Below are 144,179 nucleotides of genomic sequence, written 5' to 3'. Positions count from 1 at the left end.
CTTTCCCGCTGCAAATACTGGTTCTGTGAGACAATATCAACTGCATGCCCACAAAAGTGAACTTTCCACATTCTTCACGTCCGATCTGGAAAACTGTTTTTAGATGAACGACCACTGTTTTCTCAAAGTGACTCCCATGACACTGGATCCTCCCTCTGGCCAGACGGATCCTGCAGGGTCCTCCTGAGAGACCCTTCCTCCTCTATCCAGCATTGTTTCTTTGACTTTGTTATACTAGTAAAGAGCTGCATCTGATAGACTGTAGAGTCGTCAGGTTTGTCCATACGGTTAATGGATATGAGGTGAATGAGGCGTGACACCTGCAGGGGTTATTACTGGACAAGAAGTTATTAACTGTAAAGGTGTGAAACACATCAGGATGTGCGGCTGGAGCCGGAGAAGCGTGATGCCGGACAATCTCTAGCTGATCTCTAACAATCTCTAGCTGATCTCTAACAATCTCTAGCTGATCTCTAACAATCTCTAGCTGATCTCTAACAATCTCTAGCTGATCTCTAACAATCTCTAGCTGATCTCTAACAATCTCTAGCTGATCTCTAATAATCTCTAGCTGATCTCTAACAATCTCTAGCTGATCTCTAACAATCTCTAGCTGATCTCTAATAATCTCTAGCTGATCTCTAACAATCTCTAGCTGATCTCTAGCTGATCTCTAACAATCTCTAGCTGATCTCTAGCTGATCTCTAACAATCTCTAACATGCTTTTCTGTTTGTCACTAGTTCACACTGCGGAGCCGATCTGACAAAGCAGCGGATATTCTGAGTGCTATTTTACATTAGATGGCACCGCTTAGAAATAGGGGTGGCTTAACCTGTGTCGTAAATTATATATACCTACATTGTGTCGCTATACAGTGACACAGATCAATCAATTAAATTTATTTATAAAGCACATTCCGTTGACCAGAGTGCTGTACAAATATAGGAAACAAGTTAGTTGATACTATACAGTGAGCATTAATACAATAAAATACCACAGGACACAAATCAATAATATAAGATAAAAATAATAATAATACTAATAAAGAAGATAAGATTATAAGCCATCTTAAGAAAATTAAGAGGAATAAAACGCACATGAAATCAGATGGTTTTAAGCAGGGTTTTGAAATGATTAATATTCTGGGCAGCTCTCACCTGCAAGGGGAGGCTATTCCACAAACTGGGGGCAACTACTGAAAAGGCTCTGTCACCTCTGGCTTTGAGCTTTGTTCTGGGGATATTAAATAGGTGCTGATCAGAGGATCGCAGAGCTCTGGAAGGAGAGTAAGGAACAAGGAGCTCCGACAGGTAAGCAGGTGCCAAGTCATTTAAACTTTTAAAAACTGTTACGTCTTAAAATGTATCATTTGTGTTCTATCAGTTTTCTGCTCCCTTCTATGAACAGGCCTTGAAGATAACAACGTAATGAGCAAGTCCCCGCCCCTTAATTAACAAGACCCATTTTGGTTGGCTGAGAAGACATCTTGGTTGGGGATAAAAGCTTAGCTGTTCCTGTTCAGAAGAGAGAGGGAGGGAATCACTTGGTTGTCCCTGCAGATTGGCTGGTTGTTGTGGCTGTTTTGCTCAGGTTGCAGGCTGGTTGTGGTTTGGCTTGGTTATACTTTTTATTTTAAAGATAGGATGTGTTTTTGCAGTCAGCCTTTTCTTACAACTTAAAACGTGCCCAGAGTATATGAACATGATAGCAAACTGCAATGACACCAGTTATTGTGCATGTACTGTTACGGAACTGTAAGTACAGTTCAGAAGTACAATCCTGTCACTACGGGCCAAACCTCCCGCAGATCCCACTTCATACAGGCATGTTCTAGATGACCTAGAACAAACATGAAAAGGCAGGAGTCTGCATCGTCTCGGAGTCCAATGCCAGGATGCCGCGGCCATCTGGACCTATAAGGATCAAACCCTGAAAAACATCCATGCTAGATTTACAGATATCAATACTGTGCACTTTTGGTCAGACAGTCCAAGTAAACAGCACAAAAATATAAAGACCTTTTCCTCCTCTGTGCTGTCCCTTCCTGGCTGGGATTCAAAAATGCTGCATGGAATTTCTTTCCTATGTCGCATGAAAAAGCTGCCCCAGGTGGCGTTGGGGCAACAGTAAGAAGGTGTGCGGACAGTATTGTTCTCAGAGGAGGAGCATTGTGGATGGGAAAGCATGTTAGGAGATGGTGTCCAGCAGCCTAAATGCCGTCAAACTCTACGTGACACAACACTGTCATCCTATTATTTCAGGAGTACCTGGCTGCAGGAGGCTCCTGGGAGCGTGTGTCCTCTGTCAGCCCCCAGACCAATCTCAAGCCCCAAATGTCATTCCGTAAGGCGCCATTTTACGGAATTCCGAAAGCACCAAAACATATTGCTTTTTTTCATTTATTTTATTACAGTACCGGCCCTTACAGTCTTGACTGACTCTTGAATTGAAGTGTGATGAATTGAGCAAGTATATTGTTTGAACTTTTTCAAAAGCAATGAAGCATGATTTTTACCTGCAGATTTACATTTATGGATTTGGAATTTTACCATTATAATAATAAGATTGATCATATACACATGAGACTTTTTCAGTACGTGGTTTTCTGTCAGACCAAACAATACATTCTAGCAAAGTAAAACAAAGTTTTCAACAATACATTCATAAATAAAAACCGTGACATCACCACAGTTTTAGACCAAGTTTCAAGACAGAACGACTGGGGTTATGGGGTTATGGTTACAAGACATAAAGATGGCGTTTGACACGGTATTAGCTGTCGTTTTGAAATATATTTTCTTGAAATCATTGCCTGCCTGGCAGTTGTAACGTTTTAAATACTTCCTCATAATTTAAGCAGTAACACTGATGTGCATGTTTTCCTCAGAAAAGGACTTTTTCTTTTATTCTCACCTCAGTGAATCGGAACCCTAACGTCTATGTGTTTCCATGCCGATGTGCTCTGCTTGTAAACCCATAAAGACATGCACAGTGTTTGTAGACATTCTCTTAGTTAGACTATTAAACACTAAGATCCTGCGGCCCTTAATTACCGTGACACGACAGTCTAAACAACGACAACTACACACCGTGTCGTCCGCCATCTTTACATCTTGTAACTCCCCCTGATCACGTAAGTTCTATCATGAAACTGGGGGCCTAAAACTGTGGTGACATCATGGTCCCGCGGCTCTGCAGATGGATGCATCTCCGTGGGGGAGGGGGGCATGGCGGCATTGCTGTGAGACGTATAGACAGGGCCGACTCTGAAGGGGAGCAGCGCACTGGACAGGGCTGACTCTCAAGGGGAGCAGCGCACTGGACAGGGCTGACTCTGAAGGGGAGCAGCACACTGGAGAGGGCTGACTCTCAAGGGGAGCAGCGCACTGGACAGGGCTGACTCTGAAGGGGAGCAGCGCGCTGGACAGGGCTGACTCTGAAGGGGAGCAGCGCACTGGACAGGGCTGACTCTGAATGGGAGCAGCGCGCTGGACAGGGCTGACTCTGAAGGGGAGCAGCGCACTGGACAGGGCTGACTCTGAATGGGAGCAGCGCACTGGAGAGGGCCGACTCTGAAGGGGAGTAGCGCACTGGAGAGGGCTGACTCTCAAGGGGAGCAGCGCACTGGACTGGGCTGACTCTCAAGGGGAGCAGCGCACTGGGCAGGGCTGACTCTGAAGGGGAGCAGAAAGATGATGGAGAGCAGCTTCAACGCAGGATTGTGAGAAGCAGGCTGGGCAGGGGCACCGTGTCAAAGCAGTCAGAGAACATGAGAGCCGGACTGGACACGAGAAAAACCAAATCAGAACGTGATTTGAGGAAAGTCCCAGAGAAGCAGAGGACAAGGCCTATGGGGCAGTTAAACAGGAGAAGACCGGTCCCAATGTACACCAAGTCAGACACGGAACTGGTGAGACCGTCGGCGTCAGACTGAGCAGGGTCCAGCCATGAGAGACCCGTAGAACAGGGCCTGGAGAGGTACGTCGAGGACAGGGGCAGCCAAGACACCAGCCTCATGAATGTTCATAATGAAAGGGCTATGAAAGCAAAAATAATGAGTACTGCCGACTTACACTCTAAAAAATAATTTGTTAGGTCTACTTAATTAGTTAAGTATTCTACTGAATACTGTATACAGTCTCCAAAACAGCCATAAAGTTGAATAAAACCTTGAAACACAGGACATTACAAATTAAAGGTCGGACTTACAGTAGGGCTGCTTATTAAATGTCAATTTGGTAGGTGTAAGTGCAGCAGTTGTACTGCAATCCCAGTTGCGCAACACATGTCCAGATCATTACAATGACACCTAAAAACACTGCTGATCAGCCACCTTCTGGCTTCCAAACCAGCCTGGTGTCCCTCCCTCCTCTCTTCTACCACTGCACTGTTATCCGGCTCATGCTCCTGAGGAGGCAGTTTGCCAGCACGGACTGCAGTGTTGTGCAGCAAGGAATACACAACAATGACTGCACAGCACCACTGCACTGTCATTCAGCTCATGCTCCTGAGGAGGCGGTTTGCCAGCACGGACTGCAGTGTTGTGCAGCATGGCACACACAACAATGACTGCACAGCACCACTTCACTGTCATCCGGCTCATGCTCCTGAGGAGGTCATTTGCTAGCACGGACTGCAGTGTCGTGCAGCAAGGCACACACAACAATGATTGCACAGCACCACTTGTGGGAGAAGCATAAACACCCTGAGGACTTATGCAATCACCAGAACTGCGTCTTGCAAACGGCCAGAGCACCCTCTACAACACTGCACGTTTGCCGATGTGTAGCATTGCTCCTCACTTCAGTCACAGTTTGAAGACTCACCAGAGGAGTGAGGAGGTATTCACACAGGGGATATCCGCTACATCTCAGTAACCAGCCACCGGCAAATCCGCACTGAGGCCACCAACCTGGCCTGCAGCTCTGCAGAATTTGAGGTAAGAAAGTATTTTTTTTACATCATTTATTTTTCTGATTCCACTGCAAGCTTTGTACTTACATTATTCAAACTTAAAGTTTAAAACTAAAAAGCTTAAAATGTTTTACTATGTACCAGTGTAAATATCTTTTATACAAGTTCTGAGTCTAATATTGTTGCTCATAGCTCAAAGGTAAACTTGTTCACGGCTGCCACAGTCTGGAAATTTGTAACAGTGATTCTCCAGCTGCCCCCAGACCACTTCTCAAGCCCAGCAAACTTCTGCAATTTGTGTATAGAACATCTCAAAGTCAAAGGAATACTGGGTGAAATGCATAGAGCAGGGGTGGGGAACCTGGTCCATGGGGAGCCGGTGTGGGGTTTTGGGACGACCTCTCAGTCAGCCAATCACAGTGGGTCCCCAAGACTGGAGGTGAGAAGCACGGTTTTTTATTGGCTGATGGAGAGGTCATCCCAAAAACCCGCACCCACATCGGCCCAATATGGATCACGTCCTTCACCCCTGGCATAGACTGGGTGAGCCCATCAAGCCTGTACACCAGGACAGTGTTTCCCCTACCATTATATTAGGGGGGCGCCCCATCCCCCCACCGGCACCTCCCCCGAAGGTGAAGTTAATGTAATTTAATTTTATTTACTATATAGCGCCAGATCGCAACAGTCATTTAAGGTTAACTTTCCTATAGAACACGTCTATATGTTGTCCTTTTAGACAAACTAAATAGCCTTTTGTTATTTATCTTATTTACACAGCTTGTCATTTTTCGTCTCTACACGGTCACGTGTTTACAAGTCTCTCTCTGTATCTGTATCGCGCATGGCGGAGCTCCACCCCGATGCGTGTGCACAGACACGCATGCACGCACACAGGTGGGCACACTCCCCCTAGCGGACAGAGAGTGTGCATCGGAAAATATGTCGCGTCAAACACCCGGTCAGCAGCGTAAACTGTGAGAGGGACCTCTCAACCATGAACAGGGTAATAAATACGGTTCACAATGGGATTTTCTGCTTTAAACTATGACTATATTAAGCTATCAGCTGTCACTTTTAAAGCCTAACAGTTAATGTATTTGTAGGTTGAGACAAACATCCGCAATAGGCTGCAAGGAGACCATCTCTAGCGGATCTCAGTAAATGGGCCAGACGTCTCTGACTTCCCATGTCAGGAGGCTGTAGAGATGTTCTTCCAGAAGCCAGAAAGACACACTGCAGTGACTAAAGCTGCACACTTTGTGGATAATTGTCATAAAAAGAAATGTTCTGAAAAGAAATTATATTGACTGCTGTCATTAAAAGAAACACATGATCACCATGAATCCTGTCGGTGTCTGTCTCCCCCCCCCCCCCCCCCCCCCCGTAAACCCAGGGGAAATACTGCAGGTTCAATACACGTGTCACCACTGTGATTCTGATGGTGACTAACATGACACACGCAGAGCAATATTTTTTCTAAATAATGATGTAATATATATATTTTTAACCAAACAGGAGGTCGGACATGCGGCAGCCGTGGAGGATAAGCCTGCAGACGAGGCTGTGGGTCTGCTTTTACCTTCAGAGGCTGAGGAATTGGAGGTCAGACAGGCGGCAGCCGTGGAGGATAAGCCTGCGGACGAGGTTGCGGGTCTGCTTTTACCTTCAGAGGCTGAGGCATTGGAGGTCAGACAGACGGCAGCTACATCTTGCCAGTGGAGGATAAGGTGGCAGCGGCCGGACAGGGGAGCGACGACGAGAACGTCTGCATTTCCAAGCACCATCGTTATGGGACTTGCTGTACTGTAAATCCCATGTGGAGCCCTCTTTACGTCACGGTGTACGGCACCTGCATCTGGGGCACTGCCTTTGGACCTCTGAAAGTCGGGATCCCCCTGAGGATAATGCAGGGTTCTGATGACACCATCGTCGTAGTGGCGGGGAACGCCGGTGCCATGACTCTCGCAGGCTCACCAGTCATCAGGTTGTAAATCATCTGTTTTTTCATGTACTGGTCAGAGGGGCCTGCCAACCAGTACCAAGTTTTATCAGTTTATCTGTGCTGGTAAGGGGAGGGGGAAGCTTCCCGCTAAGGCGGTGTCTGAGGTTGCCATGACTACTGTCGCCTGTCTTTAACTGGGCTGTGGTTTGATACTAATATACACTTGGCTGTGGGGGAGTGATTTTCATGGATGGACTGATGTTGGGATGCGGTGTATTTGCATGAGTATTTTGGATTGCTGAGCTGTATATCTGTGTAGTCCTTTGTTCCATTGTTTTCTACTGTCTTCCTCCTACTGTCTCTTCCAGTGGAATGTTTATTACTATTTATTATCTTATCGCTACCTAATTGCACAATGACATCACTTTTCTCCTGTATTTCTCATATTATCTCTCCTGGTGAAACCTTTACAATTACTTTCTTTTATTTTAGTTATGCTTCCTTCCACAACCAAACTGCACCTTATCAGTACTGGGTTTACTGCACTGTTTGTACCCCTCGGTACCAGCTGTCCTGTCTTTTGCTCTCTTTGTCCTGCAGTGTTTGCACAGATTGTACATTACGCTCTCTATGTTGTTATGTTGTTATTTGATAGTCTTGTGTTAATCTATGTAGCACCTTGGTCCGGGAAACACTGTTTTTGTTTTAACTGTGTATTGCACTATAAATGGATAAGAATGACAATAAAGACCAACTTAAGACCATCTTAGACCATCTCAAGCCATGTGAGACCAACTAAAACCAGTTGCCAGCATAAACTGGGCAGTATTCCGCTGCTTTGAATTTACGCGGATGTCCTGTATTTTCACATATGGACGGTAATAGCAATGCAGCTCAGCAGGCAGTAAGTTACTGTTGTGTCAGTTGAGCCTCCATTCCGTCACGCCCAGTCTGGTCACTCCCCGCCTCGCCTGAATTCCTGACACTGATGGACGTGTCAGACCGGTCTGTCTGTATCAGCACTTTGTTTTCATTAACCTCTCCTTAACGTTTGGCATTTCTCTGCCATATGAACCTTTCATGTTCAGTTTTCCAGTCCTGCATCACATACCTCTGTACCAGTTACTGTACTGGGTCTTTCGCTGTCCACACTGACTTGCTTTGCCATCACTGGAGAATTTGACAGTCTATCCGGCAGAGACACAGTGTCAGGTAGTCGGTACGTGTCAGGGGTCTCTGAAGTGGGAGATGATGAAATGCAGGCACATTTGCTTGTTCAAACCCTGCCTTGTACATTATGTAGAGCTGGTAAGCAGACAAGGTCACACTCAGTACTCCATTGTTGCACAGACCATGGGCAAGATACCTTTGTACTCAATGCAAAGACTCATCAAAGGGTTATGGTCTTTGTAGACTGTCAGAAGCTGCCTGTACATGTACTTACATGTACAAATAGAAGTATTTCACCCTAAAAATGATTGCTAGTCTTTCTCTGCTGCCGTAAGTGTGAGAGAAACATTTCCCACCATGAGTTGGGATAAGATGCCGCCCCCACACACCCGCACTTAGTTCTCTTACCTGATGTTGTATGTTAATGAGTATAATGTGAGTGACTGTAACTTCTGTTGTTACTTTGCAGTCTCCTCTATGCTGCTAATAGGACTGCAACTGCTTCATTTCCCCATTGAACAACACTGCATTAGAATTAGAATTTAGTGATTAATTGTCATTATTGACACACCACAGCACAATGAAATGAAATGTGTCCTCTGCATTTAACCCAAATGTGACATCGTGACATAGCAGGGGGCAGCTAATTCAGCGCCCAGGGAGCAGTGCTTGGGGGCGGCACCATGCTCAGGGTACCTCAGTGGTGTCTTGCTGGTCAGGGATTCAAATTACAAGTGTGCTTCCCTAACCATTAAGCCTAACCAATACATCCTTTTCAATACATTCTGCCTTAACGTCACCCCCCTCCTGAGCCACATTTCCCTGACTGGAATCCTTCTCCATATTGACCACCTTTGCCTGCGTTAACCTCCCTTTCCCGTGTAGCAGTGCTACCCGACCTGACAGCCCCAACCCCACAGGACGATACGTCACATGAAGAGATGACATCTCTCTGGATCTCAATGTCCCAGCAGTGGTGCTGACTGTCACAGCTCCTCCACCTTCTGGAAAGCCTCCTGAGCTGCCCACTGCAGTAACTGGCAGAGAGGCATTAAACCAGGTTAGAATCTGCTGTAATAATTTACTAAGCCTAGGAATGACCTGAGCTCAGCCACCTTCTCTGGACTGGGGGCTTCCTAAATCATTCTCGCATTTTCTTGCTCTGGTGACAAACCCTCAGCCCTGGTCTTATATGAACAAAGTAGGTGACACTGAGAGACAGTGGAAAAACACACCTGCCACGCTTAAGACGTAACCCAGCTTCTGACATCTGAAGTATTTAGTCCAGATCCTTCAGGTTCCCTGCCTCTGACCTGCCAGTCACTAAGACGTCATGTTGGGTGATGTTGGGAATGTTTCTCAGTATCCAGTGTCAGCTGGAAAATGGCTGGACAGGAGATGACTGATTCGCCAATGTTTGAGTCAAATTCACCATTTAAAAGACATATCTGTGTTGGAACGATAAAATGCAAACTGAAAGATCTATGTCATCGTTTTCTTGTTGTCTGGCTTTAAATGTCATAAATAAATGGCTTAAAATGAGTGTTCTAACGTGAAGTAAAAATCGGGCTCCTGGGCAAAGTTGGGCAACAAAACGGGCTTCTGAGAATAAAGGAGATGCTGGGGAAGACGGCGAGGACTGCGGTTTGCCAGGGGCCTGGAACTGGCTTCTTCAAAGATCTCTGCTAGGCAGACGGAGAGCAGCTGGAAAATGGGCAACTACACAGGTGATGCTGGATACAGCAATGGGCAGAGAATCACCCTGAAGGGGCAGGCAAGGTTACTGTGGGCTACCGGACTAACACCACCTGGTCTGTTTGTTTATGACTAACAGGGTATATGGGTGGTATAGTTATAATATCTGACTGTGAAGGGGCTTTACCTGTCTTTGGGCTGCTTCTTTGGTACTTCTCTATAATTACAGAAAGTTGGACTTAAACTAGCAACCACTAGTTAATATCATGCTTGTCCTGCATGTCTTAAGGGTTGTTTAAGGTAAAACTAATGCTACTGTAATTCTCATTTGGGCAGCATATGTCATCAAAATGTTTCTCAGCATAGTATAGCATTTGCTGCTCGGTTTTGAGCAGTAGGATGTTGCAGTTCTGCTCCAGCTCGTGGGAGTAGTTCTTCACTGGAAGCACACAGATATGACCAGAGTAGTACTTCCCTCTTGGACCTGTGGCAGACCATTAATGAAAATCATTTGTCAAATGCATTTTAGATCACTGAGGTAGGATATGCTACTAGCTTGCAAGCTGTGGAATGCCATCTTTCTACAACACTCCTCAAAAATCTGCAAGGATCTACACCCTTGCTGAACATGAGCTACTACCTACAGCAGCATCTTCAGACATGATCGTGTACAACTACTGAAGGTTATGTTATGGTGCCATAAAATGAAATGTCTTTTTCACCCTGCTATGTGTTATTTTATACTACAAGCAGCAAAACATCTCTTCTACAACAGCTGAAAAAAATATATAATAACAAATATGTTATTAATTTGTTATAATCATGTCATATGACAAACGTCACCTTCCCCTGTATGCAGTGGTGAGCAGGGTTCCCCTAACTGCTAATCAGCAGAGCTCACTTTTTCGTTAGTGGATTAGCATTTCTGCTAACTTTGAAAACTGTCAGCAGAACAATTAGCTTTCACTAACTGTAAATCCACTAACATTTTCACAGGTAAAATGAATAAAGGTTAACAGTCAAAAACATTAATAAAAGTTAAAATCATACAGTACATATTTGTTCCTGTCTATTGTGAGCATGTCTGTAACAGTCTACATGCCACGCTGTTGACTGACTACTTAAAAACACATGATGCGAGTGGGCGATAATGTTTCGGATTTAAGATAGTCCTGCTAAGCAAGATATGTTAATTGGGGCGGTGGGCGGAGCTACGGATCACTGCTGCGCTTTCTCTGCGTTTGCGGATTCCGTTGTCTTCCTGTTTCTCGCCCATGGTCAACCTTGTCGCCCAAACTAAGTCATACGCGGCTAAAATTGCCTACAAGGAGTGTTCGCAGCTACACAGACTGTACAGTTTTTAGTTAAGACATTTTGAAAATACGAAATAAAATATAAACAGAATTTTTAAGCTATGGCACACATATTTATGCAGGTATGCCATTGAAAGGAAAGACTGAAATTAGCCTGGGCCAGACTGCCATGTTTTCATCTAGGTAGCTATCTGGTCCAGGCTAATTTCAGTGTCCTTAGAGTTTCCTGCCTGCTGTGTACTATGCATTTCATATTTGCCTTACCCAAGATGAATAAGACCTCTGCATTCCATTTGTAAATATGGCTTCTTATTCAAATGACTGTGAACAATTGACCAAAGTGTCATGCAACCAGTTTACTGTTACGAATGAAAAATCATATTATGTCCAGGTAATTCCACCATTTTCAATACAGGAAGACTTTCTTATACGAAATAAATATATGTTCTATAGCTCAAACCATTTATTCATACGTTATTTTGTATTTCCAAAATGTCTTGTAAAAACTGCATCATGCACAAACATTCCCTTCTAGCTGTGCTGTAAATAAGAAGCTAACTTAAGCCACGTGTGACTTTGCCATTAGTTTGGGCGACAGGGTTGACCACGGCCAAGAAACAGAAAGACAACGGAATCCGCAAACGCACTGGGAAAGTGCAACGGTGATCCATAGCTCCGCCCACAGCCCCGATTAACATATATTTGCATGTAGTGAACTTGAAAATATAAAGGCAAAGTAGGAAATGAAAATTCTAATTGGAAAATGAAAAGTCAAAAATTTTATTGAATTTTTTCATTTTTCAAATCTGACTCAAACATGAGTGGAAAATGAAAACACAAATGGTGCAGTTTCATTTTCATTTTGCAGGATAATTGTGCTGAGACTTTGGAAACTAAATGGCAAAGTGGAGATTGTACTTTTTAAAATAATTTTTATTTTATTTTCTGCAGAAAATACCTCCCAGACCCAAGCAGCTTCACTGAGGGCAAAATATCAGAACGGGAAATTTGCAAGACAGGGCTGCTCTGACAAAAGGATCATTGTTCAAAAGAAAATTAAATCAGCTTTTGTTAACTGTAAAATACAAACACCAGAGAGATTATACTGGAATCATTGGGGACCATACATTGAGGAAGTGCACTAGAATGGCATTTGCCTAGGCAGAGATTTTAGCATGATTGTGCATTAAGAATTTTGATGACTTGTGGTATGAAACTGTTACACAGTCTGGAGGAACCAGCACACGTGCTTCAATACCATTAAGAAGAAGGCAAGAGAGAGAAAAGTCCATGTAGTGGGTGGAACTGGTCTTCCACAATATTTGTGGTTCTGCAAAGGCAGCGATTGAGGTAGATGTCCCTCTGAATAAGCATGGACACCACAATGACTTTCTCAGCTGCCCTCGTTATCCGTTGCAGTGTGTTGCAGTCTGAAACCTTGCAGTTCCTGTTCGTGACGGTGATGCAGATGGACAGCAGACTGTCAATAGTTCCCCGATACAAAGTGGTGAGGATTGGAGAGGGGAACCACAATCTCTTTAGTTTCTTTAAAGTGTAGATGCTGCCACAATCCCTTGGCTAAGGAGGCTGAATTGAGGGACCAAGTAAGGTTGTCTGTGATGTGGACACCCTGGAACTTGGTGCTTCTGACCCTCTCTACAGCAGTGCCATCAATAGTGAGAAGTGGGTGTACAGTGTTTGTTTTCCTGAAGTCTATTATCATTTCTTTTGTCTTATCAACATTAAGAGAGAGATTATTGCACTTACACTAGGCAACAAGTCTTGCCATCTCTTCCATGTATGGTGAAGCGTCATTGTTGTCAATGTGACTCGCCACTGTCGTGTCATCTGCAAATTTTATGGTATGATTGGAGCTTAAGTTTCCTGAGCATTCATGAGTGAGTATTGTAAAGAGCAGAGGGCTAAGGACTCAGGCCCGTGTCATTCCTGTGCTCAGTATGATGGGGCCAGAGCTGTAGGTACTAATGCAGACTGACTGAGGCCTTTCTCACAGAAAGTCCAGGATTCAGTTAACAAGGGAGGTGTTCAGCCCCAACCCTTTCAATTTAGTAGACAGTTTCTGAGGAATTACAGTATTAAATGCTGAACTGAAATTGATGAACAGCATCCTTCCGTGTGAATCTATTATCTAGGTGGGTCAATGACAGGTGAAGTGCAAAGGAAATGGCATTGTTGATGGATGGGTTTGGGCGATAGGCAAACTGGAGAGGGTCCAAAGAGCTAGGAAAGGCAGCTTTGATGTGGCCCTTGATGAGTCTCTCATACCACTCCATGATGACTGATATGAGTGCCAAAGGGTGGTAATCATTTAGGCAGGACACAGGTGATTTCTTGGGGACAGCAATTATTGTGGTGGTTTTAAGGCCTGCTGGGACAACTGCCTAACTCAGGGAGGTGTTAAACACATCAGCGAGGACGTCAGCCAGCTGATCTGCACACACTCTAATTCCAGACATCTATATGTGTTTTTATGACAGTTCTCCTCCCCCGTAGGATAGGAAGCCACAATTTAGCAGGCTTTAGTAGCATTTTTCCTACTTTCAAACCGCCTGTTGTATAACCCTAAGGCCCCAAATTAGGTTTCGAAAAAGTATGGGATTTTCAGGCATCAGCATGTGTTTTTATGACAGAACCGCTGCCACATACTGTACGCTGTCAGGACCTGAAGCTTTGAGAGGGTTGACTATGGATAGTGTTCTCCTCCCGCCACCCCTCAAAGGTAAAGTTAATTTTATTTCTAAATAGCGCCCAATCGCAACAGAAGTCATTTAAGGTTACCTTTTGTATAGAACAAGTCTATACATTGTCCTTTTATTAAACAAACTAAATAACCTTCTGTTACTTATCTTATTTACACAACAGCTTGGCCTGGTGAGAATCAAGACGTAGACCAGCAGGGGAGCAGCGCACTGGACAGGGCTGACTCTGAAGGGGAGCAGCGCACTGGAGAGGGCTGACTCTGAAGGGGAGCAGTGCACTGGACAGGGCTGACTCTGAAGGGGAGCAGCGCACTGGACAGGGCTGACTCTGAAGGGGAGCAGAAAGATGATGGAGAGCAGCTTTGACGCAGGATTGTGAGAAGCAGGCTGGGCAGGGGCACCGTGTCAAAGCAGTCAGACAACATGAGAGCCGGACTGGACACGAAAAAAACCAAATCAGAACGTGATTTGAGGAAAGTCCCAGGGCTGAACAGGGCTGTAATTATGCTGGAGAAAGCGGCTGATTGCAGTTCTGCCTTGGGGAGACTGGGCATAACCTTAATGTGGGTTAGTTGTAACAAAGTCTATTTCTAGTCTGAGGCTGGATAATTTCTGAGAAGTTTTGGTGCTGATTTGGCCAAAAAGAGCAGAACCTCTGAGGATGATGTTATTTCACAGTTACAGCTTCCTAGTGTGACTGATCGGTCTGACCGAGATTAAACACAAAATGCCAGTTTGCAGAATGCTTTGGATGCTCTACGTACGGAAAAGGCGATGGGAGCGGACATCTGATCCAGACGAAAATGGTTAGAAGAAGGGAAACTCATATTGTTTTAGACTTGAGAATCGTAGCGTGACAATGTCCTCCATTGGCCAGCTCTGAGTAAATGGCAGAATCACTAAAGACCCCAAAGAAATAGATAACTTCTGTGCAAGCTTCTATAATGACCTTCACAGAGCCAACTAGTCTGAGGAAACATCTTCCCTCTTCATGAAATCAGTCACTAACTGTGAAGTAGCGTCTGATGGTGACCGACTCCACTGAAGTAATGAGGGCAGTCGAGGATTTAAAGAATAATGTCAGTTGGATTCCGGAGCCACATGCAATGTAATGGGCCTTCAAGACAAGAACAGGTTGGCTCTCAATACACCGCTCTGCCCAAGTCATACAAGATGGAAGCTGTACTCAGGGGAAATGCTGAGCTCCGTGGGCACTTCCGAAACCGAATGCAAGATACAAGCTCTCTTTTGAAATAGTGAAGAGCAGCCAGCATCCTCTTCTGTCAGGCTCCACCTGTGAACGCCTGGGCCTTATACAGTTCACAATTCCTGAGGATGTTCACAATGTGGAACATAGGCAGCCTGGACCCCTAATGAAGAGCCAGCTGATCAGCAAATACAGCGATGTATTCAACTCACTGGTGTCATACGTACCTGGAGAAGCCCACTTCGACCTAGACCCCACCATTCCTCCAGTTCAGTGCGCTCTGCGCAATGTTCCTATTGCCATGAAGGCGGCAGTCAAGGCTCAGCTGGATAAGTATGAGGCTGATGGCCACATAGCGCCGGTCACAGACCCCACAGAGTGGATCAGCAACACGGTGGTAGTAAAGAAGCCAGGAAAGCTGAGGAGGTGCATCGATCCTAAACTTCTGAACAAGGCCCTGAGACGCTCACATTACATTATGCCCACTCTGGAGGACATCCTGTACAAACCTCCGAATGCTAGAGTCTTCACCTTAGTGGACACCCGAGATGCGTTTCTACAGTGCAAACTAGACTATGAGAGCAGCCTCAAGACTACATTTTGGACCCCCTGGGGGGAGAAAGCGGTGGCTCAAGCTACCATTCGGTGTATCTGTGGCACCCGAGGTACATCAGCCAAAGCAACATGAGCTCCTCGCAGGACTTAACGACATTGAAGCCACTGCAGATGACATCCTGCTCATGGGCTGTGGAGATACAGACGAGGAGGCTGAGAGTGACCATGATGTCGAGCTCTTGGCACTGATGGGGTGCTGCCGTGTGGTCAAGCTACGGCTGGAACTGAAGAAGCTATAGTTTAAGGTCAGTGAAGTCCAGTTTCATGGCCATATCCTCTCTGCCTCAGGACTGAAGCCTGACCTGGAGAAGGTGAGGGCCATCATTGACATGCCCAATCCATGGGATGCTAAAGGTGTACAGCATCTCATCGGCATTGCCAGCAACTTAGCCAAATTCATGCCACATCTGTGGAGTGTCTGTGAGCCGTTGGTGACACCTACTGGACAAGGACGCCCCCTGGCACCGGCGACCCAAACACAAGGCGGCAGTTCAGGAGCTGAAGTCTCCGGTGACAAAAATGCCTGTCCTGAAGTACTATGATGTGACTAAGCCAATCACAGTCCAGAGTGACGTCAGTCAGAGTGGTCTTGGATGCTGCCTTACACAGGAGGGCCAGCCAGTCGCATTTGCTTCCAGAGCTCTTCCACCTGCAGAAAATAACTATGCGCAGATCGAAAAGGACTGTCTAAGCATCATCTTCACATGCCAGAGGTTTCACCACTATTTATATGCCGTGACCTGATGACAGCAGAGACAAATCATAAACCTCTGGTCTCCTTATTCAGCAAACCTCTTCTCAGTGCACACAAGAGGATTCAGAGCATGCTCATGACTCTGCAGAACTACAGCCTGAGGGTCGTTTACAAAGCAGGCCCTGAAATGTTCATCAGCCACACACTCAGCAGAGCTGTAGCTGAATACACGGGCAGTGGAATGGCCTACAGGAGGAACACTATCTGCTCTCTGCGACAGGAGCAGCTGGACCTACAGTACGTGAATCAGGCAGCCTACCTGAACGTGAGTGACAAGCGCCTGGATCAAATAAAGCGACACATTGACCGGGACGGATGTCTGCAGTCACTGAAATCCACAGTGTGGGCTGGCCAGACGTGAAGGAAGAAGCACCTCTCACTGTCAGAGAATATTGGCCATACAGGGATGAAATTAGTGTGCAGAACGGCATTCTATTCCGGGGGCAGAAAGTCATCATCCAGAAATCACTACGTCCTGAGATGCTCGCACGCATACACTCACATAGGAGGGGACGCATGCTACAGACATGCCCGAGAGACACTTTGCTGGCCCAACATGCAGGCAGAGATAAAAGGCTTTGTGAGTACCTGTTCAACCTGCAATGAATATGCTCACAAGCAGCAAATGGAGACCATGCTCTCACTCGACCTGCCCAGCAGGCAAATTCTGAGCATGGACCTGTTCAGCCACAGGCAAAAGGACTATCTCCTTATAGTAGACCATTACTCAGACTTCTGGGAGATTGAGCTCCTCCCCGACTTGACCGCAGAGACAATCCTTAAGCGATGTGAAGCACAGTTCATGCGACCCGGCCAGCCAGAAAGGGTCATCACGGATAACGGTCCACAGTTTACCGCTCATTTCACACGTTTTGCTTCTGAGTGAGAGTTTGAGCATGTAACCTCCTACCCATGACACCCTAAGGCAAATGGCAGGGCAGAATCTGCCGTCAAGATCGGAAAAACTCTGCTGCACAAAGCTGCACGTGATGGTGGTGATCCCTGGAAAGCCATACTGCACTGGAGGACCACTCCCACTGAAAACATGGATAGCAGCCCGGCACAACGCCTCATGTCTCGCCAGTCGAAGACTCCAGTGACAAACAAACTCCTTGAACCAGCCGTGGTGGTAGGAGTCACTGAAAAGCTTCACCACAGGAAGCTGGCCAAATACTTTAATGACTGGTCTGCCAGGGACCTGTCAGAGCTGGAGGTTGGGGAAACTGTCAGGATGAGGCCGCTGCCTGGCGAGAATTCAGGCCTATTGAAGGTTGGAATCTCTCCGCAGAGTCACACCGAGATCTTACCTGCTGGATGTCAACGGCAGCCTCTACAGATGCAACAGGGTCGACCTCCAAGTGGCTGAGCCATCGGCGAGGGCCGGCCATGGTGTGACTGAGCCTGAGGCGGCACACGTACCAGTGAGTTCTGCAAAAGAGGCTCCCACAACTGTGACTGAGCCAAGCCCCGTCAGACTCGCACCAAGGGCCCCTGGTCCAGGTGGTGCGGAAACCTCAGATGGACACCCATACACCAGGGCTGGATGGCTATCTAAGCCACCTGTGAGACTGAATTGGTGATAATTCAAATTTGTATTATTAGAAATTAGTATAAACTAGTATAGTTAGAAAGTATGGCTGTTGCTTGAAAAAAAAGACTTTAACTCAATATTGTCGCATTTTGCATTCCTTAATTTGTGTTTTTGTTGTATAATGTTTATTTGGAAAAGGAGGATGTTATGGGTCTAGTTAGATTGATGTTATCAGCAATCAGCCTTGCTTTTAGTTACACACGACCCGCCAGTAGGGTCCGGTTCCGCCCCCCCGCGTTTTCTGATACAATATGTGGCTGAAGTTGACACTTAGGTCTGTCATCATTCGTGCATTGTCACATTCGGACAGGAATCGCGACAGAGGTCTGTCACTGTTATGCACCGTGTTTTTTTTAAACTTCTCAACTGTGATCACGTCCAGTTATTCCTGTTCTATCTGACACAACAGTTTCATCATATTATTTAACGTCCCGTTTCGTGCAATAGGTAAAATAATTTCCGCGTTTCCTTGCGTAATTTATCTCTTCCAGCCACCTTCTGTCAAGAAGTGCAGTGATTGGAGAGGAGACTGACCAATCAGGAATTAACTACTTCGGGTCCCTGATTGGCTAATTATTGTGGCATAAATGTGACGCTATGCAAAGGTGAGCGAGCGTGCAGGCTGAGCTGAGCGCGCGGAGCGGGGATGTTGCTTGTGAAATTCCGTCTATAAGGTCAGGAATGAGGCACAAATATAACGTCATAGGTCCCAAGTGACATCACCGTGTCCCTGGATGAACAATGTGACCAGAAGCAGCTGGGATTCACTATGCAAAGGACAACATGTGCCAGGGTGCTTTTGCACTAATTCGTAATAAAGAATGATGTGAATAGTGACTCGTTATTTAATCGTGGGTAAAGTGTCACTGCACTACCGCGTTTTATAAGCAGAAATATAATGCAGAATGTGCGTTATGACAGAATTAGGTGGCGGCGGAGCTTGTCTCCTTTCGCTTATCGTTTATTATTAAGTCACATGGATAAAACCCCCCAAAACGGTCCGCCGTGCCACTGAGTCCGCGCCCGTTTCTGCTCAGACCGCTTCCGCGTTTCACACGAAGCGGATCATTTCCTGTCTGTAAATGAAAGTGAAAGTGATTTAAAGCTGGAATTGCCGTTCTGTCAAGACACACGAATGTAATTCTGGAAAAATAATAAAGATATTTTAATTGCAAGGTAAGATTATACGTAACAGACACATCTAATAAAATTAACATGTATGAAACACTTATATAGAGCGGCCGGACCATTGATTTAAGCGCTACCTCACTTTTTTGTCTTTCTCCTTTAAAGTAAAACGTCACTTCGTGATTACTATGAATTGTATATTTATTTCCAAAGCATTTTTCAGTCATACAGTTCAGATGTGTTGCATTGTACGTCGATCTTTGTGCTGTGCCTAAGTTATGTGCTGCTGCTCCTAAAATTTTTTGAGTAACTTTCTCAGTACTAGTGGAAAAAGTCAGTCTGCAGCTCGGACATGAAATGTGTCGAACTAACATGATGGAGACCCAGTGCGCTGATTCGATGTAAAAGTGCTGAGGACTAGATGTTGTTTATGTATGTAACTATTTACCCTTCATGTTCACAGAGACCCCAGCAGGAATCATCTGGTCTGGATCGGCACTAAAATGGACGGAACTGCTTCTGAAATGCACCCCCCTGTGGAGTGTAACAGAAAGAGCACTGAGAGGTAACAGTGTTACAGCCCACTAGCATGCATGTCTCTCTGGGTCTATAGTCAGCCCATAACATAAAGTAACCTGGGCTCCTAGCTAGGGCTGGTCAGTGGGCAGCACTGTAATATGTGTAGCTTCATAAAAAGATCTCGCCATCTTCTGTCTTTGCCTTTTTTCTGTTTTATATGAGAGGCGAGCAACAGACCATCCCTCCTGTCCAAAATGGCGACAGTAAAATTAAACAAATAAATAAATATATATACATGTAAAAAACATCATCAGTCAAGTCTAGTTAGGGAGGTTTTTAACAATGATACTAAACCTTTCATGTAGGAATTCACAGCATATCAAAGTACATGACGGCAGAGCAGAAGGATAAACAGCAGTGTGATGCCGTCCCCATTGTATGAATTATATTTATACCATGAGGGTTTGTTTCCTCTCACTGCCCACAGTGTCCTGATACAGAGAGCAGACTCCCCTGTACCCAGCAGTGTGATGCCGTCCCCATTGTATGAATTATATTTATACCATGAGGGTTTGTTTCCTCTCACTGCACACAGTGTCCTGATGAAGAGAGCAGACTCCCCTGTACCCAGCAGTGTGATGCCGTCCCCATTGTATGAATTATATTTACACCATGAGGGTTTGTGTCCTCTCACTGCCCACAGTGTCCTGATGAAGAGAGCAGACTCCCCTGTACCCAGCAGTGTGATGCCGTCCCCATTGTATGAATTATATTTATACCATGAGGGTTTGTTTCCTCTCACTGCACACAGTGTCCTGATGAAGAGAGCAGACTCCCCTGTACCCAGCAGTGTGATGCCGTCCCCATTGTATGAATTATATTTATACCATGAGGGTTTGTGTCCTCTCACTGCCCACAGTGTCCTGATGAAGAGAGCAGACTCCCCTGTACCCAGCTGTGTTTCCCTGAAGAGTGACAGGTCAATGGGAATTCCAATCCACTTCAGAGAGGGATCTTTTCCTACAGATCAAAGGTAAATGTGCATTTAGACAAACACTGTTTAAAACACCCAGACTCTCAGTCAAATGGCACAGAGACACATATAAGCTATGAGGAAAGAAACTTTATATTGAATGCATAATTTTTTTACTTTGTCAAATCCAGTTGGCTTTGAGAATTTAAAGAGATGTTCTGTCTGTATTACTGTCTATGTTATACACTGTCTAGCCAAAAAAAGTTGCTATTTGAATCAATATCAGCAAATATTTAAAAGCCAATGACTGGATCGGTATTATAAAACATCAATGAATGTTTTCTTTTAATTTAGTCTGTGGTTAATTAATACAACCTTCTGATCACAGGCCCAGAGGCTCACTCTACTGAGCCACAGCCCGCCCCCTCAAACAAACCCACTGTCGCCTTTGGCTGGTTCTCTGGGGGCATTTGGCAGGGAGCATGTCAAGCGCTTTGAGACAATATAATATTTTTAAAAGGCACTACGTAAATAAATTTGAATTGGACTGATTTAGATTAACTTTTCTGCCTCATTCACAGACACCAAATGGAAGAATGTAGTTCAGATCTACATGACAAATCGGGTTTATCATCCATACTGAAGGTATGTATTTGTTGCTGATATGTTTTTTTTAGCTGTTATATGAATTAACTTATATTTTATAAAGTTGAATAATAAGAAATTCATCCTGTTAAAGCAAATATGTTTAAAACTATGATGCTGCAAGTAGCAAGAATTAACTGTGACTATTTGTTTTAGTTACTAGAGGAAAAAGCCGTAAAGTTCCTAAAGGATGAGCTGAAGAAGTTTGTGAGGTACCTAGATCAGAATTACCCAGAATGCTCTGAGCCTCTGCTGGAGGAGGACAATGACCTGGACAGTGATGGTCGGATGCAGAAGACCTGTGGCAGAGAGGGAGCTCTGAAGATCACACTGTACATCCTGAGGACCATGGAGCAAAATGACCTCGCTGACATGCTGGAGAAGAGTAAGAGCCTCATAACATTCTGTACATGTACAGCACTGTGCTAAAGTCTTAGGCAGCCAGAGAGAAGGATCTTCATGTTGGTGTGTGAGCCAATCTGAACACTTTTAGTAAAGTCACTGCAGTATTTGCAAAAATCGTACATCCATGTATTTTTTTTACTTGACCACTAGCAGAGGTCATATGGCTAATCAGTATCTCATGGACATTTTTAGCTGATTTCATTAGTTAATGAAGTGAGCTGGTGGTGAAATGTAAGGATCACATGGACTGGCTGTGGTCCCCTGAGGAGGTTTGGGAGCTGAAGTGATGCTTTTGGTTTTGTTTCCAGAGCAACTTACTTCCCAGATAAATGGCTTTAAACTTGTGGTGTCAATCGATTAAAAAATGGTCCAGTTAGTCACAATACTAAGCTGTGATTAATTATGATTAATCACATGTTTAAAATGGTGGTCGGCTGTTTGCTAGTATTTTTTGGGATACAAATACATGTGTGGTCTTGGAACAAAGAAATGCATGACAAACTGGTAAGAGGAATCGTATCTTTTTAATAAAAAAATTTTAAAAATGTATTTAACCGTGTAAACCTTTTTTAACCTTTTGACGTAGCTAATTTTAGGTTTCTGTAAGACGTCTCCCGCTCTGGGCTGCATTTCCCAAAAGCAGTTGCTGACTTACATAGTTAGGAAACACGCCCCCTGCTGGCAGACGCTCTCACAGCCCCGTAAGCAGAGAGACTCCACACTAAACCACCATACTAGCCCTATAATGCGACGTGACGTCACACCTCTGGTCCCGATATACCCGCCACCCCCCCAATGTTAACACTGTAGCGCCAGTGGGATGGCTTCCGTATAGCGGGAGCCTATTAGCATATGCCAGCATGCTCTCCGGTGGGATGGCTTCCATATAGCGGGAGCCTATTAGCCTATCCCAGCATGCTCTCCGGTGGGATGGCTTCCGTATAGCGGGACCCTATTAGCATATCCCAGCATGCTCGCCAGCCATGTCCACAGCCCTGTTGTGTTTGTTATTGTAAATCCTTGTGTTGTTCCCCATTGTCCTGTGTGCCCTTGCCTGTGTCTTTGTGAATCCTGCCCGATCCTCGCGTGTCTTTAGTCATTATGTAAATTACCCACAGTTTGTCCGCCACACTATCCGGCCTCTGACCTCCCTGAGTTTCCATCTTATGGTGCTTTGGTGCTTGTTGAGTACCTGTGTTAGTCTTTTTAAGGACTTAATAACAGCCATTGTTTTCCCCTTCAAAAGAGCTGTGCAGTCTGCCGGGTACCACAATACGAGACCTACGGCCCTGGGTCAGCCTACATGATTAATTTGCGTTAAGATCAAAATAGAGTATTAAGGTCTCCTGATTTATCGCAAGCATTAACATGTTAACATTGACAGCATTACTTTAAACATTTTCTTTGTCTGCCTTAGACTTATGCACAATACTGTACGTGGTGTTGTGGTAAAATTTGTATGGTAAAACTTTACATTTCACATTTGTCACAGTGAAATATCTGGACTTGTATGTGTAAAAAAGTGTGTTTTTGGAAAATATTCTTCCTCTCATACTGGTCAGGATCACAGTAAGAATTAGTGCATTTTCCTCTCATTTCTTTTCAGAACAGCTCATGCTGCAATGTCTGCACAGAATCAAAAGTAACCTGAAGCAGAAATGTGAGTGTGTATTTGAAGGGAATCCTAAGGAAGGACAGCCAACACTTCTCAGTGAGATTTACACAGAACTCTACATAACTGAAGGTGGGACTGGAGGAGTCAATGATGAACATGAAGTGAGACAGATTGAAACAGCATCCAAGAAAAGGCGAACAGAAGATACTACAGTCAAGTGCAATGATATATTTAACCCCTTATGGGGGTGTGAGACACCTATCAGATCTGTACTCACTAAAGGGGTGGCAGGTATCGGGAAAACAGTCTCTGTGCAGAAATTTATTCTCGACTGGGCAGAAGGAAAAACAAACCAGGATGTTCACTTCATATTTGCTCTTCCTTTCCGGGACCTGAATTTGATTAAGGGTGAATACAGTCTGATTGAACTGCTTCACCACTTTGTCCCAGAACTGAAATCATTTAAATCCACTGAGCTGTTTAGGTACAAAGTTTTGTTAATCTTTGATGGTCTGGATGAGTGTCGCCTTCCTCTAGATTTTCAGAACAATGAGAGCTGGTTTGATGTAACAAAGAAAACGTCACTGGATGTGCTGTTGACTAACCTCATTAAGGGGAATCTGCTTACATCCGCTCTCCTCTGGATAACCTCCCGGCCAGCAGCAGCCAATCAGATACCTCCTAAGTGTGTCCACCGGGTGACAGAGATACGAGGGTTCAGTGATGCCCAGAAAGAGGAGTATTTCAGGAGGAGATTCAGTGATGAGAGCCTGGCCAGCAGGATTATCACACATGTGAAATCATCAAGGAGCCTCTTCATCATGTGCCATATACCTGTGTTCTGCTGGATTTCAGCCACTGTGCTTAAGAGGCTTTTTAGTGAGACTGACAGTGGAGAAATTCCAAGGACTCTGACTGAAATGTACACACACTTCCTGATCTTTCAGGCGAGTTTGAAAAATGACAAGTATATGGAAAACGATGAAACCAAGCTTAAGAAATACAGCAAGGAATTCCTTTTGAAACTTGGTAAACTGGCTTTTGACAACCTTGAGAAAGGCAATCTCATATTTTATGAGCAAGATCTGACAGAGAATGACATTGATGTCACTGAAGCTTCAGTTTACTCTGGAGTGTGCACAGAAGTCTTTAAAGAGGAATATGGGCTGTATCAGGAGAAGGTGTACTGCTTTGTGCATCTGAGCATCCAGGAGTATCTCGCTGCTTTATACGTGTTTCTGTCAAACTCATCAGATGACCTGCTGAAGACTGCAGTGGATCAGGCATTAGAGAGCAAGAATGGACACTTGGACCTCTACCTCCGCTTCCTACTGGGCCTCTCAACACACTCCAGTAAGACTCTGTTACAAAGGCTACTGGGACAGAGAGGAACCAGGTCACATACCACTTTAAAAAGATCCATAAAAAGGTTACTGGGACAGACAACAGCCAAATACATCAGGGAGAAAATAAAGGAGAATTTATCTCCAGAAAGGACCATCAACCTGTTCCACTGTCTGGTTGAACTGGGTGACAATTCTCTAGTAAATGATGTAGAAAGATACCTGAATTCAGGAAGCCTTTCAGCAGAAGACCTCTCACCTGCACAGTACTCAGCTCTGGCCTTTGTGATGCTGATGTCAGATGAGGAGCTGGATGTGTTTGATATGAAGAAGTACATCAGATCAGATGAAGAGCACTGGAGGCTGCTGCCTGTGGTCAAGAACTCCAGGACGGCTCTGTAAGTGACGTGGGGATGGACATCATGTCTGGTCTGGCAGTAATACATGAATATTGTTTGAAATGTCTGATGAATATTATTATTTTGATAATCTCGACTGCAGCTGTTTCTATAGCAGTAGCTAATCTGGACCACAGACTTTATAATGACTGAAGGTAGTGATGTAGTAATAAACAAAAAAGTGAGGTTTTCGTTCCCATCCAGTCTGCCTTCTGATCTCAGGCACAGCATCCTAACCTGCTATAGAAACAGTGAGGGCTCTTTACCCACAGGGTGTATAAGTGGTATGTGAGTGTTATTGTCAGCAGGCGTGTTCATGTGATGGAGCCCAGAGCTGGGAGCTTCTGTATGACTGCTGTCGCTGGCTGCTCACTGGCGCCCTCTGCTGGCTGCAGCTGCTCCTGACAGAGGAGAGAATATAACAGAATATCTTTATTGTTACAGTACATGTACAAACTAACTCTGTGTGTTTTCCCACCAATAACAACACCTCCAGTCGGGCAGTTTTATAGTAGCATTGTTTAAAGTATATAATGAAAATATAACATTTATTTCCCCTTTGTATTAATAACAAGGCCGGGTATGTTTTTTCCATGACTATGTGGAAGCCAGTTTTTATATTGATTAAAGTTAGTGACGTACTAACAAAGTGACAGGTTTTCTATGACCATCCTTTGTGTGACAAACAACCAAGACCCAGACTTTTCAGTTCTGGAAACTGGAGAAAGTATTTCTGTAAATACTGGGGGTCTGTGACTCTGCGGTTTGGACTCCGTGCCCATGAGCGGAAGGCTGCTGGTTCAGATCTCCTGGCTTGCAGAGTGATGTCATCGTTGGGCCCTTGAGCAACAGTTTGGAAAACACTATAGAATTTTAATCTATGATAGACTTGCCCACTGTTAATAATCATAAAAGTACAAAAAATGGCATGGCTCCTTTTGCAGGCTGAACCTCTGTAATCTCACAGAGAAATGCTGTGAGGCGCTGGCTTCAGCTCTCAGATCAAACTCCTCACCCCTGAGAGAGCTGGACCTGAGTGACAATAACCTGCAGGATTTAGGAGTGAAGCTGCTCTCTGCTGGACTGGGGGATTCACACTGTAAACTGGAGATACTGAGGTTAGTATTACTGGGTATTCCACACTGTAAACTGGGGGTACTATGGTCAGTATTACTGGGTATTCCACACTGTAAACTGGGGGTACCATGGTTAGTCATTTTTGTCAGGTCAAATAGTAAACTGGTCTTTCACAATGACACTGCAGCTGGCACACAGGTTAAACCACAGGCCACTGGTATTTGACAGTACAACTGAGATAGTATTCCACACTGTAAATGGGAGATACTGAGGTCAGTATTACTCAGTATTCAATACTGTAAACTGCAATTAGTGAAATATTTATTAAACCAGATATATTTGCTTAAAAGTAGTACTTTTAATTGTGATATGATATTATTTATTGGGGAGTTTCTGTCTGTCTCTCTGCAGGCTGTCAGGCTGTAGAGTCACAGAAGAAGGCTGTTCTTCCCTGGCTTCAGCTCTGAGGTCAAACCCCTCACACCTGAGAGAGCTGGACCTGAGCTACAATCACCCAGGAGACTCAGGAGTGAAGCTGCTCTCTGCTGTACTGGGGGATTCACACTGTAAGCTGGAGATACTGAGGTCAGTATTTCTGGATATTCTACACTGAAAAGTGTAATTCTTGAAGTAGCCACATTGGAAATATGAAATTACTCACATTTAAGTTAGTGATGTAGTTTCCGTCACCATCCTTTGTGTGATGCACAGATAAGAGCCAGAATTTCACAGAATGTTCGAATTCTGTGTCCGTGAGTAGAACGTCACTGGTTCAGATCTCCTGGCCGGCAGAGTGATGTCATTGCTGGGTCCTTGAGCAAATCCCTTAATGCCAAACACTGCAGGGGTGCTGGATGCTGGCCGACCCTGTGCTGTGACCCCAAACTTCCTCTCACCTGTGTTTGTCTGTGTGTCTCATGGAGCAGAATGGGAGGTGAAAAGACAATTTCCCCATGGGGTTGAATGAAGTATCACTGTTCATAAATATTTCTTTTAAATGAATGTTCCTTTTAAAAGCATATCTGAAAAGATTGGTAGTCCTGCAATTAGGGTTTGGTGATTTCATAAGTTCCCAGGAAGAGAAATGTAGAAAATAATAATTTCACTCTCAAGTGTGGTAGAAAAATTTTAAATATAATACTTAGAATAAAAGTCGGACCTCTCAGTTTGATGAGGTAAAGGAAATCTCTTTTATTCTAGCAACTCAGCAAAGCGCTCTCATCACACTCTGGCATTCGGTACCAAATCCTCCGGAGTTCCCCGAGCAACCAGTTGATAAACCATAACTCCCACTCCACAGTAAGGGTGTCTAAATCCTGATTGGTCACAAAACACCAATGAACCGAGCTCAAACGTATAACAAACACAATTCTCGAATTCTATTGGTTCACCTTGGTGGCAAGGTAAAGTCCACCCATTCTGCTCAGTTTACCAGAACATGTCTCGACTGCTAGGCTCCTACTGGAGATATGAATATAGATATTGATTACATGACATTGAATCACTGTAAATACTCAGTTGTCCTTTGATTAATGATTAACGTATTGACGTATTGTCATTGAATCACTGCCAATACATGGTTAACATATGATTAGTGTGATTGACAATTACTTATACATTTGCACTACCGCATAGCTTGCTATATATTGTTTGCCACAACTATTCTATAAAGCTATAACTCGCTGTGCACCAGTTGGGGCAGCTTCGAATCTCCTCCTGCAGGTGGTTTCTCCCCCCTTTGTTCCACTGTCTGCCTCTCCAAGGCCCGAGCTTTCCTCAGGGTCTGCGGAACTTACTGCAGGCAGCTATCGCGAAGCGAGGTCACACAGTATTCAAAACAATCTCTTCTTGCCTAAGGCCTAAAGACACACACAGACCCAATATGCCAACCTCCCGGGCCTACCGATGTCCAATTTTAATTCCACACAAGATCAGGAATTTAAGTGTAATTTAAAAAACATAAACTTCTCTGGACATCATTCAAAATCCAGATAAACACACAAACACACACACACACACATTCCAGGCAGGAACCAAACCTGACACCCTAGATGGTCGGCTGTAGTGCTGATCACTGAGTCACAGCGCTGCTCAGAGCTTTATGGAAATACTTATGCAGATATTAAAGAGTCTCTGGGTACAGAACATTATTAGGAATATGGTCTGTATGACTTATGGAAATGTATAGTTTGAATAAAACTATAGGCTTTTAACCCATGATGGACTTACCCACTGTCAATGATTATATGACAGCAAAAAATGGCCAAAATACACAGTATATTTACAGGAGATCCTGTGTTGTTCCAACAGTTACTCATCTGAGTAGATTGATCCAGTTCCTGAATACTCTGCACACAAAACCTTTCAGGATATTTCTGCTTTGAAATGAAAATGTTCACTGTATTCATCATGACAGGGAACATGATGACCATCAGAGGATTGGCCAGCATTAAAAATGTATCATGTTTAATTTTTCTAACTGTAGTGATTTAAGGTACTGCCTTGATATGTCTCCAGTTCTCTTTGAACTGTAGTCTGTCCCTCTTATTATGCTGAAATAAGCCTGGATATTTTGTACCACTATGACCACTGATGTGGAGGATATATACCGGTCTGTGTGTATAATAACTGGGCTCCTTTTGCAGGCTGAACCACTGTAATCTCACAAAGAAATGCAGTGAGGTGCTGGCTTCAGCTCTCAGATCAAACTTCTCACACCTGAGAGAGCTGGACCTGAGTGACAATGACCTGCAGGATTCAGGAGTGAAGCTGCTCTCTGCTGGACTGGGGGATTCACACTGTAAACTGGGGATACTGAGGTCAGTATTAATGGATATTCTACACTGTAAACTGTAATTCTTGAAGTAGCCACATTGGAAATATGAAATTAGTCACATTTAAGTTAGTGATGTAGTTTCCGTCACCATCCTTTGTGTGATGCACAGATAAGAGCCAGAATTTCACAGAATGTTCGGACTCTATGTCCGTGAGTAGAAGGTCACTGGTTCAGATCTCCTGGCCGGCAGAGAGATGTCATCGCTGGGCCTTTGAGCAGATCCCTAATGCCAAACACTGCAGGGGCGCTAGATGCTGGCCGACCCTGTGCTGTGACCCCAAACTTCTTCTCACCTGTGTGTGTCTGTGTGTCTCATGGAGCAGAATGGGAGGTGAAAAGACAATTTCTCCATGGGTGTGAATGAAGTAACACTGTTCATAAATATTTCTTTTAAATGATTGTTCCTTTTAAAAGCATATCTGAAAGGACTGGTAGTCCTGCAATTAGGGTTTGGTGGTTTCATAAGTTCCCAGGTAGAGAAATACAGAAAATAATGATTTCACTCACAGGATCAGAAATTCAGGTGTCATTTTAAAAACATAAACTTCTCTGGACATCATTCAAATCCCACATAAACACACACACACACACACACACACAAACACACACACATATATATCCCAGGAAGGAACCGAACCCGACACCCTAGATGGTCGGCTGTAGTGCTGATCACTGAGCCACAGCGCTGCTCAGAGCTTTATGGAAATACTTATGCAGATATTAAAGGTTCTCAGGGTAACTGGCCCTTTAAGGAACCGAACCCGACACCCTAGATGGTCGGCTGTAGTGCTGATCACTGAGTCACAGCACTGCTCAGAGCTTTATGGAAATACTTATGCAGATATTAAAGAGTCTCTGGGTACAGAACATTATTGGGAATATGGTCTGTATGACTTATGAAAATGTATAGTTTGAATAAAACTATAGGCTTTTAACCCATGATGGACTTACCCACTGTCAATGATTATATGACAGCAAAAAATGGCCAAAATACACAGTAAATTTACAGGAGATCCTGTGTTGTTCCAACAGTTACTCATCTGAGTAGATTGATCCAGTTCCTGAATATTCTGCACACAAAACCTTTCAGGATATTTGTGCTTTGAAATGAAAATGTTCACTGTATTCATCATGACAGGGAACATGATGACCATCAGAGGATTGGCCAGCATTAAAAATGTATCATGTTTAATTTTTATAACTGGAGTGATTTAAGGTACTGCCTTGCTATGTCTCCAATTCTCTTTGAACTGTAGTCTGTCCCTCTTATTATGCTGAAATAAGTCTGGATACTTTGTACCACTATGATTACTGATGTGTAGGATGTATTCCGGTCTGTGTGTATAATAACAGGGCTCCTTTTGCAGGCTGAACAGCTGTAATCTCACAAAGAAATGCTGTGAGGCGCTGGCTTCAGCTCTCAGATCAAACTCCTCACCCCTGAGAGAGCTGGACCTGAGTGACAATAACCTGCAGGATTTAGGAGTGAAGCTGCTCTCTGCTGGACTGGGGGATTCACACTGTAAACTGGAGATACTGAGGTTAGTATTACTGGGTATTCCACACTGTAAACTGGGGGTACTATGGTCAGTATTACTGGGTATTCCACACTGTAAACTGGGGGTACCATGGTTAGTCATTTTTGTCAGGTCAAATAGTAAACTGGTCTTTCACAATGACACTGCAGCTGGCACACAGGTTAAACCACAGGCCACTGGTATTTGACAGTACAACTGAGATAGTATTCCACACTGTAAATGGGAGATACTGAGGTCAGTATTACTCAGTATTCAATACTGTAAACTGCAATTAGTGAAATATTTATTAAACCAGATATATTTGCTTAAAAGTAGTACTTTTAATTGTGATATGATATTATTTATTGGGGAGTTTCTGTCTGTCTCTCTGCAGGCTGTCAGGCTGTAGAGTCACAGAAGAAGGCTGTTCTTCCCTGGCTTCAGCTCTGAGGTCAAACCCCTCACACCTGAGAGAGCTGGACCTGAGCTACAATCACCCAGGAGACTCAGGAGTGAAGCTGCTCTCTGCTGTACTGGGGGATTCACACTGTAAGCTGGAGATACTGAGGTCAGTATTTCTGGATATTCTACACTGAAAAGTGTAATTCTTGAAGTAGCCACATTGGAAATATGAAATTACTCACATTTAAGTTAGTGATGTAGTTTCCGTCACCATCCTTTGTGTGATGCACAGATAAGAGCCAGAATTTCACAGAATGTTCGAATTCTGTGTCCGTGAGTAGAACGTCACTGGTTCAGATCTCCTGGCCGGCAGAGTGATGTCATTGCTGGGTCCTTGAGCAAATCCCTTAATGCCAAACACTGCAGGGGTGCTGGATGCTGGCCGACCCTGTGCTGTGACCCCAAACTTCCTCTCACCTGTGTTTGTCTGTGTGTCTCATGGAGCAGAATGGGAGGTGAAAAGACAATTTCCCCATGGGGTTGAATGAAGTATCACTGTTCATAAATATTTCTTTTAAATGAATGTTCCTTTTAAAAGCATATCTGAAAAGATTGGTAGTCCTGCAATTAGGGTTTGGTGATTTCATAAGTTCCCAGGAAGAGAAATGTAGAAAATAATAATTTCACTCTCAAGTGTGGTAGAAAAATTTTAAATATAATACTTAGAATAAAAGTCGGACCTCTCAGTTTGATGAGGTAAAGGAAATCTCTTTTATTCTAGCAACTCAGCAAAGCGCTCTCATCACACTCTGGCATTCGGTACCAAATCCTCCGGAGTTCCCCGAGCAACCAGTTGATAAACCATAACTCCCACTCCACAGTAAGGGTGTCTAAATCCTGATTGGTCACAAAACACCAATGAACCGAGCTCAAACGTATAACAAACACAATTCTCGAATTCTATTGGTTCACCTTGGTGGCAAGGTAAAGTCCACCCATTCTGCTCAGTTTACCAGAACATGTCTCGACTGCTAGGCTCCTACTGGAGATATGAATATAGATATTGATTACATGACATTGAATCACTGTAAATACTCAGTTGTCCTTTGATTAATGATTAACGTATTGACGTATTGTCATTGAATCACTGCCAATACATGGTTAACATATGATTAGTGTGATTGACAATTACTTATACATTTGCACTACCGCATAGCTTGCTATATATTGTTTGCCACAACTATTCTATAAAGCTATAACTCGCTGTGCACCAGTTGGGGCAGCTTCGAATCTCCTCCTGCAGGTGGTTTCTCCCCCCTTTGTTCCACTGTCTGCCTCTCCAAGGCCCGAGCTTTCCTCAGGGTCTGCGGAACTTACTGCAGGCAGCTATCGCGAAGCGAGGTCACACAGTATTCAAAACAATCTCTTCTTGCCTAAGGCCTAAAGACACACACAGACCCAATATGCCAACCTCCCGGGCCTACCGATGTCCAATTTTAATTCCACACAAGATCAGGAATTTAAGTGTAATTTAAAAAACATAAACTTCTCTGGACATCATTCAAAATCCAGATAAACACACAAACACACACACACACACATTCCAGGCAGGAACCAAACCTGACACCCTAGATGGTCGGCTGTAGTGCTGATCACTGAGTCACAGCGCTGCTCAGAGCTTTATGGAAATACTTATGCAGATATTAAAGAGTCTCTGGGTACAGAACATTATTAGGAATATGGTCTGTATGACTTATGGAAATGTATAGTTTGAATAAAACTATAGGCTTTTAACCCATGATGGACTTACCCACTGTCAATGATTATATGACAGGAAAAAATGGCCAAAATACACAGTATATTTACAGGAGATCCTGTGTTGTTCCAACAGTTACTCATCTGAGTAGATTGATCCAGTTCCTGAATACTCTGCACACAAAACCTTTCAGGATATTTCTGCTTTGAAATGAAAATGTTCACTGTATTCATCATGACAGGGAACATGATGACCATCAGAGGATTGGCCAGCATTAAAAATGTATCATGTTTAATTTTTCTAACTGTAGTGATTTAAGGTACTGCCTTGCTATGTCTCCAGTTCTCTTTGAACTGTAGTCTGTCCCTCTTATTATGCTGAAATAAGCCTGGATATTTTGTACCACTATGACCACTGATGTGGAGGATATATACCGGTCTGTGTGTATAATAACTGGGCTCCTTTTGCAGGCTGAACCACTGTAATCTCACAAAGAAATGCAGTGAGGTGCTGGCTTCAGCTCTCAGATCAAACTTCTCACACCTGAGAGAGCTGGACCTGAGTGACAATGACCTGCAGGATTCAGGAGTGAAGCTGCTCTCTGCTGGACTGGGGGATTCACACTGTAAACTGGGGATACTGAGGTCAGTATTAATGGATATTCTACACTGTAAACTGTAATTCTTGAAGTAGCCACATTGGAAATATGAAATTAGTCACATTTAAGTTAGTGATGTAGTTTCCGTCACCATCCTTTGTGTGATGCACAGATAAGAGCCAGAATTTCACAGAATGTTCGGACTCTATGTCCGTGAGTAGAAGGTCACTGGTTCAGATCTCCTGGCCGGCAGAGAGATGTCATCGCTGGGCCTTTGAGCAGATCCCTAATGCCAAACACTGCAGGGGCGCTAGATGCTGGCCGACCCTGTGCTGTGACCCCAAACTTCTTCTCACCTGTGTGTGTCTGTGTGTCTCATGGAGCAGAATGGGAGGTGAAAAGACAATTTCTCCATGGGTGTGAATGAAGTAACACTGTTCATAAATATTTCTTTTAAATGATTGTTCCTTTTAAAAGCATATCTGAAAGGACTGGTAGTCCTGCAATTAGGGTTTGGTGGTTTCATAAGTTCCCAGGTAGAGAAATACAGAAAATAATGATTTCACTCACAGGATCAGGAATTCAGGTGTCATTTTAAAAACATAAACTTCTCTGGACATCATTCAAATCCCACATAAACACACACACACACACACACACACAGACACACACACAGACACACAAATATATATCTATATCCCAGGAATGAACCGAACCCGACACCCTAGATGGTCGGCTGTAGTGCTGATCACTGAGTCACAGCGCTGCTTAGAGCTTTATGGAAATACTTATGCAGATATTAAAGAGTCTCAGGGTAACTGGCCCTTTAAGGAACCAAACCCGACACCCTAGATGTTCGGCTGTAGTGCTGATCACTGAGCCACAGCGCTGATCAGAGCTTTATGGAAATACTTATGCTGATATTAAAGGTTCTCAGGGTAACTGTCCCTTTAAGGAACTGATCCCGACACCCTAGATGGTCGGCTGTAGTGCTGATCACTGAGTCACAGCGCTGCTCAGAGCTTTATGGAAATACTTATGCAGATATTAAAGAGTCTCAGGGTAACTGGCCCTTTAAGGAACTGAACCCGACACCCTAGATGGTCGGCTGTAGTGCTGATCACTGAGTCACAGCGCTGCTCAGAGCTTTATGGAAATACTTATGCAGATATTAAAGAGTCTCAGGGTAATTGGCCCTTTAAGGAACTGAACCCGACACCCTAGATGGTCGGCTGTAGTGCTGATCACTGAGTCACAGCGCTGCTCAGAGCTTTATGGAAATACTTATGCAGGTATTAAAGAGTCTCAGGGTAACTGGCCCTTTAAGGAACCGAACCCGACACCCTAGATGGTCGGTTGTAGTGCTGATTACTGAGTCACAGCGCTGCTCAGAGCTTTATGGAAATACTTATGCAGATATTACAGAGTCTCAGGGTAACTGGCCCTTTAACGAACTGAACCCGACACCCTAGATGGTCGGCTGTAGTGCTGATCACTGAGCCACAGCGCTGCTCAGAGCTTTATGGAAATACTTATGCAGATATTAAAGAGTCTCAGGGTACAGAACATTATTGGGAATATGGTCTGTATGACTTATGAAAATGTATAGTTTGAATAAAACTATAGGCTTTTAACCCATGATAGACTTACCCACTGTCAATGATTATATGACAGCAAAAAATGGCCAAAATACACAGTAAATTTACAGGAGATCCTGTGTTGTTCCAACAGTTACTCATCTGAGTAGATTGATCCAGTTCCCGAATATTCTGGACACAAAACCTTTCAGGATATTTGTGCTTTGAAATGAAAATGTTCACTGTATTCATCATGACAGGGAACATGATGACCATCAGAGGATTGGCCAGCATTAAAAATGTATCATGTTTAATTTTTCTAACTGTAGTGATTTAAGGTACTGCCTTGCTATGTCTCCAATTCTCTTTGAACTGTAGTCTGTCCCTCTTATTATGCTGAAATAAGCCTGGATATTTTGTACCACTGTGATCACTGATGTGTAGGATGTATACCGGTCTGTGTGTATAATAGCATGGCTCCTTTTGCAGGCTGAACAGCTGTAATCTCACAGAGAAATACTGTGAGGTGCTGGCTTCAGCTCTCAGATCAAACTCCTCACCCCTGAGAGAGCTGGACCTGAGTCACAATGACCTGCAGGATTCAGGAGTGAAGCTGCTCTCTGCTGGACTGGGGGATTCACACTGTAAACTGGAGTTACTGAGGTCAGTATTACTGGGTATTCCACACTGTAAACTGGAGATACTGAGCTCAGTATTACTGGGTATTCTACACTGTAAACTGTAATTCTTGAAGTAACCACATTGCAAATATGAAATTAGTCACATTTAAGTTAGTGATGTAGTTTCCATCGCCATCCTTTGTGTGACAAACAGCCAAGAGCCAGAATTTCACAGAATGTTCTAACTCTGTGTCCCTGAGTAGAAGGTCACTGGTTCAGACCTCCTGGCCGGCAGAGTGATGTCATCACTGGGCCCTTGATCAAATCCCTAATGCCAATAATTGCAGGGGCGCTGGATGCTGGCTGACCCTGTGCTGTGACTGCAAACTTCCTCTCACCTTTGTGTGTCTGTGTGACTCATTGAGCAGAATGGGAGGTGAAAAAACAATTTCACCATGGGGATGAATGAAGAATCACTGTTCATAAATATTTCTTTTAAATGAATGTTCCTTTTAAAAGCATATCTGAAAGGATTGGTAGTCCTGCAATTAGTGTTTGGTGATTTCATAAGTTCCCAGGTAGAGAAATACAGAAAAAAATGATTTCACACACAGGATCAGGAATTATGGTGTCATTTAAAAAACATAAACTCCTCTGGACATCATTCAAATCCCACTTAAACACACACACATGTCCCAGGCAGGAACTGAACCTGACACCCTAGATGGTCGGCTGTAGTGCTGATCACTGAGCCACAGCGCTGCTCTGAGCTTTATGGAAATACTTATGCAGGTATTAAAGGTTCTCAGGGTAACTGTCCCTTTAAGGAACCGAACCCGACACCCTAGATGGTCGGCTGTAGTGCTGATCACTGAGTCACAGCACTGCTCAGAGCTTTATGGAAATACTTATGCTGATATTAAAGGTTCTCAGGGTAACTGTCCCTTTAAGGAACTGAACCTGACACCCTAGATGGTTGGCTGTAGTGCTGATCACTGAGTCACAGCGCTGCTCAGAGCTTTATGGAAATACTTATGCCGATATTAGTTTCAGGGTAACTGGCTCTTTAAGATCATTAAACAGAATGATGGAGCTGCGTAGAGAGCTACGCAAAATAACTGATACATTTTAATGAACCTGTGACTGAATGGATTTTAGAGCATATTCACACTCATGCCCTCATTCAAACTGGCTCTGGAAGATAATGCAATATAACACATACAGAACATTATTGGGAATATGGTCTGTATGACTTATGAAAATGTGTAGTTTGAATAAAACTATAGGCTTTTAACCTATGATAGAGTTGCCCACTGTTAATGATCATACAAGTATAAAAAATGGCCAAAATACACAGTAAATTTGCAGGAGATCCTGTGTTGTGCCAACAGCTGCTCATCTGAGCAGACTGATCCAGTTCCTGAATATTCTGCACACAAAACCTTTCAGGATATTTGTGCTTTGAAATGAAAATGTTCACTGTATTCATCATGACAGGGAACATGATGACCATCAGAGGATTGGCCAGCATTAAAAATGTATCATGTTTAATTTTTCTAACTGTAGTGATTTAAGGTACTGCCTTGCTATGTCACCAATTCTCTTTGAACTGTAGTCTGTCCCTCTTATTATGCTGAAATAAGTCTGGATACTTTGTACCACTATGATCACTGATGTGTAGGATGTATACCGGTCTGTGTGTATAATAGCATGGCTCCTTTTGCAGGCTGAACAGCTGTAATCTCACAGAGAAATGCTGTGAGGTGCTGGCTTCAGCTCTCAGATCAAACTCCTCACCCCTGAGAGAGCTGGACCTGAGTAACAATGACCTGCAGGATTCAGGAATGAAGCTGCTCTCTGCTGGACTGGGGGATTCACACTGTAAACTGGAGATACTGAGGTCAGTATTACTGGGAATTCCACACTGTAAACTGGGGATACCATGGTTAGTCATATTTGTCAGGTGAAATGGTAAACTGGTCTTTCAGAATGACACTGCAACTGGCACACAGGTTAAACCTCAGGCCACTGGTATTTGACTAACCTGGTAAGTGAGAAAGTATTCCACACTCTAAATGGGAGATACTGAGGTCAGTATTACTCAGTATTCCATGCTGTAAACTGCAATTATTGAAATATTTATTAGACCAGACATATTTGCTTAAAAGCAGTACTTTTAATGGTGAGATATTATTATTTATTGGAAGCTTTTGTCTGTCTCTCTGCAGGCTGTCAGGCTGTAGAGTCACAGAAGAAGGCTGTTCTTCCCTGGCTTCAGTTCTGAGGTCAAACCCCTCACGCCTGAGAGAGCTGGACCTGAGCTACAATCACCCAGGAGACTCAGGAGTGAAGCTGCTCTCTGCTGTACTGGAGGATCCCAGCTGTAAACTGGAGAAGCTGAAGTGAGTACAGAGTGTGTGTCTGACATGCTACAGATACTTATGCATGTATGTGAAGAAGAGGCACCAATAAATAAATGGATACAGCAGTACTATGTTATGGCTTAATGGTTAGGGAAGCACACTTGTAATTTGAATCCCTGACCAGCAAGACACCACTAAGGTTCCCTGAGCAAGGTGCCGCCCCCAAGCACTGCTCCCTGGGTGCTGAATTAGCTGCCCCCAGCTGTGTCACGATGTCACATATGGGTTAAATGCAGAGGACACATTTTGTTGTTGTGCACTGTGTGCTGTGGTGTGTCAACAATAACCACTGATCATTACATTCTAATTCTAAAATTGTAAATACTGCTTTTCCTATAGTGTGGACCATAGTGGACAGTGCAGGACCAGACCAGGCGTACAGAAATGTAAGTGTGTTTGCATGTTTTTATCAATAATACCATTAATACAATTAATATGATTGTACTCACACAGTTGTTGTGATCGTGTGGCTTTTGCACTGCATGTAGATGGATTTCCATGTTTGTGTTCAGGTGAGTTTCTCTGTGTGACAGTTTAGACAGAATCCAAAGGGAATAAACAAAACTGACAAAACATCCAGGACCGTAACCATTCAATCCCAACTGGGGTCACAGGGGGGACCAGAGCCTATCCAGGAACAAGGGGGGCAGGCGGGAACCAACCCTGCGCAGGTGCAAACACACCACAGGGTACGTGCACACACACACACACAAACACACACACACACACACACACATACACAAACACACACACACACACAAACACACAGAGACACACACACACACAATTTAGCCTTACAAATCAGCCTGGCCTGCACACTTTGGGGCCGTTGGAGGAAACCCATGCGAACACGGCAGAGCATGTGAACTCCACACGGAAAGGACACGGGACCAAACCCAGGACCTTCTTCCCATGAGGCAGCAGCACTAACCACTGTGCTGCCCACAGACAAAACAGGCATCACCAAGAATATTATTTTTTCATTTTTTTGTATAAACAAACACTTTATAGATGCTTATATCGTCCTTGTGTGGGAGTGTAACAGGGTTAAAATATGTTCTGATATCGTTCTGTGTGTTTGATTTCACAAAGAAATCCTTTGCATTTGTTCTTCATGCACAAGCGGTGAGTTTACTTATGTCTTTTTGAGATTCGTTAGTCTTGTCCTAAGATGGCACCTGTAGTCTCCCCCAAACCGGGAGAATGGTCTGGCTGCAGAACACTGGGCTTCTCCGCTAGGAGGGTCTCCACTGTGGGACCAGGAATCACATGACCTCCACTGCTGGGCCGAACGTGACGTTCTATAAACTTCAGAGACAGAGCCAAAGTATAGGATAGAGATATTATTATCATTATTAATAATTATTGTAGTATTATTATAATTTGTGTTGTATATATAATTTATATATATGTTATATATGTGTCTGTATAATGTAAACATTTCAACATTTTATATATAATTATAGCATCATATAAGTATTATTATTACTTACAATAAACCATAACAATATATTACAATAATATACACTACATTATTATTATTATTATTGTTATTATTATCATCATCTCCACTAGGATTATATCGTATCGCTCCATATGACGTAGCATATACCACCACTAGAGGGCGCCGAAATCACATGACTCCACAATAGCGGTGCACATGACGTCAGCGCAACATCGGAACTAGTTTAAATAATCCAGCCGACTGAGTTCTCTTTAGTAGCGTCGTGTCCGGGCAGGAGTGGAGTTTCCGGCCCCACAGTAGAGACCCTTCTGTCGGAGTCTGCAGGCAGATGTAATCAGTTCATGCTCCTTACCTCTCTCTTCTAAACCGGCGCCGATGCCGGACTCTCAGTCTGCGGGTAGAGCTGCTGTGAAGAAGCGTGCGGTTTGAAGGAAGGTTATATTTTAAAGTAAAGACACTCACGTTTAGTATTAATATCTGGTGCCGTTTTGTGGTAAATATGCTTGTGATGAATATGTCCGATGAATGTCTCCGCTTTGTAATTTTATTTTCCCGTAATTACGCTGTTAGTTTAGCTCGCGCCGCATTTTGGCGGCTCTTCCCGCCGGCGTCGCGCGCCGTCCGACATTTCCTCAGCTATTTCATAAACTTCGGTTCCCGCTTCGTTCGGGGAAGCTGCGCTGTTTTATATATTGTACAGAATCATAAAGTACAGGCGGTCTGATTGTATTAATAATTCTTCCTCCTGCCTACAGACTCCTGCCAGCTGACGCTGGACCCCAACACAGCACACAGACACCTGTCTCTGTCAGGGGGGAACAGGAAGGTGACACGGGGGGCAGAGGAGCAGCCATATCCTGATCATCCAGAGAGATTTGATCACTGCCCCCAAGTTCTGTGCAGAGAGAGTCTGACTGGCCGCTGTTACTGGGAGGCTGAGTGGGATGGAGATGGAGCCTGGATAGGAGTGACTTATAAAGGGATCAGGAGGAAAGGAGGGAGTGACTGTTGGCTTGGAGACAATGACAAGTCATGGTGTCTGTGGTGTAAACCTGACAGTTACTCTGTCTGGCACAATAATAAACAGACTCTCATACCCATACGGCCCTCAGGCTCCCGCAGAGTAGGAGTGTATCTGGACTGGGGGGCTGGTGCTCTGTCCTTCTACAGAGTCTCCTCTGATGGACTGACCCTCCTGTACAGACTCACCTCCTCATTCACTGAGTCCCTCTATCCAGGGTTTTATGTTTATAAAAACTCCTCAGTGTCACTGTGACGTGTTGCTGGTTCTCCTGGCAAAAAGGTCAAATCTCTGCTTTTTAACCTTTTTAGTACTTTTTACTCTGAAATGTATATTTGACAGAAATAAGTTTTTCTCTCACTAAAGTGTAACTAACTGTAATCCTGATGAGTGGGGGGGGGGCTTTCCCCCTCCCCTGTATATGTACATTTTATATATTTACACCTATTTACTGTATTTCCTCCCTGTACAATGACAATAAAGACTTTCTGTTCTGTCCTATTAATGTCCTGCTTCAGCGTCACCCAAAGCATGACTGAGTAACATAATGAAACCACAGTCTGGTGGGTTAAATTAAATAAATTAACTTTATTGCTGCAGCTGAACATAACCGACACAATGACACTCAATCAATGTATATAATAACCATTTAACAAAAAACTTTAAATTATATCTTTTTACTGCCCTGCTTTACTCGATTAAAGTAAATAAAATTATTAGTTTATTAAGTAATTTTATATTTCTTTTATGAAATAGCCATTTAAAGGAATGAGTACTATTTAGGTACTGTGTGTGTGTTTGTATACATGCACATACTACAAATGTGTATATATAGTACCTACATAGTACTGTTAATTATTAATTTCTTTAAATGGTTATTTAATGAAACAAATTTAATTAATTAAATTAATTTTATTTATTTTAATATATATATACATACATTCATTCATACATAGCGCTCTAATGGTGCTGAGAGTATGTGTGTGTGTGCACGCGTGCTCTAACATGGATCTGTGAGTGTGTGTATGTATGTGTGCACGCACGCTCTAAGAGGGTGCTGTGAGTGTGTGTGCGTACGCACGCTCTAACAGCGCTGTGTGTATGTGTGTGTGTATGTACGCACGCTCTAATGGCGTTGTGTGTATGTGTGTCTGTGTGTACGCGCACTAACAGCGCTGTGTGTGTGTGTGTGTACGCGCGCTCTGATGGCGCTGTGTGTATGTGTGTGTGTACGCGCGCTCTAATGGCGCTGTGTGTGTGTGTGTGTGCGTACGCACGCTCTAACAGCGCTGTGTGTATGTGTGTGTGTATGTACGCACGCTCTAATGGCGTTGTGTGTATGTGTGTCTGTGTGTACGCGCACTAACAGCGCTGTGTGTGTGTATGTGTGCGTGTGTGTGTACGCGCGCTCTGATGGCGCTGTGTGTATGTGTGTGTGTACGCGCGCTCTAATGGCGCTGTGTGTGTGTGTGTGTGTGTGTGTGTGTACGCGCACCCTAACGGCGCTGTGTGTGTGTGTGTGTGTGTACGTGCGCTCTAATGGCGCTGTGTGTGTGTGTGTGTGTGCGTGCACTCTAATGGCGCTGTGTGTGTATGTGTGTGTGTGCGTGCACTCTAATGCCGCTGTGTGTGTATGTGTGTGTGTATGTGTGCGTGCACTCTAATGGCGCTGTGTGTGTATGTATGTGTGTGTGTGCGTGCACTCTAATGGCGCTGTGTGTGTGTATGTGTGTGTGTGTGTGTGTATGCGTGCTCTAACGGCGCTGTGTGTGCATGTGTGTGTATGTGTGTGTGTGTATGCGCGCTCTAATGGCGCTGTGTGTGTGTGTGTATGTGTATGCGTGCTCTAATGGTGCTGTGTGTGCATGTGTGTGTATGTGTGTGTGTGTATGCGCACTCTAAGGGCGCTGTGTGTATGTGTGTGTGTGTGTGTATGCGCGCTCTAATGGCGCTGTGTGTGCATGTGTGTGTATGTGTGTGTGTGTATGCGCGCTCTAAGGGCGCTGTGTGTGTGTGTGTATGTGTGTGTGTGTGTATGCGTGCTCTAATGGCGCTGTGTGTGCATGTGTGTGTATGTGTGTGTGTGTATGCGCGCTCTAAGGGCGCTGTGTGTATGTGTGTGTGTGTGTATGCGCGCTCTAATGGCGCTGTGTGTGTGTGTATGTGTGTGTGTGTGTATGCGTGCTCTAATGGCGCTGTGTGTGCATGTGTGTGTGTGTGTGTATGCGCGCTCTATGGGCGCTGAGTGTATGTGTGTGTGTGTGTATGCGCGCTCTAATGGCGCTGTGTGTGCATGTGTGTGTATGTGTGTGTGTGTATGCGCGCTCTAAGGGCGCTGTGTGTATGTGTGTGTATGCGCGCTCTAACGGCGCTGCGTGTGCATGTGTGTGTGTGTGTGTGTGTGTGTATGCTTGCTCTAACGGTGCTGTGTGTATATGTGTGTGTGTACGCGCGCTCTAATGGCGCTGTGTGTATGTGTGTGTGTGTACGCGCGCTCTAACGGCGCTGTGTGTGCATGTGTGTGTATGTGTGTGTGTGTATGCGCGCTCTAACGGCGCTGCGTGTGCATGTGTGTGTATGTGCGTACGCGCTCAAACGGTGCTGTGTGTGTGTGTACGCGAACTCTAACGGCGCTGTGTGTGTGTTTGTGTGTACGCACGCTCTAACAGCGCTGTGTGAATGTGCGTGTGTACGCGCGCTCTAACGGTGCGGTGTATATTTGTGTGTGTGTGTACGTGCGCCCTAGCGAAGCTGTGTGTTTGTATACGCACACTGTAACAGCGCTGTGTGTGTATGTGTGTGTGTTTACGCGCGCTCTAATGGTGCTGTGTATGTGTGTGTGTTTACGCGCGCTCTAATGGTGCTGTGTATGTGTGTGTGTTTACGCGCGCTCTAATGGCGCTGTGTGTGTATGTGTGTGTGTGTACGCGCGCTCTAATGGCGCTGTGTGTATGTGTGTGTTTGCGCCCGCTCTAATGGCGCTGTGTGTGTGTGTACGCACACCCTAACAGCGCTGTGTGCATGTGTGTGGGTGTACGCACTCTAACAGCGCTGTGTGTGTATCTGTGTGTGTGTATGCGCTCTCTAATGGCGCTGTGTGTATATGTGTGTGTGTATGCGCGCTCTAATGGCGCTGTGTGTATATGTGTGTGTGCATGCGCGCTCTAACGGCGCTGTGTGTGTATGTGTGTGTGTGTGTATGCGCACTCTAACTGCGATGTGTGTGTGTGTGTGTGTGTACGTGTGCTCTAATGGCGCTGTGTGTGTATGTGTGTGTGTGTGTGTACGTGCGCTCTAACGGTGCTGTGTGAGTATGTGTGTGTGTGTGTGTACGCACGCTCTAACGGCGCTGTGTGTGTATGTACGCGCACTCTAACGACGCTGTGTGTGTATGTGTGTGTGTGTGTGTACGCACGTTCTAATAGCGCTGTGTGTGTGTGTGTGTACGCGCTCTAACGGCTCTGTGTGTGTGTGTGAGTGTGTACGCACGCTCTAACGTTGCTGTGTGTGTGTGTGTGTACGCGTGCTCTAACAGCGCTGTGTGTGTATGTCTGTGTGTGTATGTGTACGCACGCTCTAAAGGCGCTGTGTGTGTGGGAGTGTGTACTCGCGCTGTAACAGCGCTGTGTGTGTATGTGTGTGTGTGTATGTGTGTGTACGCGTGCTCTAACGGCGCTGTGTGTGTGTGTGCGTGCTCTCTAACGGCGCTGTATGTGTGTGTGAGTGTGTACGCACGCTCTAACGTTGCTGTGTGTGTGTGTGTGTACGCGTGCTCTAACAGCGCTGTGTGTGTATGTCTGTGTGTGTATGTGTACGCACGCTCTAAAGGCGCTGTGTGTGTGTGAGTGTGTACGCGCGCTCTAACGGCGCTGTGTGTGTATGTGTACGCGCGCTCTAACGATGCTGTGTGTATGTGTGTGTGCGTACGCACGCTCTAACAGCGCTGTGTGTGTATGTGTGTGTGTAAGTGTGTGTTTTGTGACTGTATGTGTATGTGTGTGTGTACGCGCACTCTAACGGTGCTGTGTGTGTATGTCTGTGTGTGTGTATGTGTGTGTATACGCGCGCTCAAACGATGCTGTGTGTATGTGTGTGTGCGTATGCTCTAACAGGCTGCTGTGACTTTGTGTGTATGTGTGTGTGTACGCACGCTCTAACGTTGATGTGTGTGTGTTTGTGTGTGTACGCGCGCTCTAACAGCGCTGTGTGTGTATGTCTGTGTGTGTATGCGTACGCACGCTCTAACGGCGTTGTGTGTGTATGTCTGTGTGTGTGTATGTTTGTACGTACGCGTGCTCTAACAGCGCTGTGTGTGTATATCTGTGTGTGTATGTGTGTGTGTACGCGCGCTCTAACGGCGCTGTGTGTGTGTGTATGCGCGCTCTAGCAGCGCTGTGTGTGTATGTCTGTGTACGCACGCTCTAACGGCGCTGTGTGTGTGTGTGCGCTCTAATGGCGCTGTGTGTGTGTGTGCACGCGCGCTCTAATGGCGCTGTGTGTGTATGTCTGTGTGTGTGTTTGTGTGCTTGTACGTGCGCTCTAACGGTGCTGTGTGTGTGTACGCGCGCTCTAATGGCGCTGTGTGTGTATGTGTGTTTGTGTACGCACGCTCTAACAGGGTGCTGTGAGTGTGTGTATGTATGTGTGACTCTGAAGGGGAGCAGAAAGATGATGGAGAGCAGCTTCGACGCAGGAGTGTGAGAAGCAGGCTGGGCAGGGGCACCGTGTCAAAGCAGCCAGACAACATGAGAGCCGGACTGGACACGAGAAAAACCAAATCAGAAAGTGATTTGAGGAAAGTCCCAGAGAAGCAGAGGACAAGGCCTATGGGGCAGTTAAACAGGAGAAGACCGGTCCCAATGTACACCAAGTCAGACATGGGACTGGTGAGACCGACGGCGTCAGACTGAGCAAAGTCCAGCCATGAGAGACCCGTAGAACAGGGCCTGGAGAGGTACGTCGAGGACAGGGGCAGCCAAGACACCAGCCTCATGAATGTTCATAATGAAAGGGCTATGAAAGCAAGGATAAAGAGTACTGCCGACTTACACTTTAAAAAATAATTTGTTAGGTCTATTTAATTAGTTAAGTATTCTACTGAATACTGTATAGTCTCCAAAACAGCCATAAAGTTGAATAAACCCTTATCTAAAATGGTATCAAAAACACAGGACATTACAAATTAAAGGTCGGATTTATAGCAGGGCTATAAACGTCAATTTAGCTAGATGTGCTTAGTCTTCAACTCAACTTGGTGTCAACAGCACATTTGCTGTAGATTGCAAAACACTAAAAAAAAAATTTTAAAAAAATTAACAAGAAAACGATAAAAAATGTCCAGCTTAATTTAAATGCTCAATACATCCTACAATGTCTCTTAAATGATTTTAATTATACAGATACATGACATCTGTCCCGTCTGTGACCATCTTTGCCCTGGCTGGGTCAGACAGTACTGGGCTCCTGATGACAACAATCTTCATAACCCATCCAGGAAGCTGCACTTCACCATCCTGCCAGGTGGTTAATAAACAGCATATCAGTATTGTATGTTCTGTTTAGGGAGATGACAGTAACACAAAATCATCAGATGTACCTACCAAGTCTTCTCTGAAGAGATCCTCTTCTTTTTCCTTCAGATACACCAACAGGGAACAGATAGCAACCTCTCTCCTTCTTTCTGAAAAATGGAAATTAAATCTCTCCAAAGGGTTACAGGACATTAGTAGGAAAGGAGAGACATTCATCAGAATGTGCTTTCTGATATGCAAATATCATTATGCATATTAGGAAATGAAAACATATGAGGCCAGGTTAAGCATGTTACTAGAGATATTATGTGGTACATTGGGCGGAGCTTAATTCTCCGCTTCTGACGTCATAAGAGGAAGTGGCTTATCCTTGATTCTGATTGGTCGAGAGTTTATGCCCATATATGGTATCAATACATGCTTATGCCACGTTTTGCCGATAGGGGGCGATATGGTTTTGGGAGATTGCCGTTATGTCCATATATGGTAACAATACATGCTTATGCCACGTGTTGCCGATAGGGGGGTTTGGGAGATTAAACTTTAATAGAATAAAAATACATTACATGTATTTTATTAATGTGCTTTTTTGATTACGTTTTTAAGGTATAATAAAACATAGAGCAGGATAATGGCAAGCTAGCGCATACACGTTCAGCGGGGGCGTCCGTCCGGCCCCGTGTTGTTAGTAAGCGCCGCGGCGTATTTTAAAAGAAAGCACCCAAATGTTTTAAAAGAAGAAAGCACCGAAAGAAGGAAAACTTTAGGGTTATTTTAAAAATAAAAGCAGTGTGAATTTAAACAAACAGGTCCGAAAGAAGCAGCAGAAGAACAAATTTAAACAAGCGCAAACGATAGCAGCACAACCAAACCAATAAACATACAGCCCGTCGTTTTAAAAGAAGCGATCACTCATTACATTTAACCAACACGAAAGACTTTAGTTATATTTACCAGGTTTGAGAAAGCATGTAAGCGGCAAACTTTTAGAAAAAATAGGACGAAACGATCCCGGAGACCCGCCACATGCGACTACTCTGTTTGAACAACGCGGGTCGGAATGGACTATCGCTAGTCCGGTGTTTGGCGCATGCGCACCCACGCCGACGCCCCTTTAAAAATGGCTACGCCGGCGGAGCGCCTGTTTTAGCAAATAAAACCCCTATAACCGTAATGTTTTTAAGTAATGAAGCACATTTCTGTCAATGTGAATAATAAAGTAAAGCGCTCTGAGCATTTTCGATAGCAATAATCAGGAAATAACGCGGTTAATTCTTGTTTAAACGAATGCATGCTCTCACTCTCGTGTGGCGCACGCGCGTAGATCCACACAGCATTTCCTTTATTGAGCCAGCTCGTTGCGTGAAGCTGCTGTCAAATGGCTACCAGGTGAAATTGTTGTCGTGAGGCGAGCCGTTGGCCTGGATTGTGAGAAGCATGCCGCCATTCTGGCAGAATGCACACCAATTCTATATTTTATATGCTTATTTGTAAATAGTGTAAAATAATCTATTTCTAATTTAAATAAAAGTCGATCTCTAACCCCCCCCCGGATTGCTTAGCTACAATTAGCTAAATTTATCTACGTATGGTTAATCAAAAGGTATAACCAGAACTTGAAAAGATGTATGACAACACATGCTGATCTTTTATTTCAAATAAGCCTCTTTAACCTCATCGTTTTTAAGCAATGAAACTCTTTTCGGCTAATGTGTTATTTAAAATAAAACATCTTAAGCATCTCCACAACAAGAATCAGGGAATAACGCTGGAGATCCTTGTTAAAATAACTCCATGTCGCGCTTGTGCGTGCAGCCACGATATCCACACACCACTGTCTTTTATTGAAAACAGCTGAGGCAAGTCGTTTTCGGAACTTTAAAGTGTGTATACAATAAGTAAACGTGTGTAAAGGAAGTATAAAACGTGTTATAAAGCACATAGCCAACATTAATTAATAAAGAATTTAAGCATAATAGCCCAGACGTACCACGGCCTATAAGCCGGCAGAAAGAGAGCTATCCTACGGCCTACAAGATAAAAGTATATGGCACCAAATTGGAATCAGTAGTCGTTAAAAGAATAAAATACATTATATGAATTTATCAATGCGACATTTTAAATACGTTTTAAGGGGTCATCGGACGCGTCGAGCTTTTCTAGCTAGAAAGGAAAGAGAGTCGGGCAGTTTTGAATGGTAAAAGCAGTAGTTGTGTATTGTTAACGGTTTATTTTTAACAAAATGTCCTATTTTATAACCGTAAAAACACAGCAATCCTGTTTTTAGGGGGGATTTATGCGTATTGCATGTCTAGACATGTCGATCAGCTAATGTCCGCGGCAGTGGGAAACGGGTCGTAAGCGCGAGAGCTTATGGAGCCGTGAGTGATACGCCTATGAGAAGGAAGCGTCAATTGACAAATTGACAAATTGTTGCAGAGTGCGTGTAACTTCTCGTTTAACCGCTGGTCCTGAGTGTGACAAGCAGACAGACAGCATTCACGCCCCGGCAGAATGCACATTACGTCTATTTGTTAATCTGTTTTATTCGTAAATAGTATAAAATAATATATGTCTAATGGAAATAAAAGTCGATGTCTAACACAACAGCTCTGGGACTCTAGCATAGCCCCGGGCGCCCCGCTGCGGGCCTGTGGGGCTGGATGAAGGATCTAACTTCAATTGCTTAATCAGCAGGGTAAAGTGCCGTAACTTAAACGGGGGTATGACAAATTAGTATAAAGTTTTAAGCCAATAAGATTTAATTAATAAAATAATTTAGTTGTATTTTGTTAGTTTTATTTTCAATAAAACACACCCAGCGCATTATTAATTTAATAGATGCAGGAACTAGTGAGCGGTATTTATCTACGTACTTCAAAAACATTTTAAAAACTTTGTTAGACTAATACCTTAGTTATTTTAATAATTTAAGGGATAAAAACATTTGTTGTGTTTGTCAATGTGTTATTTTAAGTAAATGCGTTATTTTCCAACGCCAAAAGCCCTGTCATGTTTTAAGTGAGAAATGATATGGACTAGCAACTCTCTCTGGGGGAGCAACCCCGGTTAGGTACTATTAAGCAGCATTTAGTGACATGCATCAAAACACATTTTTAAAAACTTTGAAAGAATAAAGTCTTAGTTATTTTAAGAAATACGTTTTTCAGTAAATGTTTATTCACGCGCATGCACACAAACACACACACACCCCGGAGGTCGGGGGGGCTTTAGAGTTTAACTTTAGGTTGCTGATCGCAATGTGTGACCAAACCCCAAAGCACCCTAACTTAGTCGTTTACTAACTTATCGCGAAAAACAGACAGAAATAGACTTGTAAATTCTAAAGAAAAGACATTAACTGTTTTTTGTTAATGTTTAAAGGTATACAAACTACAGTTGTATCGGACACGCACACAAAAACACTAAAAGAGTTTGCTCAGTCAAAAAAAAAAACACCAAACATATATTGTTCACGTTTTTTATTAAAATGTATAAGGATTGTTTTGTTATAGGGAAATTTTTAATTAATATGAGTGTGATATAAGTCATTTAGTCAACAAGATTTAAGGCAGAACCTAAATGGCGGCTTGAAATGACCGACCAGGCAGGTAGAAGTGTGCTTTCCTTATCTCACAAGTCATGGAAGGCTGGGATGGGGGACACATAAGTGGGGGGTAGGAACTGTGGAATCAGGCAAGGGGGCAAGAATTTAGGATATAGTCTTGTTATTTTAAAGAAGGTGTACATGATTATTTAATTACTTTTAATAGGGACCAGTAAGATGCATTTAGCACCATGTTGCAAATACACATTAAAAACTTTAAAGAATAAGGTCATAGTTATTTTAATAAAGACATCCTACAAGGTGCCCACGGCCCTAACTTATATAATCTACAAGCTTGATCCGAGATGCTTGCTGAAGTACAATGCTAAGTTGACATCGGTAACGGAGCTGCAGCCTGTTTGATAGTTAATGAAACATAGTTCAAATTCAACAGTGTCAGCAGTCATCCACGATGCAGGGAGACTACAGATTGACTATAACGACCCCGTTTATCAGCTGGCATTATTTACATTTTTTTTGACAGAATAAAGCCTTAGTTATTTTAATGAATATGTTTTTCAGTAAATGTATACTCATGCTCATGTGCACAAACACACACACACACACACACACACACCGGTGGTCAGGGGCTTTAGAGTTTAACTTTAGGTCTGTGAAAGTATAGGACTGCAATGTGTATACAGACCCCAAAGCACCCTAACTTAGTCGTTTACTAACTTATCACGAAAAAACAGACAGAAATAGACTTGTAAATTTTAAAGAAAAGACATTAACTGTTTTTTGTTAATGTTTAAAGGTATACAAACTACAGTTGTATCGGACACGCACACAAAAACACTAAAAGAGTTTGCTCAGTCAAAAAAAACACCAAACATATATTGTTCACGTTTTTTTATTAAAATGTATAAGGATTGTTTTGTTATAGCGAAATTTAAAATTAATATGAGTGTGATATAAGTCATTTAGTCAACAAGATTTGAGGAAGAACCTAAATAGTGGCTGGAAATGACCGACCAGGCAGGCAGAAGTGTCCTTTCCTTATCTCACAAGTCATGGAAGGGTGGGGGGATGTAGGAACTGTGGAATCAGGCAAGAGTGTAAGAATTTAGGATATAGTCTTGTTATTTTAAAGAATGTGTACATGATTATTTAATTGCATTTAATAGGAACCAGTAAGATGCATTTAGCACCATGGTGCAAATACACATTAAAAACTTTAAAGAATAAGGTCTTAGTTTTTTAAATAAAGACATCCTACAAGGTGCCCAAGGCCCCAGCTTATATAATCTACAAGCTTGAGCTGAGATGCTTGCTGGAGTACAATGCTAAGTTGACAACGGTAACGGTGCTGCAGACTGTTTGATAGTTAATGAAACATAGTTCAAATTCAGCAGTGTCAGCAGTCATCCACGATGCAGGGAGACTACAGATTGACTATAACGACCCGTTTATCCGCTGGCATTATTTAAATTTTTTTGACAGAATAAAGCCTTAGTTATTTTAATAAATATGTTTTTTCAGTAAATGTGTATTCATGCTCATGTGCACAAACACACACACACACACCGATGGTCAGGGGCTTTAGAGTTTAACTTTAGGTCTGTGAAAGTATAGGACCGCGATGTGTATACAGGCCCCAAAACATATTAACTTAGTCGTTCATGAGTCTTATTGTGAAAAACCACGCAAAATAGACTTGTAAATTTTAAAGAAAAGACATTAATGGCTTTTGTTAATGTTTAATTGCATAAAAATTTTAGATGTATTTGTTAAACAGTCAAATAAAAATGTGTTATTTTAAAGTAGTATAAAATATAACCTTAACTTTGGACGCAAGATGGACAATCTACACACACAGACACACAGACACACACACACAGCAAAGCCCCAAGCATGCGCACAAGCGCACAACCAAAGGTGGGCTTTTAGAGTTTGCTCAATCAAAAAAAACATCAGACATATATAGTTTACGTTTTTTATTAAAATGTGTAAGGATCGATCTGTTAGAGCGCAATTTTAAATTAGTATGATTGTGATATAAGTCATTTAGGCAACAAGATTTGAGGAAGAACCTAAGTAGCGGCTAGAAATGATCGACCAGGCAGACAGAAGTCTGCTTTTCTTATCTCACAAGTCATGGAAGTGTAGGGGGATGTAGGAACTGTGGAATCAGGCAAGGGTGTAAGAATTTAGAATACATTTTTGTTATTTTAAAGAAGATGGCCATGATTATTTAATTATATTTAATAGGAACTAGTAAGCTTTAATAGGAACTAGTAAGTATTTAGCATCATGCATCAAATACACATTTAAAACTTTGAAGAATAAGGTCTTAGTTATTTTAATAAAGACATCCTACAAGGTACCCCACGGCCCCAGCTTATAGCGTCTACAAGAATGATTTGAGATGCTAGATGGAATACCATGTTAAGTTGACAATGGTAACTGATATGCAGCCTGCTTGATAGTTAATGAAACATAGTCCAGATTCAACAGGGACAGCGGTCATCCAATATGCCGGGAGACTAGAGAGTGACTATAGTGCCCCATTTAACCGTTGGTCCGTATTTTTTAAGAATTTTGAAAGAATAAAGTCTTAGTTATTTTAATAAATATGTTTTTTTTCCAGTACATGGTTGTTCATGCTCATGTGCACAAACACACACACATCGGGGGTCAGGGGCTTTAGAGTTTAACTTTAGGTCAGTGAAAGTATAGGATCGTTATGTGTATTCAGACCCCAAAACATATTAACTTAGTCGTTCATGAGTCTTATTGTGAAAAAAACCGACAAAATAGACTTGTAAATTTTAAAGAAAAGACATTAACAGCTTTTGTTAATGTTGAAATGTATAAAAACTTTAGCTGCTTTTCTTAAATGGCCAGAAAAATTGGCTCAACACTATTAGTTTATATGAGGATGGGGTGTTTGCAACAGTCACAATCCTAGCAGGCAAGCATAACATGCCAAAGAAACATCTCTTTCATTTATTTCAAAGCAGACACTTTGTGCAAAAGTTGTTTCCTCATTGCCCAAACGGCCACCAGAATTGGATGGTCCTTAAAGACCTATCATAAGACTTGGAGGCCCTGTCCTGAGGTTTATCAAAGACCAGGTTCTTACACTATAGGAGACTGATGCTGTTTAAGTACTAGACGGGATGACCCCTGCAATGACATTTGTAACATTTCAAGATGTATATTTTAAAAGAATGAAGTGCCTGGCCAGTAAGGGGTGCATGGTAACGGATGGTGGAATGTCGAACAGGTTTGTTAGAGGGTTAGAGGAGGCAGAACTATGTTTGGCTCTGCTCTCTCGATTATCTGAGTTCTGGACTGACATATTCAAAGTCATTGAGCAGGACATCAACATAGTTCTGCCTCCTCTAACCCTCTAACAAACCTGTTCGACATTCCACCATCCAATACCATGCACCTCTTACTGTCCAGGCACTTCATTCTTTTAAAATATACACCTTGAAATGTTACAAATTTCATTGCAGGGGTCATCCCATCGAGTACTTAAACAGCATCAGTCTCCTATAGTGTAAGAACCTGGTCTTTGATAAACCTCAGGACAGGGCCTCCAAGTCTTATGATAGGTCTTTAAGGACCATCCAATTCTGGTGGCCGTTTGGGCAATGAGGAAACAACTTTTGCACAAAGTGTCTGCTTTGAAATAAATGAAAGAGATGTTTCTTTGGCATGTTATGCTTGCCTGCTAGGATTGTGACTGTTGCAAACACCCCATCCTCATATAAACTAATAGTGTTGAGCCAATTTTTCTGGCCATTTAAGAAAAGCAGCTAAAGTTTTTATACATTTCAACATTAACAAAAGCTGTTAATGTCTTTTCTTTAAAATTTACAAGTCTATTTTGTCGGTTTTTTTCACAATAAGACTCATGAACGACTAAGTTAATATGTTTTGGGGTCTGAATACACATAACGATCCTATACTTTCACTGACCTAAAGTTAAACTCTAAAGCCCCTGACCCCCGATGTGTGTGTGTTTGTGCACATGAGCATGAACAACCATGTACTGGAAAAAAAACATATTTATTAAAATAACTAAGACTTTATTCTTTCAAAATTCTTAAAAAATACGGACCAACGGTTAAATGGGGCACTATAGTCACTCTCTAGTCTCCCGGCATATTGGATGACCGCTGTCCCTGTTGAATCTGGACTATGTTTCATTAACTATCAAGCAGGCTGCATATCAGTTACCATTGTCAACTTAACATGGTATTCCATCTAGCATCTCAAATCATTCTTGTAGACGCTATAAGCTGGGGCCGTGGGGTACCTTGTAGGATGTCTTTATTAAAATAACTAAGACCTTATTCTTCAAAGTTTTAAATGTGTATTTGATGCATGATGCTAAATACTTACTAGTTCCTATTAAAGCTTACTAGTTCCTATTAAATATAATTAAATAATCATGGCCATCTTCTTTAAAATAACAAAAATGTATTCTAAATTCTTACACCCTTGCCTGATTCCACAGTTCCTACATCCCCCTACACTTCCATGACTTGTGAGATAAGAAAAGCAGACTTCTGTCTGCCTGGTCGATCATTTCTAGCCGCTACTTAGGTTCTTCCTCAAATCTTGTTGCCTAAATGACTTATATCACAATCATACTAATTTAAAATTGCGCTCTAACAGATCGATCCTTACACATTTTAATAAAAAACGTAAACTATATATGTCTGATGTTTTTTTTGATTGAGCAAACTCTAAAAGCCCACCTTTGGTTGTGCGCTTGTGCGCATGCTTGGGGCTTTGCTGTGTGTGTGTGTCTGTGTGTCTGTGTGTGTAGATTGTCCATCTTGCGTCCAAAGTTAAGGTTATATTTTATACTACTTTAAAATAACACATTTTTATTTGACTGTTTAACAAATACATCTAAAATTTTTATGCAATTAAACATTAACAAAAGCCATTAATGTCTTTTCTTTAAAATTTACAAGTCTATTTTGCGTGGTTTTTCACAATAAGACTCATGAACGACTAAGTTAATATGTTTTGGGGCCTGTATACACATCGCGGTCCTATACTTTCACAGACCTAAAGTTAAACTCTAAAGCCCCTGACCATCGGTGTGTGTGTGTGTGTTTGTGCACATGAGCATGAATACACATTTACTGAAAAAACATATTTATTAAAATAACTAAGGCTTTATTCTGTCAAAAAAATTTAAATAATGCCAGCGGATAAACGGGTCGTTATAGTCAATCTGTAGTCTCCCTGCATCGTGGATGACTGCTGACACTGCTGAATTTGAACTATGTTTCATTAACTATCAAACAGTCTGCAGCACCGTTACCGTTGTCAACTTAGCATTGTACTCCAGCAAGCATCTCAGCTCAAGCTTGTAGATTATATAAGCTGGGGCCTTGGGCACCTTGTAGGATGTCTTTATTTAAAAAACTAAGACCTTATTCTTTAAAGTTTTTAATGTGTATTTGCACCATGGTGCTAAATGCATCTTACTGGTTCCTATTAAATGCAATTAAATAATCATGTACACATTCTTTAAAATAACAAGACTATATCCTAAATTCTTACACTCTTGCCTGATTCCACAGTTCCTACATCCCCCCACCCTTCCATGACTTGTGAGATAAGGAAAGGACACTTCTGCCTGCCTGGTCGGTCATTTCCAGCCACTATTTAGGTTCTTCCTCAAATCTTGTTGACTAAATGACTTATATCACACTCATATTAATTTTAAATTTCGCTATAACAAAACAATCCTTATACATTTTAATAAAAAAACGTGAACAATATATGTTTGGTGTTTTTTTTGACTGAGCAAACTCTTTTAGTGTTTTTGTGTGCGTGTCCGATACAACTGTAGTTTGTATACCTTTAAACATTAACAAAAAACAGTTAATGTCTTTTCTTTAAAATTTACAAGTCTATTTCTGTCTGTTTTTTCGTGATAAGTTAGTAAACGACTAAGTTAGGGTGCTTTGGGGTCTGTATACACATTGCAGTCCTATACTTTCACAGACCTAAAGTTAAACTCTAAAGCCCCTGACCACCGGTGTGTGTGTGTGTGTGTGTGTGTGTTTGTGCACATGAGCATGAGTATACATTTACTGAAAAACATATTCATTAAAATAACTAAGGCTTTATTCTGTCAAAAAAAATGTAAATAATGCCAGCTGATAAACGGGGTCGTTATAGTCAATCTGTAGTCTCCCTGCATCGTGGATGACTGCTGACACTGTTGAATTTGAACTATGTTTCATTAACTATCAAACAGGCTGCAGCTCCGTTACCGATGTCAACTTAGCATTGTACTTCAGCAAGCATCTCGGATCAAGCTTGTAGATTATATAAGTTAGGGCCGTGGGCACCTTGTAGGATGTCTTTATTAAAATAACTATGACCTTATTCTTTAAAGTTTTTAATGTGTATTTGCAACATGGTGCTAAATGCATCTTACTGGTCCCTATTAAAAGTAATTAAATAATCATGTACACCTTCTTTAAAATAACAAGACTATATCCTAAATTCTTGCCCCCTTGCCTGATTCCACAGTTCCTACCCCCCACTTATGTGTCCCCCATCCCAGCCTTCCATGACTTGTGAGATAAGGAAAGCACACTTCTACCTGCCTGGTCGGTCATTTCAAGCCGCCATTTAGGTTCTGCCTTAAATCTTGTTGACTAAATGACTTATATCACACTCATATTAATTAAAAATTTCCCTATAACAAAACAATCCTTATACATTTTAATAAAAAACGTGAACAATATATGTTTGGTGTTTTTTTTTTTGACTGAGCAAACTCTTTTAGTGTTTTTGTGTGCGTGTCCGATACAACTGTAGTTTGTATACCTTTAAACATTAACAAAAAACAGTTAATGTCTTTTCTTTAGAATTTACAAGTCTATTTCTGTCTGTTTTTCGCGATAAGTTAGTAAACGACTAAGTTAGGGTGCTTTGGGGTTTGGTCACACATTGCGATCAGCAACCTAAAGTTAAACTCTAAAGCCCCCCCGACCTCCGGGGTGTGTGTGTGTTTGTGTGCATGCGCGTGAATAAACATTTACTGAAAAACGTATTTCTTAAAATAACTAAGACTTTATTCTTTCAAAGTTTTTAAAAATGTGTTTTGATGCATGTCACTAAATGCTGCTTAATAGTACCTAACCGGGGTTGCTCCCCCAGAGAGAGTTGCTAGTCCATATCATTTCTCACTTAAAACATGACAGGGCTTTTGGCGTTGGAAAATAACGCATTTACTTAAAATAACACATTGACAAACACAACAAATGTTTTTATCCCTTAAATTATTAAAATAACTAAGGTATTAGTCTAACAAAGTTTTTAAAATGTTTTTGAAGTACGTAGATAAATACCGCTCACTAGTTCCTGCATCTATTAAATTAATAATGCGCTGGGTGTGTTTTATTGAAAATAAAACTAACAAAATACAACTAAATTATTTTATTAATTAAATCTTATTGGCTTAAAACTTTATACTAATTTGTCATACCCCCGTTTAAGTTACGGCACTTTACCCTGCTGATTAAGCAATTGAAGTTAGATCCTTCATCCAGCCCCACAGGCCCGCAGCGGGGCGCCCGGGGCTATGCTAGAGTCCCAGAGCTGTTGTGTTAGACATCGACTTTTATTTCCATTAGACATATATTATTTTATACTATTTACGAATAAAACAGATTAACAAATAGACGTAATGTGCATTCTGCCGGGGCGTGAATGCTGTCTGTCTGCTTGTCACACTCAGGACCAGCGGTTAAACGAGAAGTTACACGCACTCTGCAACAATTTGTCAATTTGTCAATTGACGCTTCCTTCTCATAGGCGTATCACTCACGGCTCCATAAGCTCTCGCGCTTACGACCCGTTTCCCACTGCCGCGGACATTAGCTGATCGACATGTCTAGACATGCAATACGCATAAATCCCCCCTAAAAACAGGATTGCTGTGTTTTTACGGTTATAAAATAGGACATTTTGTTAAAAATAAACCGTTAACAATACACAACTACTGCTTTTACCATTCAAAACTGCCCGACTCTCTTTCCTTTCTAGCTAGAAAAGCTCGACGCGTCCGATGACCCCTTAAAACGTATTTAAAATGTCGCATTGATAAATTCATATAATGTATTTTATTCTTTTAACGACTACTGATTCCAATTTGGTGCCATATACTTTTATCTTGTAGGCCGTAGGATAGCTCTCTTTCTGCCGGCTTATAGGCCGTGGTACGTCTGGGCTATTATGCTTAAATTCTTTATTAATTAATGTTGGCTATGTGCTTTATAACACGTTTTATACTTCCTTTACACACGTTTACTTATTGTATACACACTTTAAAGTTCCGAAAACGACTTGCCTCAGCTGTTTTCAATAAAAGACAGTGGTGTGTGGATATCGTGGCTGCACGCACAAGCGCGACATGGAGTTATTTTAACAAGGATCTCCAGCGTTATTCCCTGATTCTTGTTGTGGAGATGCTTAAGATGTTTTATTTTAAATAACACATTAGCCGAAAAGAGTTTCATTGCTTAAAAACGATGAGGTTAAAGAGGCTTATTTGAAATAAAAGATCAGCATGTGTTGTCATACATCTTTTCAAGTTCTGGTTATACCTTTTGATTAACCATACGTAGATAAATTTAGCTAATTGTAGCTAAGCAATCCGGGGGGGGTTAGAGATCGACTTTTATTTAAATTAGAAATAGATTATTTTACACTATTTACAAATAAGCATATAAAATATAGAATTGGTGTGCATTCTGCCAGAATGGCGGCATGCTTCTCACAATCCAGGCCAACGGCTCGCCTCACGACAACAATTTCACCTGGTAGCCATTTGACAGCAGCTTCACGCAACGAGCTGGCTCAATAAAGGAAATGCTGTGTGGATCTACGCGCGTGCGCCACACGAGAGTGAGAGCATGCATTCGTTTAAACAAGAATTAACCGCGTTATTTCCTGATTATTGCTATCGAAAATGCTCAGAGCGCTTTACTTTATTATTCACATTGACAGAAATGTGCTTCATTACTTAAAAACATTACGGTTATAGGGGTTTTATTTGCTAAAACAGGCGCTCCGCCGGCGTAGCCATTTTTAAAGGGGCGTCGGCGTGGGTGCGCATGCGCCAAACACCGGACTAGCGATAGTCCATTCCGACCCGCGTTGTTCAAACAGAGTAGTCGCATGTGGCGGGTCTCCGGGATCGTTTCGTCCTATTTTTTCTAAAAGTTTGCCGCTTACATGCTTTCTCAAACCTGGTAAATATAACTAAAGTCTTTCGTGTTGGTTAAATGTAATGAGTGATCGCTTCTTTTAAAACGACGGGCTGTATGTTTATTGGTTTGGTTGTGCTGCTATCGTTTGCGCTTGTTTAAATTTGTTCTTCTGCTGCTTCTTTCGGACCTGTTTGTTTAAATTCACACTGCTTTTATTTTTAAAATAACCCTAAAGTTTTCCTTCTTTCGGTGCTTTCTTCTTTTAAAACATTTGGGTGCTTTCTTTTAAAATACGCCGCGGCGCTTACTAACAACACGGGGCCGGACGGACGCCCCCGCTGAACGTGTATGCGCTAGCTTGCCATTATCCTGCTCTATGTTTTATTATACCTTAAAAACGTAATCAAAAAAGCACATTAATAAAATACATGTAATGTATTTTTATTCTATTAAAGTTTAATCTCCCAAACCCCCCTATCGGCAACACGTGGCATAAGCATGTATTGTTACCATATATGGACATAACGGCAATCTCCCAAAACCATATCGCCCCCTATCGGCAAAACGTGGCATAAGCATGTATTGATACCATATATGGGCATAAACTCTCGACCAATCAGAATCAAGGATAAGCCACTTCCTCTTATGACGTCAGAAGCGGAGAATTAAGCTCCGCCCAATGTACCACATAATATCTCTCTGTTACTTCCATTACGTAATTATTCTCTACATGCCATTTGCTTTGTTTTAATCTTTGATCCTGTCTCTGTCCAAAGCTTTCGACTAGAAATTACAGTGTGTGTGGACAAGTACTGTAACAGCCCATGGGGAACGAACCCTTACCAGCTCCAATCCTCCATCTTTAATGTTCGTGTCACTTCCTTATTTCCACTGCGGGATTTCAGTTACCTTGTAGTTGATTTCCCAAGAAATATTTCTAAGATACCTGTAACACACTCAGTTTATTTAACTCACTTGTAATGTGCTTAATACTTACCTTAATACATTCTCATCTTACCTGTGATGTCTAAGTATTTACTCAATATTAACTCCTGATACCAATCCTATGGCCAGTACTTCCCTCAATTTACACTCCTAAACCTAGCTGTGATATTAAGCATTTACTCAGCACTCCTAAGGTACATATAATGCGTTTATGTAATTATGGATTTTACACATCTTCTCTGCTTGAAAGAAGAATGAAATAGAGAACACAGTAAAAGATGTACAAATCGAGTGGTTTTGCATTTGAAATTTTATTTCTGTGCAAATAGTAAATTTAGCTTCACTATTCACTCTCAAGTAAAAGACAAACCACAATGCTCATGAGATTAATTCATTATCATGATTAGCTAATGTAACAAACACAACAGCCTGTTAATTATATAAAAAAAATCTAGATTTAATTTATTTATCCATACATGTTCCTAATTTGCTGGGTCTTAATTTTTGTAGCCCCTCCTCTCGAAGAATCCAAGACCATTATTTTCGGGGAGTATTGGTCCAGTTTTGCCATTAATGTTGATTCCAGGTTAACGGTGGTGATCCTTCTCAATTCATCATTTATCTGTACAGAATGAGACGCAGTTAACCGGCACAAGTAGTAAATATAAATCACAGAATCTTAAGTAGCACAAGTTATTCTGTATATTAATATATATTCAGCTTCAGCTTCAGAAGCTCGACGTTCTTTATCATTCTGCCATCCGGTTCATAACAAATGCTCCTTTCAAACCCATCATTGTACCCTGTATTCTTCTCTCAACTGGTCTTCATTGTACACCCGCCGTAAAATCCATTGGCTTATGATTATTTACAAAACTCTCCTTGGTTTTTCCCCTCCTTACTTACAGGAATTGTTACACTTTTCTACTTCTGTGTATAATACTCGATCTGCTAATCTGATTCTGTTGACAGTTCCTAAGGCTACTTCTGTACTTGGCCTGTCGTCTTTTCAGAACGCTGCTGCTAGAGACTGGAATGACCTGCAGAAAATGTTAAAACTGGATAATTTCATTCCTAAATCAGCTTTCCAATCTCGGATTTCAGCTTATTTTAAAGACGCGTGTCGCTATTATTTAGACTAGCCGCTCCAAGTCATTGCTACTCTTTTCATTGCTGCTCCAATGTTCTTATTGTTTATATAATATTTTATGACATTTTTCGTAATCATGCAACTTATTCACTGTTTCTTGCTTCATTTCTTTATTATTATTTTTTTTTCGTAATCTTGTTTAAATTGTATATATGTATCTTTCTTAAAATGTTTTTGCCCTTTCCGGGCCACAGTTGTAAATAAGAAACATGATCTTAATCTGTCTTGCCTGGTTAAATAAAGGTAAATAAAAATATAAAATTACCTGTGCTGCATCAAAAAGAGCAGGCTATCTTTGACGTCACTGACAAGTATCACAACTTCCTGTCTGCGTATGGAGAATGTTAATTCTAGTTTTTCACTGATGATCTGGCAGTTGTTCCTCTTCTTCATTTCGTCAAGAAGTTGTAATCTTTCCTGTTCCAAACTATGGAAGTAAATTAATGACAAAAGTTGTTCATGAAAAAAAAAATACGTTGAATTACACTTATCGAATAAAAACGCATTGCATTGATGATTCTTTGAATTTTTAGGGACTGTAATTTAATATATGTGTACATTTAAACATTGAATATTTCAACTGAAAACACTTCATTTGTAATTTCATTGCTTAAATATTCAACACAAAAATATTCGGCTTCCAAAATTCAGTTCCAAAACATACAGCATTTAAAGTACATCTTTATAATTGAGACTCATGAATTCAGTTAATTTATTTTCGCCTCAAAATAAATTACAAAAGAACAAACAGTTGAACATATTGAAAAACGCTTTATCCGCATCTTTATTATTCAAGCGGTGATATTCACTCCTCTTATTTCTGCTTTACGATATTAAGTCCTGTTATCTTCGCTGTTCCAACTACGCTGCCACAACTTCAGCGGTTTAAAATACGGTCCGAAATCCGACCTCCTACACCCGGGACCAGCAGGATGAGCGACAGGCTGCCTGCCGGTAGAGAAGCGCGGTCAGCATGCAGCAAGCGGCAAGTGCCAGGGCTGCCTCACTTGGCAGCAGATTTTCTTTGATTGTGTCGTTTATGTTTCTTGTCGTTTACTGGTCAATATGATAACTTATTGTGCCCCCAAATAATAGGTTTTCGCGTAATTCGCTAGCTGCATTAATTATCATCAAACTTATCTTGCTAACGTAAGATGCCTGCGGACACCTACAAGCTCCACCAGCTTGCACGCTGGCCAGCTGGGTAGCTGGGATGGGATAGTAGTCGATTTGGGGACCGACGGGTCCGCGATGTCGCCCATGACACCAGGAGGGACCTTAACAGCACTGTGGCTGCCCGATCTGCGGACGCATGCGCACACTGGTTTTTAGTGTACGTCACTATTTGATCCGTATACTAACAGTGATTCTTGCAGGGAACATTGCAAACTTAGTAGATGTAACAGTGGACGTTTTATTTCCACTTGCACTCATGTGTGAACCAGCTTTTCGCATATACTGACCTCTAGTGGTATCAGGTAGAACTGCTTGGTTCTCTCTCAATTTTGGAGATTAAGCCTGCGGTAAATTCTACATAAACAGCGCTCTGATGTAATTAATTATCCATACTTTAGTGAACGTTCCAAATTAACAGTGATTGATAGGGATTACACCTCCCACCTTGTAGATGATGTCAGTGTACTTTGTCTTATTGTTGATGTAGTTTTGAGTGAATTTTTGTCGAAGTTTTGAAACCACACGTGTGGATAGCTAATATTCCGTTTCTCCCCATATTAGCAATGCTTATGTATCTCAAGCTGTGCTGCCCCGCGGAATCCCAATTCTGTGCTGTTTGTGCCGGGTGAATAAAATCGCTCAATGGTCCCACGTCCCCTCGTTCTTTGAGTGAAAACCACAACGCAGACATATGAGGGGTTACATAGACATATATTAAAAATACGAAAAAGTGAGAAGTAATGCAAAAACTGGCAATCAGTGTCCATCTCTAAAAAGGAACTAAACAAAAACATTTCAGTAGGATAAAATATTTCTTCCCCTGGTACCTCATTGAATCTTTTCCTTGGTCTGTTATGATTTTACTGATAAGACCAAATGTGTACAGCTTTCCGATTATAGCTGCAGAAACGTCAGATGCAGACTTGGACTTCGAGGGCTCAGCCACGACCTACTTTGTGAATAAATCTGTCATATTTATATACATATTTATTGCATCTTACAGTTTTACGAAGTGGACCAATGAGGTCCAAACCCAGAACTGTCCTGACTTCTTTAACCTGTTCAAATAATATTTATTAGTAATATAAATAAACCAGTGTACGCATGCGTTCGCAGTTCGGGCGGCCACAAGCACTTTGAAAGTACGGGTGCGTACGAGTCCATGCAGAGAAGAAGATGCTTTATTGTCTGTGGTCTGTTGGTCAGAAAGTCCAAGACCCAGTTGCACAGGTGTGTGTTCAGTCCAAGGTTGTGCAGTTTGATGGCCAGCTTGATGGGGAGATGGTGTTAAAGGCGGAGCTGTAGTCAATAAACAGCATCCACACATAGCTGTCCCGCTGCTCCAGGTGTGATAGGGCAGTGTGGAGGGCCAGTGCAATGGCATCCTCAGCTGACCAGTTTGACCGGTAGGCAAACGGATGTTGGTCCAGGGAGGGAGGGATGTTCTTCTTGATGTGTGAAAACTTGGTATTTTGATCCTTATAGAGAACACTGAAAATTCCCCAAGTTTTATTGAAAAATTCTGATGCAGTCCAAAGTTATGGCCCTTTCAAATTTGGGTGCCACGCCCCTTTTCTGTACTCGCTAATCGTGCATATAATTTCTAAGGGTTTTCAGGAGATTATATCTTAATTTCTAAGCATGCCAGAGAGCTGAAAATTGCTGTCCTGGCCTTCTTTTCCCTGCTCTTTCAGAATCTTAGAAAAGTAAGCTCAGGGGAAGCACTTCAAAGTTATGGACCTGCAAAAATCAGTTTTTGGTTCAACCTCAGACACTTTTTTCGGATTCTGACCCCAAGCTGTGGGGTCACCACCACACCTACATCCAATATTCTTCTATATTTTTGTTATTTGAGGAATATACTGTAAGCAGATGCAAATTCATTCTAAATGACCATTTATTCCTTGATATATTGCCATCTGAAAATGGTCACAGGTGAAAAATCCCCCACAGGACCCCCTACTTCGGGGGCGTGGTTAACTGTGTAGATAGTTAGCGATGGGAATGAAATTTATACAGTTGAAAGAAGCATATCTGAACTATAAATATTGAAAATATAAGTATCTCAACTCAACTCCTTCAATATAAACTCCCAGGGTCAAATATGACATTTTCAAGTCTTTCCATTCAGCTGCCAAGAGGTCATTTTTGAGAGTACTGCTCTTGAAATGTGAATCTAATGAGAAGGAGCACTGTCAGACAGATAACATAACTATCGCAACTTAACTCCTTCAGCATATCGTATTGCAGTTAATAAATGAGCATTTGGCATGCATGAGCTCCCCCCCTGCAAATAACTTCCAAGCAATATGGCCCTTTACATTCATTTTGCTTTTAATGATTTATTTTAACCGTTAAATTGTTAAAACAATTGGTTAATTTAAAGCTCTGTTATTACAAAATACAAAAATGTGCCCCATTGCCCCACTTGGGAGTTTTTGGTTCCTCCCCTCTGTTGTTATCTGACTTTGTTTATTTAATTTCTTTCCCTCCTTTTCTCCGTTCTGTATTACTCTCTCTAATGATATTTAATGTTTCTTCCATATAAAGTGCCTAGGAATGACTCTGTTGTGAAAGGCGCTATATTAAAATGAATGAAATTGAATCGAATTTTCTCTCAGCAAGAAATATTTTTGGGGTTTTTCCAAGAATTCCCCGAATGACGGATGAGTCTTGCAGACATGGGGCAGACAGGGGGAGCACGGGGCAAACAGGAGGAGCGCGGGGCAGACAGGAGGAGCGCGGGGCAGACAGGAGGAGCGCGGGGCAGACAGGAGGAGCGCGGGGCAGACAGGAGGAGCACAGCGAATGACGGATGGATCCTGCAGACATGGGGCAGACAGGAGATGCACGGGGCAGACAGGAGGAGCACGGGGTAGACAGGAGGAGCACGGCGAATGACGGATGGGTCCTGCAGACATGGGGCAGACAGGAGGAGCACGGGGCAGACAGGAGGAGCGCTGGGCAGACAGGAGGAGCGCAGGGCAGACAGGAGGAGCACGGGGCAGACAGGAGGAGCACGGGGCAGACAGGAGGAGCACAGGGCAGACAGGAGGAGCACAGGGCAGACAGGAGCATAGGGCAGACAGGAGGAGCACGGGGCAGACAGGAGGAGCACGCCACTGCCAGCTGAAAGTTCTAAAACAATGTTCCTCTTTTGTTCATGTTTGTTTTTCTGCCACCGAACCATCAGGAATCCATAAATACTAGGAGCTTATAAATACCACCTACTAGGTAAGATGTTCCCCAAAAATTTTAACATTTTCCACTAAAACACACACATCATTCTGAAGAAACGCTTTTGCTGTTAGAACATGGGTAACACATGTTTATATTGGCCTAATGTACAGGATATACTCACCACAGTGTCAATTCATACCACTCTATTCCTGGCCTTTTATTTGAGTTGAGGTGTAGCAATATGAAGCACGTGTACATATGGCTCTGGTGATATTTCTGTACCCCGCAAAATGCAAAACGCCCATCTTTGCATGTGAAACGCAGATAATTGACTTGTTGTTATAATTATTTTTTTAATGAACTCTAATTACCGATAATCATCACTAACTACACTTCCTCTGAGAATTAAAGGGTAACATGTCAAAAACGAACCCCCGACTCACTAACCCGGCCGCAGGGAGATTAAAGAGAAAATATCCAACAAAGCACTGCGCTTTTAATAAACATTCAACGGATTATGAGCCAGTTTCTTTAAAATGAGGCTAAACGTTTCGTCCCGCGTATTCCAGTAATACATTCATGTCCGATACATATTTGTATCTCAAATGAAACAGAATACTGCACTGCACTACAGCATATGCATATAAAACTCTGCTTAATTACAAAGCAATGGGACTGCATATCAATTATGGATCAGAGGGAGAAGGAAATGTAGGTCTACTGATCTTAATGCCATGCAATCGCACAGTGAGGACTCCGGTATTCTAAAGAAAGTGGCGGTATTAATTACAGGCGCTTTCTCGGGGTTCACCTTCAGTAGTCACCTCCACCCCCCTCTGATGTGGCTTTGTCTTCTCGTCTTCTACGTGTCCCGTTTTGGAAACGGCTACACATGTCTTGCGGTGGCTTTGATCAAAAATAGTCTCGCTAATTCTGGGGTTTGTGCGCACCGCGGTTGCGTGCGTGGGCGTGGACGCTCGGTGGCGCGCCTCGCTGTCTGCCTCGCGCACGCGCGCGCTCGCGCTACGCCGCACGTGTAAGACCGAAGAAGCGGAAGCGCGCAGTAAAGGCGCGCGAGATGCTGGCCACTGAAGGTGCTGGAATAACTAAATATTTGCTAATTACGCTTTATATGTGCAGGAATAAATGTTGCAACACTTCATTACATAACTACATAGTAAGTTGTTACTGTATATAAGAAGACTGTAATAATATTCAGAATAATCGGTATACTAACTTCCAACATACAAATTTATTAATATTTGTAAAATACCCTGGTTTATATCTGATGCCAGGCTCATTCAGTTTAACAGGAAAGTGTACGACACGGTATTTTACAGTTCTTTTTTTATCTCATCCCTCATTCATAAGAGAGGGAGTAACTCCCGTGAAGAACTACGTCACCAGATGGTTTCGTATAAAAGGCGCTTCTCCTCCTGGCCGCGAATCAAACCCTGCGCTCCTGTAAGTTTTATGTGTCAGTCCTACTACAGCCGCTTTTGATATTCTCTTCACGAGCGAATATATTAATTTGGCATTTGGAATAGAGGTATGTAACAAAATTTACATTTTTAAAGTACTGTATTTTAATATTATTACCAAAAAATGCAATAAAACGAATTATTCGAACATAATTACAGAATGTGACAAATACCTACAAATGTGTTATATTTATTTATTATTATATATATTTTTTTTCTTTTCCAAACTATTACTGAGTAAAGCTGTACCGGTAAAGCTGGCAGTGGTACCAGGGGACATTCTGAGCCCAGGACATGCTTGCCCTTTTGGGTGATCCCCAATGCAGTTTCCATCCACAGTTCTCTGATCCTCAGAAGCTGCCAGCTTCCCAGTACCGTACCTGTCTTGCATGTGTGCTACGAGGCCAGGCTCTGGACACGCACCCCCCAGGGGTGAGGTTTATTTAGGGAGTGATGTGGCGATGAAGGGGCTGTGGAGGCGAATTCGGGGTGAAGCACCTCTTCCCCTGAACAGACAGGCACAGAGCCACCGGCCCACCGGAGTCGAGGTCCGATCCCTTTCCGGCAGGACTCTGGCTTGGCGATTAGCGGCCTCCGGGGTGGACATGCGGGTGCTGGCCACTCTGGGGGTGCGGTGGATTCCCATTGGCCGTCGCGTCCCGCATGACGCTCCACTCTGCAGCGACCGTTACGCAGCTACCCGCCACAGTCGGCTCGCCTGCTCTTCCGTGTGGTTCCAGAGAGCTTTCCGGAAGAGGGCTTAGGCCAATGTGGTCTTTCACACTGACATCGACCACGAGTGAGCAGTGAAAGTTTCAGAAATTGGAGTGGATTGCTGGAGCGGGTCATATTATTAAGGGTTACTGCAGTAACTGCCCTCCAGGGATCTGAACAGGCAACCTTGTGGTTACAGTGACATGACCGTCCCCTGTATGTTCTGATGTATACAAACTACTAGGCTTGCTGTTGTCATTTCAAAGCTAGTGGTCCCATGGTATCATGTAGGGACGTCTATGCAGGCTGTGCGTTCTCTGCAACATCGCTGATAATTTAGCACTTCAGCAGGATTGTCAAGGAGAAGCACAAACCATGATTCTCTTTGAGGTTTTAGTCAACAATAAGCCGGCTGCAATATGAAGATGGAACCTGATGTACATCTTGATTTTTTTTTTCTTGTGAGGAATCATCATTGAAAATCCCGCATGTGTAAAAGATCTCTGCAGGGTTCTGGAAAAGTCTCGCTTATGTCTACTTCGAATGGCCCCCGATACCTTCAGACGCATGACTATAAAATCTCAGCTTCTCTTAACCCCCACTGATCATATAACCCATAACCTCAATTATCTCCCCATGTGACTCGTCGCTGCCTCTTTCCGAATGTCTCTTTTTTCTCTCTCTAGGAGCATTTTTTGAAACTTAGATTAACAGAACAAAGACTTAAAAATGAGAAACTTAGTCCTTTGCTTAAGCAATTAAAAATACATCTTTGACAGTAAATTTTTACTCTGTGCTCAGCTATGGACATGCAAAAATGGACCATTTGTGACCCGAAAGTCACTGAGCTTCTAAATACTGACAATTTCCTTCAAATTACTTTCTTAACAGATCCTGCCAGAATTGAGTTGAATAGAAAATGTTTTGACGGATTTTTTCGCGTTATTGCCCAAGCTTGTGCAGATGCTGAGTGTCTATTTTATCATGACCGTATTCACAAGCGAAACATACACAGGACGCATGTAGGAATATGGTCTGTTATTACTTATATATCATATGCAGCACGGGGAGGGGAAATGTAGGCATATATGTGTTATTTATGGATGATATTAATAGCAAAATGTTTTCAAATAATTAAAAATCTTTAGTATCTGTTAATCTGCGATGGGCTGGCCCCCCATCCTGGGTTGTTCCCTGCCTCGTGCCCATTGCTTCCGGGATAGGCTCCGGACCCCCCGCGACCCACTAGGATAAGCGGTTTGGAAAATGGATGGATGGATAGTATCTGTTAATTACTCATATCAGGCCTTTTGAGAGGCAGGCCTGTTGTTGGATAGTTGCTCATTGGGTAACAAAAGTTTAGGCTGACTGGCATCTCCAAGTTAAGTTTAAAGTGTCTGCTGTCGTAACATGTTTTTTTCCTTTCTGTGAGATAATAAACAAGCAAAGAAAGACACTGAAAATAAATAAGCGCTACATCGGTGTTTCACAAAACATTTCTGCTGTCCGCCAGATGGCGCTCGTGGCTTAATGATAAGCAGCCAGCAGAGGTTGTAGACAGCAGTTGTTGACATTTTAATAAAAATCACACGAGAACGCGACAGATTTCTTAACAGGAGCGTGTGAGCCTTTAAATTCGGGCGCATTAAAACCATTAATATCGGGCGCATGACTCTATTAAGCACAGGGGATGGCAGCTCTTCCGAAATGGAAGATACTCTATTTACAACCGCTGTTGCTCTAGTACCAGCAGCGGCACATAGAGAGAAGCTAACAATTCACACGGCACTCCGTGTTACACGCTAAGGAAACGCATGCATTCCACGGCAAACATCACACGGGTGCGACATTTACTATCTAAAACATAAATACACAAACACTTACATTCACACCGTTCACACTCAAGCGCGGTGCATCCTATACCGCATAATTAATCTTGCTGAGCAACTCTGTGACGTTAGCTAATCGTGGCCGGCAGATGGGGTTAGAACAAAGATGCTGAGAGATCATCTGATCGTCTGATTCCTTCATTACTTTAAACGAAGTGGCAAAAAGGAAAATATAACTTGCCAAGGGGAGAGTGGCGATGGCAGTGGGAGGGAAGGCTTAACCTGCCCTTTCACTTACCCATCTCATTAGTTTTTCAGTGCTGCTGCCTGCAGTTGTAAGCTGCTTAACGGCCCTGTCACTGGCACTGCAATGAAACTGAAATAAAGAAAACCGGAAATATCACAAGAAGTGTCTGCTTCTCCCAGTGTATCATTTTGTGAAATGACTGACTGGCAGCAGAGTCGCAGTGCGGGTCGAGATAAGCACGCAGTGACCTGATCACAGACCTCGCATAAGGCCTGTATGGTGATAGGTGACAGCTTGCCGAACAGCTTAATCCAGTGATGGGTTACACTCTGCTTTCTGAATCAACTGCCAGTTTTTGTTTTCCAGTCCGACCCTTTGTATTGCCTAATGTCCATAATGTGAAATCAGTGCAGTAAACATGGTCATTCCTTGCAGTGAATATAATTCATTCAGTGCACTATTTATTAGTGCAGTGAAGCTTTATTATTGCAGTGGATGTTTTTGATGGAGCTCGCACAGGGGTGCTAGACCCCCCCGTCCACGAAGTGCTGAAGGACTATGGTGAAAAGTGTACGAGCCCGAATGTCTATCAGGGGAAAGTGATCTGTTATAGATTTGGTTTCTGTTCTCTGTCAAAGCGACGTTCGCTGTCACTATCTGCAGTGTGGACAGCTTCGTTTTCACATCGTGTTACAAGATTTCTGTAGAACCTTCCACAGATGTACCTGTGAAAGTAGAGGTGTTACATCTGAGACGTGAGAATGTGAAAGCCCCCGCCCAGCCCCCCCGCATCCTCCCACATGTCGTTATCGCACGACACACCAGGGTGTGAGAAATGGTCACCGGTACCACATTGCAAATTCCTGTTTATCATCTATCTTTTGTATGATTTCATCTAAGCTGCTGCAGTCAGATTTTTAAAATTAAGGCAAAGATACATTGATATTAATAACCAGTAACTGAGGAGGTGGCGTGTCCGGGGCGGGGGGGGGGGGGGAGGGGGGGCGCTGTTACATTTTCTCAGCATGAAATTAATGGGCACCACCAGCAAACACAGGAGCAGCCTTTTCTGCAGCTTCCTGAGATGTTGCCTGGAGTCGCTGGGCGTCTGTCTTCAGAGCCTGAGCAAATGAATCGGTCCCTGGCTGTGAATCGGTCCCTGGCTGTGAATCGGTCCCTGGCTGTGAATCGGTCCCTGGCTGTGTCCTGGCTATTTGGTCTGGGAGACCGAAGCCTCATGTGTGCGGTCGGGCTGACAGCTGCTGTATGTTCTTTGGAGAGTAAGACTCAGATTTTCTCACGGGATTCGTTTCCTTCTTGAGGAATTGTGTAGGACAGCAAATCTTTCTTCCAGTATCTTCTGCACTTTTGCGTCTCATGTTCACCACATGTCCCATTATCAGTAACAGCGAATGCAAACACGTGCTCCGTGACCAAATGCTGTCATTAATGGGTGTGGCCCAGCGGGTTGGGATGCTGCGCCTGTGACTGGACACTTCCTGGTTCTAATCCCTGGGTGGGCATAGTGATGTCAGTGTTGGGCCCCTGATGAGGCCCTTCACCCTACTGCTCCAGGGACTGACTGAACCTGCTTTCTCATAAACGTACATTGCTTTGGATAAAAGTGACTCCTAAAGAATGTAAAATCTCTCTTTATTTTAAGGTTTGATATATTGGGAAGCCTGCTGAGATACAATGAAGACATGGATGCTGGGGTGGACTCTGATGTTCCTGCTGCTGCAGCATGCCCAGCCGACTCAGGTGGAAAACTGTGCAGGTAAGGACCTGGTACTCTATGCTTGGTACTCTGTGCTTGGTACTCTGTGCTTGGTACTCTGTGCCTGGTACTCTCTGCTTGATATTCTGTACCTAGTATTCTATGCCTGATACTATATGCGTGGTACTCTATGCTTGGTACTCTGTGCCTGACACTCTATGCTTGGTACTCTGTACCTGGTACTCAATGCTTGGTACTCTGTAACTGGTATTCTATGCCTGATACTGTATGCCTGGTACTCTATGCTTGGTACTCTGTGCCTGGGGCTCTATGCTTGGTACTCTGTACCTGGTAATCTGTGCTTGGTACTCTGTGCCTGGTAATCTGTGCTTGGTACTCTGTGCTTGGTTCTGTATGCCTGGTACTCTGTGCTTGATACTCTGTGCTTGGTACTCTGTGCCTGGTACTCTCTGCTTGATACTCTGTACCTAGTATTCTATGCCTGATACTATATGCGTGGTACTCTATGCTTGGTACTCTGTGCCTGACACTCTATGCTTGGTACTCTGTGCCTGGTATTCTATGCCTGGTACTGTATGCGTGGTACTTTATACCTGGTACTCTGTGCCTGGTAGTCTGTGTCTCTCCTGAGAAGCTCAGGAGTTGGTACTCTATGCCTGAGAAGGGTAGAGGACACAGTAGGTTAAGTGAACGTGGCTGTAAGGTTAATTTGCATATGAATGTTATGATTATATTGCTGTATTATAGTGCTATTAGAGTGCGTGCTGGTGTATAGATGATCTCCGTGGTTGAGGTCGGCGTCCTTCTTGCAGGCTGTAGCACGGCAGCCATGGACCTGGTCTACATCCTCGACGGCTCTTCCAGCGTGGGTGTTTCCGATTTCGACACGGCCAAGAGGTGGCTCATTAACGTCACCAGCAGCTTCCTGGTGGGCCCCCAGTACACACGGGTGGCGGTGGTCCAGTACAGCGATACGCCACGGCTAGAGGTCCCGCTGGGTTTGCACCAGAGCGCTCACGACCTCATCCGGGCCATCGGCGCCATCAGCTACCTGGGCGGCAACACTCAGACGGGACGTGCCCTCAGGTTTGCCAGCGAGCACGTCTTCCCCCCGGCCTCCAGCGCCTGGTCGCCCAGGCCGGCCCGGCACCGCATCGCCGTGGTGGTGACAGACGGCAAGTCGCAGGATGACGTGGTGGACGCCGCCCTGGAAGCCCGAGCCCAGAACATTGTGCTGTTCGCCGTGGGAGTGGGCAGCGAGGTGGCCAGCTCCGAGCTGGTCTCCTTTGCCAACAGGCCCTCGTCCGCGTACGTGCTGTACGCCAAGGACTACACCACCATTGGGTACATCCTGGGCGCCATGCAGCAGAAGCTGTGTGAGGGTGAGGCTCTCAGGGTGACGATACCCCAATGCTACTCAGGCCCCTTCCACATTGATACTGGGCACCAGATTTTTATTTGAAAAACTTTCACTGGCAGCGGAGAACTTTTCGCTATCATGCAGATCCGGATGCGATCTCCTGGTTGGCTGTTGCCTGGCAACGTTGCGGCGTGTATAATCACCTTTATAGCCGGCAGTGTCACACTTCAGCATTCACATCAGCCTTTATCTACTTAGCGGAGTCTTTTGTCCAAAACAGAGCACAGGCGAGGCAGGCAGTGCTTAAAGAAGCAGGACGACTCACTGCTCTGCTCTCCTTCTCCGTGCAGCCCAGTGAAGCAGAGAAGGTGGTTTTCAATAAAAACAGCTTTGATCGTGTGGTGGTGGGGGCGGGGGGGGGGAGGTGTCATCTCCAAGCCACCGAAACCTCTGCTCCCGTGGGGGGAGGGGGGGGGGTGTCGTCTCCAAGCCACCGAAATGTCTGCCCCCACGCACACTGAAGAAATAACAGGAAGTGAGATAATCACCTACCAAGCTGAGCCAGTGGAAAGTGCACTTTGACATTGTCTGCCTTCTCGTACTATAACAGTGAGAATGCGGCCATTAAGCCTGGTTACTCCTTACATATGGGCATCGTTTCAGATGATGACCAGATAAAGGACAGTGTTTCCCAAGCCGGGCCTCAGGAATCCCCTCGCAGGGAGCTGGGGGGAAGCAAACACGTGCAGCAGTGGGGGGGGGTCCCCGAGGACCAGCTTGGGAAACACCGAGGGAGGGGCCCTTCTTAGACCGGAGGATGCTGCTGCTTTGCTTAAACGGCTTCAGTAAGACGGCAGGACTGAGCATCGAACCAAACCCGATTTCACAGAACCAGACCAGGGAGCCCAGTGGACAGCAGCAGCCACAAGGAAGCTCTTACACATGTGAGAAGCAGATGTGACCACAAGGCAGCCGGAATGTTCTGGAACATTTGATAATTAGACAGAGCGGCTCAGATTTAGCAGTACCTTCTGTTACTCGTTACTCTGTATTAGTGACTCTGAAGAATTTTTTGTAAAGTGAAATTTTTCTGTAATCTTGTTTGCATTTATTAAGATTTCCACTTTTAAATTTGACTTAAAAACGTTCCTGTTTAATGAACGTTACTCTCCCTGTACAGATTTTTTTTTCTCCTCCTTGTAGTGTCCTTGGTTTAGTGAAAGGTGCTATACAAATGTAATACTATTATTATTATTATTACTACGTACTTATGTTTATTATTACCTATCACCTAGTGACCCAGTTTTTTTAGGACTTGAGCTAAATAGATAGATAGATAGATAGATAGATAGAACTTTATTAATCCCTCGGGAAGGTTCCTCTGGGAAATTCTAGTTTCCAGCAGCAGTACACCAGCATATTACAAGTTACAAATACAATAAAAAAACAATATAAGAGAAATTTAAAATACACATACTAAAGTAAGAAAACCTCTGCTCTTGTATGTAATCTTCTGTTATTTTTAACCCTTCAGAGTCTGTTTGTCCAGCACAAATCCCTGTGGGTTTGAAGCACGAGAAGGGATTCGAGCTGATATCGGGAATGAGGATTGAGCGGAAGGCCGTGAAGGTGCCGGGCTCTCTGCAGTCGGAGGGGGCCTACATGCTGAGCCACGCAGTGGACATCACCGAGAGCACTAGGTGGGTGACCCTCCGCCTGGCCCGCACTGGCCCGCACTGGCCCGCACTGGCTCTGCTACATCACTGCAGCCAGAAGCTCCTTAGTGGTCACTGTTTTCCTTCAGTAAACACGATGGAAGTACAGTAAGTAGAGAAGATGTGTGTTTGGAAAGTCGTCCTGTGTGACATGCTCCTGCAGGCTTAGACCTGCCTCCTTGCTCACATTCACAGCCTGGGGTGGGTTTGGTACTTATCACCTCCCGGTACACATTGCTGTCTGCAGGGGGGTCTTCCCCGAGGGCCTGCCCCCGGCCTACGTGTTCGTGGCCACGCTGAGGCTGAAGGAGCCCACCGACCGGGAAGCGTTCGACCTGTGGAGGATCCTGTCCAGGGATGGCGCCGTGCAGGTCGCCGTGACGCTCGACGGCAAAGGCGGATCCATCGCGTTCAGCACCACCAGCACCAACAGCCAGCTGCAATCGGCTCGCTTCGGCGAGGGGGCCGTTAAGGTCTGTTTAAGGGGTTAAAAATCACACGCAAAGTATGCAAGTGGAGAACAGGGGAGCGTTTCTTAAACACAGCAGGAAAGGGGCAGAGGGTGAGCAGCAGAGATGAAACGCAGACCATACTGCGCTTTCAGATATACTCATACACCATGAGCGCGACCTTGGCAGCCTGTAGGTCGGGCCAGAACGAATGAGAAAATGCTGCATTCGGTTTGGACAAATTATCTGCAAAGAGTTATAACTGTAGCTGGTGCGTGGAGCGATGCGCTCACCCTCACCCTAACGATCAAAGGACAGTAAGTTTGGGTTCAGCATGGGGGGGGGGGGGGTTGAGGTCTCCACCCATTTCAGGCGGTTGTATTGCCTGGTTTTGATTATTACAGCCCCCCCCCAATGCCCACATCATTTACGCCCACGGATTACAGTAACTCTCACCTCTCATTTCATATAAAGTGCTGACACAGGTGTTGTTTGCTGTCCTGGGAAGGGTGTGGGGGTGTCGTGCTGAACTCAGGGGTGTCGCACTGAGCTCGGGGGTGTCGTGCTGAACTCGGGGGTGTCGTGCTGAACTCGGGGGTGTCGTGCTGAGCTCGGGGGTGTCGTGCTGAACTCAGGGGTGTTGCACTGAGCTCGGGGGTGTCGTGCTGAACTCGGGGGTGTCGCACTGAGCTCGGGGGTGTCATGCTGAGCTCGGGGGTGTCGTGCTGAACTTGGGGGTGTCGTGCTGAGCTCAGGGGTGTCGTGCTGAGCTCGGGGGTGTCGTGCTGAACTCGGGGGTGTCGTGCTGAGCTCGGGGGTGTCGTGCTGAACTCGGGGGTGTCGTGCTGAGCTCGGGGGTGTCGTGCTGAACTCGGGGGTGTCGTGCTGAGCTCGGGGGTGTCGTGCTGAACTCGGGGGTGTCGTGCTGAACTCGGGGGTGTCGTGCTGAACTCAGGGGTGTCGTGCTGAGCTCGGGGGGTGTCGTGCTGAACTCAGGGGTGTCGCACTGAGCTCGGGGGTGTCGTGCTGAACTCGGGGGTGTCGTGCTGAACTCGGGGGTGTCGTGCTGAACTCGGGGGTGTCGTGCTGAACGCAGGGGTGTCGTGCTGAGCTCGGGGGTGTCGTGCTGAACTTGGGGGTGTCGTGCTGAGCTCGGGGGTGTCGTGCTGAACTCGGGGGTGTCGTGCTGAACTTGGGGGTGTCGTGCTGAGCTCGGGGGTGTCGTGCTGAACTTGGGGGTGTCGTGCTGAGCTCGGGGGTGTCGTGCTGAACTCAGGGGTGTCGCACTGAGCTCGGGGGTGTCGCGCTGAACTCGGGGGTGTCGTGCTGAACTCGGGGGTGTCGTGCTGAACTCGGGGGTGTCGTGCTGAGCTCGGCTCATCCACAGAGGCTGTTCGATGGCGACTGGCACCACCTGAAGCTGCAGGTTCAGCCCCGCAGCGTCGCCTGCTTCCTGGACAACGTGCTGGTGGCAGAGAGGCTCCTGGACCAGGTCATGCCCATCTACATCAACGGCCGGACGCAGGTCGCCAAGGCAACCAGGACAGGAGTCAGCGTCCCGGTGGGTCGCGTTTCCATCCGTGTCATCGGCTAAAAGGGGCATTTCGGGGCAGAGTTTATTCTCAGCCATTTTATATTAATCTGACAGTTTAGGGCAGTGTTTCCCAAGCTGGCATGTGGGGACCAACACCAGCAGACAGTCCACATTTTTGCTCCCTCCCAGCTCCAAAAAAAGGAGCAAAAACATGGACTGTATGCAGGTCCCCGAGGACTGTATTGGGAAACACTGGTGTAGGGCTCTTACAGCATGATCATAATTATTTTTTCCTAGGATAACTATCCAGTGTTCTTATTGCCTAAGTTGCATATGATTGGTTAATAACACTGTCAATCAGGAGTGGCCAGGTGACTGTTCACAAATATGCCCACCAGTGCTTTGGTCTGCCTGTTAATCGCCAGACCCATCACTGCTTGTTATGTCAGGGCCCCTGTGGTCTCCATAGGAGACAGAGGCCCACAGTGCAGTTCAGGTCCCATTAGGCATTGCGTCATGCATTTCATTCTGACTAAGCACTGATGCATTCAGTTTGACTAATCGCATTCGTAATTTACATCAGTCTGTGGTCCCTCTCAGTGCTAATGCCGTTAGCTTTGAAATCAGAGCCAGGAAATCTCCCCCCCACCCCCCCACCCACACCGCCCCAGAGCTCCTCAGGCTTCGGCCGTAATTTGGTAATTTAAAGGGGCAAGAATGCCAGCGTGAGTCACCTCTGTGTGCTTCTGTGCTTCCCTCCCTTTCAGATCGAGGTGCAGAAGCTCAGGCTGTATTGTGACCCACAGCAGGCGGAGAGAGAGACAGCATGTGAGATCATCTCTGTGGTGAGTCTGCTGCTCACCTGTCTGCCTGTCTGTCTGCCTGCCCGCCTGCCTGCCTGTCTGTCTGTCTGCCTGGCCGCCTGCCTACCAGCCACACACCTGCCTGCCTGCCTGTCTGTCTGCCTGCCCGCCTGTCTACCCGCCGCTCCCCTGCCTGCCTGCCTGTCTACCCGCTGCTCGTCTACCTGCCCGCCTGTCTACCCACCACTTGCCTGCCTGCCTGCCTGTCTGTCTGCCTGCCCGCCTGTCTACCCGCCGCTCTCCTGCCTGCCTGCCTGCCTACCCACCGCTCGCCTGCCTGCCTGCCTGTCTGTCTGCCTGCCCGCCTGTCTACCCGCCACTCTCCTGCCTGCCCGCCTGCCTACCGGCCGCTTGCCCGCCTGTCTACCCGCCGCTCGCCTGCCTGCCTGCCTGTCTACCTGCCACTCGCCTGCCTGCCTATCCGCTGATTGCCTGCCTGCCTGTCTGTCTGCCTGCCCGCCTGTCTACCTGCCGCTCTCCTGCCTGCCCGCCTGCCTACCGGCCGCTTGCCCGCCTGTCTACCCGCCGCTCGCCTGCCTGCCTGCCTGTCTACCCGCCACTCGCCTGCCTGCCTACCCGCCGCTTGCCTGCCTGCCTGCCTGTCTGTCTGCCTGCCTGTCTGGCTACCCGCCACTCGTCTGCCTGCCTATCCGCCACTTGCCTGCCTGCCTGCCCACCGCTCACCTGTCTGCCTGCTGCTCCCCTGCCCACCGCTCGTGATATTCACTCATTCTCTGCATCTTTCTCTGCACAGGTGGACAGCAGGGTGAGTTGCCGATCCTTGCAGCTGTGTGTGTGCCACGCGTGCCTGCCAGTCTGTGCCAGTCAGCGGGTATTGTGTCTCACCCTGTGCAGTGCCCTGCAGACCGAGCCCCCAGTGTGGAGCACTGTCGCTGCCCCCGTGGGTATCCAGGCCCCCCTGGCCCTCCGGGGCCCATGGTAAGCCTCCCTTCCACCCCCCCAGCCTAAATCTCAGTCCTTCTGCTATGTGAATATCTATACACTGTTGCTTTTCTTTGGGTGTGCCAGTAGAAAATGGACCCTACCTTAACTCTCTGGAGTTGGCGATCCCGCACACGGTACAACACAGAAATCTCACCAAACCTTTTAAAAACTCCGCATTTTTTTTAATGATATTTTAAAACAGCCCCAGTAACCCTGAATGATTTACTTTTCAAATATATATATAGGTTGAAACTAAATATATTTTAGAGCTTTGTAAGGAGATTAAGAAGAAGAAGAGTGACTGACTGGAGTGTCTGACCCTTGAGGCAGAGCTGATCGGCCATCCATCTGCAAACAGCGCCAGTGTGCCTGCACAGCGCCAGTGTGCCTGCACAGCGCCAATGTGGCTGCACAGCGCCAGTGTGCCTGCAAACAGCGCCAGTGTGCCTGCACAGCGCCAGTGTGCCTGCACAGCGCCAATGTGGCTGCACAGCGCCAGTGTGCCTGCACAGCGCCAGTGTGCCTGCACAGCGCCAATGTGGCTGCATGTATTCTGTCCCTGCAGGGTCTCCATGGACTGAAGGGCCGTGAAGGCCCCCCCGGCCCTGACGGTAAGCCTGTGAGTACTCCTCCCCCCGTGTCTCTCTCTACCCACACACCTCTCCATTAAAATGGAGGAACTTTGGTGAAAAGCGTCAGACTGACTGAATCCCCAAATCGCCGCTGAGGTTTTTGTGTGGAAGTTAATAAGCTTCATCAAATGCTGAAGCTTATTAACACCTGTGTTTGCACTGTTACCGTGCGTCGTCTGCTTTTCAAATTCCGCAAAATGTACATTTGTAATGTAATAATAGCGATAGTTCATTCACCTCCATGGGGAAATTGAGTCATTTTCTCATAACCCATCTTATTCTCCATAAAACCAAAGCCGTATGAACAGGTGAGAGCAGGTTTCAGTGTCAGAGCAGAGGCTCAGCCAGTGTGCAGGACCCACACTGGGCCAAACGGGGTATGAGTCTGGAACCAGCAACCACCTGGTTATAGGCACAGAGTCTCACCCCACAGAGCTACAAAGCATCCCAGTGTCACATTGCACGCATCATCAGACTGTAACTGATTATCTTCTGCGAGTGAATCAGTCGCGTATCAACATGGGGCTGGGGGGGGGATTTCCTCACTGGGTGTATGACAAGCCTGTCTTTCTGAAGGGGAAGCCGGGCCAGCCAGGAGTTCCCGGAGAAGCAGGTCCGGCTGGGAACGAGGTGAATGGCGCCCAGAATACACTCGCTCCGGTAAAGGCCATGGCGTGACATTGCACCGAGCCCCTTAAATAACACCATGGTTCTGTCCCTCTGCCCGTGTGACAGGGTGAACCGGGATCGCCAGGCCCAACGGGATATGCTGGACCACCAGGACTCAAGGCAAGCCCCCCCATTCTGCTAGGAACGAGGGAAAGCCAGTCCAGTGTTCCGTGTGAGACAATCTCATAATCTTGTGTGCGCAGGGTGATCGAGGACTGCAGGGGCCCCCAGGGAGGACCGGGCCGCCAGGGAGGACCGGGCCCCCAGGACCCGTGGTGAGGCCTGTGCTCAGCCAGCCCGCTCGCCTCGTGAAACTGTAATGCAGTGAAAGTCAAGCAGTGCTGTGTTTTCTCTACCAGCGGCTACATTTCAGACGGCTAATGGCACATTTCTGTCCTCGGAGCGGAGACAGACGGACAGCTAGCTGGTCTCTCCCCGAAATATGTGCATCTCATTGATATTCAGCACCACAGGCCTCTCCTGCAAAAAGTCGATACGAGTGTTTATGACATTCATTGTAAAATGAAATTAAAACCGATGGAAAGAGAAACAAAGTGAATAAACGCTACGACCTGCCATAGCTGCATTCATGTTAGCTGCACACTTTATACGAAAGAAAAATTTGAGACAAAAAAAAGACTTTTACGAAGGAAGAGAGTGGAATGGAAGAGAGTGAAATGAAGGTTACTCTGTTACATTGCTTTCTTACAGATTAAAGGCCCAGCTGTGACGCGGTTAAACTTAGCCGCTGTGGCACATCACTGGAAAAAGGTATCGGTGAGGAAACAAACGTTTAACCTATTATGTATTACGGGGGACTTCCTGAACTTTCCGTTATAAAGGCAGAAACTGAAACAGTCCTTCTGACAAAGTCAGACTTGTGAGTCTATTTTACATTACAGGAAGCGGAGAGCACCGTAACCGTGCCTCTGTGCTTGTGTGGCCTTTATAATGATCAATGCTAAATTCTCATGAAGTAACCGGAAGACGTGCTTCCTTCCTGTCTCGTAGGGAAGCTCAGGGGAGATCGGCCGGCCCGGACCAATCGTAAGTGTTCATTGTGTGTTCAGTGATTGGATAGGCCTCATACCGATATGGATTCTCATTGGGCCTCTGTATATGTATGCTTCTGACTGGCTGCGGATTTCCGAGCCGTGCGGCTGTCTGGCGGCGACTCCCCCCTGTGTCAGGTCCCCTGCGGTGTCTCCCCAGCGTAACCCTCAGTGTCCTCCCTCCCTCCACAGGGCATGCCGGGCGCAGAGGGCCAGAAGGTGAGCCTGTCGTACCCCTTCAGAAGCTGTACTCCCTTCTGCACTGAAACGCTCATTTGCATTCAGGCACCAGAGAGGCTACCTGTTTTATAGCAGGCAATTGGCAGGCCAGCAGGGCAGAGATTAAGAGCTTGGACCCCTAACTCATCAGAAGGCTCCTGATGTCTAACCCTTAACAAAGGCAACTAACCTGCATTGCTCCTGTAAAATTAACTGTGCCAGGGCATTACATATTAATATGCAGTTCATTTTAATTTCTCACACCTTTTTTGCAATGCAGACTAGTGCTCTCTACTGCTGCCACAACTCGTGTTATAATAGTGGGTGTCTGTGGGTCGGTTGGTACCTGAGTATCTGTGGGTTGGTACCTGAGAGTCTGTGGGCCGGTCGGTACCTGAGCGTCTGTGGGTCGGTCGGTACCTGAGTATCTGTGGGTCGGTCGGTATCTGAGAGTCTGTGGGTCGGTCGGTACTTGAGCGTCTGTGGGTCGGTCGGCATCTGAGTGTCTGTGGGTCGGTACCTGAGTGTCTGTGGGTCGGTCGGCATCTGAGTGTCTGTGGGTCGGTATCTGAGAGTCTGTGGGTCGGTCGGTATCTGAGAGTCTGTGGGTTGATACCTGAGTGTCTGTGGGTTGGTCGGTACCTGAGTGTCTGTGGGTCGGTCGGTTCTGAGTGTCTGTGCGTTGGTACCTGAGAGTCTGTGGGTCGGTCGGTACCTGAGCGTCTGTGGGTCGGTTGGCACCTGAGTATCTGTGGGTCGGTCGGTATCTGAGAGTCTGTGGGTCGGTCGGTATCTGAGAGTCTGTGGGTTGATACCTGAGTGTCTGTGGGTTGGTCGGTACCTGAGCGTCTGTGGGTCGGTCGGTACCTGAGCGTCTGTGGGTCGGTCGGTATCTGAGAGTCTGTGGGTCGGTCGGTACCTGAGTGTCTGTGGGTCGGTCGGTTCTGAGTGTCTGTGGGTCGGTATCTGAGAGTCTGTGGGTTGGTTGGTACCTGAGCGTCTGTGGGTCGGTCGATACCTGAGCGTCTGTGGGTCGGTCGGTATCTGAGCGTCTGTGGGTCGGTCGGTACCTGAGTATCTGTGGGTCGGTCGGTATCTGAGAGTCTGTGGGTTGGTCGGCATCTGAGTGTCTGTGGGTCGGTACCTGAGTGTCTGTGGGTCGGTACCTGAGTGTCTGTGCGTCGGTCGGTACCTGAGTCTCTGTGGGTCGGTACCTGAGTGTCTGTGCGTCGGTCGGTACCTGAGTCTCTGTGGGTCGGTACCTGAGTGTCTGTGGGTCGGTACCTGAGTGTCTGTGGGTCAGTTGGTACCTGAGTGTCCAGGTTCAAGATGAATGTTTAATTTTTTCTGCTGCATAACTGAATGTTAGCATGAACAGTTATTCTGACTTTATTATTTGATTGTTATTAAGGAGACAATCCCTTTGGAGCCAGTCCTAATGCAATGAAAGGTGTCTTATACGCAGATAAGAGCCTGTGATAGACTAACTCAAAAGCGGCTTGATGGAGAAACGCTAGACAGCCGATCTACAGAATGCATCCGCGTCAGGGAATATTACGCAGCCCGGCGACTCTCCAGAACAGGCCCGCCTTTAAAATGCAGCCAGAGCTGCTGAGAGACGGTTATGCTCCCGTTATGAACAGCGATGGGAAGGTCAGTGAGTCAAAACTCTGATGGTGTTTACATGGAAAAGCCAGATGCGTGTTTCTCCACCTGCCTGACTCCATATCACATGGAAAGCGGAGTGTTTTGTGTTCCAGCACAGAGAGGCAGCTTGCCAGCGTGAATGATTCCGTTTGTTATCAGGGTTAGGGTTAGGATGGCCAATCAGGAAAAGCCGCACTCACTCACAGACCTGACTGCACGCTAGTGAAACGCGGAACTTCCGAGGACTTGCTCATGATACCTTAGTAATTATTAAATATAAATATTCTGCTGTCAGATGCTCAGTTCTGAATGTGTTACTTACCTCTCTGCTTTCGTATTTTTGCATGTTCATTTATGCATATTTATCTATTCTCACTCAGGGCTAAATAAAATCAGGTAGAATAAGGGAAATGGGCACCGATGAAATGTTGTGTTCAGCAGTTAGCAGGGAGCTCCTTAAGGGCCCTCGAGATCAGAATCGCGGAGCAGTGGGGCTGCGCTCGTGCTCGTGCTCGGGGGGGGGGGGGGGGGGCTGAAAGCTCCTGAGATTGATAGGCAGGATGTAGCCGAGCGTAAGGAGTGAAGACGGCGTGACAGAGGGCCGCTCACTCTTCGTGGTCCTTTGATGTCTTGGATTCCCCGTAACCTGTCCCCTGTTCCCCGGCTCCGTCCCTCTGGGCCGAGGTCTGAGTCTCGCTTCCTCGCTTTATCTCCTCCGCCGCTGCACAACGGCAGTGCTCTAGCCGACTGGATGGTCGGCAGATCGTCCGATCATCAGTGTGTTGCCAGATTTCATGCTGAGATCAGAGGGGGACACCCCCAGGATGGCTGTGTGGTCCTCCGTGTGCCCCGCCCACCCTGCTAACCCCCCAGCGGGGTGATCCTCCACATGTTCCTTAGCTGGCCTAACGGTTGTTTCTGCGTTCGATTTGACAGAGCTCCTCCTGATGGTGAGGAGTGGTAGTACATTCGAACTGATAGGGCTAAACCTGAAGCCCCTGAGTGACCTCATTCTGCACACCTACCAGCGGCATGTAGAGGGGCGGGGCCACAGGGGCACTGCCCCCAGCTGAGAGCTGATTCCACCTCCCCTGTCACTCACCAATTCCAAGCACATGTCTAATGATAAGTTTGGCCCCACTGTATGAATAATAACCCCTTTAATGCCCTTACGAATTCCTAGAATCAGCCATGATACCTACCGGTACTATCTGGTCTTGTTAACTGGTGAGAGCCTTAAGACTTGCAGCAAACTAATAAATGTTAAAAATAAAGTAAGGATGAAGTTAGATGTTTTGTACCATACGCATCAGCACTTTACACTAAAAAGGAGTCATTTTTAGTATCTGCTTTTGAATTCTGATTGGGTAATAAGAATAGATTAAAACTAGGAGAGATGGAGAGACTTTACGCTTAAGCTTGGCATTAATATAGAGGAAAAGCACTGCATTCACAAAGACGTATGAGAGAGACACTGCATTCACAAAGTCGTGTGAGAGAGACACTGTATTCTGTCACACAGTATCTGACACCACAGAAGGCTGACGTCTGTTCCAGTTTGGGGGGAGAACTTGCCTTTGCTCCCGTGGGAAAAGTTTTCCAGCAGTTTATATTTGTGGCTTCGCTTGTCATTCGTATATGCATCCGTGGGAGAGAGGGTGGGGCCTCCTGTCACAAAGGCTGGCGGGGGCAGCGGGCGGAGGGCGTGAGCCAGCGGGCAGTCAGGTTGCAGTCGCCGGGGGCAGTCAGGGTGCAGTCGCCGGGGGGAGGGCGCGAGCCAGCGGACAGTCAGGGTGCAGTCGCCGGGGGGAGGGCGCGAGCCAGCGGACAGTCAGGGTGCAGTCGCCGGGGGCAGGGCGCGAGCCAGCGGACAGTCAGGGTGCAGTCGCCGGGGGGAGGGCGCGAGCCGGCGCACAGTCAGGGTGCAGTCGCCGGGGGGAGGGCGCGAGCCGGCGGGCAGTCAGGGTGCAGTCGCCGGGCGGAGGGCGCGAGCCGGCGGGCAGTCAGGGTGCAGTCGCCGGGGGGAGGGCGCGAGCCGGCGGACAGTCAGGGTGCAGTCGCCAGGGGGAGGGCGCGAGCCGGCGGACAGTCAGGGTGCAGTCGCCGGGGGGAGGGCGCGAGCCGGTGGGCAGTCAGGGTGCAGTCGCCGGGGGGAGGGCGCGAGCCGGCGGGCAGTCAGGGTGCAGTCGCCGGGGGGAGGGCGCGAGCCGGCGGGCAGTCAGGGTGCAGTCGCCGGGGGGAGGGCGCGAGCCGGCGGACAGTCAGGGTGCAGTCGCCGGGGGGAGGGCGCGAGCCGGCGGACAGTCAGGGTGCAGTCGCCGGGGGGAGGGCGCGAGCCGGCGGACAGTCAGGGTGCAGTCGCCGGGGGAGGGCGCGAGCCGGCGGACAGTCAGGGTGCAGTCGCCGGGGGCAGGGCGCGAGCCGGCGGGCAGTCAGGGTGCAGTCGCCGGGGGGAGGGCGCGAGCCGGCGGACAGTCAGGGTGCAGTCGGCGAAACGTTGCCGCCTAGAAATAGCTGGAAGGCATGCCGCTGAGGATAGCATTCTTGCGTGGTTTTGGAGAAAGCTAGCATGTCTAAATATGATTTAATCTCACCTCTACATTGACAATCTTATATACACATATATGCACACACACTTCAGAAGTTATATAAGACCCAGTGAAACACCGCAGTTTTCCAGTCGGGGACAATGCTAAAGACCTGCCTTCTCCACTTTAATTAATTCTAGAAGATGACAGAAATCCATTTCTAACTAGATATAATGTGTATTGTTTATATCAGAAATTCAGTTTTAACTAATTAAGATGCCAATTCTTGATATTAGAAATTCTATTTTAGCTAGTGAGCCTCAAAACATTTTCTCAATTATTTAATTTATTTATTTGGAACTAGATAAAATATCAATTTCTAATAACAGGAATTCAGTTTTAACCAGTCAAAGTGCCAACGATTGATACCAGAAATAAAATTTTAACTAGTTGAAAATCCAGTTTCTGATATCAGGAATGCAGTTGTAGCTCATTTTAATTCAGTTATAAAGCTACTCGATGGTACAATAGAATTCCTGATATTAGAAATTTGCATTTTAACTAGTTGATGAGTGGATGAGAAAAAGGTTTGCAATCTCTTGAGTCTTGTTTTTGAATCTGACGGGCACAGAGCGACCCCCCCCCCCCCCCGCCCCGCAGTGCCCGGGCACACACAGCTGTTGGCGCCAGCGAGCAGAAGCTGCGCTAACTACACACAAATCTGCGAGGAACTGGGCCCGTTTTGCTCATGCGCTGCTTTAATGCGCCGTCGCATTTATACTGTAAGCGATGTGCGAGCAGCTGGAACCTTCTTGATCACTGGTTCCTTTCGGAGGCAGGAACAGGGAATTTATTTGGGCTTGGCAGTGGAAACATGTGTCACCAAGCAGCAGGGAGCAGCAGGAAAGGCCACAGCGGTGGGATCGCAGGACGAGAGCACATTTACTGGGAGAGAAAGGAAAACTCAAAGATATGTGAAAATATGTGAGATGAGTTTCATCCATGCAGCTTGTTCTGGAGCGCAGCCAGAACCGATGTGTGATGTGTGTTCCTTAGTAACGTGGTTCTCCTGGACCTTTCCTAAGCACTCATCTGAAACTGACATTCAAATGTCAGGCAAGAGACCTTGGCTCGTGTAGAGCTGTTTAGACCTTAGCCTGTGGGAAATGGACCTTCCCCCGCCTGGGGCCGGGCCCACAGCTCACCCTGAGGGAAATGGACCTTCCCCGCCTGGTACTGGGTCTGCAGCTCACCCTGTGGGAAATGGACCTTCCCCGCCTGGGGCCGGGCCCACAGCTCACCCTGTGGGAAATGGACCGTCCCTGTCCGGTACTGGGTCCGCAGCTCACCCTATGGGAAATGGACCGTCCCTGTCCGGTACTGGGTCCGCAGCTCAGTCTGAGGGAAATGGACCTTCTCTGTCCGGTACTGGGCCCACAGCTCACCCTGAGGGAAATGGACCTTCCCCGCCTGGGGCCGGGCCCACAGCTCACCCCATGGGAGATGGACCTTCCCTGCCGCATACTGGGCCCACAGCTCACCCCATGGGAAATGGACCTTCCCCGCCTGGGGCCGGGCCCACAGCTCACCCCATAGGAGATGGACCTTCCCTGCCGCATACTGGGCCCACAGCTCACCCCGTGGGAGATGGACCTTCCCTGCCCCATACTGGGCCCACAGCTCACCCTGTGGGAGATGGACCTTCCCTGCCCCATACTGGGCCCACAGCTCACCCCGTGGGAGATGGACCTTCCCCGCCCGGTGCCGGGCCCACAGCTCACCCCGTGGGAGATGGACCTTCCCCGCCCGGGGCCGGGCCCACAGCTCACCCCGTGGGAGATGGACCTTCCCTGCCCCATACTGGGCCCACAGCTCACCCCGTGGGAGATGGACCTTCCCTGCCCCATACTGGGCCCACAGCTCACCCCGTGGGAGATGGACCTTCCCCGCCCGGTGCCGGGCCCGCAGCTCACCCCGTGGGAGATGGACCTTCCCCGCCCGGGGCCGGGCCCACAGCTCACCCCGTGGGAGATGGACCTTCCCCGCCCGGTGCCGGGCCCACAGCTCACCCCGTGGGAGATGGACCTTCCTTCCCCCATACCGGGCCTGTAACTCACATGTTTGGTCTGCTTGCTTCTATTTCCAGACACTTCTGGAAATAGAAACCAGAAGCCATCTTTTGCTGGTCCTCATTTGCAGGCAAACAGCCCTTTTTGTGTGGCTTCCCAAAGCGGTACCCCACCCCTAGCTAACTGAGCCTTTAACACGCCATTACGGTACCAATAAGGGCTCTTACTCTCACGCAGCGTGCTGCTCCTCCGGGATCCTAATTTAAGGTTCTTATCCAGCTGCTACAGATCGTGATGCAAAGCATACAAACGTTCAGGAAACAGTAAAGCAACGTATTCCCAAATTATGTTACGCTGACTGATTGAGTCAACTTTTGTAAATTTTAAGTCATTAAAGGTTGCATATATACCCCTTGCATAAGGAATCATGCACCTCCTGGTCGGGCGATGCAGGTCCAGCGTAAATCATGCACCTCCTGTTCGAGCGATGCAGATCCTGTGCAAATCATGCACCTCCTGGTTGGGCGATGCAGGTCCTGCGGTCTCCAAGAAGGGCCTGCCTGTATATTTATATAGCATAAGAAGCCTTTGATTGTACAGCTTATTTGAACCTTATCCAGGGTTTTCCTCCCATTTTGGATTAGAAGGGCCCCGGCCGGCACCCCCCCCCCCCCCCCCCCCCCCCCCCAAATGTGAACCGGCAGCCTTTACCGCATGTGGAGCCTTCGGCTGACTGTGGAGGGGCTTGATGTGGGCAGTAAGGTCAGAATGAGGCGCTGTCCTCGGGTAAAGCCTACGGAAAAGACAACACACACACACAGCGGCTGCGGGGCTGTGAGCTGGGTGTAAGTACACAGACACACACACCGGCTGTGGGGCTGTGAGCTGGGTGTAAGGACACAGACACACACACACCGGCTGTGGGGCTGTGAGCTGGGTGTAAGGACACAGACACACACACACACCGGCTACAGGGCTGTGAGCTGGGTGTAAGGACACAGACACACACACACCGGCTACAGGGCTGTGAGCTGGGTGTAAGGACACAGACACACACACACCGGCTGTGGGGCTGTGAGCTGGGTGTAAGGACACAGACACACACACACCGGCTGTGGGGCTGTGAGCTGGGTGTAAGGACACAGACACACACACACCGGCTGCGGGGCTGTGAGCTGGGTGTAAGGACACAGACACACACACACACCAGCTATGGGGCTGTGAGCTGGGTGTAAGGAGACAGACACACACCGGCTGCGGGGCTGTGAGCTGGGTGTTAGGACACAGACACACAAACACACAGCAGAGCCAATAGGGCTGCTGGTAGGACTGAGCTTTTGGTGTCCAGAGACTTAAATGAATATGAAGTGAACATTAAAAGCGAATTTGCTTTGGATGTTTGCAATGCAGTCAAGTGTGAAAGAGTGAAATTCCCCTCTGCAAATGACTCCTAACATAAAAAGCTGCAGCTATTTCAGTTTATATATATGGTCATAGGTTTTTTTTTTATCTTAATTTATTTAGCTGTGATTTCCACTTTCCACTTCACACACACCTGAACACGTTTTATAATGAATTGCTTAATTTCGGATGGCTTTTCTGTGTGACAGAAGCTTAATGGAACATAACCGTTTGAATAAATATTGAATCGGAGCTGTCGGCAGATTCCCTCTGCTTGCCTTAAAATTGATCTTGGAACTGATCTCAGAGCTGCTGATTCTACTCTGTGACTTAAACTTAACTTAAACTTAAGCTCCCAAGCAAACAGCTTTTGCGATTATAATTTCAGTAATTTTCACAAGATCTAATCTAGCATTTTTTAAAATCAAAACGTGAATATTTTCGCTGCAGAGCACATCGGGGCTTCATTGCGGATGTTGGGCTCATACGGACAGGCCAGCTCGCTTCTGACATCGCTCGGCTTCGCACTCTTGCAGTGCCAGTTATGCACGTGCTTTCACTGCAGTCGATTCCCAGCCGTACAGCCTGCTGCTCTGCACAATTGAGTTCCATGTTATTGTTGGACTTTTGGAAATTGTTTATTGATCCTGAACGCAAATAATGGAAAACAGGGATTCCAAAGCCCTACTGGATATCTGTGCTTTCTTTTAAATCCCGGATTCTATTCCTTTATTCCCTTCATGTATATGGTGGCTTACGCACCTCGCCAGCATTTTAATCACGTACCGTATATCTTCATATAATATTTGTTGAAAACAACACTGTGTATCACAAGCTTTTTGGGAAAGGATTCATTCTCAGCCACAAAGGCAGCATCCTGTGAGACACACAGACCTGCTGCGTTCAGCGGCACAGATCGCCCATTATGAACATTACAGGCCCACTCCGCCCACTAAAAGCTTGTGGACCAAATAGAAATAAGAAAATTCAATTACAGATTTCACTCGTCAGTGCAATTATGTGTGAATGATGCATCATTATAACATCTTTATGTATGTATGAAACTTTTTGGTTACTTTATTCACTATCTACACCATCATGTAACCACATCTGAAACAGCCGACTTCAGTTTCACATCTGGTTAAAAATTATCCGGCTAAGGCCCCGCCCCCGAGGCCCCACCCCGAGGCCCCACCCCGAGGCCGTGCCCCCTCTAGCTGACTAATTATATCTTTGAAAATGCGTGTTTTTGGGAATTGCTGCTTTTCTGTACGCATGTTAATTGGATACCACTCAAACCCAAAACGCACCCCTAACCACCCGCTGAAACCGCCCAAAGAGGCGAGCCCCTGTTTATGAAATCAATATCTGTCACCCTCAGACCCAGATGTGGATTTTCTGTGTTCTTGCAATGTTTTGTGACTTCCTTTCTATAGTGCAAATGCATGTAGATTTTGCATGTTAATGTGTGTGTTTGTGTGTGTTCATGTACCCCCTGCCCTGTGCCCTGTGATGGACTGGCATCCCATCCAGTGTGTCCCCTGCCCTGTGCCCTGTGATGGACTGGCATTCCATCCAGTGTGTCCCTTGCCCTATGCCCTCTAATTTACTGGCATCCTCTCCAGTGTGTCCCCTGCCCTGTGTCCTGTGATGGACTGTTGTCCCATCTAGGGTGTCTCCAAGAGCAGCTCCACACTCCCCCTCCACCTTGATCATGATAAGCAGTTGGAACATTGGAGAAAATACATATTTTCACCAATTTCATAGCATTAGATGACATTTATTTAGTGACACTTTATCCAAAATAACATGCGACTGAGAGACCAGGGTCAGCCAGTGCCTTGAGCAACAGGGTTAAAGGCTTTGCCCAATTGTGACATCACTCTGCTAGCCAAGGGATTTAAACCAGCAACCTTCCGATCACGAGCAAGGAATTGTTACCCACAGACCACCACAACTCTTAATGCAATGATCGCTGTGGATTTACTAATTTTGTTCATATGTCTGCAGGGTGAGAAAGGTGATCCTGGATTCCCTGGCTCTGAAGGTCCCCGGGGCGACCCGGTGAGTTCTACTTGCGGAAATGTCACATCACCGAAACGCAGTGTCTTGGCTGAAGACCAAGGCACAATTTTAGTCTGTGATTTTCAACTGTATTATGATCGACTGTGTGTAGTATGGGGATTAAAGGTATTGCTGGATGTCTCTGTATAGAATCATTTGCTGATGTCTGCTCATGTAGAAGCCAATCCCCCGTCCAGCTCGGTGATCAGCATTTTCACAGTTACCTTGATTTGTGCCTCAAACAGATTGTGCATCCATAACCATACTGGAAATTAATTTTAAAAGAAGGGCATTTTCTGCAAATTTTCTGTAGCAATACTACAATAATTCCTCTATTTACGACAGTCAGTAAACTAAATAAAACAGTCTCCCGTGATATTGTTGAAAAGCATGACTGCTGACTGCTGTTTCTCCTGCAATATCATTGATTGTATTTTTGAGGGCAGCTGAGATTAAAAGTGGATACGTGGTATGAGCCTAAGGGCCCCTTTGCCGCGACCCCCCTGCCCCCCCCAGCCGCTGACACCTGCACTTTGATACGGAGACAGAGGCGGTGTGGCTGTTTTCATTCCTGTGACGTTCACGCCCTCACTGCACGGCACGTGACGGCAGCTAAAATAAGTTGCGGATATTTACTTCAAAATAACTGTTCTGCTTGTGTTTACATTGGGGGGTGGGATTCGTGAGAGGGGGGAAGGGGGGGGGCGGCTCAGAAAAGGCTGGAATAACATGCCTCATTGGTTACCTTTCCTATTTTATAACACCCAATATTTCAAACATCCACATATGTCTGCTGAGTCTCAGGGCCGCAGACGACGCCCACAAACTGTGAAACTGCGTGCAGAGAAGCTCCTTTAAGCGTGTGATGTGGCAACCCGGGGTCTTCAAACAGACAGGGCTGGCGGCGGCGGAGTACGACGCTGCAGGTCGATGGTTAACCTCATGCCTATAGAGAGCTGCCCATGAAACCTTTGAGGAAGGTGTCTAATCGGGACGATACCAGCCGTCCTAATGCACTGGCACCTTGGGTTAGGGTTAGGGTTAGGGTAGAGCCGCCAGTGAAACCTTTGAGGAAGGTGTCTAACCAGGACGATACCAGCCGTCCTAATGCACTGGCACCTTGGGTTAGGGTTAGGGTTAGGGTTAGGGTAGAGCCGCCAGTGAAACCTTTGAGGAAGGTGTCTAATCGGGACAATACCAGCTGTCCTAATGCACTGGCACCTTGGGTTAGGGTTAGGGTTAGGGTAGAGCCGCCAGTGAAACCTTTGAGGAAGGTGTCTAACCGGGACGATACCGGCCGTCCTAATGCACTGTCACCTTGGGTTAGGGTTAGGGATAGGGTAGAGCCGCCAGTGAAACCTTTGAGGAAGGTGTCTAACCAGGACGATACCAGCCGTCCTAATGCACTGTCACCTTGGGTTAGAGTTAGGGTTAGGGTTAGGGTAGAGCCGCCAGTGAAACCTTTGAGGAAGGTGTCTAACCAGGACGATACCGGCCGTCCTAATGCACTGTCACCTTGGGTTAGGGTTAGGGTTAGGGTACAGCCGCCAGTGAAACCTTTGAGGAAGGTGTCTAACCAGGACGATACCGGCCGTCCTAATGCACTGTCACCTTGGGTTAGGGTTAGGGTTAGGGTACAGCCGCCAGTGAAACCTTTGAGGAAGGTGTCTAACCAGGACGATACCAGCCGTCCTAATGCACTGTCACCTTGGGTTAGGGTTAGGGTTAGGGTAGAGCTGCCCGTGAAACCTTTGAGGAAGGTGTCTAATCGGGACGATACCAGCCGTCCTAATGCACTGGCACCTTAGGTTAGGGTTAGGGTTAGGGTAGAGCCGCCAGTGAAACCTTTGAGGAAGGTGTATAACCGGGACGATACCGGCCGTCCTAATGCACTGTCACCTTGGGTTAGGGTTAGGGTTAGGGTAGAGCCGCCAGTGAAACCTTTGAGGAAGGTGTCTAACCAGGACGATACCAGCCGTCCTAATGCACTGTCACCTTGGGTTAGAGTTAGGGTTAGGGTTAGGGTAGAGCTGCCCGTGAAACCTTTGAGGAAGGTGTCTAATCGGGACGATACCAGCCGTCCTAATGCACTGGCACCTTAGGTTAGGGTTAGGGTTAGGGTAGAGCCGCCAGTGAAACCTTTGAGGAAGGTGTATAACCGGGACGATACCGGCCGTCCTAATGCACTGTCACCTTGGGTTAGGGTTAGGGTTAGGGTAGAGCCGCCAGTGAAACCTTTGAGGAAGGTGTCTAACCAGGACGATACCAGCCGTCCTAATGCACTGTCACCTTGGGTTAGAGTTAGGGTTAGGGTAGAGCCGCCCGTGAAACCTTTGAGGAAGGTGTCTAATCGGGACGATTCCGGCGTCCTAATGCACTGTTACCTTGGGTTAGGGTTAGGGTTAGTGTAGAGCCGCCAGTGAAACCTTTGAGGAAGGTGTCTAATCGGGACGATTCCGGCGTCCTAATGCACTGTCACCTTGGGTTAGGGTTAGGGTTAGGGTAGAGCCGCCAGTGAAACCTTTGATGAAGGTGTCTAACCGGGACGATACCAGCCGTCCTAATGCACTGGCACCTTGGGTTAGGGTTAGGGTTAGGGTAGAGCCGCCAGTGAAACCTTTGAGGAAGGTGTCTAACCAGGACGATACCGGCTGTCCTAATGCACTGGCACCTTGGGTTAGAGTTAGGGTTAGGGTTAGGGTAGAGCCGCCCGTGAAACCTTTGAGGAAGGTGTCTAACCGGGACGATACCGGCCGTCCTAATGCACTGGCACCTTGGGTTAGGGTTAGGGTAGAGCCGCCAGTGAAACCTTTGAGGAAGGTGTCTAACCGGGACGATACCGGCGTCCTAATGCACTGGCACCCTGGGTTAGGGTTAGGGTTAGTGTAGAGCCGCCAGTGAAACCTTTGAGGAAGGTGTCTAACCGGGACGATACCGGCGTCCTAATGCACTGGCACCCTGGGTTAGGGTTAGGGTTAGGGTTAGGGTAGAGCCGCCAGTGAAACCTTTGAGGAAGGTGTCTAACCGGGATGATACCGGCGTCCTAATGCACTGGCACCCTGGGTTAGGGTTAGGGTTAGGGTAGATCCGCCAGTGAAACCTTTGAGGAAGGTGTCTAACCGGGACGATACCAGCCGTCCTAATGCACTGGCAGCTTGGGTGGAAGCACCAGCTAAGATGGCAAATGGTGAAAATGTGTAGCAGGACAGAAACACACACTAGTAGCCTGGCTGAAGAGAGAAATGGGCTTTGGAAGGAGGCCTGTAGGAATGGGGCTGCTGTCGTGTCCTGTCCGGAAAAGTCTCTACGCCGTGTTTACCTGCACTAACTGATGCCAGATTACAGGTGATTTTTTCCACTTGTCACCAAGCCTCCCTTCTGGGACGCCAGTAACTCAGACAGCAAGACTTCTTTGCGTTAGTTAATTTGCCCTAATGAATGAGTGCACACACAATACTAGGCGAGTCCCGGTCAGTGCCATTCACACCATGAACGTCTGTCCTCTGGAAAAAGTAATTGAATGTTTTCCATGTCTAAGATATGAAGATTAAGACGAATTGGACATTCACACCCATTCCAGTACCTTACTTTTCTCAAAGGATGTGGCTTTAGTTTAAAAATAATAAATGACCAAAGACTAGTCATTTGGTTTTTGGTGTGAATGAAACTGCTTGTGGTCTGATCTCCAACCTCTCAGATGGCTGTTTCATTACCTCACAGTCAAAGACACCTACTGGCTCTAATATTAGCGCCCCCAGGGTGTAAGAAGTGAACAGGATAATAATCGTAGCACTGTGTGTCTTCATAAGCCCCCAAAATGCCAGCTTGGTGTGTTTTACACCCTCAGAATGTAATTTTAGTCACGTGTTTGTAATATCTGACTTGTAGCATTCACTGCTGAGGGAAACTACAGGAATACCTGATCTGAGGGAAGGATGAGGGAACCCGTTTGTCCTTGTGATCATCCTTGTTTTTTATGTTCTGTTTTGTTGTGTTGACGGATAGCAGTCCTCCGTCTGTCTCACCTATATTACTGATAATTGTACAGAAATGCCTGCTGTGCTCTCTTGCGTGCTGCATGGTCACCAGGACCATTATCTGCTTTCTCCGTGTCCTGTGCATGGCTGACGTGACTGTAAAGCCTTTCTTGACTTTATATCCTTGCTTTGTGTTGCTGACAGGGGCTGCAGGGCCTCCCTGGTGACATGGGACCTGTTGGGCCTCAGGTAACCCCCCCCCCCCCCCCATGGTACCATAGTGGATATCTGTTTGGTCCTGTAGCCTCATCTATCCAGGGAGGGCCATAGTAGCTTGTCCTGACCGGCTTATTTAAACATGCCCCCTTTATGCAGGAGTATAAATGCGAGTCTCTTAGGATTATAGTGGCAGGTGAGCTGCTCTAAATGCGGGTGCCGCTGAGGTGCAGCTTCATGCCGCAAAGGGACGGGGCGGCGAGGTGTGCTTCTGTGCTTCTGTGCTTCTGGCTGCTGCTGATGTGAGCGTTCCTGCTCTCTCCGTGGCGTCTGTGACAGGGAGAAAAGGGGATTCCTGGATTCGCCGGAATGCCAGGACCAAAGGGACCGGCGGTAGGTGACCGTGTGCATCGTGACAGCGGGGGGGGGTAGTGTTTAAACCCCATCCTTAGAGGCGCGAGGCAACAATTTCAGCAGCTGAACCACCAGAAGCAACTCAGACATCAGTTATCGGGTGCCGTGGAGATGCTGCCTAGTCGTGGCAGGTTTGTAGGTCTGAATAAGAGGATAATGCAGAGATCGCAAGACACTTCCATGTTCAGATGCTGTGATGCTGCCCTCTCCTGGCTGCATGAAGTACTACATGGAAAAATGTTACATCACATGTGCTACGGTTCGAAAGTATTGACACAGTACGCATACAGTCAATCAGCAATGCCTGTCTAATCATCGTAAAATATCAGTGTGTGGCATTTTTCTAAGTTCTTTATTACTCTTAGTTAATATGAAATTTAACAATTTAGAGCTGTAATTTGGCCTTAAAAGCCCCGACAAGCCCCGAGACCGATAGAATTCGGCCCGAGACCGATAGAATTCGGCCCGAGCCTGACAGAATTTGGCCCAAGCCCGACAGAATTCGGCCTGAGCCAGACAGAATTCGGCCTGAGCCAGACAGAATTCAGCCCGAGCCAGACAAAATTCGGCCCGAGCCCATATAAAATGGTAGAAATGAAGCCCAAACCCGACTGAACCTATTGGGTTCGGGCAAAGATCTTCAGCTCTAAAACAATTAATATGCAATACTTTATTAATTATTTTATTTATCACTCAGTAGGACTGTACGGTGAAATGTTTAAAAAAACACATTTTTGTCACACACTAAACTGGGTAGCATCACTGCATATGATAAAATCAGCAGCTTATGAATGACAGGACTGCAGGGCCCTCAGCCGCTCACTGGGAGAGGTAGGCAGGGTAAGGAGTGTGCAGTGATCGCAGATCTCAGCAACCTCAATTTTTTCCGGTCTCAGTCTTAATCTTAAAATCGACATTTCATTGTCTGATTCCACCCCTTCAGTGTCTGTTTGTATATCTGCTCTCCTCCACAAACCTCCATAGACAGTGTGGAGATGAGTGTAAACAGTTTCGATGCCATTGTAAACCCCCCACCCCCAAGAAGTATTCCTCAGGTGTGACCTTATACTTTACCCACCGATCACAGCGTAATGAGTCTTTGTTTTTGTCCGGCAGGGCCTTCCTGGTTCCACCGGCCCTCCTGGGACTGATGGCCTCAAAGGCTCCAAGGTACATTTCACAGGGACAGGCTCTTTGTTGTGCATGTGTGTTTTGTGGTTTGTGATTGTGTAAACATCCCATTGGTGCATTTCACAGGGACAGGCTCTTTGTTGTGCATGTGTGTTTCGTGGTTTGTGATTGTGTAAACATCCCATTGGTGCATTTCACAGGGACAGGCTCTTTGGTGTGCATGTGTGTTTCGTGGTTTGTGATTGTGTAAACATCCCATTGGTGCATTTCACAGGGACAGGCTCTTTGGTGTGCATGTGTGTTTCGTGGTTTGTGATTGTGTAAACATCCCATTGGTGCATTTCACAGGGACAGGCTCTTTGGTGTGCATGTGTGTTTCGTGGTTTGTGATTGTGTAAACATCCCATTGGTGCATTTCACAGGGACAGGCTCTTTGGTGTGCATGTGTGTTTCGTGACTTTGTGATTGTGTAAACATCCCATTGGTGCATTTCACAGGGACAGGCTCTTTGGTGTGCATGTGTGTTTCGTGGTTTGTGATTGTGTAAACATCCCATTGGTGCATTTCACAGGGACAGGCTCTTTGTTGTGCATGTGTGTTTTGTGGTTTGTGATTGTGTAAACATCCCATTGGTGCATTTCACAGGGACAGGCTCTTTGGTGTGCATGTGTGTTTCGTGGTTTGTGATTGTGTAAACATCCCATTGGTGCATTTCACAGGGACAGGCTCTTTGGTGTGCATGTGTGTTTCGTGGTTTGTGATTGTGTAAACATCCCATTGGTGCATTTCACAGGGACAGGCTCTTTGGTGTGCATGTGTGTTTCGTGGTTTGTGATTGTGTAAACATCCCATTGGTGCATTTCACAGGGACAGGCTCTTTGGTGTGCATGTGTGTTTCGTGACTTTGTGATTGTGTAAACATCCCATTGGTGCATTTCACAGGGACAGGCTCTTTGGTGTGCATGTGTGTTTCGTGGTTTGTGATTGTGTAAACATCCCATTGGTGCATTTCACAGGGACAGGCTCTTTGGTGTGCATGTGTGTTTCATGACTTTGTGATTGTGTAAACATCCCATTGGTGCATTTCACAGGGACAGGCTCTTTGGTGTGCATGTGTGTTTCGTGGTTTGTGATTGTGTAAACATCCCATTGGTGCATTTCACAGGGACAGGCTCTTTGTTGTGCATGTGTGTTTCGTGACTTTGTGATTGTGTAAACATCCAATTGTCCACCAAGGCTGACAGTGTTTCTGTTTGTTTATGTGCAGGGGAATCCGGGGGAGCGCGGAGTACAGGGTTCTCAGGGATTTCTCGGACCCAAGGTGAGCAAGGGATTCTGGGAACCCCACCTTGGGTTCTTACCCCTCCCAGTTTAACACTGACACTGTGGGCTCTGTATTGTGATGGTATAACACAAAGCGCAAAGGGCAACTAACATCTATGGGCATTGTGTTCAAATCCATTTTGCCATTTTGACGACGGAAAAAACTGTCTTTGTGCCAGCACAAAGCGCAAGAAGGTTGTTGTAACTCTCTTAATTATTAAAAGGCGTGTTTTAGGCAGAACAAGAATGGCGCGTCACCTCACCGTTAAAAGGCAGCGGTGCATGTCCTGCAGCGGATTGCTAACATGATGGCGCATTTACCTCGCAAACAGCTTTTCGCCCAAGGAAACGTGAGGTGAAAAGGCGTGAGCACGTCATCTATGTTAGCACAGCTGTTCCACTTAAGCCCTTGGAGGTGAGGCATGTGTGGGATGAGGTGGCAGCAAGCGTGTCCTCATTTTCTGGCATCTTTAGATCACCTGAATAGTGACGAAAGTGGTATAATGATGATAGAAGACACCGAAAACAAAAGCTCGCCGAACGAGAGCAGCACAATACTGACACTATGCCTGCTTCGCGGTTTAGCTCTGCACCTATGCTGGACTGTCTGCCTTTAGTTTTACACGCGTCACAAAAAGAGCATAAAGAGATTGACCAAAAGCCATTTTATCTATAATAACAATTTGTAGTATTTCTGATTGTGAGCCACTGAAACTTGCAGGTCCTTAAAAACCAAAACAGTAGCTTCATCTGTGAACTGCATGGCTTCACTTTGATGCTGAGCTGCATCAACTTTATTCACAGTGTGATTTGGAAAATGATGTTGCATTGGGCTGTTTTATTTTACTTGAGAAACACTGAATATTTATTTGAAAGGAACTACATTTGCTGTCTCATTTCACATCTGATGTAAGTGCTTTTGTGGTTTTTGTTTTTCCTCCTGCTATTACTTTTTGGAGCAATAAACAGCATAATAAATTGATCACTGCACGTAAGGTTAGTTAGTGACGTGAGTCTATAAAATGAGTGGCAGGGGTTAAAAAATGTGTTTGAGATATTGTTGCAGTTGTGCTTCATGTTGACCTGAGACGTTCGAAGTGGAGATAAGATCTTACAGGGAAAATGTTTTAGTTATTTTTAGATCCTTCTATGACACTTTCAGAAATGTCTCATGAAAGACGGAAAAAAATTAAACTCTTCCATTTATGCTGCAGTGATACAGGGTTTTATAATCCATGGGATGTGTAACAGGAAAGAAAGAGCTCACTGTGAGATTCTTTCTGGTGTAAGAGCAGACAGAATCACATCACACAAGACCTGGGAGGACCAGGTCACCTGACAGAACATATCACATGGGATCTGGGAGGACCGGGCCAGCAGAAAGAACTGTGTTACATGGGGCCTGGGTGGACCAGGCCAGTAGAGAGAACCACATCACCCAGGGCCTTGGAGGAACAGGCCAGCAGACAGAACCACATCACCCAGGACCTCAGAGAAAAAGGCCAGCAGACATAACATCATCACACGGGGCTCTGGAGGACCAGCCAGCAGACAGAACCATATCACATTCGGTCTGGGAGGACCAGGCCACCAGATAGAACCGCATGACACAGGGTCGAGGAGGACCAGGCTAGCAGACTGAACCACATCACACAAGTCCCGGGAAGACCAGGCCAGCAGATTGAACTGCATCACACAGGGCCTAGGAGGATTAGACCCTCACACAGAACCACATCACATGTGACCAGGGAGGACCAGGCCAGCAGAAAGAACTGTGTTACACTGGGCTTTGATGGACCAAGCCAGTAGAGAGAACCATATCACATGGGGCCTGGGAGGTCCAGGCCAGCAAATAGAATCATATCACCTGGGGCCTGGGTGGACCAGGCCAGTAGAGAGAACCATATCACACGGGGCCTAGGAGGACCAGGCCAGTAGAGAGAACCATTTCACACGGGGCCTGGGTGGACCAGGCCAGCAAATAGAATCATATCACATGGGGCCTGGGTGGACCAGGCCAGCAGAGAGAACCATATCACACGGGGCCTGGGTGGACCAGGCCAGTAGAGAGAACCATATCACACGGGGCCTAGGAGGACCAGGCCAGTAGAAAGAACCATATCACATGGGGCCTGGGTGGACCAGGCCAGCAAATAGAATCATATCACACAGGGCCTAGGAGGATCAGGCCAGCACACAGAACCACATCACATGTGACCAGGGAGGACCAGGCCAGCAGAAATAACTGTGTTACACTGGGCCTGGATGGACCAAGCCAGTAGAGATAACCATATCACATGGGGCCTGGGTGGACCAGGCCAGTAGAGAGAACCATATCACACAGGGCCTGGGAGGTCCAGGCCAGCAAATAGAATCATATCACCTGGGGCCTGGGTGGACCAGGCCAGTAGAGAGAACCATATCACACAGGGCCTAGGAGGACCAGGCCAGTAGAGAGAACCATATCACACGGGGCCTGGGTGGACCAGGCCAGTAGAGAGAACCATATCACACAGGGCCTAGGTGGACCAGGCCAGTAGAGAGAACCATATCACACGGGGCCTGGGTGGACCAGGCCAGCAGAGAGAACCATATCACTATGTAAACCATACTGAGGAGATGCTTTAATGCTATAGTGCATCAATGAACACAGGCTATACATTTGCTGCAGGGTGAGCCCGGTGAGCCTGGGGTTCAGGGGTCACCAGGAATCATGGGAATGCCAGGATTTAAAGGGCACAAGGTAGGCTGGATCTCCTGTCATATTAGCCCTATATTAACTTATTCTTTGTTTACACCTTATTTGCAGTGGATGTATTTGAATGCACATGTTCGCGTTTCTGTGAGTGTGGATTTGCAAATCAAACAAAGTAATCAAAGTGGCAAAACAGATTTTTTTCGTGTCTTAAATGACGATGCCGTGTTTTGCAGGGTGAAGTGGGTGAACCGGGACCAAAAGGGAGTCAGGTAATAGCTTAATTGTCCCCCCACCCTCGTGAGTTGGCAAAATTCACCAGCCGCAATTTTTATTCCCAGTCTTTGGTCTCCCTGTCTTCAGGGGCTTAGCTAAACATTTTAGGCCTTTGGGATAATCGCTCCCCCCCCCACCCCTATCTGCCTTCACATGACATTATTATCACAAGAAGATTCGGAAATCAATCTGTTTAGAATCATGCAGCACGCCAACACCTCACCCAAACAGGGATGCTTTATTATTAATATTCAATAAATATACCTGGTAATGCTCAATACCACTGGCGCTATTACAGAAAGACACTCTTTAGAGTGTGTTACATGAATAAGAGGGTCACTGCTACATGCAATGTATATGACATGCACTTGTGAAAGGTCTTCCCTGGGAATGTCGTTTGACTACGCATGTTAATGTCGTCCTTCGGGGGGCAATGCTGTTCTGATTTGGCCTTCGTTTCAGGGTGAGCGAGGGGGTGACGGACCACCTGGGAGCTCAGGAACACCCGTGAGTTCACGTTGGTCATCATCGATGTGTGTGTCTGTGTGGCACACAAGTGTGTGTGTGATTTAACTAACTTAATACTAAGCAGAGGCTTTTTTCCCCACAGACTTAATGTCTGTATAAACGGCTGCATATTGCTGGAGAATCAGGAGTTATACACTGAATCAATTCAAAGTCTACAAGTCATCCTGTAATTCAGTGTTTCCCAACCTGGTCTAATATTTTTATGTACTGTTATGGTCATTCGCTTGTTTGGCCTCAGGAAAGAGAAAAACAACAACTTAGATCTCTCACTCAGCCTTAGGAGCCACTGCCTGGAGGGCATATTTCACTGTTAAATGTCCTGGGATCGCAGTGGTGCAGTTAGACATACATGCAGGCACTGGATATGTCACCCAGCACTGGATATGTCTAACGTGTGCTTTCTGCAGGGTGATGCTGGTCCCAGAGGGATTAAAGGCGAGGTGGGTGCACCTACGTGCATGGACATGGCATCATGCACACGGTCACAAGCAGACACACACATGCACGGTGGAAGACCGTTAGATCTACCTTGCATCTTTCAGGAGAAGTACACATGTGTCAATGCCATGTTAAGGGAGAAGTACACATCTGTACACGTGTCAATGCCATGTTAAAGGAGAAGTACACATCTGTACACATGTGTCAATGCCATGTTAAAGGAGAAGTACACATCTGTACACATGTGTCAATGCCATGTTAAGGGAGAAGTACACATCTATACACATGTGTCAATGCCATGTTAAAGGAGAAGTACACATCTTTACACATTTCAATGCTGTCTTTACAAAGAAGTACGTGCATACAATAGTGATAAGAGCTATGTGGCTGAAATTCCATTTCACTGCGTTTCACGTTTGGTATTTTTGTGCAAACCCTTGCACTTCTGTTACACCCCCAGAAAGGAATGACAGGAGACTCTGGATTCCGGGGTCCAGAGGGGAGAAAGGGAGACACGGGACCTGCAGGCGCCACTGGACCACGTGGGTCTCCTGGCCAGGATGGCTCACCAGGACAACCGGGTGCTCCTGGGTATCCAGGGAAACCTGTGAGTTTGTCCTACTGCTCTTTTATGTCCCCATGCAATAACAGGAGAAACCTACAGCTAAAAACAGGGTCCTTTTTTAACTGCATGTTCCAGGGAAAGCCACCCTCAGACGAGCACCTGATGAAGCTCTGCAGAAATGTCCTACACAGTAAGCTGATTTCATTTTCAGTGCACATTTCCTGTTTTTTTTTTTTTTTTTGCAGTTTCCGTTAAAAGTGCCATTAGAACAGGTTTCAGTTTTAGCAGATTAACAACACTAATACAGTTATAGCAGATACAGCACAGAATACACCCTTAGTACATGAGCAATAACTCTACTGGAGTTATAGCAGTTACAGGGCAGACTGCACTCTTAGTACATGAGCAATAACTCTACTGGAGTTATAGCAGTTACAGGGCAGAGTGCACTCCTAATACATTAGCAATAACACTACTGGAGCTGTAGTAGTTACAGGGCAGACTGCACTCCTAATACATTAGCAATAACACTACTGGAGTTATAGCAGTTACAGGGCAGACTGCACTCTTAGTATATGAGCAATAACTCTACTGGAGTTATAGCAGTTACAGGGCAGACTGCACTCTTAGTACATGAGCAATAACTCTACTGGAGTTATAGCAGTTACAGGGCAGAGTGCACTCCTAATACATTAGCAATAACACTACTGGAGTTATAGCAGTTACAGGGCAGACTGCACTCTTAGTATATGAGCAATAACTCTACTGGAGTTATAGCAGTTACAGGGCAGACTGCACTCTTAGTACATGAGCAATAACTCTACTGGAGTTATAGCAGTTACAGGGCAGACTGCACTCTTAGTACATGAGCAATAACTCTACTGGAGTTATAGCAGTTACAGGGCAGACTGCACTCTTAGTACATGAGCAATAACTCTACTGGAGTTATAGCAGTTACAAGGCAGAGTGCACTCCTAATACATTAGCAATAACACTACTGGAGCTATAGTAGTTACAGGGCAGACTGCACTCCTAATACATTAGCAATAACACTACTGGAGCTATAGCAGTTACAGGGCAGACTGCACTCTTAGTACATGAGTAATAACACTACAGGAGTTATAGCAGTTACAGGGCAGACTGCACTCTTAGTACATGAGCAATAACACTACTGGAGTTATAGCAGTTACAGGGCAGACTGCACTCTTAGTATATGAGCAATAACACTACTGGCGTTATAGCAGTTACAGAGCAGACTGCACTCCTAATACATTAGCAATAACACTACTACAGTTATAGCAGATACAGCACAGATTACACCCTTAGTACATCAGCAATAACACTACTGGAGTTATACAGTAGCAGTTACAGGCCAGACTGCACTCTTAGTATATGAGCAATAACACTACTGGAGTTATAGCAGTTACAGGGCAGACTGCACTCCTAATACATTAGCAATAACACTACTAGAGTTATAGCAGTTACAGGGCAGACTGCACTCTTAGTATATGAGCAATAACACTACAGGAGTTATAGCAGTTACAGGGCAGACTGCACTCTTAGTACATGAGCAATAACACTACTGGAGTTATAGCAGTTACAGGGCAGACTGCACTCTTAGTATATGAGCAATAACACTACTAGAGTTATAGCAGTTACAGGGCAGACTGCACTCTTAGTATATGAGCAATAACACTACTGGAGTTATAGCAGTTACAGAGCAGACTACACTCTTAGTACATATCCTGGTTGCTCAGCATGCTGCTCATGCAGCCTATTAGAGAGGAGTCCTTCTGTCCACCCTGCCATGACGTGAAAGTGCTCCGTAACACAGAGGGAGAGTTAGCTCAGTTCTCTTCCACTGACAGTAATAATTCACTGTCAGCTAGGTGTCATTGGGGCATTGTCACTGCCAACTTAGAGGGCGCTTTCCTCTGTTCCAGGGCTGCTGCCCACTCACAGTCCTGGTGGGTCAGTCTGCAACACAGTTTGCAAATTTCCCTGTACAAAACACTCGTTTTTCACTTATTCAGCTCACCAGCTTTTTACCAGGCTTAGTACAGTAGGTGTGTTTGAGCAGGGAAATCTGCAAACTATACTGCAGATTGGCCCTCCAACTTCTCTAGTGGAGCAGAAGTGAATCTTCCAAGGCTGTGATTTTGGGACATTATCAGCAATACTGCCATAATTGTAGCAGTGTGAGTGAAGCTGTCTACATTTGTGGTGCATTAACAGGAATATTACTGTAATTATATGGTGTGAGTTCGACAGACTATCTTATTGATATGGAATTCTAAAGCATTATGAAAAACAGCCTCCTAGTGTTATGGTCACCGTGAGTAATAGCTGCTTATACGGTATATAATGTCAGTAAAAGTACATGGGCTGTAGGGGCCCTGTGTGTTTGATTGCATCACCAGCTTCAGAAATAGCTTCAGTTAAGCCCGAGCTGGAAACACCTTGCCAGCTACAGGAACTAAGGTCGTTTTCGTTTCTTCATTTTCTGGGGATGGGTGAATCATCTGCAATGCGTTGCTCAATTTTCTCTGAATAGAAGTTCTGGTGTATTAGTGGTGACTCTAACAGTGTTTCCATCACTTTGGCAGCGTTTCCTTAAATATTAAGAACAGCAGCATGCATTCAGAGAGAGGCGTTCGGTTGTGTTTGGTTATGCCGTTTGACTGTGTTGTTTTAACTACAAAGTATCACTGTTTTGTAATATCGAGTTGATTTCTGCTTATAGCCAGTTGATATTTATTGTCAGCTTGTGTGTGATTTAATCATTGAAAAATGTTCTGGGGGCAGAACCAGAAATGATTTGTTCAGAGGAGACGGGACCATGCTTGGGCCCACTTCCTCTGAAATCTTACTGGTCATCTCTCTAAACCAATCATTTTTTTGTTCTGCCCTCAGAACATTTTTCTGTAAGTAGCTCCCATGAGCTTATTGTCCGGACATCCATATGCCCCGATTTGCTCTCTTATTGGATTCTTGCTATGTTTCTTGCATCATGTTGACTTCCCACTCTGATGCGAACTTCATACTCGTTATTGGTCATTCAATGGAAACTCGGCCTAACAACATAGGTATCTAGTTGGTTCCAATACGGCAGTATGCTGCATATAAAATGTCTCCATAATAAAGAAATATAAATATGCAAAGGAACCCCAAAGTAAATGTCGTTCTTATACAAGCACAGCGCAGCATGTAAGGATGTAAACAGTCAGCACCAGACACAGAGCAGATGAGTACAGCATTATATAAAAAAATGCACAGTACATGCGGTGTATATTTGTATTTACGTTATTTGATATTTACATACGTAAGGAGAGGAAAAGCTTAAATATTTGAACACATTAGCAAATTATGAGTGGATTATCAGTGGTACTGATGCAGTAAACATGTATCTCCCAGAGGAGTGAAGCTGCACCTGCTCCTCTTCTCCAAAGCGGTTTATTGAAAGACTTGCTGTCATTTCTCTCTGTCTGTCTCAGATGAGTTGCCTCAGCTTTTGCTAACAATGACTCCTCCGAGCTGCCAGACCTGTGTGGGAAAACAAGGCCCCCCGGGCGAGCCGGGCCCCCCAGGGCCTAAGGGCACAAGTGGCCCCCCGGGTTACCCGGGAAGCGCTGGCTCTCAGGGCTTCCCTGGCCCCCCCGGTGTACAAGGACCCCAAGGAATCAAAGGTACAAGAATCGATTGGCTGCTGCTTCCACACAGGCAGTGAAATGTGATGTTAAAATATGATGAGTGTGGTCATGTGCTCAGGTGATGCTGAGATGTGAAATGTAATGAGTGTGGTCATGTGCTTAGGTGATGCTGAGATGTGAAATGTAATGAGTGTGGTCATGTGCTTAGGTGATGCTGAGATGTGAAATGTAATGAGTGTGGTCATGTGCTCAGGTGATGTTGAGATGTGAAATGTAATGAGTGTGGTCATGTGCTTAGGTGATGTTGAGATGTGAAATGTAATGAGTGTGGTCATGTGCTTAGGTGATGCTGAGATGTGAAATGTAATGAGTGCGGTCATGTGCTTAGGTGATGTTGAGATGTGAAATGTAATGAGTGTGGTCATGTGCTTAGGTGATGTTGAGATGTGAAATGTAATGAGTGTGGTCATGTGCTTAGGTGATGCCGAGATGTGAAATGTAATGAGTGTGGTCATGTGCTTAGGTGATGCCGAGATGTGAAATGTAATGAGTGTTGTCATGTGCTCAGGTGATGTTGAAATATGATGAATGTTGTCATGTGCTCAGGTGATGTTGAAATATGATGAGTGTTGTCATGTGCTCAGGTGATGTTGAAATATAATGAATGTTGTCATGTGCTCAGGTGATGTCGGGCCAGTGGGACCAAAAGGACCCAAAGGGGATGGAGAAGAGGGACTGCCAGGTCCTCCTGGCCTTGTGGGTAAGCTGAGAAACCTTCTCCAAGAGCTTACAGCTCATGGTTAGAGGGGCATCCTGGCTCCGGCAAACTGTATCACAGATTTATACTCCTAAGCAATGTCCGTACCATCAGGCCCCAGCAGGCTTTCTTAAAGTCTTAAAATGGAGACTACTGTGTGTCTCTTTGGCACTGTTGAGAACAGTGCACTGGAATGGCTATATTATACACAAAAGCCCCTAAATACCTATAAATATTACCACCAGTTCAGGCCCATAGGGATCTATACCACCAGCTTAGGGCTGCGAGGATCTATACCACCAGCTAAGGCCCACTGGGATCTCTACCACTACCTTTGGGCCAGAGAGATCTATACCACTGCCTTTGGGCCATGGGGATCTATACCACTGCCTTTGAGCCACGAGGATCTACACCACCAGCTTAGGGCTACGGGGATCTTTTCCACCAGTTCATGCCTCTGGGGATGTCTTCTACCAGCTTAGGGCCGTGGAGAGCTCTACCACCAGGTCAGGCCGACGAGGATCTCTACCACTGGCTCAGGCGCACAGAGATCTGTACCACTGGCTTAGGGCAGCGGGGATATCTGCCACTGGCTTAGGGCCGCAGGGATCTCTACCACTGGCTTAGGGCAGCAGGGATCTCTACCACCAGCTAAGAGCAGCGGGGATCTCTGCCACTGGCTTAGGGCAGCAGGGATCTCTACCACCAGCTAAGGGCAGCGGGGATCTCTACCACCAGCTAAGGGCAGCAGGGATCTCTACCACTGGCTTAGGGCAGCGGGGATCTCTACCACCAGCTAAGGGCAGCGGGGATCTCTACCACTGGCTTAGGGCAGATGAGATCTCTACCACCAGCTAAGGGCAGCGGGGATCTCTACCACCAGCTAAGGACAGCGGGGATCTCTACCACCAGCTAAGGACAGCGGGGATTTCTACCACTGGCTTAGGGCAGCGGGGATCTCTACCACCAGCTAAGGGCAGCGGGGATCTCTACCACCAGCTAAGGGCAGCGGGGATTTCTACCACCAGCTAAGGACAGCGGGGATTTCTACCACTGGCTTAGGGCAGCGGGGATCTCTACCACCAGCTAAGGGCAGTGGGGATCTCTACCACTGGCTTAGGGCTGTGAGGATCTTTACCATCAGCTTGTTCCCATATGATTTTCAGGACCTCCAGGGCTGCCGGGCAATGATGGGGAGGGTTTGCCTGGACCCCCAGGCTTCCCTGGACAGGCTGGTGTTTCTGGAATCCCAGGGGAGCGAGGCCCGCCCGGCCCAGCCGGCTCCTGTGATGTCGCACTCTGCTACCAAGCCTACGGCCTGAGAAACGAGCATTTCAGCAAGGGGCCTGGTCCCTAACACCACCGCAGCGTCTTGGAGGGCCTTCAGACCTACAGCAGAAGAACAGCTCCTCCGGATGAGATGTGTTTGAGGACAACGTTTGAGGAAATGGAGCATTTTAGTGATAAGAACATAAAGTGGCATGTCACCTCCGATCAGATGCACATCACCTTAGCAAAGCTACTTCTATGCTGGATGCCGGACACAAGACATTCAGATGTGTGTAGATCAACAAAACCTCACTTATTTTAATGGCTTACATTTAATAGAAATATGTTTTTCTTTTTTAAAGTCTACTGACCTAAACCGAGTACCTATACATGCCATCCCAGAAGATCAAATACATGGGTTTTAGCAATATTATTTGTAGTGTATGTACATTATCCACTATTTATGAAATTAATGTATTTATTTGATATTTCAGTTAATGTTACATTTAAGTTTTCCACTCCCTCAAGTGCCGAGTGTCCTGAACCTGTCAGATCACAACCCCTGCCATTTAGTTCACATATGCGGCACTGAACTTTTCTAAAAGTAAATAGTATTGTTTAATTGTCTATGTTTTTTTTTTTTATCACATTTTAAAGCATACCGGGAATAGATGAGGTTTCCATAATCTTACCTCATGATGGTGTGGTAAGGTGTGTGCTTTGGATACTGTGGCTCGCTTTAGGATGCTGGGCTCGCTATGGGACGCTGTGGTGGGCTCACTTTGGGATGCTGCGGTGGGCTCACTGTGGGATGCTGCGGCGGACTCGCTTTGGGATGCTGCAGTGGGTGCACTTTGGGATGCTGCGGTGGACTCGCTTTGGGATGCTGCGGCGGGCTCGCTGTGGGATGCTGCGGCGGACTCGCTTTGGGATGCTGCAGTGGACTCGCTTTGGGATGCTGCGGCGGACTCGCTTTGGGATGCTGCGGTGGACTCGCTTTGGGATGCTGCGGCGGGCTCGCTTTGGGATGCTGCGGCGGGCTCGCTTTGGGATGCTGCGGCGGGCTCGCTTTGGGATGCTGCGGCGGGCTCACTTTTGGAAGCTGTAGCGGGCGCGCTTTGGGATGCTGCGGCGGGCTCGCTTTGGGATGCTGCGGCGGGCTCGCTTTGGGATGCTGCGGCGGGCTCGCTTTGGGATGCTGCGGCGGGCTCGCTTTGGGATGCTGCGGCGGGCTCACTTTAGGAAGCTGTAGCGGGCGCGCTTTGATTTGATTTGATGATTTGATTTGATGAAACCCTTTATTGCTGTTGCAATATACCATGTCACTAGTCACGAGTACCAGCGAAAAAACTGGCCATCAACCCGACCATACATATACACAAACATCACAGTAGGGGGTAGACCGGTCGGGAGACAGGGGAAGAGAGAAGAAAAGAAACAGAATAACATGAGGAGAGAGGAGGAGATTAATTTGGGGTGCTGCAGCAATCTCACTTTGGGATGCTTTGGCAGGAGCACTTTGGGATGCTACTGCGGGCTCACTTTGGGATGCTGCGGTGGGAGCGGTTTGGGATGCTGCGGCGGCTCGGTTTGGGATGCTGCGGCGGGCTCACTTTGTGATGCTGCGGTGGGAGCGGTTTGGGATGCTGCGGCGGGCTCACTGTGGGATGCTGCGGCACGCTGACTTTGGGATGCTGCGGCGGCTCACTGTGGGATGCTGCGGCACGCTGACTTTGGGATGCTGCGGTGGGCTCACTGTGGGATGCTGCGGCGGGCTCACTTTGGGATGCTGGGCTCGCTTTGGGATGCTGCGGCACGCTGACTTTGGGATGCTGGGCTCACTGTGGGATGCTGCGGCGGGCTCACTGTGGGATGCTGCGGCACGCTGACTTTGGGATGCTGGGCTCACTGTGGGATGCTGCGGCGGGCTCACTGTGGGATGCTGCGGCACGCTGACTTTGGGATGCTGCGGTGGGCTCACTGTGGGATGCTGCGGCGGGCTCACTTTGGGATGCTGGGCTCGCTTTGGGATGCTGCGGCACGCTGACTTTGGGATGCTGGGCTCACTGTGGGATGCTGCGGCACGCTGACTTTGGGATGCTGCGGCGGGCTCACTTTGGGATGCTGCGGCGGGCTCACTTTGGGATGCTGCGGCGGGCTCACTTTGGGATGCTGCGGCGGGCTCGCTTTGGGATGCTGCGGCACGCTGACTTTGGGATGCTGCGGCGGGCTCACTGTGGGATGCTGCGGCGGGCTCACTTAGTGCCTGTGATCGGAAGTGTTTTAAGATGATGTGAAGGGGATATACTGTAGGGCTCTCGAAGGAACAACCAGGCACACTTAGGTTCGCTTCTAAAAACACTTTATTACAAGCAATACAAAATAACCTTGCATTAAAATTAATACCAAAATATTGGATCAAAGACAATGCAAAATAAGATAGATATCACAGGTGATATCTAATAATTATATTTATATACATATATCATTAACAAGAATAAAACTGCCAATACAAGAGATTATAGGTATATATAAAAAGAGTGATAATGAAAGATGCATAACATAGGAAGTACAAAATGATATTATAGTTATTGTGATAATTGATTGAATCAACAGATTGACACTGCAAAGCTATTCACACTCGGACGTGCCATCATCACCCACCCTCACTCTTAGACTGGGGAGCCCCTTTCTGTCCTTGCAGGAGACCAACACGTGAGTCCCGAGAAATTGCCGGGCGATGTGCGCTCTATCCCACGGCTGAGCTCCCTCTTCCTTTATGTTAAATTTTGGGCATTACATGTGGGCAGGGAACGAGCTAACCCTAACCCCCTGCCCCCCAGGCAATGCGTTCTCAAATTTCCAGTTTTGTCCGAGTTTTACCGGCATGGTAAGCGTCCTTGAATAGGGTCAGCATCCCAGAATGAGGAGTCTTTCACATAAGATAAGGATACTCTGAAACCAGTCACTTGTGAAAAACAAGTTCAATTCAATTCAATTCAATTTATTTTTGTATAGCGCTTTTCACAACAAGGTTGCCCCAATGCGCTTTACAGGAGTGTGTTGTGGAAGATCCTTAACAGAGATAAGGACAGAACACAGAAACAGTGAAAATGGAAAAATGAAAGAGAAAGCCAGATGACAGCAGAGGAGAGGAACCAAAAACTCCCAAGTAGGGAGAAAAAAAACCTCTGGGGGTCCAAGGTCAACTGGCAGCCCAACCCCCCTGGGCATGCTAACATTACTGGACAAAGGTAGAGAAGTAGCCGGATTGTTTGCTAAGAGCAAGGTGTAAACTGTGATCCGGTCCTAGTTAAAGTCCATCAGTGAGACAGTCCTCCACATAGGCCTGTGTCGGGTGGCAGGATGGAAGCTGCACCGACATCGTCATAGATCGCAGGTCACATCTGTGATGACACCCTTCCGTAGACCCTGATGGCAGCTCAGAAGGTGCCCCCTCGGGCACCCTCCAGACATGTGGGAAGAAAGGCAGAGAGTGCGGGTGTCAAAGAGTGCACGGATACAAGTTATATAAGTGATCAGAGACGAAAAACATGGTTATGCAGTTTAACCTTAATACAATAATATTATAGGTGAATCATGGACGACGTATCTGAATCTCAGGATGATCAGTCCATACAGCATCAGAATCAATCCACACCTCAATCACCTCATATGTATGACAGTAACAGGAGGACAATGATTAATTCTAGGCAACGTAGTCGTCCGCCAGTTCGTCCCAATACAGGAAGGTTGCTGGTTTGAGCCCCGGTCGCAGCACCACAGAATAGCTACATGCCTGGAGCCCTGAGCGAGGGCTGCTGCGTGCTGGGCATCCCTGCACTGTCACCCCCAAACTTACTCTGACCTCTATATGTGTCTCATGGAGAGTAAGATGGGGGGGGGAGAGAGAATTTCCCCACTGGCAAATGGTAGCATATAGCTAAAGATGGTCACTAAAAATGTATATGTATTTGCTTTTTTTTGTGAACTCTGAATTACCTTCTAAGATTATCAATCTGTAATACAAAAATGTGAATTACCATTCATTTGTTGGGTGTTTATGGGACCTGTGTTCAGCAAGGGGAAAGATAGTGTCATTCATCATTATCTCATTATCATCCAGCCATAGCCTTGCCTTAGCACCTTTAGCGCCTTCTGTTAGCTGCCTGGCCTGTAAGACAGCCTCTGATTTCCTGCTTTGGCTTCGCAGTATTCTGTTAAAACTATGCGTCATGTCTCTCTTCTTACAAAGGAAAACTTATATATGTACATGTTTTCTAAGAATTATCAGAATTCAACAGAACCTTTGTTTAACTCATATATATGTGCAGCGGTGCAAGACTGTAAATGTGAGATGATCTGAAGCTGCAGTGGCAGCCAGCACTGGCAACAGTGCCCTTGCAGTGCTATTTTTGGGTCTCTGAAACCTTGACTGCTCTGCCCGCTTCAACCGGAAACCTCAGCTGTCCTGCACCATTCAGCCACACTCACCTGAAACCTCAACCATTGTAAGTGAAACTAAGCCCTATATTTCTGTGTTACTGAAAGGAACGGCTCCTTATAAAACTGTATACATGTCATACATTCTGAAGATATGGAGGTTATGTATGGCAATTATTTTAAGGTGCTTCCAATTATAATGGATGGTGCTGCTTTTCATTGTCAGCGTCTGAGCATATCTTGTGATTTCTTTGCTATATATTTGTTCCATAAAAGTAAATTAAAAGAAATTGTTTGGTAAAAACAAACTCAGAATAAAATGCCATAACCCATCTCCCAGCCTCGGCTTATTTCTTAGAAGTGGAAGTTATTGCTCAGAACTTAAAAAAAATATTAGCAGCCACACCGCAGTGTATCTTGGCCAAACCACAAAAGTGCTTCCTGGCCAAAGTCTGCTGTTGTCTTCAAACCTGTTAAAAACAGACTTCCGCTAAGCAGCTGTCTTCAAACCTAATATCGGCTCATTGCGACGTCTCATCCTGAAACTGAAAAGTGAGACGTGAAAATAATCTGTTTGCAAAGAAAAAAAAACATTATAAATCCCCCAAGACAGTAAAAGTATCACAAAAGGCTGAAGTAAATCTGCAATTATCGGAGTCACCAAAATCAAACTATAATGAGGCTTCCAGAACGTTTCATTGCTGAATACACAGAATTAGTCTCATTAATATATGCTTTGCAGTCATTTTCTGGCAGATAATCCAGCTTCCCCTAAATCGCACACTAGCTGTCAGTTCAGGGGCTTAGCTTCCCTCAGTATATGTTTTACGACAAGTAACAATTTGACCATGTAGAGAATTTCTAATGAAATCCGTAAACATTCCCAAACTGTACTTAGGGGGGAAACATTCACATTTTTTGATTATTTCAAAATGTATCTTCATCTTACCATTGGAGATGTAAAAGACATTGAAGATTTAATTAAGCCATGATGTTGAATTTTTATAGCATGTAAAAGATCATTTTGTACTGTGTTACGCATGAGGCAAACTCATTTTGTTCTGCTTCTAATTTAACAAAGGAAAATAACAATTCACAGTCAAAGTGAACTTTATTTGTCATCATATACAGGATGACATCATATACCATATACAGGTATACAGAGACGAAATGTCGAAGCTCAGGGACCACAGTGTAAGCATAATAAGACAATGTGCAAAGGCAATGTGCAAAGGGCAATGTGCAAAAAAATATTAGACTTGTGTGGAAATACTGAGACAACTATATAAAATACAAACTGACTGGCACTGAAACAGGAGGAATGAACTTCTTTTTTTCCTTTGGTAACACCCACTATGAGTCACACCAGAGTACCCAGAACAGCTTTCAGAGGCGTGAAAAGTTTAACTTACAGACTGAACAGATCCCTGTCTCGCGTTTATATCTGTCCGCTTGCGGCTCTTTGTCGGAGCATGACGGTAAGAGGACACGCATTCTCACAAGCTGCTTAATCATTAATTGTCAATTGTTAATTGTCATAATAATTGTAAAATTTTTCAGAATCTGTAAATCTCTGTTGACAGAACTCGTCACAGATGGACCTTGAAGATTTATTTGAATTCTTCAACCACTCGGGTTACGGTGAGGAATATGACATTAAAAATGATTTTGTGCTGTTATGCGAGAAAAAAGATGTGAACCGTTTCGGTGCGAAGCTCCTGCCAGCCTTCTATTACACCATCTTCATGCTGAGCTTGCTGGGAAATGGACTGGTCTTGTATATCATTCACAAATATGAGAAACTGAAGACGGTCACCAACATCTTTCTGCTGAACCTGGTCATCTCCGATCTGGTCTTTTCCTTGAGTCTCCCTTTTTGGGCCGTGTATCACTCGTCGGAATGGATCTTCGGCGGACTGCTTTGCAAACTGGTGGGCGGCCTTTACTTTGTGGGATTCTACAGCTCCATCCTCTTCCTGACGCTCATGACTTTGGACAGGTACCTGGTGGTGGTGCACGCCCTCACCTCCGCCAAGAGCCGGAGGAACACGTACGCCGTCGCGGCCTCTCTGGTGGTCTGGTGCGTCAGCATTCTAGCCACAGTCAAGGAGTTTGTTCTGTACAACGTGCAGAAGAATGAGCAGAGCGGCATGCTTTGTGAGGAGACCGGCTTTTCCAAACACATCCTCAATACGTGGCAGCTTGTAAGTTACTATCAGCAGTTCGTGCTGTTTTTCCTGTTCCCACTGGCTGTCGTTCTCTACTGTTACACTCGAATAACCATCAGGATTATTCACACACGAATGAGGGAGAAATGCAGAGCTGTGAAGCTGATATTTGTGATTATCGTGGCATTTTTCATATGCTGGACTCCTTACAACGTTGTTATTATGCTGAGAGCTGAGCACATCTCCAGAGAGTCTGATTCCTGCGCCTCCGAGCTTGACTACGCTTTGTATATCACCCGCAATATCGCCTACCTGTACTGCTGCGTAAACCCTGTCTTCTACACCTTCGTGGGGAAAAAGTTCCGGAATCATTTCCGAAGGCTGCTCGCGAAGCGCATTCCCTGTTTAAAGGAATATGTGTTGACAAGTCAGAGTAGTAAGACAACATCGTACAGGAGCCCAACAACCATGCACGAATACTAACAGACGTGAAAGGACACCGTAATGCCGAATGGTGTAAACTGATTTTTTTTTGCCTGTAAGATGAGTTGTGTGATATGTAGCAATTTTTTTTTTAAATCTCGACATATGTGTAATCTCAGGATAATCTTTTTTTTTTCATGAAAACTGTAATTCCAGTTTTGTGGCGGGGGTTAATTTTATAATAATTTCACGCAGATAATTATAAAGACAACGACAAACTGATTTAAAAATGCTTATTTTATGCTTTGATATGAAACCTCCCAGAAAACAGACTATGGTAAGAAGTTCGATCACGGGAGATGTCGTGCTCACTGTTAATGGGATCAAAGGTATGGTCAATTCTCACCAGTGGGAGTTACATACTGGGAGGGGGGCTAAACCAGTTTACAATCTGCATAATAATCTGCGCAGACATGGGTCTCACGCTGAAGCTTGTGTACCTACCTGTAAGAGCAGCTTTCATTTTCTGCTTCTTCCATGACGGCTTATTGAGCGTTTGCTAGTGGGAGGCTTGGCCCCCAGCCCCCTAGCCCCACAGACCCCCAGCCCCACAGCCCCACAGCCCCCCAGCCCCACAGACCCCCAGCCCCCCAGCCCCACAGACCCCCAGCCCCCCAGCCCCACAGACCCCCAGCCCCACAGACCCCCAGCCCCACAGCCCCCCAGCCCCACAGACCCCCAGCCCCACAGCCCCCCAGCCCCACAGACCCCCAGCCCCACAGCCCCACAGCCCCCCAGCCCCACAGCCCCCCAGAGGGTTGTGATAGCCATCTGCTGCAGGATGTACATTGAAAATCACACATGTGGGTCTGAGGTCTGTTAGACTGCGGTGTGGTATTTGGGGGGACACAAGCAAACACGGTGAGAACATGAAACATGCAAAGCACATGTCTTGATGAATGTCATTGTATTGATCTCAGTTAACCTAAAGTGCACATGTAACATACGTGTCAGAAGTACGAAGTATGAATTGTTGCTTTTATTTTTTTGAATATTTTTTTTCATGAACATAATGTGCTCCGAATTCATTTGTAATAAAGTTGCAGGCTTTGTGTTTGAAAACGTGTGTTGTTTTATAACTCTTTTGCCGAAACAATTGTCACTACATATCATTAATGTTCATGTGCTGTCGGTTTTCTCCAACTGGTCCCACTGCCTTGAGGACTACGTGGCTGAAGGTCATTGGGACCTGCTCTGGACCACTGGTGGACCTCTCTGCTTAATCTTGGCTCTGATTGGCTCTCAATCTTGTCTGACTTTCTGCGCAGGACTTAGTGCTCTCTGTCTGCCAGTCTCTGTTGTCTAGGTTCACAGTGCGAGGTGAAACTCGTGTCCTGTACCATGCGGAAGAGACGCAAGACCCCTACACAAGCCTGTCTAACTTAGAAGATCCATGGATGGACAAAGTAATAGATGTGGATAATTAGGTCATATGCACTATATCAAACAAACGCAATAAACTCTTTATCTCATAAAAATGCAATTCCTAGTACAATGCTGCTTCCATCATATATATTTCATATCTGACTCATAATTTTTTACAGCAGTCAGACTTAAACAATAAAAACTTAATTATTAATGACAGGTATTGTTTTCTAACATTTCAAGATTTTTTTATCTCTATATTGTGCTCAAAGTGTAGACACTAATAGCTAGCCACTAACTTCAGACTGTTGCGGCGTTTTAGCATCAGTGCCACCATGCCTCTTTGGAAATGGAATGTGTGATTGTGAGGAAAGCAGAAGTATAACTATGCCAGGCCCTAAATAAGTGTCATGAGGAAATGGCAGCGAGCATCACCTATCTGAGTGAGGAATGGAAGAAGCAGGGCACCTGACCACTGGATGTGAGATTTCCGTAGCCACACTGTACAATGTTAGATGACGGACAGAGGGACGGATGGCCAGATAGATAGATAGATAGATAGATAGATAGATAGATAGATAGATAGATAGATAGATAGATAGAAGCCTGCCACTGATAATGTAGTATACAGTAACATCGCAGTTGCATAACTGCAGGGTGTCTGCATGGATTCTCGTAATCACAATGAAACTAAGAATAGCATGGAGAGCTTCTGCTTTTTTATGGGAAGCCGAAACACGGCGGGTTATCCATGGAAAAATTTGGCAGAACTGATTTCTCAGATTTAACTAACGAAACATGAATACACTCTGCCTTTCTGACACGATTTTCATTTCATTCTGCTGTTTGGTCACTGGCTCAAGCAAATGCAGTGCGCTGTTGTGCTCAGTACTTTGGGAGAATGCAGTTAGCGAGAGGCATGCACATCGTATCATCGCATTCGAGCACTAGCCTCCCCCACCTCCCCACTCCCCCATGCTAAAACTCCTCTCTGTCGCCATTTGGACACAGTCATAGTTTTTCAGTATGTGTTTTGATTTTGCTCTCGAATCTCTTTCATGTAGCTGAAGAGGATGAAAAGTTGGGAGAAGGAAGGGTGGAAGGATGGATGGATTTTGAATGTTTCAGCATTCATATGACGGTTGTTGTGTAGGACCCAAGGTAGACGAGGTTGGGAATGTCGGTTACCCTCTGTGATGTGTGTCGATGTTGTAAGAGCAGCGGAGTGAGGAACTGAAACTGGGTCTTCCCATTATGTCAATATTTCGAAGGCATTTTAGACAATTCTAAAGCGTAATGGCCATTGTTTCAGGAAATTTGTATTACTAACACTTTAGATTACGGTTAATGATCTTGTTATAATATGAATGTAGTGGTGATGTGACAGAAAACTGCTGTGGTCACGCTGCCTCAGAAAATGATCCTCCAGTCCACCTCAATAACTCACTGCCATTTGTCAGATTTTACAAATGTGTATATCTGATTGTTCACTTTTATTTGAGGGTTTAAACAAATATATAAGGCAGTTTGACAGCCCCTGCTTGATGAAATGATTGCAGTGATAATTATTCTTTTTTTAACAAAAAAAAACTAAGTTTGGTCGTAATTGCAGTTATTTTACTTAAATGAACAATAAACATTAAAATGTGGCTTTTCTCCTTACAGCCCTGAAAGAGCCTCTTTTCTGAAAGGCTGTAATTTAGCCAGCTTTAGAATTTCAGGGATTGTTACGTATAATAATTCTGCCACCTCCCCCCCCCCTTAGTGACCCCCCCCCTTATGGAGCAGTCTCTCTGAAAAGCTTTAAATCCAGGTTAAAGTTCTCAGCTCTATAATAATATGGGGACAAAATATCTCACAATAAGAAACACTGATGTGTGTGAATTCGGGTCAGAGACGATTTGTTGTAATTATGCTAAAAGATTCCATAGAACGGACAGTCCCCCCCCCCTCAGAAGCTGACTCTGCGGGTCATGCACTGCTGTGCTGCCTCATGACACCATTTTACTCGCTGTTAAGGTTCCTTATCTCACCAGAAAATTCCCCATTTCCGCCTCCTTTTATTTCCTTGCTTTTCCTAATACAGCAATATGCTCTGAAAATGTACAAACCGTTTCATTTTGAAGGATGAAGTGATCTACTTCTCTTCATAATACTGCCATCTTTTGGTCTTTTTGGGGAATTCTGTGTCAAAAAGTAAGTACATCAATTTGAATTTTTTTAAGCAGTAAAACATTAAGAAATTTTAAACACTTTGGCATAAAATTCAGATTAAATAGATAACAACAAAAAAAAAACAGCGTATAAAAATTATCATGCTTAGTAAAACTAATTTAACTTTTACACTGATGTTCAGTGGAAGAAAATTTAGCATTAATTAGCAAATTCTGCCAATCGGGGCTATGGGACCTCACCCAAGGGCCACCAGGGACCTGCCAATCGGGGCTAAGGGGCCTCACTCAAGGTCCACCAGGGACTTGCCAATTGCGGCTAAGGGGCCTCACCCAAAGGCCACCAGGGACCTGCCAATCAGGGCTAAAGGGCCTCACCCAAGAGCCACCAGGGACCTGCCAATCGCGGCTAAGGGGCCTCACCCAAGGGCCACCAGGGACCTGCCAAATATGGCTAAAGGGCCTCACTCAAGGGCCACCAGGGACCTGCCAATTGGGGCTAAAGGGCCTCACTCAAGGGCCACCAGGGACCTGCCAATCGGGGCTAAAGGGCCGCCCGGGACCTGCCAATCGGTGCTGAAGGGCCCACTAGGGGCCTCCCAATCAGGGCTGAAGGGCCCACTAGGGCCCTCCCAGTCGGAGCTGAAGGGCCCACCAGGGTCACAGTCACCTAACCCACAGAGTCCACCTCCCAAATAACCTTCTAAAACGTGTACTTTGATATTAAAGCTTTATATAGTAAAATAGACCAAATCCTCAAGGATGCAGAGAGCAGCGGTGAATCCTTCATTGCTGTCCACTGGTTGATTCTCTGTCGATGGCAAACGCAGCCCCATCGTACTGCCGCACCCGCAGCATGCCTTCCAGGCAGGGCGGTTTACTGCCGACGCCATAAAACACAAGCTGTCATGCCTTATGTCTCTCCTGTGCTGTCAGGTCCCTGCCGGAATAATAACTTAATTAGACACTAACCTTTACTTGTAATTGTTATACAAGGCACCCTCTAAGTCGTAAAATGACAAATTACAGTAGCATCTTCCATGGACAGCTGTGAGCCATGCACGTTGATTCGGGTTATGGTCGGGTTACGGGGTTTTGGGAGAAATGTGTGTAGCATCACTTTATGATGGTAAAGTGACACTGGCAGAGATAAGCACACAATCTCATCACTGTGCGTGATCAGCAGCAGGAATGAATGCGGCTGTTAACTCACACCTATCTATGCATTCCCTCTTTACTCACACCTATCTATGCATTCCCTCTTTACTCACACCTATCTATGCATTCCCTCTTATCTCACACCTATCTATGCATTCCCTCTTTACTCACACCTATCTATGCATTCCCTCTTTACTCACACCTATCTATGCATTCCCTCTTTACTCACACCTATCTATGCATTCCCTCTTAAGTCACAACTATCTATGCATTCCCTCTTATCTCACACCTATCTATGCATTCCCTCTTTACTCACACCTATCTATGCATTCCCTCTTATCTCACACCTATCTATGCATTCCCTCTTTACTCACACCTATCTATGCATTCCCTCTTAAGTCACACCTATCTATGCATTCCCTCTTATCTCACACCTATCTATGCATTCCCTCTTATCTCACACCTATCTATGCATTCCCTCTTAAGTCACACCTATCTATGCATTCCCTCTTAAGTCACACCTATCTATGCATTCCCTCTTATCTCACACCTATCTATGCATTCCCTCTTTGCTCACACCTATCTATGCATTCCCTCTTATCTCACACCTATCTTTGCATTCCCTCTTTACTCACACCTATCTATGCATTCCCTCTTTACTCACACCTATCTATGCATTCCCTCTTTGCTCACACCTATCTATGCATTCCCTCTTTGCTCACACCTATCTATGCATTCCCTCTTATCTCACACCTATCTTTGCATTCCCTCTTTACTCACACCTATCTATGCATTCCCTCTTTACTCACACCTATCTATGCATTCCCTCTTTACTCACACCTATCTATGCATTCCCTCTTTGCTCACACCTATCTATGCATTCCCTCTTATCTCACACCTATCTTTGCATTCCCTCTTTACTCACACCTATCTATGCATTCCCTCTTTACTCACACCTATCTATGCATTCCCTCTTTGCTCACACCTATCTATGCATTCCCTCTTATCTCACACCTATCTTTGCATTCCCTCTTTACTCACACCTATCTATGCATTCCCTCTTTGCTCACACCTATCTATGCATTCCCTCTTATCTCACACCTATCTTTGCATTCCCTCTTTACTCACACCTATCTATGCATTCCCTCTTTACTCACACCTATCTATGCATTCCCTCTTTACTCACACCTATCTATGCATTCCCTCTTTACTCACACCTATCTATGCATTCCCCCTTTGCTCACACCTATCTATGCATTCCCTCTTTGCTCACACCTATCTATGCATTCCCTCTTTACTCACACCTATCTATGCATTCCCTCTTATCTCACACCTATCTATGCATTCCCTCTTTGCTCACACCTATCTATGCATTCCCTCTCATCTCACACCTATCTATGCATTCCCTCTTTACTCACACCTATCTATGCATTCCCTCTTATCTCACACCTATCTATGCATTCGCTCTTATCTCACACCTAATTTTGCATTCCCTCTTATCTCACACCTATCTATGCATTCCCTCTTTACTCACACCTATCTATGCATTCCCTCTTATCTCACACCTATCTATGCATTTCCTCTTATCTCACACCTATCTATGCATTTCCTCTTATCTCACACCTATCTATGCATTCCCTCTAATCTCACACCTATCTATGCATTCCCTCTTATCTCACACCTATCTATGCATTCCCTCTTATCTCACATCTATCTATGCATTCCCTCTTTACTCACACCTATCTATGCATTCCCTCTTAAGTCACACCTAGCTATGCATTCCCTCTTATCTCACACCTATCTATGCATTCCCTCTTATCTCACACCTATCTATGCATTCCCTCTTATCTCACACCTATCTATGCATTCCCTCTTAAGTCACACCTATCTATGCATTCCCTCTTAAGTCACACCTATCTATGCATTCCCTCTTATCTCACACCTATCTATGCATTCCCTCTTATCTCACACCTATCTATGCATTCCCTCTTATCTCACACCTATCTATGCATTCCCTCTTTACTCACACCTATCTATGCATTCCCTCTTTGCTCACACCTATCTATGCATTCCCTCTTATCTCACACCTATCTTTGCATTCCCTCTTTGCTCACACCTATCTATGCATTCCCTCTTATCTCACACCTATCTTTGCATTCCCTCTTTACTCACACCTATCTATGCATTCCCTCTTTGCTCACACCTATCTATGCATTCCCTCTTATCTCACACCTATCTTTGCATTCCCTCTTTACTCACACCTATCTATGCATTCCCTCTTTACTCACACCTATCTATGCATTCCCTCTTTACTCACACCTATCTATGCATTCCCTCTTTACTCACACCTATCTATGCATTCCCTCTTTGCTCACACCTATCTATGCATTCCCTCTTATCTCACACCTATCTTTGCATTCCCTCTTTGCTCACACCTATCTATGCATTCCCTCTTTGCTCACACCTATCTATGCATTCCCTCTTTGCTCACACCTATCTATGCATTCCCTCTTTACTCACACCTATCTATGCATTCCCTCTTATCTCACACCTATCTATGCATTCCCTCTTTGCTCACACCTATCTATGCATTCCCTCTTTACTCACACCTATCTATGCATTCCCTCTTATCTCACACCTATCTATGCATTCCCTCTTTACTCACACCTATCTATGCATTCCCTCTTAAGTCACACCTATCTATGCATTCCCTCTTATCTCACACCTATCTATGCATTCCCTCTTATCTCACACCTATCTATGCATTCCCTCTTAAGTCACACCTATCTATGCATTCCCTCTTAAGTCACACCTATCTATGCATTCCCTCTTATCTCACACCTATCTATGCATTCCCTCTTATCTCACACCTATCTATGCATTCCCTCTTAATGCATTCCCTTTAAATAGCTGCACGGCTTTCATTTGTATTAATGTTATATTGGCGTTTTATACAAAAATCACATTTCTTACATTTGTACTGGAACTCTGTTTTATCATGCGGGCAAAACGAACAAAGCAAAAAAAAACAAAGGTTTTACAATTTGATATTGTTTTTCCCATGACAAACATTCATTTTGATCCAAAAAATTCAAATATAACAATAAAGGATGTAAAGATACTTTGTTATTTTTTTTTTACTTGCTGAGGTTACAATCGCCACTGCTGTTAGAAACCCGACCCTTTGAGAGCCTGTTGGCAATTATACCTAATTAACCCCCCCCCTCAACAACCAACCTGCAGCACGCGCTCCATGAAATCATCATCCTGCAAGCTGCGTTTAAGCGCGCAGAGCGAGTGTCAGACGCGTGACGTGAATTGGCTTTATTTCCCGACTGCTGCCTGCATCTGGACTTTCAGTGCTCTTACATACAGTAGATCCTGAAATATCATAGGTAATCAGCCATTGTAGCTGAGCACCGAACATTGCGGACATAAGGTTCATTACTTACTGTGTCTAAGATACACACGTACCAGGCCCAGTATTAAGAAGGGTTTATTATTCCCGGCTGTGTGCATTAGAATGGACTAAGCAGCATTATTCTAGGCTCATTGGACTGGACCCAAGGGCCCACCAGGCCCTTTAGCTCCGACTGGTAGGTCCCTGGTGACCCTTGAGTGAGGCCCTTTAACCCCGACTGGCAGGTCCCTGGTGGCCCTTGGGTGAGGCCCTTTAGCCCCAATTGGCAGGTCCCTGGTGGGCCCTTGGGTGAGGCCCTTTAGCCTTGATTGGCAGGTCCCTGGTGGCCCTTGGGTGAGGCCTTTTAGCCATATTTGGCAGGTTCTTGGTGGGCCCTTGAGTGAGGCCCTTTATCCCTGATTGGCAGGTCCCTGGTGGCCCTTGAGTGAGGCCCTTTATCCCTGATTAGCAGGTCCCTGGTGGCCCTTGAGTGAGGCCCTTTATCCCTGATTGGCAGGTCCCTGGTGGGCCCTTGGGTGAGGCCCTTTAGCCCTGATTGGCAGGTCCCTGGTGGCCCTTGGGTGAGGCCTTTTAGCCATATTTGGCAGGTTCTTGGTGGGCCCTTGAGTGAGGCCCTTTATCCCTGATTGGCAGGTCCCTGGTGGCCCTTGAGTGAGGCCCTTTATCCCTGATTAGCAGGTCCCTGGTGGCCCTTGAGTGAGGCCCTTTATCCCTGATTGGCAGGGCCCTGGTGGCCCTTGAGTGAGGCCCTTTATTCATGATTGGCAGTCTAATTGTCAGGCTTATCGTAGAAAGTTAAGGCAACATGCCATAAAACACAAGGGCAAGGGCTAAAAATGCAGCCTTCAGAGCAATGTACACCGCCCCCCAAAAAAAAAAAAATTATTTATAATGACGGTTTCCACAAAAGACAACTATTTAAAGGTCAGATCCTGGGTAAGGGCTGGTTCCCTGTCAAACCAGCACCTACGCATGACCTAACTGCTGTGGAAAATGTCACCCTAAGAACTAAAAACCATCATGCAATGAGATTCCTTAAGCGATTGCAGGAGTGCTGCAGCATGTAGCATGTATGCGTCTGTGGTTATTTGCACTGGGTTCTGTTCCTTTCCACACTTGTTTCTTCCAGCAAGAGATATATTTAGAGGTCTGTACCTATGTAATTACTGAGCGACTGAGTTCATTAGCATTTAATTACATGAGCAATTATAACCCATCACAGAGGAATGTAAATTCTAAGTAAGCAGATTCTCTTTCCAGAGGGATCTTATAATTCTTATACAAGCAATCGTTACTGCCATATGTTAATTAAACAGATGTCTATATATGGATTAAAGAGCCGTTTGTAACAGCAAAGACAGTTGCCTTATGCATAAAATGTACAAGGTCATACTTTGACTGCAAGGCTTCTTCAATCAAAGCTCATGGTGATTAATCAGAATGTTTCAGGCATGACTGAATTGAAATTGAAATGTTTTATCCAGCAAACCCAATGTGCTTTCTGCTCTCTGCCTTGTCATAGTTATTCACTCTCCAGGGAAACTGATACAGCTAATCCGGTTACAACTGCAGCGTTTTTCCACTGGCACCCAGGAACCAAGCCGTATGAAGAAAAGGCACTACTTACAGTGTGGTCCCAGCTCACTTCAATTTTCCACTGCAGACGGGTCGGTTTTGGAAAAACTTTGCCAAATTTTGAGAGTGACAGTGATATTATGAACCAAAGAGACGCTTATTTACTGTTCACATGGTGTACTGTTCACACAGTCATTTACTGTGTGCAATTATTATTATTATTATTATTATGATTATTAGTGTTATTTACTCTTCACACAGTGTACATCATGATTTACTGTGTGCTAATTTACGCTAACAAGTCCGTGAGATTTGCTGTCTTATATTACCATCAAATGCTAGTAGTATTAGGATGTTGTGTGGTATTTTTTAAGTTGGAGGTGGAACATTTTCAAGTTTCGAGCTGCAAGTTTCGCAATACATCAATCGATCGCAATGTGTGATACTACTAATAATGAATAATATACTTACCTTTTCAGTACCACTGGAAAATTCTTCTGAAATGTCTTTGGATATTTCTCTTCTTAGATACCCAAGCTGACGTACCAGAAGCGGAAGCTCGTGATCATCTTCATGGGTAACAGAGATATGGAAAAATTTATCTGCCTAAATGAAATAATGAAAAGGTCACCTTCACCACATCACTTTAGGCAGGCAGCCCAGTTCACCATTCCTTCTCATTTCCCAAACTGTCTTTGAGAGGATACTGAAAAGGCTACCTTCACCACATCACTTTAGGCAGGGTGCCCAGTTCACCCTTCCTTCTCATGTCCCAAACTGTCTTTGAGAGGATACTGAAAAGGCTACCTTCACCACATCACTTTAGGGAGGGTGCCCAGTTCACCATTCCTTCTCATGTCCCAAACTGTCTTTGAGAGGATACTGAAAAGGCTACCTTCACCACATCACTTTAGGCAGGGTGCCCAGTTCACCCTTCCTTCTCATGTCCCAAACTGTCTTTGAGAGGATACTGAAAAGGCTACCTTCACCACATCACTTTAGGCATGCGGCCCAGTTCACCATTCCTTCTCATGTCCCAAACTGTCTTTGAGAGGATACTGAAAAGGTCACCTTCACCACATCACTTTAGGCATGCGGCCCAGTTCACCCTTCCTTCCCATGTCCCAAACTGTCTTTGAGAGGATACTAAAAAGGTCAACTTCACCACATCACTTTAGGCAGGGTGCCCAGTTCACCATTCCTTCTCATGTCCCAAACTGTCTTTGAGAGGATACTGAAAAGGTCACCTTCACCACATCACTTTAGGCATGCGGCCCAGTTCACCCTTCCTTCCCATGTCCCAAACTGTCTTTGAGAGGATACTAAAAAGGTCACCTTCACCACATCACTTTAGGCAGGGTGTCCAGTTCACCCTTCCTTCCCATGTCCCAAACTGTCTTTGAGAGGATACTGAAAAGGTCACATTCCCCACAAGTGCAGCCCTTAGTATAAAAGTGACCATAATTTGAGTTCTGTGTGAGAACATGGTGGATTCTTCAGGGGGGGGGGGCTGGTTTGTCAATCAGTGCTGCCGATAATCACCATCAATCATCATGAGAAGATGCAGAGTCACAAGCCGGTGAATCTCGGCAGCTTCCAGGCTGACGTGGCCCTTGTCTGCCTGCTGTTGGCTGTGAGAACCTAACTCGTGCTTCCCAGAAGCCACAGTGTCACCACAATGCTGGTGAGAAGCTGAGAAGCGGACCGAGTGCAATCCCAGCGCTCTTCGTGTGGTGAGCACCCAAAGACCACGCTGCCCTATAGCTGCCTGACATCGGGCACCCAGCTGACCTTAGACCCTAAGCAAATTGTTTCACAACTTATTTTTGATCCTCATCAGATTGCTTAATTTGAATGTTTCCTATTATGAAACAATTCTGTTCTACCTGAAATTAAATCAAGTTGAAAAATTAAATCAGTCAGAACGGCTCCTGCCAGTGATATATTATGTTTCTGAATAAGAAGGCGCTTTGAAATACAAAAAAAGCAAGATGCTCAGATCGATGTGGTTTTTCAAAGTGTTTTAATGAAATACGTGCTGTTCCTTTTTTGTGTAAGACACAGGCTGTGATTATATCTTCTTCACGAATAATTCTGATCTCTTTCTGAAGCTGCTATTTGGAAACGGCTCACAGATTTCCAAGAGAAGTTTATTGCTTCTCCTGTTCCTATTGCTCATAATTCCTGTCCTCAAGCCCAGAGGTTCCCAAAGTCCGGCTCTCCGAATAATTCATTCATAAGCTCATTTAGTGAGTTCTTTACATATGCTGCCTAAAATAACATTGTTTTTTAACTTAAATTTCCAAAAGTGTCTAGAATATCGTCACTCCTTTTATTTATCCTTGGGCTACACATTGGTAATGATATAATCTCTTAAGGACCCTAATTTTTTGCCCACTTCAGCATGGTGCCCCCCCCCCGAACGCAAAAAGAATCCATATTCATAGAATAGAATAGAATAGAATAGAATAGAATAGAATAGAATAGTCGTCTTTGTGCTTTTCTCACAGTTTATGTGTCTCTTTATTATTGTGTATTTACTCAGTGTTTTTGCATTTTCCTTCTCTGTTGTTTTGAACTTCTGGACAAACTGCACTTCCCGACCCCAAAAAGGTGACTGACCCTTAAAGGACGTGTTCATAGGAATCCTGCGCACTAAACACATCTCACTTCGCAGCTGATTAAATATGTCTATTGACTTGAATGCCTCTTAACATCATTAGTTAGTCTTTAAAGCAGAGCTGCATCCAAAACAATAATCTATCAGCTATCAGCTATCTACAGATTTAGTCTTTATCATTGTACTGAAAAAGTATAGACCCTAAACAAGCAGGGGTGGATTAACGAAGAGGCTCACTTAGGCTGTGGTCTGGGGGCCCAGAGTAAGCCGGGGTCGTCAGTCCTACATGCAGGCATGGGACACGGAGACAAGAGAAAGGGGAGAAGCGAAGTCCAGGGGCAGGCAGGGCGGGCAGGATGGGAGACTCAGGAACTAGGTTTGGTCTGGGGAAGGAAGGCAGGCAGGGTGAGGAGCAGACAAAAGGCAGACGGACAAGGCGAGGAATGAAGGAACGGCAGGAGACAAGAAACCGCTCGGTATCGCAGTGTAACATTGGCAAATACTTTGCGACTGCTGTTGCGTGCTTTCCGCCTTTATAGGGATCCCGTGTGGAGCCTAATTGGTAGTTTTCAGGCTATCCACACCCGGGAGGCGTGACAGGTTGTTTATTTGTTTGTGAGTAGGTGATTGGCTAAAACTGAACGGGGAGACCAATTCTTAAATGTATAACAGATGTAGAAGACGAGAAAGGTGAAGGGGCTCCTCCTGATCACCCCCTGCTGCTAACAATAGAAACGCATGATCGAATGCGACATTCTGGACCTGATCAATCCCCACTGCTAATGACACAAATGCATGATCGAATACAACAATCTGGACCTGATCAGCCCCCACTGCTAACGACACAAACGCATGTTTGAATGCAAGAATCTGGACCTGATCAGCCCCCACTGCTAACGACACAAACGAATGATCGAATGCGACAATCTGGACCTGATCAACCCCCGCTGCTAACAACACAAACGCATGATCGAATGCGACAATCTGGACCTGATTAACCCCCGCTGCCAATGACACAAACGCATGATTGAATGTAACAATCTGGACCTGATCAGCCCCCGCTGCCAATGACACAAACGCATGATCGAATGGGACAATCTGGACCTGATCACCCCCCGCTGCTAATGACACAAACGCATGATCGAATGCGATAATCTGGATCTGATCTGCCCCCGCTGCGAATGACAAATGCATGATCGAATGCGAAAATATGGGCAGACTTCAGGGCCACGTGGGACTCTGTGTGAGGTCACTGCACGGCAGTGATCTACCCAAGCGATTCAGGGTATAAGCTCCTTGCTCCTTCCTCCCTTCTCTCTCCCCACTTCCCCTCTCCTCTCTGCTCTCTCTTGCCCTCCTCTGCCATCCCCTCTTATCCCTTCCACTCCTCTCCACTCCTCTCCCCTCCTTTCTGTCTTCTCTCCCCTCCCATCTATCATTTAGAATCAGAGCAGCTTGTCCGTGCTGAAACACACTTAAATGACATGAGTTTATCAGCATTTTACATCTTAAGCTGCCCCTCTTGGAAGTCAATCTACTGAATGCCTGCCTCCCCAGCCCCCAAGCCAGTGATAGATGTTATTAGTCATGGGCAGTGATGCGGAGTCTGTCTCCTACGCTACAGTACATGCAGTGCAGTGTGAGAAATAAGGGGGTGTTTTCAGAAGTGAATAGAGAAGCGGTGTATTTGCAATGATGCCATGGGGTGTGTGACTCTCATTTGGCGATGGGGAGTAGGGAATGTCTTCAGGGGAAGTCAAGGCGATAAGGCCCCAGGTTACATGCAGTCATAAAAGCCATCGGCAAACAGCTAGTCATGCTCCTCACTTTGACCTGCAAGCATGAGCGTGATTCACACTGCAGTAGGATGACCACCTAATCCATATTGGGGGGTCGGCCATTATGAGCTACTTCAGGTTTTACAACCTACTTCAAACCCGAAAGGCTCCTATGCTCGGCTAAATTGGTCGGCTCGTGCTTTGACTGCTTCGTTTCCTTGTCAAAAAGACTCATCCAGCTGTTTCGCATTAACATTAGTGACACATGAATGATTATAGGAGACTGACCAATCAGCACACAGCAAGAACTCGCTGCTTAAGTGAAATGCAGGGGCCGGTTGCATAAAACACCATACGTTAATATTTTCAAGTCCGGGTTAAGCTTTCCTTTAAATAAAGTCGGTTGCTCGAAACACCCTTAAGTCTTCTTCTTAAGGTTTCTCTTAAATATTCGCTGAAGTATGTAAGTTTTTTTCCTTTATCTTGGTCTTACACTTATGGAATCCCTTAAACTTCCCTTAACTGGTGCACAAAAGACCTTAACAAGTAAAGTTAGGGAAAAAACTTAAGGTGCGTCTGATTGTATCTTAACCACAACATGGCTAAATTTATGATGATAAATGAAGAATATTAACGCATCCTGAGAAGAGTGTCCTGCGATTTAGAGTACCCAGTAAAAACGATTAATGATGATCAATTGATTTATCTGACCGACAGTGTGTTTTTGATTTTATTAATATGCCTGTGATGTTCATAATTCATTATTAAATCTGGCTAGCAGATCGACCTTTCTGTTTCACAGAACACTGGGCACTGGAAATATTATACAGAAGTATGGAATAAATGTTCCAATGCAGAAATATGGAGACATGCAAAAACGCATTTACTGTAACTAAGATACAACTATAATATTACTACTTCTCTTTTCCTAGTACTTCCGCAGATCTCCCAAGTTAGCGCCGGTGCTTGTCATCAAATATTCAGCAAAGTTTATCAATATATGCTCCACTCAGTTGTTCTTTGTCAAGTGAAAAGTACCTACTGACAGTGAACAGAATACAGCAGGGGGAACAGTCCACATCGTCATCAGGCAATGATGCAGCAGGGACAAAATACGGCTTTTTATTTTATTTATATTTGTCAGACGAATAATATGATTAATTTCGTCATTGTTATTACCGCATATTTTAGTTACATTTTTGCCTCAGTTACCGTCACGCAAAAAACCTTCATCAGGCCATAACTTTGTCAAAGAGAATAAACTGGAGGTGAGGAAAGGTATTACGAACAGGCGTGAGTGCAAGCGAACAATCCGTTTCCAAGGAAACTGTACAATTTTATTGCCGTAAAATTTCTTTCATTGCTTTAAATTTAAGGTTTTTCCTTTAAATATATCCCTTAGTTAAGGAGACATTATACCTTAAGTTTCAGACTTAAAGGGAAAGCTTAAGATGTTTTATGCAATGGAGCCCTGGACCTTTTAATTCATCCATTTTCCAAACTGCTTATCCTACTGGGTTGTGGGGCCTTTGGACTGTGGGGGGAAACTGGACTACCTGGAGGAAACCCCACGACGACATGGGGAGAACACGCAAACTCCGCACACATGTGACCCAGACGGAGACTCGAACCCGGGTCCCAGAGGTGTGAGGCAACAGTGCTAACCACTGCACCACCATGCCGCCCCCAACCTAATTAACAAACCCTGTCCTAGCTCAAAGCGTCCCCCCTGACATGGATTAGGGGTGCCCTATGCTCCCCTTACGGCCCCCGTTTTGCCTGAAATACCATCCATCCATCCATTTTCCAAACCGCTTATTCTACTGGGTCGCGGGGGGTCCGGAGCCTATCCCGGAAGTAATGGGCACGAGGCAGAGAACAACCCAGGATGGGGGGCCAGCCCAGCCTGAAATACCCCCCAAAGCAAAGAGGAGACAGGAGCTGGAATAAGTCCTGGTGGGCCGTCCCTGCGCTTATGTATGACAGGGTATCCCTGATCTGCATGGGAAACGGGAAGGGAAAACGACAGCAATGCAACCAGGCCCAGCACGCAACACGACAGCAATGCAACCAGGCCCGGCGTGCAACACGACAGCAATGCAACCAGGTCCGGCATGCAACACGACAGCAATGCAACCAGGCCCGGCGTGCAACACAACAGCAATGCAACCAGGCCTGGCGTGCAACACGACAGTAATGCAACCAGGTCCGGCGTGCAACACGACAGCAATGCATCCAGGCCCGGCGTGCAACACGACAGCAATGCAACCAGACCTGGCGTGCAACACGACAGTAATGCAACCAGGCCCGGCGTGCAACACGACAACCAACCAATAGTATGCATTTTATATGAGAAACTTTGAGCTAAATACTGAAATAAGATTCCATGTGTATGTAAAACCCCCCTGAAAATATATCTGTTACTGGAAGACTGAAGGATTACACTGTTCAAATGAATTACCCTTCAGTAACCTGTTCTGTGACAAATATAAAGTCAGATTCCTATCTGTGCAATACCTGCACCTCTTTACAGAATACCAGTACAATACCAGTGTAATACCGGTATAATACCAGCAGCATCTGATACTAATTCATATTTTGCCCAGACACACATGTATAGATGTATTTCAGAGATGGCGTTGCATTTTTATTACAATCATTACGCTTATTACTCCACCGGCTAGTGGCTGAGCCTGTAAGAATGACATAATCGTTCCCTTGGATATCTATTAAAGTTTATATCCGAGTTAAAGCGATTTACAGAGATGGATATTGCCTCGTGGCTTTCTCTATAATGGACTATTTGTCTTTCTCTCTGTTAATCCCACTGCTACCATAGGACAAAATTAAGAACATAAGCAGTGATTTGGAAAGAAGAATGTAATTTATACAAAAGACAAAGTCAAACAATGGATGCCCTCTTTATTTAAGGAGATCTGCAGCTGACTGCTATTTATCATGCACTGTACATATTTGAGTGGCTCGCTATCAGGGAGCGGTTTTCAAAGCAGCCTGGAATAGCACAGGCCATGACATCATTATACCACTTTGAAACTCTGTGAAAGTTTCATATTAGTTCTGAATGCATTGTGATTAATTTATGCATAGTGGCACTGATTCTTCCTCGCCTACTTATGTGATGGTGATATGCTGTGACTCAGTGGGTTGTCGAATTCACAGTTAATTAAATGCATATGTTACCTAACCTTAGTAATTTAACAAAATTTCTACCTCTGTCATCTGCGGAGCAAAAAAAAAATGGCTTTTGAAATATCAAAAACAACATTTCGTGACACCAAACCACTTTCTTGACTCATTTTGAGATGAATTGCTCTGTCAGCACCTAACATTTGCCGCATAGCCAGTCTTTGAAGGCTACTTCCTTAAAACTTCACAAAGAAAGATTCTGTTTAAGGGACAGTAATTACTGTGGGAACTCAGAATGCCGAATATCGGAGAACATTTCATCCGGCCTGTAAAACAGCCTGCGATTATTTAACTAAATGAACACTTTGTCTACTGAGGCATTTACTTAGATGGAGGGTAAATGCGATTTTCAGGAACAATAATTTACATGCTGGGAGTAAATATCAGTTTGAAGGGTTTGGGCTGTTTTTCTTTGCCATGACTCAGGTTTTAACAGTAATCAGCCACACCCGGCGATCTGGCGGAAAGTGGGTGTTAATTGGCAATAGAATGAAATCCCAAAGGCCCCTCATCCCTGTTTTTTCTAAGGGTTAGTGAAGTAAATTTACTGGGGTCCGTCCAGGGTGCCCCCCCCCCCCCACACAGACACACACACAACCCTGTGGCTGGTGTAAGTAGTAATAAATAAGTAAAAGGCATGAATTAAGTTGCAGTGGTAACTGTATACAGCATAACTGCAGTGGACTGAGCTTTATTCCCATCAGTTTGTCCTGGCTGTGAAGCCTTGGTCTCCCTGGAGACGTTTCCCAGAAAAGACACATCCTTGCTGCACGTCGTGTGTAAAGAGCTTCCTGATCATCCATCAAAATTATCATGAAAGTCTCCCCTCGGCACGTGCTCCTGTAAACACGTGCCCTTCTCTGAGCCTGCAAAGGCTCACTGCTGTCCCGGACCGGGCCCCTAGACACCCTGATTTGTGGCTCTGATTCACTGAGGTGAGCACTACACATAGTCCCGGACCGGGCCCCTAGACACCCTGATTTGTGGCTCTGATTCACTGAGGTGAGCACTACACATAGTCCCGGACCGGGCCCCTAGACACCCTGATTTGTGGCTCTGATTCACTGAGGTGAGCACTACACATAGTCCCGGACCGGGCCCCTAGACACCCTGATTTGTGGCTCTGATTCACTGAGGTGAGCACTACACATAGTCCCGGACCGGGCCCCTAGACACCCTGATTTGTGGCTCTGATTCACTGAGGTGAGCACTACACATAGTCCCGGACCGGGCCCCTAGACACCCTGATTTGTGGCTCTGATTCACTGAGGTGAGCACTACACATAGTCCCGGACCGGGCCCCTAGACACCCTGATTTGTGGCTCTGATTCACTGAGGTGAGCACTACACATAGTCCCGGACCGGGCCCCTAGGCACCCTGATTTGTGGCTCTGATTCACTGAGGTGAGCACTACACATAGTCCCGGACCGGGCCCCTAGACACCCTGATTTGTGGCTCTGATTCACTGAGGTGAGCACTACACATAGTCCCGGACCGGGCCCCTAGACACCCTGATTTGTGGCTCTGATTCACTGAGGTGAGCACTACACATAGTCCCGGACCGGGCCCCTAGACACCCTGATTTGTGGCTCTGATTCACTGAGGTGAGCACTACACATAGTCCCGGACCGGGCCCCTAGACACCCTGATTTGTGGCTTTGATTCACTGAGGTGAGCACTACACATAGTCCCGGACCGGGCCCCTAGACACCCTGATTTGTGGCTCTGATTCACTGAGGTGAGCACTACACATAGTCCCGGACCGGGCCCCTAGGCACCCTGATTTGTGGCTCTGATTCACTGAGGTGAGCACTACACATAGTCCCGGACCGGGCCCCTAGACACCCTGATTTGTGGCTCTGATTCACTGAGGTGAGCACTACACATAGTCCCGGACCGGGCCCCTAGACACCCTGATTTGTGGCTCTGATTCACTGAGGTGAGCACTACACATAGTCCCGGACCGGGCCCCTAGACACCCTGATTTGTGGCTTTGATTCACTGAGGTGAGCACTACACATAGTCCCGGACCGGGCCCCTAGACACCCTGATTTGTGGCTTTGATTCACTGAGGTGAGCACTACACATAGTCCCGGACCGGGCCCCTAGACACCCTGATTTGTGGCTTTGATTCACTGAGGTGAGCACTACACATAGTCCCGGACCGGGCCCCTAGACACCCTGATTTGTGGCTTTGATTCACTGAGGTGAGCACTACAGATATTTTACCTGACTATGTGAAGCTTGTACTCTAAGGCAGGCACCGCCATCCCTTTGAGTTATTGCTCTGAGACGTTTCAGCGAACCATAATCTCAAGAGTGGCTAATAGGCGTGTCACACCCCAGAGGGTGCTGAGTGCAGTGCCTCGTAATGCCTCGCAGTGCCTGCAGTACTTTGCAGTGCACAGTGCAGAGCCCAGCAGTGCCACACATTTCCAAGCAGTGCCTTGCTTCCACATTCCCAAAAATAAAGTTGCGTCCCTTTAACTGAAAGCTGCCATCCTTCCTCTGCATTTCCCATGATCATCTTTGATGAAGCATGCAGAGGAGAAAAGAAAATAGTCTACATAACACTATACAAAGGCATCATCCCTCAGAAAGAGTATAAACATATTCAGAGAGTCTAATGCTTGAAAATGCACTTGCTATTAGCGTGCAAATCTGTGTCCAAACTTACCATAAGCTTAAACAGATGATTTTCCATCTGTCAGTCCTCCATAAGCATTTATACAGTGCACGTGGGCTACTGCAAGCTGCATAGAGCAGAGGGCGACCTGGACGATGTCACTCCATTACAGAGTGTAATTTGCAGACACCCATTCATCCAGCTGAATGTCTGCTAACCAGAAGAGGAAACTGAAAGAACGTGGGGCCCCCTCAAGCGCAAAATCCACAGGTGGGAATCAAACCCGCAACACTGCAGGCGTGAGGACCCCCTCAAGCGGGGAAGAATGCGCAAAATCCACATGTGGGGATGAAACTCGCAACACTGCAGGAGTGAGGACCCCCTGAAGCGGGGGAGAATGGGCAAAATCCACATGCGGGGATCAAACCCGCAACACTGCAGGCTTGACGGCCCCCTCAAGCGCAAAATCCACATGTGGGGATGAAACTCGCAACACTGCAGGCTTGACGACCCCCTCAAGCGGGGGAGAATGGGCAAAATCCACATGCGGGGATCAAACCCGCAACACTGCAGGCTTGACGACCCCCTCAAGCGGGGGAGAATGGGCAAAATCCACAAGCGGGGATAAAACCCGCAACACTGCAGGCGTGAGGACCCCCTCAAGCGGGGGAGAATGGGCAAAATCCACATGCGGGGATCAAACCCGCAACACTGCAGGCGTGAGGACCCCCTCAAGCGGGGGAGAATGGGCAAAATCCACATGCGGGGATCAAACACGCAACACTGCAGGTGTGAGGACCCCCTCAAGTGGGGGAGAATGGGCAAAATCCACATGCGGGGATCAAACCCGCAACACTGCAGGCGTGAACTGACCTCAGAAACTGCTGAGTGGCTGCGTACACTTTCCCAATTTATTCATCATAGGCTACATTCCTTTGACCCATTTAATTTCCTAATTTCTCATTTCCCCTTTACACTTGGAGACATGATAGGAAAAGAAACCAAGGTCTTTAAATCTGGGCATCTCACTTAATCTCCATCTTTAATCAAATGCCATCGATCCACCAAGGTGTCAGAACTGATTTATGTGACACCTGCGGCAGTAAGCGCTCGCATGGCCTATGTGGGCCTTTTCGAGCGCTGAGTGAAATGCAGCAGGCAGACAATGAACTCCGACTTCCTGCTTTTATGCTTATTGCGTTTGGCTTGTTTTGTATATTTTTCCACCCTTGCTCACAGAATCTGGATGAGATCAGATCATCCAGCATTTCTCGAGCAGTGAGGGGTTACGGACTTTGCTCACGGGCCCATTGAGGATATGAAAACTGCTGACCGCAGGATTCGACTTTCTGGACTCGAGCACAGATGGTGCGTAACAGGCCATGGGCAACCTATCAGAAAGAAGAATAAGTGGGAAAAATAAAGAGGGTTAAGCCAAACTCCATCACAGAAAGGATCAGATATCCCTGGAGTAATAGGCAGAGCATAGGCACAGTATCGCATAGCACAGTATCGCATAGCACAGTATCGCATAGGCACAGTATTGCATAGGCACAGTATTGCATAGGCACAGTATCGCATAGCATAGTATCGCATAGCACAGTATCGCATAGGCACAGTATCGCATAGACACAGTATTGCATAGCACAGTATCACATAGGCACAGTATCGCAATGCTTAGACCTTCAAACAGAAATACCTACATTTGGACATTCACCTAGATAGATAGATAGATAGATAGATAGATAGATAGATAGATAGATAGATAGATAGATAGATAGATAGATTATGGAAAATGGCTATGAATTTAAAGAACCATCACTAATCGTTCATGATATTAACTGGAAGCGTGACTGAGCAGTGCTCTCCCAGCCACGCACTGCACATTTCCGCCTGTGGGGGCACATAAAGTGCAACGCTCTGCCCTCATACTGCATTCTCTGCATGATATTTTAATGAGGTTACTAATCTCCAGCAGCAGGAATGGGAGGGAGCAAAGGCCAGGGCTCAGCGATTGGTGCTCTCAAAGAGCTCCCAAGGGCTGCGTGGCGGGGGGCCAAGGGGGTTGCCTGGAAACTCTGCCTGACCTATGGCTCTCATTTCACATCAGATTTTAAGCTTTTATTTGCATGAAAATGATTCATGTTTGCTAACAAATGCTGGATAGTTTAGGCAGGCAACACTCTTTCTGTGCATATTCTCCATTTGCATGGGTTTCCTCCTGGTCCTTCTCTTGCCTCCCAGTCTTCCTGTTTCCTCATGGTCCTCCTATTTACTCCTGGTCCTTCTGTTTCTTACTCATCCTCCTGTTTCCCCCAGTTCTTCTGTTACTTCCTGGTCCCTCTGTTTACTCCTGGTCCTCCTGTTTCCTACTCATCCTCCTATTTCCCTCAGTTCCTCAGTTTCCTCCTGGTCCCTCTGTTTACTCCTGGTCCTCCTGTTTCCTACTCATCCTCCTATTTCCCTCAGTTCTTCAGTTTCCTCCTGGTCCCTCTGTTTACTCCTGGTCCTCCTGTTTCCTACTCATCCTCATATTTCCCTCAGTTCTTCTCTTTCCTCCTGGTCCTTCTGTTTCCTCCTGGTCCTTTTGATTCCCTCTGATCCTCCTGATTGCTCCTGGTCCTCCTGTTTCCTCCTGATACTCCTGTCCCATGTGTCCATTCCCTGGCACACCCTGCTGCCTGGGATAGGCTCCAGTGTCATTCTGTACTTTATAAGAAGTTATGAGAAAATGTATGGATGGTTGGGTGGATGGATTGGTGAATTCCATGTTCCCGTAATTGCGTGGTGTGTAGCTCAGTGGGTTGGGATTTGATGCCCATGTCTGGAAGCTCATGCAGTTGAATGCAGTGGCCAGTGGAAAAATTATATCCTCCAGCAAAGACCTAGAACCCAACTGCTTTTGGGTCACTGGGTGCTTGCTGATCTGGATCTCTGAGCATTCCTCCTTTGTAAGTCACTTTGGACAAATAAATGTGAAGAATGCAGGTCGAAAGGTAAAGGTGACAGCCCTTACCTAAGAACTAGACTTTTCCTTAATGTATTTCCATTCAAAAGACACACAACACAAATCCCAGACCAGCTCTGCAAAGTCTAATTAAGAGGCCTTTTACATCCGGTCAAATCCAGCACTGGCATAATAAAGTAGACAATGAGGCAGACAGATGAAATCGATGTGAAATATGCCAAGGGCACTCCTAACACTGGTTTAGCCCAGTTTGTGTGGTAGAAATGCATGTTTCTCAGTTTTCCCAAGACTGGTGTCATAGAATATGGCCATGGAAAGTTTGACCCCATTACAAACTGGGCCCCAAATGCGAAGTTCACTCATCTCTTAGGTGATTTTAATAAATGAACGTTTGCATATTGGATTCACCTACAAGCAGCTCCTCTCACACGCTGTTGTCTCTGCTGCAGTAATTTTCAACTCTGCTGCTGGGGAATTCATGTCCAGGGCTAGGACCGGCCCTGCTGAGGGTGTAGCTGTACCTGGTCGAACGGTGGGCCGCGTTTACCAGACAGGCACATGGAGAGATACACAGGGCCATCCGGCTGGTATTAGCTCATGGTCCACTGGCGTATGCGCCCCGCCCCCTTCCATGGAGCCGGCTGACAGGAGCCCCGCCCCTTATTGTGTGATGTCACTTCCCTCAGAGGGGATTGGATCATTAGATCATGGCAGCCCCAGGAGGCTGGCCGTTCTCTCATAATTCCCCTTTTCACATTGGAGCAAAAATAGCAAATGTGGATAAACAGCCCCGGGAAAGATAAATTATTCATACAATTTGAAGTCAAGGTAATTGGACAGTGTCCCCCCTCCCCCCCGTGAGCGTGCCCCTCAAACAGACTAAGCTATCACGAGAGCCCAGCTTGCCCCGAGGAGCACGTGCCTCTGTGACACAGCCAACGCACAGGCGGGGCCCCCTGAGTACACTCGCAACACCACAGGAAGCAGGAAGTGTGATTGGCTAATACTCTGTGAGGTTCCTAGGCCGACACTTCCTGTTTCCATGCTCTGTTACGGTCTTAGCAGCTGCCCAAAGTCATTTTCACACTAGTCTAGGAATAAAGGCACTGCTCAGATAATATGGATAATATGAGAGCCTGTGATTGTGTGGAGTCCTCACAAGGTTTCCATTGTGAGGGAAAGCGAGCTGTGGGCAGCCTTCACAAAGGCCTTCTGCCTCACGGGCTTATGTCTCCTGAAATGCATTATCACCACCTCATTTGTCAGATTAAAGACCCAAAGACCATTTCTTGCTGTACTAAGGAATATTCGGGGTCTAAAACCTCCCAAAAAGCTGAGGCATCGGTAAGAAATGCAGCAGTACATACTCCCCATGCCAGAAGAATTGTGAAAGTTGAGAACAGTCATCCTGCTGCAGTTTTCTTACCTTAAGGTGCCGCCAGCCTGATAATTAACCGTTTGAGATCCTGCCTGACACACAGGCCTCCGGACAAAGGGTCACACTCTGGTGATGCTGCGGGGCGTTTCCCTTACACCCGGCGAGAATGTGCACGTCTGGAGCAGCTGGCTTTCAACCTGCAGGCACTCAGCATGGGCCACGATAAAGAGAAGCAAATTTGCAAATTCGAATTTTCTTTTTTTACTTTTTGCAGTGTGTTGACATGAAAACTCAGCAATAAAACCGTAAGACAGCAGTAACATTTCAGCACGCTCTGTACTGACATGCTCAGCATTCCTGATTGTGTACTTTATCAAAAAAACATTATTTATGAGAAAATCTGAACAAAGCAGTGTTACTACAGGTTACTACAAGCATGCAGATACTCACAATACAACGTTATTTAATAGACATTTACTGAGGATGGACTGTTGTTAATGATTTCTGTGAATACTGATTAGGTGGCCACATATGATTCTGCTAAAAAATGACATGAAAAGTCTCCTTCCTCAGCTTCTGTAAAGGGAGCCCAGTGACATGGGTTTGGGGGGGGGGGTGTCGATGTGTTTTGGGGGTGTTTAATAAGAGGAAAACCTGAAAATGGTCGCATTTATTCTAAGATAATGCAGAAATGCACAGCTTACACTTGATGTTCTGGAAAAACACATAAATATATAATGATGCATTTGTGGAAAAAATAACTATTTACAAAGATTTTACCTAAGAATATTTAGCTGCCTAAGATCAAAGTGTGATCATGTGATCACACCCCTATAAGATGTGACTAAAATTCATAACACTATGCTTGTTCTACACGTACTGGGTGCTTTTTTGAATGATGATGGCGTTTCAATCTCCTATCATGTTCAGAATTCTAAGTACATTTTCATTTTGAACCTTTTATTAATTCAACAGGTGTTTTTATCAAAAGCACCATGCAAATGAAAAAGTAAGAATATGGGATTGGAGCCCATGACCTTCTGACCCCAGGCAAGGCACACTAAGGCACTGAGCCACAACACCCCCAGGAAAGGGTGAAGCTACCCTCAGATGTTAGTTGAGGTGGTCCTTGTCAGAGCCCCCCCGAGGGTAATGAGCAATAAGCCCCCGCCTGCCTGCTCAGTGGAGCAGCACATATTTACCATGACTGTTAATGTCTCCTTTACGTTTGAAGCCTCCATCTGTAGCACTCAAAAAATGACATGTTGCTCCCACGATTATAATTCGTACCTATTTATGGTCACTTCTACTTCGAAGATGTTTTATTTACATCAATTATGTTTTAAGCAAAGTACAATTCAGAACAGTATAGTAACTCTGAAGTCTGAACATACGGTATTTAATTGTACTTTAATTACTTTAATTCGTTGCATCTTACAGCACGTACTGATTCAGGTCTTGGAGGTCAGTTTGAGATCCAGTTCCTTTGTTGGGCTTTAACCCCAAAACTTTTTCATTTCCCAGTACATGTCACACTGAGTTGATTTCTTAGCCGTCCGTCCTTGGTAATTGACTCAGTGAAGTTCAGCGGTGAGTTTTTCTGAAAAGCAAAGATCAGCCAGTTCTCCTAATGGAAGCATCAGAAAATTACTTATCTCTTTGTATTTATTTTATGATGTAGTAGCTACTTTTTGTTCAGTATAAGGCCTAGACTCAAAAACAAGCCTTTCCAAACCCCCAAATTCCATGAAGCATTTATTGACGTTATTTAGTTGCTGTTAAGGAAGGGCAGACAGGAAAGATGGACAATCCACTGTGCGACTGAAGAACAGAGGTTTGTCAGTCAGATCGGACAAGTCAAGAAAACAAGAGCCCATGAGGGGGGGGGGGAGTTAAACATGGGCAGGAATAAATCAAGGAGTAACACAGGAACAAAAGTAGCAAACACAGGAATTAAATGGGAGCAAACTCAGGAACATCCACAACCAACGGAGGAATAAAGCAATGGCCGGCACTTAAATACATACAGACATGACGAGGATCAACAAGAAGCACGTGTAGAGAAAGGGTGAAACACCAGGGGAGACTAGATAACAAGGGTAACTAAAGATTACTATAAGCAGGGGGCAACTGGCAGCAAAAACAAGGAACCACATAGGAATAAATATCAGAAAAATATACCAAAAATGAGAAATGCTGAGCATTAAACTTGTTGAACCTGTGACAAAAACGGAGCCTGGATGACACAGCTGACCACTCAGTCTATCAGGGCCAAACGGTGGCCAAGGGAGAAGGAGAACATGTTAGGAGCTAGGGACACAGGATGGACAGTGACACCTGCTGGCCAAAGAGGGAACAGATATAGGACAGGGACCGATGCTGCCATTTCTATGGAGTCTAAGCATTACCTACCAATACTGCTTTCATTTAAGGTCAGAGAGACGTCATTGCTGATATCTCCCTGGCAAGATGGATGTATTTTGAAAAATTCAATTGATTTTTATGGAAAATTAGAAACCATTAGAACTGGTAGCGTCCCACTGCATAGATAATACTTTGGTATTAAAGAATGTGAAGCTATTAGCTAAAACAAGCGTACCTGACAGATTATTATTTTGTGGTGTCTCGTACGATTAGCCAAGAGTATATTGATAAAAGCTAAATGAAGTGTACGTTAACTTAAACACATTCACTGAGAACTCCTGCATGAGGGGATGGTTCGGGGAAATCTCATCTTAGCGTCAGGAAAACAGTCCTATTTCATTCGGAAAGCTAATTGAAGAATATTCAAAAATTAGGGGAGGATTAAGAGAGCAAGATTATACTGTCAGTCAGATTTAGAAGCATCTCCTCCTTTGTCTGAGCACTTCATTACGTTACATATTAGGACAGTAAATGATACAATGAGAAAACTTCATTGCAAACATACAAATATGAATGCAATAATTACATCTCTTGGATACACGCTAATTAGTAATTCATTGTAATACATGTAATATATATTTGCATAGCAGATTTATTCATTCAGGACTAATATGTTTTAGTGATACTAGATATGCATGAATATGTCTTAGAAGTGTGCAGATGATGATTAAGTAACGTGAATCACGTTTTATAGAGCAGTAACGCTGCCCAAATAATGTCAAGAAAAGTGAAATCTTTGCGGTAAATTCCCTTGCTGTCCCTTGTACTCCGCAGGGCCCGTGATGATTCTCGCATTCCTGCTCTTCTCGCCACAAAGTGGCTTCCAGGTTGATGTTGTAGCCTCTCCAATCAGTGTCACAGCTAGACTGTAATCCGCCATTTAGCCTGATTTGTTGCAGAGTTCGAGGACCATTATCACAGTCCAATTTTGTGATAAAAAATAAAGTTAAATTATTTCAAACCTTTTTTTTGTCTGACACCATTAACACCTTGGTAGATAAAGAGAATAAGCAGCCTGTTCCCATCTCACTTTGTCTAAGTAAAGGATTCTGAAATGTCAGCTACTTTTCTAGATCATATCATAAATGTACGTATTACACTATTTGGGTCCAGAGTAAAGATCTATATTACAGACAGTGAGTCAGATTACTGGAGTTGGCTGTAGCCATACACACTGCATGTCACTGCATTTTACTGTGCTGGTCAAACATCCAAAGCTGTCTCTCAGTCTTTACTGTAAATCTGCAAAAGAGCCACTATTTTTGTTGCATCACAAACTCAGCACTCAGTCGGCCGGCTCGAGCAGTAAGCCACCCCACACGCTTTCAATGCTCTCCTACATCACTGCTCAGAGACGTGGGCTGAGTTCCTCCCACAGAAGTTCACCGCCATTGAGGTCAGGAGACTAGGCATCGGTTGAGGTGTCCTGTGTGATTTAGGGTGTGGTCATGCTGAAGAATGAATCACCTGTGGTCCTGATGGAAGTGCCTTGTTGGGTTTGGTAATGATCACCAGCTGTTGCAGATCTCTGCGCTTACTGCTCTTACGAATAGGTGCCATTTGGACTCAACTATTTCACATCCCTTAAGATCAACCTCTAATCCTGTTAACAGACAAGGATATGCTGTTGAAAGAGAGATAATTGTAAAGTTTTCACAGTTTTGTCTCCCACCATAGATCATTTATAATCAAGTCATCTGCTGTATTTTCAAGTGAGAATGACCTGCGTAATACATCATTTTTCTGTCGCTTTGATATTGTGCTTAAGCTGATTTCCTTAAATGAAACGTCCTGATAATGTGTAGGTAAAGATGTCCCTCCTCCCGCACATGTTGCACAATTTATGAACCTGAAATCATAATTTTGTGAAAATTCATGACTATCTGACTTTGTGGTATTACACAGCAGTTTTTGTACTTCACCATTAAGCCATATCTCTTTGTTAGACTGCTGTTTGTCTTTTCTCCCTCGACTTAAGTTTGCAGAATTATTGGCTTGGAAAGACCCCGGCAAGTTATAAAAGTGAAGACACTGTAAAGAGAAGCACGGTGAAAGCACATTCCGGTCTTTGTGCGCACATTGGTGTTGGGCTGATTTCCTTTTAAGCATGTCTGCAATCTGACCCAATTCAGCAAAACTCATTCAGCTCTTTCTGTAGCTGGACTCCGAGAAATTTTCTGGGCAAAGAGATGTGCGTGCAGGCATGTAGCTGGAGGGAACAGGAGGCAGGAGGCTCCTCTAGCTCTTGGCTGTTTCCAGCGGGCACCGGCTCTTGTGTGACATGACAGCAAACCTGATCAATGCACCTCATTCAGGTCACATATAGCCAGCTGCAAACGGGAATGTGTCACCCTCATTGTCCCATGAAATGCTCCGTTACTTTGTTTTTCTCATTCAAGAAATGTTCAGATATCCACAGATTTTATCCACAGTCTTATAAAATCCATTAGTATATATATATATATAAAAATGAAGAAGCAAACAACTATGTATAAAACTGGCCACGTGTAGGATGGCAGGGCAGGCCCTGTCATTATAAGGCCTTTGCAGCTTGTATGACGATCATTAAAAGTGACCCTAAGGTAATTTACTTTGGGAGCAGGAGTGTTTGCATGTGGGTTTCAGGCACGATGCACAATGCTGTTTGTGCCGTTTGTGTTTCGCGTGTTCGGTAGTAACGAGAGCGAGTTCATTAGCGCAGAAGCATTAAGTTTAATGACTGATGGAATATGTTTGTTTAACTTAATTGGAATTTCTGGAGTGTCCGTTGTTTAAGCAATCAGAGGTAATATACTATCAGGAGTTCAATTACGAATAGGGCTCTACCCAATTTACGGTCAGGAAAAATGACACATACCATATCTTCTGCAGGGTAAAAGTCAGAATGAATGAAAACTAGAAAAAGCATGTTCAGTGGTATGTATATATGTAGCTAGAGTATTGTTACAGCCAAGGAAAAGCT

General features: G+C 45.5%; 3 protein-coding genes and 3 long non-coding RNA genes across 9 annotated transcripts in view; 4 read left to right on the top strand and 2 right to left on the bottom strand.

Moving 5' to 3' along the window:
* Positions 1 to 40,745, top strand: part of LOC125724015 (NACHT, LRR and PYD domains-containing protein 12-like) — a 134,520-nt gene extending 93,775 nt beyond the window's left edge. For 2 of the 3 annotated variants that reach the window (XM_049000864.1, XM_049000863.1), the window contains exons 13-23: positions 25,897 to 26,070; positions 26,441 to 26,614; positions 28,675 to 28,848; positions 30,233 to 30,406; positions 30,777 to 30,950; positions 33,011 to 33,184; positions 35,205 to 35,378; positions 37,062 to 37,235; positions 37,564 to 37,737; positions 38,098 to 38,144; positions 39,979 to 40,745. In XM_049000864.1, the coding sequence (XP_048856821.1) occupies positions 25,897 to 26,070; positions 26,441 to 26,614; positions 28,675 to 28,848; positions 30,233 to 30,406; positions 30,777 to 30,950; positions 33,011 to 33,184; positions 35,205 to 35,378; positions 37,062 to 37,235; positions 37,564 to 37,737; positions 38,098 to 38,144; positions 39,979 to 40,499 (2,134 nt within the window). In that variant the 3' untranslated portion in view covers positions 40,500 to 40,745. The remainder of the gene's footprint in view (positions 1 to 25,896; positions 26,071 to 26,440; positions 26,615 to 28,674; positions 28,849 to 30,232; positions 30,407 to 30,776; positions 30,951 to 33,010; positions 33,185 to 35,204; positions 35,379 to 37,061; positions 37,236 to 37,563; positions 37,738 to 38,097; positions 38,145 to 39,978) is intronic. The other variant, XM_049000862.1, reaches the window with a different exon arrangement.
* Positions 40,746 to 44,221: 3,476 nt separating this feature from the next.
* Positions 44,222 to 46,066, top strand: LOC125724019 (uncharacterized). The gene is made up of 3 exons (XR_007387115.1): positions 44,222 to 45,198; positions 45,644 to 45,764; positions 45,884 to 46,066. It is a non-coding gene; the product is annotated as an uncharacterized LOC125724019 (long non-coding RNA).
* Positions 45,554 to 59,519, bottom strand: LOC125724021 (uncharacterized). The gene is made up of 3 exons (XR_007387118.1): positions 59,429 to 59,519; positions 45,845 to 45,924; positions 45,554 to 45,757 (listed from the first exon to the last, which is right to left on the bottom strand). It is a non-coding gene; the product is annotated as an uncharacterized LOC125724021 (long non-coding RNA).
* A 357-nt stretch (positions 59,520 to 59,876) lies between these two features.
* LOC125724020 (uncharacterized) lies at positions 59,877 to 66,005 on the bottom strand. Of its 2 annotated transcripts, XR_007387117.1 has the most exons (4): positions 65,848 to 66,005; positions 60,946 to 61,107; positions 60,437 to 60,570; positions 59,877 to 60,152 (listed from the first exon to the last, which is right to left on the bottom strand). It is a non-coding gene; the product is annotated as an uncharacterized LOC125724020 (long non-coding RNA). The 2 variants fall into 2 exon arrangements; XR_007387116.1 differs by lacking the exon at positions 60,437 to 60,570.
* A 436-nt stretch (positions 66,006 to 66,441) lies between these two features.
* Positions 66,442 to 108,066, top strand: si:ch211-106n13.3 (vWFA and Collagen domain-containing protein). The gene is made up of 29 exons (XM_049000833.1): positions 66,442 to 66,585; positions 70,971 to 71,084; positions 71,858 to 72,427; positions 73,940 to 74,105; positions 74,368 to 74,593; positions 75,957 to 76,130; positions 76,871 to 76,948; positions 77,822 to 77,905; positions 78,477 to 78,530; positions 79,120 to 79,173; positions 79,279 to 79,332; positions 79,416 to 79,487; positions 79,924 to 79,989; positions 80,224 to 80,259; positions 80,457 to 80,483; positions 90,139 to 90,192; positions 94,374 to 94,418; positions 94,725 to 94,778; positions 95,916 to 95,969; positions 97,198 to 97,251; positions 99,925 to 99,996; positions 100,185 to 100,220; positions 100,687 to 100,731; positions 101,160 to 101,192; positions 101,651 to 101,797; positions 101,891 to 101,945; positions 105,250 to 105,441; positions 106,088 to 106,165; positions 107,329 to 108,066. The coding sequence occupies exons 2-29, from the start codon at positions 71,003 to 71,005 to the stop codon at positions 107,517 to 107,519; spliced, it is 2,853 nt and encodes a 950-aa protein (XP_048856790.1). The 5' UTR covers positions 66,442 to 66,585; positions 70,971 to 71,002; the 3' UTR covers positions 107,520 to 108,066.
* A 5,152-nt stretch (positions 108,067 to 113,218) lies between these two features.
* On the top strand, positions 113,219 to 115,069 carry ccr12a (chemokine (C-C motif) receptor 12a). Its single transcript, XM_049000834.1, has 2 exons — positions 113,219 to 113,352; positions 113,458 to 115,069. The coding sequence occupies exons 1-2, from the start codon at positions 113,230 to 113,232 to the stop codon at positions 114,523 to 114,525; spliced, it is 1,191 nt and encodes a 396-aa protein (XP_048856791.1). The 5' UTR covers positions 113,219 to 113,229; the 3' UTR covers positions 114,526 to 115,069.
* Positions 115,070 to 144,179: the final 29,110 nt, after the last annotated feature.

Source organism: Brienomyrus brachyistius, unplaced genomic scaffold (assembly GCF_023856365.1).
Source record: "Brienomyrus brachyistius isolate T26 unplaced genomic scaffold, BBRACH_0.4 scaffold53, whole genome shotgun sequence".
In the NCBI taxonomy this organism is placed as follows: domain Eukaryota; kingdom Metazoa; phylum Chordata; class Actinopteri; order Osteoglossiformes; family Mormyridae; genus Brienomyrus; species Brienomyrus brachyistius.
The sequence above is the reverse complement of the archived record's forward strand: the minus strand, read 5'-3'. Positions and strand labels throughout refer to the sequence as shown.

Excerpts from the sequence above, each read along its gene's own strand:
- ccr12a (XM_049000834.1), top strand. The coding sequence starts at position 113,230 with ATGAGTCACACCAGAGTACCCAGAACAGCTTTCAGAGGCGTGAAAAGT. Across the intron at positions 113,353-113,457 it reads CTCTTTGTCGGAGCATGACG|AACTCGTCACAGATGGACCT; the intron begins GTAAGAGGACAC and ends CTCTGTTGACAG.
- si:ch211-106n13.3 (XM_049000833.1), top strand. The coding sequence starts at position 71,003 with ATGAAGACATGGATGCTGGGGTGGACTCTGATGTTCCTGCTGCTGCAG. Across the intron at positions 79,174-79,278 it reads CAGGTCCGGCTGGGAACGAG|GGTGAACCGGGATCGCCAGG; the intron begins GTGAATGGCGCC and ends CCCGTGTGACAG. Across the intron at positions 80,484-90,138 it reads CGGGCGCAGAGGGCCAGAAG|GGTGAGAAAGGTGATCCTGG; the intron begins GTGAGCCTGTCG and ends ATATGTCTGCAG.